The 105,127-nt window shown below is 46.9% G+C and overlaps 3 protein-coding genes and 2 long non-coding RNA genes across 10 annotated transcripts; 3 read left to right on the top strand and 2 right to left on the bottom strand.

Annotated features, from left to right (window-relative positions):
• Nucleotides 1–3,492: 3,492 nt before the first annotated feature.
• FIGLA (folliculogenesis specific bHLH transcription factor) lies at nt 3,493–32,265 on the bottom strand. 4 transcript variants are annotated; one of them, XM_058194892.1, is made up of 5 exons: nt 32,038–32,265; nt 9,037–9,271; nt 6,751–6,903; nt 4,903–5,139; nt 3,493–4,116 (listed from the first exon to the last, which is right to left on the bottom strand). In XM_058194892.1, the coding sequence occupies exons 2-4, from the start codon at nt 9,262–9,264 to the stop codon at nt 4,909–4,911; spliced, it is 612 nt and encodes a 203-aa protein (XP_058050875.1). In that variant the 5' UTR covers nt 9,265–9,271; nt 32,038–32,265; the 3' UTR covers nt 3,493–4,116; nt 4,903–4,908. The 4 variants fall into 4 exon arrangements, with proteins under 4 accessions (XP_058050875.1, XP_058050876.1, XP_058050877.1 ...); XM_058194893.1 differs by lacking the exon at nt 32,038–32,265 and adding an exon at nt 21,301–21,796; XM_058194894.1 differs by lacking the exon at nt 32,038–32,265 and adding an exon at nt 21,360–21,382.
• LOC131204066 (uncharacterized) lies at nt 14,968–21,306 on the top strand. The gene is made up of 3 exons (XR_009156524.1): nt 14,968–15,642; nt 16,438–16,707; nt 17,762–21,306. It is a non-coding gene; the product is annotated as an uncharacterized LOC131204066 (long non-coding RNA).
• Nucleotides 26,886–60,615, top strand: LOC131204054 (hexokinase-2-like). 2 transcript variants are annotated; one of them, XM_058194868.1, is made up of 18 exons: nt 26,886–27,155; nt 41,143–41,305; nt 42,121–42,269; nt 43,147–43,266; nt 44,309–44,404; nt 44,740–44,839; nt 45,320–45,503; nt 46,192–46,347; nt 47,402–47,635; nt 48,674–48,978; nt 49,509–49,657; nt 53,146–53,265; nt 54,076–54,171; nt 54,476–54,575; nt 55,607–55,790; nt 56,498–56,653; nt 57,977–58,210; nt 58,759–60,615. In XM_058194868.1, the coding sequence occupies exons 1-18, from the start codon at nt 27,111–27,113 to the stop codon at nt 58,901–58,903; spliced, it is 2,736 nt and encodes a 911-aa protein (XP_058050851.1). In that variant the 5' UTR covers nt 26,886–27,110; the 3' UTR covers nt 58,904–60,615. The 2 variants fall into 2 exon arrangements, with proteins under 2 accessions (XP_058050851.1, XP_058050850.1); XM_058194867.1 differs by lacking the exon at nt 26,886–27,155 and adding an exon at nt 31,871–32,073.
• Nucleotides 60,616–76,343: 15,728 nt separating this feature from the next.
• LOC131204059 (substance-P receptor-like) lies at nt 76,344–97,769 on the bottom strand. 2 transcript variants are annotated; one of them, XM_058194883.1, is made up of 5 exons: nt 97,347–97,769; nt 88,713–88,907; nt 82,488–82,638; nt 81,647–81,843; nt 76,349–80,729 (listed from the first exon to the last, which is right to left on the bottom strand). In XM_058194883.1, the coding sequence occupies exons 1-5, from the start codon at nt 97,757–97,759 to the stop codon at nt 80,438–80,440; spliced, it is 1,248 nt and encodes a 415-aa protein (XP_058050866.1). In that variant the 5' UTR covers nt 97,760–97,769; the 3' UTR covers nt 76,349–80,437. The 2 variants fall into 2 exon arrangements, with proteins under 2 accessions (XP_058050867.1, XP_058050866.1); XM_058194884.1 differs by lacking the exon at nt 88,713–88,907 and having other exon boundaries at nt 76,344–80,729.
• On the top strand, nt 97,770–102,271 carry LOC131204067 (uncharacterized). Its single transcript, XR_009156525.1, has 4 exons — nt 97,770–97,911; nt 100,152–100,356; nt 101,084–101,369; nt 102,098–102,271. It is a non-coding gene; the product is annotated as an uncharacterized LOC131204067 (long non-coding RNA).
• The last annotated feature ends 2,856 nt before the right edge of the window (nt 102,272–105,127 follow it).

Here is a 105,127-nt window from a genome sequence, read left to right as displayed (position 1 = left end):
AGGGGTCCTCAAACTACGCCCCCTGGGACAGTTACGTGCAATGAATGTTTGTGTTGCTGCAGAGAGTCTCCCCTTCGGAACTGGCTGACCATCTCAACCCGCTGAACCTCCAGGTGCCAGTACTTGGCCTTGCATTCCCACAGGTCTTTCCTCTGCTTGGAAAGCCTATGTTCCTAGTCCTCAGTGTGGTGCTTGTGCTGAGTCTCCTTCTTGGTCAGATCCAATTTGAACCGAGCCAGCTGTTTTGCCAACTCTTTCTTGTGGCTGCTTTAGCTCCAGCAACTGCTTCTTGTTGGGGCCCTAAGAAGCCCGGGTGGGGAAGCAAGGAGTGGCTGGGAGGGGAGGGATGAGTAGAGGCCAGCGAGGTGCCCTTTGGCATGAGTGACATTGAGTTGGTCACGCCCACCCAGTCACATGACCACCTAGCCATGGCCACCCAGCCAGTCATTAGGCCGATCATATTAGTGGTCCGCAGGATTTAAAATTATGAATTTACTGGTCCCTGAGGTCCGAAAGGTTGGTGACCCTTGTTCCAGTCCAACCTCCTGCTCAAGCAGGAGTCCTAATGCCATTCCAGACATAGACACTCTGGCTGTCTAATCTCTTCTTGGGAACTCAAGTCGTGGAGCATCCATAACTTTTGGAGTTAGTCTGCAGTTTCCTGGATCGATCCCCCACTCCTTTTTTTTTTTTTTTTTTTAAGATGGGAACCATATCAGCTCTTTTCTCTGGCATTTCCCCTGTGCTCCAGGAGCGCCTAAAGATTTCATTCAGTGGTTCTGAGATTACATCTGCTAACTCCTTCAGAACATTTTAGGCACTATTTAGGTAGCTATTCAGTACAATTTATGGATTGGTTTACTTTTTTTACGTGCAATGAATGTTTGTGTTGCTGCAGAGAGTCTCCCCTTCGGAACTGGCTGACCATCTCAACCCACTGAACCTCCAGGTGCCAGTACCTGGCCTTGCATTCCCACAGGTCTTTCCTCTGCTTGGAAAGCCTATGTTCCTAGTCCTCAGTGTGGTGCTTGTGCTGAGTCTCCTTCTTGGTCAGATCCAATTTGAACCGAGCCAGCTGTTTTGCCAACTCTTTCTTGTGGCTGCTTTAGCTCCAGCAACTGCTTCTTGTTGGGGCCCTAAGAAGCCCGGGTGGGGAAGCAAGGAGTGGCTGGGAGGGGAGGGATGAGTAGAGGCCAGCGAGGTGCCCTTTGGCATGAGTGACATTGAGTTGGTCACGCCCACCCAGTCACATGACCACCTAGCCACGGCCACCCAGCCAGTCATTAGGCCGATCATATTAGTGGTCCGCAGGATTTAAAATTATGAATTTACTGGTCCCTGAGGTCCGAAAGGTTGGTGACCCTTGTTCCAGTCCAACCTCCTGCTCAAGCAGGAGTCCTAATGCCATTCCAGACATAGACACTCTGGCTGTCTAATCTCTTCTTGGGAACTCAAGTCGTGGAGCATCCATAACTTTTGGAGTTAGTCTGCAGTTTCCTGGATCGATCCCCCACTCCTTTTTTTTTTTTTTAAGATGGGAACCATATCAGCTCTTTTCTCTGGCATTTCCCCTGTGCTCCAGGAGCGCCTAAAGATTTCATTCAGTGGTTCTGAGATTACATCTGCTAACTCCTTCAGAACATTTTAGGCACTATTTAGGTAGCTATTCAGTACAATTTATGGATTGGTTTACTTTTTTAAAATTTCCAGAAAGGAACCCAGGAGATGATTCATTTGCAAATTGGAATTTCTGATAATATATCTGCAACATTAAAAACATTTGAGAAGTCAGAGTGCTGTGCCCAAACAGGCGCTGTTCCAAACATCTCCTGCATGAACGAGCAAGGAAAGGCTGACACTCAGAAACCAGCGTCCAATGGCTTTTTCTCTGCTCTCAGGATCCCATCCTCTGTGTGTCCTCTCTCTTTCAGTAAGCTTTTGTTCTACCACATGGCTATCCCGGCCATAGTTTCAGTCAAGGAACCATCAACAGCTCAGAAGCAGCAGATGTTTTTAGGGTCTCCGATGTTCAAATGGAGGGTAGACAGCCATCTATTGGGGATTCTTGCATTAAAGGCCTCCTTCCCAACGCTACAATTTTATTATTTGGAGGGCAAGAAAATAAGGACCCAGATTGTTGGAGGCAATATGCTGAATCAGTTAACGCTCAGAGAGTGCTGTAAAACACTGTGAAGTCTAAGTGCTATTGCCTTAGGCACGAAAGCCAACTGGATGACTTTGAGGCAGTCACACTAAGAGCCAGCAGCTCTTTCTCCTGGCTAACCCACCTCACAGGGTTGTGTTGAGGGAAATAGTGGGAGGAAGGAGTATTAGGGGTCATTTTTTCCCCATTGCTCATGATAGACTCCCCCAGCCCCACCCTTGGCAGAAAATGGATTACTGGGTTAAGCTTTGCTGCCCTAATCACTGCTGCCAATTGTGGGGTCCTAATTAAGTGAAGCTAGATGTTTGGGCAAACTTTGTTGTCTCCCCAAAATTTAACCAGCCAGTAAACACAAGAGGGAAGCAGATGTAGGGACTTTTTAAAGACTCTTGATATGAGGGAATGAACTTGTAGGTATTTCGGTAAATTGAGGGGTTTTCCAGCCTCAGTGAATTTTTTCCAGTGATTCTACATATACAAAACAAGGATACTTAGTGTGGCTCTTTAATTAACTTTTAAACCCAAGAAGTGCTGATGAAGGAACCTAAAGGAGATAAAAAAGGGTGACTCAAAAGTGTTCAGGGTGATGAAAAAATCTTCATTCATAAATGGGTGCCTGAAAGACAATTTACATACTGTATATGGCTTAATCTTTTGCATATGGCTAGCTATCACAAAAAAATTCTGGCCGCTCTACAAAATAAAATAAAAAAAATAAAAAAAATAATAAAAAATAAAATAAAATAAAAAATATGCAATAGGTATAAACAGAAAAAATATGGAATAAACTAAATTGTTTTATTCTATCTATAATGGTGGGATCATATACTGTAAGTAGAAGCACGGATTTTTTTAAAAAAATCACGAAGTTGTCAAAGCTATTAGTTTAAATTTGTTTTTTAAAAGCCTTGAATAGATTAAAACTCGCCAAACGAATCTACAAGGCAAAGAGGAATTTTCTCTACAGCCATTCTTGGCATCATTAAGAGGGAAGGCAAATAGCACAGCTGAGTAACAATGCCCTTATTCTAACCTCCTGGGACCACACGTGGTCATTCTAAGAAGGATATGAAAGAGCTCAGAATGATGGTGCAAAAAGAAACAACCAAATCACTGGTGTGTGTGTGTGTGTGTGTGTGTGTGTGTGTGTGTGTGTGTGTGTGTGTGTGTGAGAATAGCTGGCCTTAAAGCCCACCAGCACTGGGGCTGGAGTTCAGATGGCAGACATAAGACAGGCATTCACAATCATGCCCATCAAGAGACCGCAAAGACTGAAAGACTCACAATCTTGAGATTTCAGGGCCATCCTAAAACGGAGTGCAGGGGGATTCAGAAGGAAACACTTTTTCACACAATGTGTAGTGAAATCATGAAATCTGTTCCTAGGAGTTGTGGGAATGGCAGGCCCAGGGAGGGTGGGAGACAGGGAGGCTCTCAAAGATTGTAGATTGGTTCTCTGTGGTGCCAGACGGTAGGACAAGTTACAGGGGAGATCTCCATACTCGAAGTAAGGAGAGATTTCCAGACCACGGGGTGGGTGGGTGGGTATTACTCCCTCGGCCTTTTGTCTGGGATGGGCTGAAAATTCCTCCCCTGGCCAGAGGGTTAGTCTTGTCTTGGTCTTGATTTTGAAGACCTGCAAGGTGCCCCCCAGCCCTGGCATTCTATGGGTCATTCCTTTGTGCCGGCAATTTCGACGATGGTAATAAAGACCAATTTGAGTTGCCCTCTGATCCCAGGCTGCCGATTGCTGGGAAGGGGCAGAAGGGCTCCAGCCTTCCAGTCCAGGCTTGGCAGCTTTCCCAAACACCTTGTTGGCCCTCTTCTGCTCAGAAGGCTGAAACCGCTGGGTGGCAAGTTCATCTCTTAGGGCTCTGGTTTCGCTTACAAGTATTTTCAAGTTTCTGATCTGCTGACCTCCTCCCTCCCGCTCAATGCATTCATGTACACCCCTAAGAGACATAAATGAAAATAAATGTGTTGGGGACAGGAAAAGCAGCATACCGTCACTGCCCTCTCTCCCCTGCCACCTGTGCCCATTGGGCAAAGACGGACTTAGATGGCCCCCTGCCACAGCAGCAGTGAAGAGTCTCAAAGAGAGGCCAGGAATGCCGTCCGGCTGCCTTTGGCCCTGCCACATCCTGTGCCCAGTCCTGGACTAGGCTTGGGCTTCATGACCTTCTCTATCATTAAAAGGAATACCGGCCCTTGTACCATTTGCATAACTGAAATGTTCATTGACTGCTGGGCTGAATATCTGAAATAAGCCTAAGGAAAGTCAACTTGGAAAGAGCTTCTCCTTTTAGTTATCAGAGGCTTGAGGTTCTCTGAAGATGACGCCTCCTCTGCTACAGTCATGAAACATGGTGGGGCTTTGTTGCTGCCCTAGTTGGGGTCAGGGAACCAAACATCATCTGTAGGACTGGTGGGGAGGGGCCTTTATGTTTCAGGAGAACCAGTTATGCCAAGTCCAGGGCACTATTGTCAAGGTGTGCCAAGCCATCTCTAAGAGCAGAGATAAAAATGCACCGCTAAAATTATGGAGCAAAACTAAGTTAGTAGTCCTCATGGTCACCTAGTTAACAGGCTCTAATCAATTAACAGGAAGTACCTTTTCCTTTCCTGCTTGGGCGGGGTGGGTGGGGTGGGGTTGGACTAGATGACCTACAAGATCCCTTCCAACTCATCTGTTAATCTCTGCATGCCCGTCTAGAGATAAAACACTAGTGGAGCCTTACCAACAATTATTTACTCTTGTGAAGCTCTACAATTCCCATGTAAGCAGGCAGGATGGTCTCCCCCCAGGTGCCCACGGGGGCTTGCATCATCGGATTGGTCCACACCAGCTGCAGGCCATTCTCGGTCTTGATGTAAGAGCTGGGCCGCTGGGATGGGATGGGTCCTGGTAAGCACTTCTCTGAGGGCTCTACCACCGGCACTGGCCCAGGAGGTGGACCGTTGGCAACCGCTTCCCCCTAAGAAAAGCAGAAAGGAGATCACTTGGCTGAAAGGGCCACACCTGGCTCAAGAGGGAAGAGGCCAGAAAATGCCCCCGGGGGAGCCTCCCAGCGATGAGGGAAGCTCTGGGGTGCCTTTGGGCCAGTTCCTTTCTCAGCAGTTCAGGACTGCTGTGGCAGAGTGAGGGGTCCTTAGATTTACACGCTGGTTGTCCAGCCAGCAGCTCTTTCTCCTTGCTCCCAAGGTCATTCCTGCATACTGTTGCAAGAAGGAAGAGCACGTAGCTTTGAGGGCCAAGAGGAAGAGCAGCCGCCAAGGCAATGGGCAGAGAAGAGGGGCTTGAGCTGAGAACACAGTGTGAGTCAATGTCACAGAAAAGATGTTCTCATGAAGCGAGGGAAGGAGGGGGAAGTACATTCAGACTTGCAAGATTCTGTGACTGCAGCTTTGGAATAAAAGTCATCATGTCCTACAAGGCATTGGGGTTCCTTAGTCCAGACAAATTCCAAAGCTCCAAAACTGATTGTGCCATTTCAGGCTTGGTGTGGAAACGCCATTTGAACATTTAACATAGGGGCGCCATTTACTTTGGGAAATGAGACAGTCCCTCCAACATCTAAAGCTGTGCAGCCCCAAATTCCACTTCCTCATCTAGGATCAGCCCAAGCATGGTGGAGGGAGAAAAGAGAATTCCAGGTGCAGCCCAGGAATCTGAGATGGGACAGCATGATGGGGCATTGCATGCCAGGACAATTTGACTAAAGGGACAGTTTCTTCTCTCGTGCCATCACTCTGTCGAACACAGAATTCTCACAGCTGATAAAATAACAATCAGCATACTTCCCCCAACAATCTGGCTCCTCATTTTACCCGCCTCAGAAGGATGGAAGGCTGAGCCAGTCAGAATCGAACTCCTGGAGTGAGCAGGGAGTTAGCCTGCAGTACTGCATTCTAACCACTGCGCCACCAGGGCCCTTAAATACAGTTAAAATACAGCGACTACTATGTTTTTTGTCTCATGTGTATGTATATTAACCCTTGGGGTGTGGCTGCAGGATTGTCTTTTTTTATTTTTTACTTCCCCTTTAGTATTATATTCTGCTGTTTTGCAAATACACTGAGTGCTTCTGTACTGGAGACCAATTTCTTGTGTGTCTAACCACATGTAGCCAAATAATTAATGTATAAGTTTGTTAGAAATGTATATAATAATTTTTGCCTTAACTGACATAATCCAGAGGCAACTTTTGGAATGCCACAGGAGTTGTGTCCAGTTTTGGGGTTGAAAGTCACATATTCACAGAGCCTCGGATTGTTCACCTTCCTGTAACTCTGTTCTTGGGGGCTGGGAGTTGTTGGAGAGCAGGAGGCTGGCTGTGCATTTTCATTCTGACTTTGCTGCTTGATACCATTGTATCATCATGCTTATTTCAAGCTTTTAATTAGCATAAAGTGCCCTTTCAGCTCCATAAAAAAAAAAAATGAAAAGTGCGTATATGAAAAAGAGGCTCCGTTGCTTGGAATTTGGCAAAAGAGAGTCCTTGCATACCTTACCCAGGGCAGGATCAGACAGTTAGTTCAACTAATGGTCTTGTCTTAGCAAAGACAGCAGTTTCATGCCTACCTACCTGAAGCTCTTCGGTTTCTTTCAGAATCAAGCGCAATAGGCGAATATATTCCGCTGTGGCTTTAAGCATGTCCACTTTACTTGGTTTCCGGTCTTTTGGAATCAACGGGACAATTGATTTCAGCTTGGAAAAGCCACTGTTCAGATTCTTGATCTGTTTAGACAAAAAAGGTGAGGTGAGGTGAGGTGATCAGAGGCAGCTGTAGGTCTTGTTGATACTTGTCTGTATTGAGGCTAGAGAAAAGTTGCACGTGGCAATTTCATTAGAAGAGACAAATAAAATCATGAGCTGTAGTTTAAAAGGCAGCTAAGTTTTAAAAACATGCCAAACATAGTTTTACAAGATTCTTAAGGATATGTAATGTTGGCTCTCTCTCTCAATGCTTTTGTAACAAAGGGTCAGATCAGGCTAAAGACATGAGTGTCTCTTTTACATTGTCTCCCCCACAACTATTGCTTTGGTTAGAGTCTTTAGCTGAACAGGTTTTGGAGATGAGTTGGTTCCAGAGGCGGGTTTCAGCAGGTTTTGACCAATTCTGGAGAACCGGTAGCAGAATTTTGAGTAGTTCAGAGAACCGGTAAATACCACCTCTGATTGGCCTCGCCCCCATCTATTCTCTGCCTCCTGAGTCCCAGCTGATCAGGAAGGAATGGGAATTTTGCAGTATCCTTCCCCTGGAGTGGGGAGGGAATGGAGATTTTACAGTATCCTTCCCCTGCCACACCCACCAAGCCATGCCACGCCCACCAAGCCACACCTACAGACCCCGTAGTAAATTTTTTTGTAACCCACTACTGATTGGTTTGCATATCATGCTAAGCCAAAAATGCAGTTGGCTTGGTGTTTCATGATCTTCACCATGACAGTAAAAAATTGGTTGTGTGAATCTACCCAATTACATCCTATTAGATAAACCAAAATAAACCATGATCCAGACCAGGACTGAAAGAGCTACCAGAGGAAGGCATGAAACCCTGGCAATCTTTCATGCCTTTTGTCTCTGGCAAGATATGACTGCCAGCCTCTTAATTCAAACCTGATACAACCTGTGTGAATAACCATCGATGCATTTCCAATATTTATGGAATTTTATATTTTATAAATATATATTAAATATATTTTATATATTTAATTTACTTTTGAAGCTATTGGTAAGAACTCACTCCAAAAGTACCAAGAACTGTTTATTGCCCATTTCTCAGAAAAACTGATAAATTCAACTGTTCCAGAAAAGTCTAGGTTGACCCCCAAGCCCCCCAAGGGGTCTGATTCCATTTCCCCCACTAGCTCCCAGTGTCTATCACCTCCATCATGACAAAAAGCCCATCCTCATGGCAGTTGCAGCCTTTAATTAAAATGATTTATTCATTAAATATTTGAATAATGTAAAAATAACATTAAACCCATCATGCATTAACATAAATATTCCTCATGGAAAAAACTTAAATAAAAATGAGAAAAGTTTTATTTTTGGGAAATATTTTCACTATCTAGCAAATAATTTTGATTTGGAGGGCCACTGAGAGGGTCATTTGGGTGTCCAGAGACCCCAGGGCCAACTTTAGGAAAGACTGCTCCAAGCCTCCAGTCTCCTCTCAGGTCTTGGGAATTAAGAACTTGAGGGAAAATTGTACCCAGCTTGTACAAATTCAGTGCCGGTTTTTGGAGGCATAATGAAAAAATCATTTACCGAGGAACTTTCAGAAGAACAATCTGGGGATTTATAGTGCTTTTTGAAGACACCCCCCCCCAACTCCATGCAATTACACACATGGCCATCTCGCACCATGCAGCTTCTACCTCAATTAGGACCACAGTTCCCAGATGGGCACCAGAGTTTGAAGAAGGCAACCCTAACCCATGGGGGCAAGTGTGGAAGAACACAGCATTTAAACTCTAAATTTGGGTTCTTCTTTTGAACACAAGAGACGGATTACAGACATGGCTCCTCCTAGGTGTGTAGTTGGCCTTGAACTCTGGGGGTGGCGGTGGTGGGATTTTTCTTCCCATGGGATGTGAGCAGGGATTTCAAACTCAGCCTTCTCTTTCCTTGGAGACTCCAGATGGGTAGGGATTGTAATTCCCAGCGTTTCTCAGCCAGCCAGCTTGCCATCCCAATACCTCTGGAAGAGGGAGTGCTGGGACACATGGCAAGCTTGCATCTGCTTTCAGCATCTGCCTAAACAACCCTCAGCCCCATCAACCAGTTGCAAGCAGAGACCAGGAACGTCCTGGGAGGAAGATGGGCCAGAGGAGCCAGTGGGGAAGGGGCCCCACCCTTCTTACCCTTTCTCGCTCCTTGGCATTAGCGGCCCGTCTCCGGCCCAGGACTTGCTCTCGGTTCTCAGTGGAATAATAGCAGCCTGATGGCTTCCTCTTCATCCGTGTAATGGGAGCCATGAAAGGCAAGGGGCCAAACTGCTTGCTTAGGATCTCGCCCAGGACTTCAGCTGGAGGGGCCAGGAAGAGGCGAGGCAGCTGCTGAGAATCTCCGCCAGAGGCTTCCTCCGCCATGCTTGTCCTATATTGCAAAGCAGAGCCATTCATTACGGGAACAAGGCACAGGTGGGGAAAGAACTCCCAGCTGCAGCAGCTTCTGCCTTGCAACTTCTTAAGGGGAAAGGGATGCAAGGGGAAGGGAGGGACCCAGATGGCCTGCAACCTCCACAGCAGAGGCCATTCCCCTCCAGCAGCACTGCCCTTCCAGAGAGTCTGGGCTTTAAGGCCTCTCTGTGCTTAGTTTCACCTTGGAGCCATAGCTTGAATGCTGGGAGCTGAGTGATGGGAAATGGGAGGCTGCAGCCCTCCCTGTGTTAATCACAATTAGCTTGGCTGAACTGAAGCTGCTCACCCCACCCCCCCACAGGCCCCCTTGCTGGAGATCAGCAGCTTGGCTAATGGCTCACCAGGTGCTCAGCTTCCCGCCAATTAGAGGAGCAAAATAAGTGTGGTAAGTATAAAGCAAGCACAGTCAGAAAAGTCAAGATGGTGACCACAGTTAATCAACTGATACTGTTTGGACCATAAGCCACAGCCAGCTGGATTTCTCAGTGAGGCACATCTGGCCCCTGCTGATCACTGGGTTTTTATGCTGCTCTTTTACAGGGAACTCTTTCCCCACAGGTGGGTTGGAAGACCTCGTGGAGGTGCTTTTATTCCTAAACTAAGGGAGTTTGTGGAAACTTTCCCTTGAAGCCAGCAGGAGGGCAGAGGCTTCAAGAGGGAGGCAGAGGCTGGGTGTCGGCCCCACTGCCTGGAGGGCTCATGGCCCTGGTTGGGAAGGGAAAGTGGGGCTGCCGTACTGCAGGCCTAGGGCCAGCCGTTCCCTCTTGCCAGGGGGGCTGCTGTGGGGAGCAGATTCTTCTCCCCTTGGGAGAAGGCGGGACAGAGTGGGATGAAGCTGGAGAGACAGGGTGGGGGTGGGAAGATTCTCCCCATGGTGAGAAAGAGGCTCTTGAGCCCCCTGGGCCCAGCTGTTCTCCCTAAGGCTGCCCAAGGCCCAGCTGCAGCCGGATTGGCCTGCGGGTGCCATTGCGGGGTGGCTGGGAAGGCCCGCAAAGCCCCCTCAGGCTTCTCTGGCAACCAGCCAACCTACCGCTTGTGTCAGCAAGGAGGCTGCGTTCGCCCTTTGCCCTGACCTGCCACCCAAAATTAATCCCGTGATGTGCCAGGTGGTACAAACATGGATGCCTCCCCCCCCCCGGGACACAGGGGGGTGTCACCCAATGTGGTGGCAAGACTAAACTGGGGTGTGTGGTGTCACATGTGGCTGCAGGCCACACAGCCAGCCAAGCTTTGGGTGCAGCCCCCCCCCCTCCACCAGTTATTACCTCTTGCACTCAACAGCACAAAAGGTAGCTCTGGCCAATAGTGGCCATCTCTCTCTCTCTGGCCAATTGCTGCACAGTCCCCCTTTCCATGGGGCAGGGCTTTCACTCGAGGCCCCTTTGCCTGCTCTGGGTTTTGTTCAGCCCCCCCCCACCTTTCCCCAGCATTCCTTGCTTAACCTGATTTGGGATTTTTCTCAACCCTGAAAACTGGGGATTATCATATCCTAAACTATTTACAAGAAGTGTAAACTTACAAGAAGTGACCAACTCCACACGGGAGGCTAAAATATGGTTGGGGCTGATTTGTGGTTCTGTGTATTTTGTGAACAGAGCCTGAGAATAATTTCCTCTGGAAAAGCCCAACTTGTGCTGCTCCAGGGGTAGGAAAAATGGAGTTTGCTAACCAGGTAGTAAAAGTGGTTTAGCGTGTTGTATGAGCCTAGCAAGTCATCAGGCCTGGAAGAGAAGGAAATCCAGCAGGTGTGAACCCAGCTGTGCCAGAAGGATCCCCAGGGAATTTGATGGGCTGAACGCAATATGGTAGGTTCAATAAACCATGTTTAGCAAACCATAATTTAATGTATGTGAACCAGATGCCAGCGTAATTCTTGGAGCGCAAATATTTTGTATCTGTTAAAAAGTAACCTCTTTCGCAGTAAACATTCGCTTTTCCTGCTTATTCAGTTCTGTAATGACTCCCTTGACTTTTCAAGAAAGCGAAAAGACCATTAGACCCATGGTTCTGGATCTGGTCCAATATTTCCACTTCCAAGCTAGCCAGCTTGATCCTTCAGGAAGCTCCTCAGCAGGGAAGGAAGACTTGTCCTGACCCTAATGCTGGTCCATTTATTTTTAGGCTCTACTGTTTTGGCCCCTCATCATGTGTAGAACACAGAATAACCTAATTGGAAGGGACCTTAGAGGTCTTCTAGTCCAACCCCCTGCTCAAGCAGGAGATTCTGTACCATTCTGTACAAATGGCTGTCCAATCCCTTCTTAAAAACCTGTCGTGATAGAGCACCCACAACTTCTGGAGGGAAGCCATTCCACTGACTAATTATTCCTGCTGACAGGAAAGTGTTCAGCAATTCTAGGCCCAGCCCCATGGAAAATGAAGGCCAAAACGAGAAAGAGTAAGATATGATACAGGTGATTCCTGGGTATAAATTATGGCTCTTTATTGAGAACTTATTTGATTGCTTTGACATCCACTGTCAAAGTGGATGTTGCCTTCTTAACAGAAACCCTCGGGGGCAAGTTGGATTCAGAGTCATTCAGGGAGATCTGGGTTCAGGGTGAATCTGAACCCAGATCTCTTTGATTCAGGAACTACAGGCATGGAACTTCTTCAAAAAATGGAGAATTTATGGAGTTCTAAATTTGATGATTGTGTAGCTGATTTTAAAAGGATTATACACTGAACAATTCTTGCTATAATGCTGTATCTTATGTGTAACTTCCTTTGCAAATAATAGAAAAGGAAAGTTGAGCTGGAGACATTAATCTTATCAAGGAAGTCAATGCTTATATTTACATTTACTCTTTTATTGAGCTGAAGCCGAGCAATAAAAGGTTTTACACACAAGGCTAACAAGCTCCTATTTAAATCAGGCACTGCTTGGACTCCCAGGAAAGTCTATTTGCATCTGCTTCACTCAGGTGCAAGTCTCCACATATTTTAAAATTGCACTCTGGTTAGTTGTCAGTTATGTTTCCTGGCATATGGAGAAGCCAGATGTTGAAGAGAGATTTCAGAAGGGCCCCCCCAGAACACCCCCTTCTCTGCTCTTCTTTGGCATTGCCCAGCTCTCAGAGATTGGGGGCCTCTTTTTGACCTCTCCCCAAATAAGCTTCCTAACTGCAGTTGAAGTTTTAAGTGTTTATTCAATGACGCCCTAAGGTTTTGTTTTGTTAGTTTGACTCAACCAGAGTGTTTGACTCAAACACTCAATCAAAGTGTTCTCACTGACAGGAAATTTCTCCTTAGTTCTAGCTAGGATCTTTCCTTGGTCTGCTTCCACCCGTTGCTTCTTGAGCTAGCCTCAGATGCTTTGGAGAATGTCAACCCCCCCCTTCTCTGTGACACCCCCTCAAGAACTGTAAAACAGCTATCATGCCTTTTGTTCCTTTTCTTCAGTAGGCTAGAATTTCCTAGATCCCTCATCATTCAATTGATCTTCCAGACCTTTTATCATCTTCGTTGCTCTTCTCTGCACTCTTTCAAGGGTCTCAGCATCTTTTTTTGCACTGTTGACCAGAACTGGACACAGGATTCCAAGTGTGGCCTTATTAGTGTGATATAAAGTGGTATTATCACTTCATGTGATCTTGTTAGTATCCCTCTGTTGATGCACCCCAGAACTGCGTTGGCTTTTTTGGGCGGCTGCCTCATACTTAAGTGGTGCTCCACTAGGACCCCTAGATCCCTCTCACTGTTGAGCTCAGCTGTTGACCTCACCATTGAATTGCAGGGTTAGTGGTCTCAAACATGCCAAAGTTTCCAAATGGGGAGAGCTGAAGCAGGAAACAATAGTAAGAAGAATCTGTTATCTTCTTCCTGCTGATGAACCTGCAACCTTTGTGAGGAGTGCTAAAGATTGCCGTGAGATGCCAGGCCTTATCTGACATTCAGATAAGAACTGGAGGAAGAAGAGCAAAGGCTGAAAGGGTTCCTGCTTCCTCAGGGCACAGCCATAACCCAAGTGACTGGGGTCTGTATTTTGCTCTGTTTTGCTTTCACTCCAGAAAGTCACAAGGAAGACCCCTCAGCGTGGTTAATAGGCTGCACTTTGCTTTTGTGGTTCAGTTGCAGAAAGAGTCGGCAGGAGTATCAGGTGACAGCAGGGGTGAAATTAAAAAATTTCCCCTACCGGTTCTGTGGGCATGGCTTATTGGGAGGTCATGTGACCATCACTCAAATCAAGGGGCTCCTCACCGGCCCCTCCCCTCCCCTCCCAGCAACTTCTTGTCGTGAATGGCAGGAAAATGGGGAGGGGAATATTCCTGCCTACCATCCTTCCCTCAGTCTGTGCTGGGATTGAGGAATGGATGACAGGCAGGAAAATCCCCTTCCACATTTTTCTGCCTTTCACAAAAACGACTCCATTCCAGCTGCTCCCCCCATTCCCCTCCCTCCTGGGGACTACCTGGGGACAGGCTGCAGCAGCTCCGCTCTGAATGGAGGGAGAAAAGTTAGCATTCTCTGCCGCATTTAACATTGAATTCCATGACAGAGAGAATGCTAACTTTTCTCCCTCCATTCAGAACGGAGCTGCTGCTCCCTTTATGGTTCCCTCCTCTCCCACTCCCTCCTGGGGACTACCTTAAAGGACCAGGCTGCAGCAGCTCCGCTCTGAATGGAGGGAGAAAAGTTAACATTCTCTCTGCTGCATTTAACATTCAATTCTGTGGAATATCGAGTGGCCGGAAGAGGCAACTGGCCAGGTGTGGGTGGGGCCAAGGAGAGGTAATTACTACCGGTTCGGCGAACTGATGCCAGAATCCCTAGCGGTTCTCCCGAACTGGTCTGAACCGGTAGGATTTCACCCCTGTGAGTGACAACCTCTCAAATATTGGAAGATTGAAATCATGTCACCTCTAGTCCTTCTGTTCATTAGACTAGACATTTGTGGTTGTCCACTAGGGCTCCTAGATCCCTCCCACCATTACTGCTGTTGAGCCAGGAACTAGCTATGTCCCCTTCTATACCTGTGCGTTTGGGGCTCTTTGCCCAAATACAGGACCTTGCTTTTCTCGCCTCTGAATTTCATTTTGTTGGATAGGGCCCAATGTTCTGACAAGATCCTTCTGAATTTGAGTCTATTTTCTAAAGTGATGGCTCTTCCTCCTAACTAACTTGGTCTTATCAGCAAATCTGATCAGTTTCCTCTCTATCTCCTTATCCTGGGGGGGGGGAAAGGGGCATGTTTGCTGTGTTGGCTGCCCGAATGCCTGAAAGTATTATTTAAAACATGCTCTTTGGTCAGTTTTATTGGACAAATCCATCTCGTTTTCTCCAGAGGGATTCCCTGGCTGCCTCCTTTGAAATTTCCTTGCCTACAAATGAAGGAGCCTTTTTGCTTCTGAGCATCTGGGGGCGGGGGAGCATAATTCAGCCATTGTTTTGTGGGTAATTATCTTTTCTCCTTTGTGGTTATTGTTAATTAAACCAAGGAAAACCTAAGAAAGACCAAGGCCTTGGAGGCCTTCAGGGAGCTCCTGGGAGAGCTTTCCTTCAAGAGGTAGGAGTCCCTCCCTCCCTCCCTGGTCTCAGGGATGGGTCGGGAGCAGTGGTGGGTTTCAAAATATTTTACTACCGGTTCTGTGGGTGTGGCTTATGGGCGTGGCATGGCTTGGTGGATGTGGCAGGGGAAGGATACTGTAAAATCTCCATTCCCACCCCACTCCAGGGGAAGGTTACTGCAAAATCCCCATTTTCTCCCAATCAGCTGGGACTCGGGAGGCAGAGAATAGATGGGGGCGAGGCCAGTCAGAATTTTCACTACCGGTTCTCCAAACTATTCAAAATTTCCGCTACCGGTTCTCCAGAACTGGTCAGAACCTGCTGAAACCCACCTCTGGTCGGGAGCTCTGATCCATGGTTTTCATAGCCGGTTTGCTCAAAAGCTTCAGCCTAGCACATCTGCCGAGCACTGAAGCTAGGAAAGCAGAAATAAGAACTGGTATCTTTTTTCTGCAATGACGGCTAATGGCCACTGTTACTTTTGGCCATTCTCCATGACTTGCCACATTAAACTCTGCTTATTTTAACTATGTTCAAGAAGGGTTGGGTTTTGGGCTTGTGGAGGAAGAAACGGCAATCTGAGGCTGACTTTATGAAAAGCAGAGCTGATGACTGTGGTGAGATTAATAGTTCAGCTCTTTAGAATTCCTTTCCTCTCGAAGTGCTGGTCTCCAGAGGCGTGGAGCTCTGGGAGACAGGGGAGTAGCTCAGACCTTTGAAGGTTCAAATACTTGCTTTCCTAATCGCTTCCGGAAGTTCCTCATTCAACTGCTTTTCAACTATTAGAACCCTTTGGATCAGTGTGTTAGACAGTACCTGGTGAGTTTCCTTCAATTCTTAGTGAAATAATTTTTATCTGCAAGTTTAAAAACTTATTTTTTTTTAATAAACAGCAAAAAGGTGATTAAAATTTTGATTTTAGAAAGTTAAAAATGGACTAAGGGTCCAGATAAATGGGAAATAAGGTTTTTGAATTAATCATAAAGAATTTTCCCCTGGAAAAAGGATTTCATTTTGATTAAAAAAAAGATTGTAAAAATTGGACACTAGAGGGAACTAAAGTTTACAATTAAAGGAGAAGAGCACAAATACAAAAAGAACCAAAATATTCTAACATTGAACATATTGAAGGATATTTGTGAAAATATTAATTAACATTAATAACATTAATCTTTTATGTACACTGAGAGCCTATGCACCAAGACAAATTCCTTGTGTGTCCAATCACACTTGGCCAATAAAAAATCCTATTCTATTCTATTCTATTCTATTCTATTCTATTCTATTCTATTCTATTCTATTCTATTCTATTCTATATTCTATTCTATTCTATTCCACTCCACTTAATTAACATTAATAGTGTCAACAGATACCTATGCATCTGTGGAGAGACTAAAAGGTACTATGGAAGAGGATCAGGTTTTAGAACTTAGAATCATAGGGTTGGAAGAGACCTTGAAAGTCCCTGCTCAAGGAGGAGGCCTTATACCATTCTGGACAAATGGTTGTACAATCTCCTATTGAAAACCTTCAGTGATGGAGCACCCACAACCTCTGGAGGCAACTTCTGTTTCACTGATGAATTGTTCTCAATATCAGGAAATTTCTCCTCAGTTCCAGGTTGGATCTCTGTTTAACGGCGTCCACCGGGTTACTTCTTGTCCTGCCCTCTGTTGCTTTGAAGAACAAAATCAATCTCCTGTCCTCCGTGACAGCCACTCAGTTACGGGAAGACTGCTATTGTATTTGTAGGAAGGGTCAGCTCGAGTCTCCATCCAGGAGAAACGAGAGTGTCACCAAGTGAAGAGAGAAGCCCACTACTTGAAAAGAAAGTTCCCTTTATTGATGACCATAAGCAGCTACAACAATCGGTTCTGGGCAGTGGTGAGTTTCAAAATTTTTTACTACCGATTCTGTGGATGTGGCTTGGTGGGCGTGGCAGGGGAAGGATACTGCAAAATCCTCATTTCCTCCCAATCAGCTGGGACTCAGGAGGCAGAGAATAGATGGGGGCTGGGACAGTCAGAATTTTTACTACCAGTTCTCTGAACTACTCAAAATTTCTGCTACCGGTTCTCCAGAACTGATCAGAACCTGCTGAAACCCACCTCTAGTTCTGGGACAGTTGACCAGTTGGTTTGGTGATTGGATGGGTTTTTATACATTTTTGGTGTTTCACAATTTCGGAGTTTAGATGTATGTGTCTTTTATTGTTTAAATTAATGTTTGGTTGCCCACTCAAGGCTGTGACTGGCCCCAAGGTGGGGAAAATGTTAATCCTCAATATTTGTTTCCTTCGTCTAATCCTATCGGTTTGATTTAATCAGTTTCGGCTTGTTTCTGTTGTGTTGATCATTTGGAGATTGCTGCTGCTGCTGCTGCTGCTGCTGGGCTTTCCTAGTGAATGGGGAAGGTCCAGATTTATGAATGAAACATTGTTTCCATTCATGGAACTTAGTCTCATTCAGGCGGCTTGCTTGAGGCTGTATCTGAGGGCCAAAGCGGAGATTTTTGGCAAATTTCTTCCTAACGTCAGGCTATTTCTGGGGTTGGAGAAGGAGGGGTGAGGGAGAAGGGGGAGTCCCACCATATATTACCCCTAATCATTCTCTTCATTAGATTACACTTACCTAGTTCCCTTATACAGTCATTGTAAGTCTTAACCTCCAGACTCTTTAATATTATAAAATAATTGTTTAAATAATTAAAAGGGATTTAAAAACAAATCAAGAGAGTGACTTGGATAATTTTCTTATATTTCTTATAGTCACAAATGATTTATGGATTTGTTTATAGTTAAAAGGTGGAAGGAGAGCAAAGTTGGTGCCGTGGTTAAGCTGTCGGGCTAGAAACTGGGAGAAGAGTGCGAATTCTAGGCCCACTTTGGGCATGAAGCCACTTTGTTGATCTTGGGCCAACCCGTTTCTCTCTCCTCTAGGAAGGTGGCAATAGCAAACGGCTTCTGGAAAACCTTGCCAAGAAACTCCAGGTGGCTTCCAGGAACTGGGCCCAGCTGAATGGAAGAGAATGAAAAAAAGACGGAATAGGAGAAGAAGCGATTGTTTGTTGTATTTTAAGAGGTAATTTGCACTTGGTGAAGGTGGGATGTTACTTTTTATATCTTTCTGTATTATAGTTTTTTCCCAAACGCCATCACTCTGCTAAACAAATAATTCCCTCAACACTGTCAAATTATTTACTAAGTCTGCACTACTATTAATCTTCTCATCGTTCCCATCAACCATCTCCTTCCACTTATGACTGTATGACTGTAACTTTGTTGCTGGTATCCTTACGATTTATACTGATATTGTTTCCTGATTGCTTATTTGTACCCTATGACTATCATTAAGTGTTAAATTTGTACCTATGACTGTCATTAAGTGTTGTACCTTATGATTCTTGATGAAGGTATCTTTTCTTTTATGTACCCTGAAAGCATATGCATCAAGACAAATTCCTTGTATGTCCAATCACACCTGGCCGATAAAAAATGTATTCTATAGTTCAGCTCCTACTGAGACAGTCCGTTCCATTGGGGGACACTTCTTGCTGTGCAGATTTCTGGCTGAAATCACTTTGCAGTTGCTGTGGACTCCTGCCTCCTAGCTCTGACATTCAGGCCCCTTTTGCAGGCTCCGCTGCAGGGAGTTGTCTTCCCACTCCTACCTTCCTTCTATTTTTCCTAACCAATGAAGGCACTGGGCCCCCCACCTTCTTTCTGACACTTTGATGATCTCATGCTTACCATTTATGAACCTGCTGGACCACGCAGGGCCTAGAAAGGAGCCCAGAGATGTGCCACTCCAGGTTTCTTTCCAGCTTGATGAGGACTCGTTGTGATGCACTCAGTTGTTGTTCATGAATGTTCAATGACATCTGTGTCTGCCCCATACTAGGGGTTATATTCACTACTGACCACTGTAAGCCACACACCCACTATTGAGAGGGTGAATACAGAATAGAATACAGAATAACAGAGTTGGAAGGGACCTTGGAGGTCTTCTAGTCCAATCCCCTGCTCGAGCAAGAAATCTTACATCATTTCAGACAAGTGGCTGGCCTGTCTCTTCTTGAAAATATCCAGAGATGGAGCACCCACAACTTCTGGAGGGAAGCTGTTCCACTGGTTAATTGCAGGAGGCCCAGGTAAAAAACAATGCTTATAGTTCTCTAGTTTGAGAGTGCAAATGAACAAGAAAGGAATAGCATCAATGATGTCATCATCCAACCCATATCTTGTCATCTTTTCTTCAGGATATGACACCAAAGTAGAAACAGTTTAAAGTTCTGGGAAGAGAAGCAGGAATAAGATGATCCTCAAATATCTGACACAAAAATGAAAGCCGTCATCTCTTCTTTCTTGTTCCAGAGAACAGCATGTGGCGTAACGGATTTAAGTTAGTGGACTTGGAAGTCCTGGGTATGGAAGCCCTTCCCAAAAATTCCAGATATTTGAATCTGGATCTCTGCATGGTGCAGCGGAGGAAACCTGATGATCAAAATAATTCTATATTTTAAACATTTCAAGATTTTCCATTTTGTTTCTGCAAAAGAGTGATAACGGCTGAAGTTGCTAATGGAAGAACTGACTGTACTTAGGCCAGACAAATCTGTTGCACACTTATTGAGCAGATATCTCTGACTCAAGGCTGGGAAAAGAACGTGGATGTGGAAAAAGTGGAGGAAATAACACAGAATTTAAACCTGAGAGCAGGCATGCAGTTATAAGCTTAATTTCTGGGTTCTGCAGTTGGCAGATTTTCTGCATATAAAAATCTGCTGACTTAAAATAAAATAAAACAAGAAATAAGACGGATTCCTCTTTTCAAAAGCAATGTTGGAACCAATTATGGGTTTCAGCGAATCCTAGGGCTGTAGAGCTGGAAGGCACCAGAGGGATCATGTAGTGTGCAGAAAAATCCATTTGTAGCATCGTCAAGATGTAGCTGCCCAATACCTCCAGGGATGGAGAATGCACAACTTCCAAGGGAGACAATTCTACTGGTGATCAGACTTTTCCATCAGGAAGTTTTCCCTATACAGTATTTGAATGAAATCTTATACCTCTTACTTCTGGTGCCGGTATCTCTGGGCCTGGAAAATAATTCTTACCATTTTCGTGGTAGCTTCCTTTGAAGTGCCTGAACCCTAGTATCCGCTCTCCCCACTCCCCTCTTTTCTCTAGATTGAGTATCTTCAATTCCTTCAGACTATCCTGAAAGGGCAGGTCCTGTTTCACCTTCCTCGCCTTTTCTAAACCCATTCAAGCATGCCAAAATCCTTCTGGAAATGTGCTGCCCCAAATCATGCTCCAGGCGTGGTCTCCCCAGAGCAGAGGGGATGGGAAGAAGGACTTGGGGCATTTTTGCTAGTGATTCTTCTAACACAGCCCAAAACTGCATCCGCCCTTCTAGTGCTATCTCCCACTACCGAGCCACGTTCAGCTGGTTGTCGTAGTCCACACCCAAGCCTCCCTCTTCTGTTGTGCGTCCCAAAATATAATTCCTTAAATGTGTTGAAGCAAGTCTTGATCTTCTCAATCTGTAGTCTAAATTAGACTACATTCTGTCATCATCGGTGTTGGCCAGATCTCCTAATTTTGTGTTGCCTGCAAATCTGGCAAGCAGCCTCTTATTTGGGTCATTAGCAACCTGTTGCAACCCACGGCCACAAGATGGATTCCTTTTGGTCAGTGCTCTTAACATTATGCAGAGGCAGCTGTTTAATGCTGCTCCCTTTAGCCAGCTGGTTGTAGATTTCTCAAAACAAGTCCTGGCAGGCTAGCTTTGGACTCATCTGCACAAGCTTCTTGCTCTGGTGTGAAGATACTTGACAAACCTTCAGACGCTTGTGGTTACAGTAACATCTCACAACCAGTCAATTTCTACAAACAATCGCTTCATCCTTTTAGGACGTCTTAATCACTCAAACAATTAAAGTTGTGGCAGGGGAACTTTATTACTTTCATTACTTTTTCCCCCCTTTTCTGTTCCCAGGCGATCATGAGCACCAATAAAAGCAGACACCTTCCTAACAGTGTGCTCCCATTATGTACTGGAGAATGACAACCAAGGGGTAATAGAGATAGTGAGTCCTGTCAACAATAACAAGACAGTCCTTATGTACAGAAAAGGCCCATTCCCTGTCAAACAACAATAATAAAAGACAAGCCACCCCAGCAAACAAGCTAGCTGACACTTATCTACGGGGAAGGTGGTGTCCACAAGTAACAGGAACAGAACTAACACACACCCAACAAAAATAGAAAGCACTGAAGCAGAAGGGGGGGGGAACACAGTGAATCATTGAAGGCACATGCAGTGATACCTATAACAATAGTGACACCAACATGTGCAGTCAGAACATAGATATCCACTGGAAATCTACTACCACTATGTCCCATCCAGTGTTGCATCCATCCCACACAGGATGACATTCAACAATGAAATCAACAACAATAATCAATAATACAACCGTCATCACAAAAACCAGCACATCCAACTTGTCGTGTCCCACTCCCCACTCCGACGAACGAGTCAAGGAAGTCCGTGGCAAACTTGGCAACGAAGCCTCTGCAGCTTGCCAAGTCCCTTCGAGGTTTATCAGGGCAGGCAGGAGTCCAAGTTGTGACTTCAGCGATAGGGTCCGGTATCAGCAACCTAGATAAGACTTTACTTGACTCAAGGTTGGAATGCCACAAGCAGGTCCTTTATATAGGCTGTGGGGTGTGGCTCCACAACTCAGCATTTATCCAGGCCTGACCCTCCCTTCCTTCTGCTGGCATTGCCTCTCAGATCTCCGGAAGCGAGGATCCTCCCACTTTAATTGTCTTCTGCTGTTTGGGAAAGGGAGGGGTCAGAAGGAGTAGGCCCGAGCAATTCCAATACCGGGCTGGCTTCCTCTGACGGCTGAGCCAAAGGAACACATGCCGTATGAGTGAGGTTTATTGGGCTTGTTTGTTCACTCCTGGAATCCTCTCCAGGCATGGGGCCAGGGTGGGGGGTGGGGGCTGGAGGCATGACAGGCCGTTCATCTTCATTATCAGACTCGGAGTCTGATAATAGGCCCGGTTGGAGATGGGAGGGGCCCGGCTGAGGAGAGGAGGGAGGATGAGTCACAACACAACTGGTCAAAAATAACAGCATAAAAAAACTTCCTCAAACACCAGCATAACCAGCTGGTTGAAAACTCACTTCTTCTTTTTTTTTTTCTTATAAAACTTCTTTTCTTGTAGGGCATTGTTAATGGTGAAAGCAAGCACTACTGCCGAAATGAGACCACATAACACACAAGGTCACAGCCCTGCCTGAGGGCGCAACCCTCACCCATTACAAGGAAGTGATCGGCTCCCAGGGGAGACTATATTCCGCCAGGTCCCAGCCACGGGGCCAGCCCTGACTGTTTTGCCAGCGAAATATGCTGGGAAAGTCCACAAAGCAAGTCTGGTTGTGATCCTTCCCTTGTGGCCAAATTTTGGGACAGGTCCCACCCTCTCTAACTCACACACCCTATCTAACTAACTAGTCCAAAGGACCAAATGGCTCACCTCTGATCCAAAGTAGATTGTTCGTATAAGAGTGGGCTGGTGACCTGAAGCTCCAGCGCAAGGACCGGTCAGGGATCCGAGCTGGACAGCAGGTCTCTTCCAGCGACCATCTTATATGAGTCACGGTACCATTTCTGTCATAAAAATATTCCAATAAAAGAAACAGGAGATAGCAATACAATAAACAATTCTTACTTTAAGATTCAGATATTTATTTCATGAGCAATTTGGAACATGAACAGCCGTCATAACATTATTTACATCAATAACCCATTGCAATGAGGTCCAGAGACAATAGCTAGGTCCAGCAAGGTCCAGCAAGGAATAGCTACGGCCAGTGGCCCTGAACTCATCCCAAGAGGGCCATTTTCTGACTTTGCTGGCACAAGGACTGCCAGGTGGGCTGTCTGCTGGACTTCAGTGCCCACTGGCGAGCATTTGCTGTCATGGGCATCGAGCTGGGTGCAGGGCTGCCTGCCTCCTTTGGAACAACCTGTCCCTGCACCCTGCTTTGTGAGGTGGTACGTGGGCATCTTTTCTGCTGGGATCACCTCCTCTTCGGAAGATGTCCCTGGGCAGTCAGGTACTCCCTCGCTGCCCCTTTCGACCGGCCCAAGGAGAGAGCGAGGGGGGGGGGGCGCTGCTTGCGTGCAGAAAGCCCCACATAAATGCAGGGAGGCTATTTTGTGTACACCAACCCCATTTCACATAGGTCATTTTATTTACATTTAAAAGGTTCTTTTGAGAGCCTATTTTAGACCACAACTCTGGGCAGCTCACCAAAAACAAAACCACAAAACCCACAAGCGAACACACAGATGAAAACCTCTTATTGGGCTGATTCTGTGTGCCGTGGTCCCTTGCTGAAGGTCCTAATTGGGAGGCTGAGTGCAGCTGACAAGGGTCCTCTTCCCAGTTTCCCCTCCCAACCCAAGGGGCAGGGAGCCTTCTGGTCTCTCTCAGCACAGGCAGCTGTTTTGATGGGGTTAGGTGGGGGGGGGGAGGGAAGGTGCATGCAGGGAGGACATTTTCCTCATGGGGCAATGTGGGCACTGGGCAAACACAGCCCTTTGCTGCCCCCCTCCCCAAATTCCCGTGTCTCTGCTTTGGGATCCCCAATCCTCTCTGTGGATTTTTCTCTCTTTCAGCTATCCTTTTGAAATGGGTTTTGCTTGCTACACTTGAATCACACACACACACACACACACACACACACACACGAGAGAGAGAGAGAGAGAGAGAGAGGGAGGGAGGGAGGGAGGGAGGGAGGGAGAAAGAGCGCACTTTGGGAGGAGGAGAATTCTAGTAGTAGAAATAGTCATAATATTCTTGGTCAAAGTGTGAATTGGCCAGCCAAATGCTGAATTTCAACTAAACTATTGCATTCCTCACCCTTAAGTATGCAAAACTTTCTAGCTACCGGTAATTTTATCAGCAACAGGAAAAGGAAGTTAAGGCTGAATCAACTGCTGGGCTGGTTTGAGTTCCTTGATAAGGCTATCGGGTAAGTTCCAGGAACTTTTTATCGAGATGTGAGGCTCAAGCATGACAGGGTCAAAAGGGAAACCTCAAAAAGCAAAATGAAACCAGATCTGTCAGTACTGCAATATTAAAAACAATAGTGATGGGGGTTTTTGCCTGCTGCTGATTTAGAAACTTTGAGAAACATTTGGATCCCAAAAGAAATGATTTGCATGCATGCTTATAAAATGCTTCCCCTGGTGATTCTGTCTTTCCTCTTCAGAGCAAGCCACCCAATTCTGTGTGGTTTGGTGTCCTCCCCCTCCCCCCTACTGTGGCTACTGTTATTCCCAGCAGCCAGGAAGAGTAGGATTTCTACTGCTCTGGCAGTGTCAGGCAATTGTAGGACACAATCTTCTGATGTGTGTGTGTGTGTGTGTTGGAGGGGCGGCCTGGAAAGCATCTTTTGCCTTGGGCCTTCAGGCCTGCCACATTTACTACTGTGGGAAGCTGGGAGGGGGTATTGTATGGAGCCAGGGTGATATATAGTCATAACAACATTCCTTTCTCAGAGAGTCAAGGACATCTTGCCCAGCACCTGGAGGGCTGGAACTGGGAGGCATCTCCAGTTGAGACAGTGCTTTGATTGGACTGTGTGATGGACATGTGGGTGCTGGGCAGGGACTTGGACTTTCCTTTGGGTGGGGAAGACCTGGAAGCTTTCAGGTTCGAGTTTTCCCAGATGTGCCAATATGACATTTCTAATAAAATGGAACTTTGAGGAACTTCAAGCCTCGGAGTCTTCTTTCATTGGGGGTGTTATTTGGAACCCCGACAGCTGGTTCTTCCTGCTTCTCAGTCGAGGGAAACTCTGTTGGGGGCAGGAGATGATCCAGCCAATGGAGCAGCTCTACTTTTGCACAGCTTTGGAGCCCCAAATTGGATCCTTGGAGAAGGTGGGATGCAGCCGATTCTTTTGCCCCGCCTGCATTCAGGGAGGTCATGTCAGGATAGTGTCTTCCTTCCTTCCTTTCCACGCTCTTCTGCTCACCCCACCATCTAATCGCACTAGGATGGAATTAACGGCACAGCATCTCAGCTCTGCTTTAAACCGCTTTTCTTTCCCCTGCTCATTCCATGGGGGCCAAGGGAGGCCCTCCCCCCCCCCCACGTGTGTGCTTCAGGTCACGTCCCTCCTCCGAGAGAGTGGATGGGGCACCATGGGGGTCCTGACTCAGCCAGTGGGGGGGGGGATGGTGGGGATCTTCCCTCCTCCCCCACTTTGCCTGCTTCTCCTTGGCTGTTGCATCCCTTCCCACCTGCTCCACACCCAAGATGAAATCAGGGTTGTTGAAACAACGGCCAGCCAAAAGGTGTCCAGGTTGTTCTGCTGCCAGAGGAGGTGGCTGCAGGAGAGAGCTCAGGACAGGGCAGGAGCTCCTGTCTCACCAGAATGGGCAGCAAAGGCAGCACGCACCGCTCCCCCGGTCCTTGCTCTGGGTTCAGGGAAAGCCAGATGGACCGATCGAAGTACCGCAAAGGGTCCCCTGGCTGAGGCCCCCCAGGCACAGAGTGTTCTGTGCAAGTTGGGAAAAATATGCACTGTGCATAGAAAATTCTCAGGAGTCAGTATTCCTGCACTTCATCCTTAACAGATTAGCATTCTCTTTTTTAAAGTCTAAAATGACACCCGGACACCTGGCAAATAGGACGAAACAGCTTCTAGTCCCCATTGTCCCAGAAATGTCTTATGCTCATAATCTTGGTTTGGGCTTGCTGGTGCTCCGCTGCTAAGCAGGCCCGGATTCTGAGCTGGGCCTGGTGCAACCACCCTTCCTTGCTGGAAGCCTTCAGCCAGCGATCCAAAGGACAGCAGCCAAAGGGGCTCCGTGAGGCAAGCGAAGGAGGCTTGTTTTGGGGTGTCCTCTCCCAGAGAATCCGGCTATCCATGGAAGCTTCAAGGGCTTCTGGAGCCATTCCCAGCACGGCCCCTGGGCTTCCTTCAAAAGGAGAGGAATTGAGGCAAGTAAGGACAAGCGAGTTTCATAAACTAAGTTTGGGTCACTGTTCGCACATCACCTATTAATGTGGCTTGTTGTGTTTCAGCTGAAAAGGTTGGCTTGCCACGATGGATAAACTAATTCTGTGCCAAAATCCATCTGTCGGTTTCCCAGACATTTTCCTCCTCTGAGAAACGCATAATACATAAAATAGGTATCCTTGGAGTGAGACTGATGTGGGGCGTGGGTGCATTCAGAGAGACTTGCTCCCCTGCTGCCAGTGGGCAACCTGCAGGCAGCCTGTGTAAACTGAAACTGCCTACAGATCTTCCATGCCCAGAGGCAGTCTACCTCTGAATGCCATATGATGAGAACCACACTTTCGTGGCTGCTCAGGAGCTCCCCAGAACTGGCCAGAGTGGAAACAAGATGCTGACAAAGACAGAGCCTTGCTCTGGTTGGGCAGGACCGTGTTTTATTCTCTTTAAGTCTTATTGAGGCTTAAGGATTAAGTCCTGACTTCCTTTAAGACTTATTAACCTGGAGGAGCTCAGGTGGCCCAGATGCTGCCCTTCCTCAGGGACCCATGCTTAGATCCAGGGCTGCCTCCAGATGGCAGAGGGCTGGGACAAAGCATGGTTTCGCCCTATTTGCTGTCAGCGGAAGGAAAGGAAAAAACCGAAGATAAGAGAATCTGGGTCGGCTTCAAGTTTCGCACAGGGGCTCTCCTTGGCAGGTGGCCCAAAGTTAGCAACAACCACAACCTTCCTTAGCGTTCTGACGATGACATGCTGCTCTTTCACTAAAACCACTCAAATACAATCCATCACAGAACCAGTAGTAGTAGTAGTAGTAGTAGTAGTAGTAGTAGTAGTAGTAGTAGTAGTAATAATAATAATAAAAAAAAAATAGAAAATCAGTTTCCTTTTTTAAAAAAAAGTCCTTGAGGATGCTTCAGTGAAGTTGTTGTTTCCCACAGCCAACGTGTGAGCCCAGCAGTGGCTGCCCAAGAGGAAGAGCTGAGATGTGGCATCCAAAGTCCTTTCTCAGCAACCGAGCACAGCCTCCTTCTTTGCCCGGAGATCAGATTCAATGCATGCAATCCTATCTGCCTGTGCAACACGCTCAGCCTCGCCCAGCCGGTGACCTCAGCCAACCGCTGCCAGCTGCCCCATAAATGCTCCTGGAGTCGCACTCCGAGGCTCATGTCCTCCTGAGCTGCAGGACTCCAGGATAGCTCCAGATCACTTGCGGCTGCTGCCAAGAAATTGGACAGGATGGAGGGGAGGGAAGAGGCCAAGGAGCAGATGATCTTTGATCAGGTAGGTTTTTATGTTTGAGGTTTTCAGAAGAGAAGAGATTGTTCCTGTTTTTCCCCCGCAATCAGCTAGGCTTCAACTTTAACATCTCACTTACAATGACTGTTTCCCTGCTGTCAAGTTGGTGTTGACTCTTAGCAACCACACAGAAAGGTTTTCTTTACAACGAGGATCCCTAAAGGGCTCTTCTGGGTCTTCCAAGGGAGCCCCCATCACCACAGTGCCTCCACCTTGCTGCTTGTTGTCATCTTCTTCTTTCCCAGAGCCTTCTCTGGAGAGCTGGGTCTTCACATCAAGTAGGGTAATGTCGCTGGGCCATTGGGGCCTCGAGTGAAAACTCTGGGTCGGTGGGTCCTCGGTTGGTTTTCTTGGTCCTTCACAGCATTCTCAGAAGGCGTCTTCTGCAATGCAAATAGTATCAATATTATATTCTCTCCCCCCCCCCCCGGCTTCTTTGGGGTCCAACTTTTGCTTTCATGAGGTACCATAGAGAATTCCATGACGACCTGTGTGGTTCTGATCTTTGTAGGGTCGGAATCTCTTTCCGGAGCCTTTCATGGCAGCTCTTCTAAATGCTTCTTGACTGCTGCTCCCTTGGCTGTCACAGCTAATGGCAAAGGCTTCCCCCCTTCAGGGTTTTCATTGCCAGTTCTAAGGCAGGTGGGTCTACTGGTTCTCATCCATATAAAGTGTGGAGAATTTTGTGCCTTGGTTTTGATTTTTTTAAAAAGTAATAAATAGTTGATATTTGTATGCTTTTAATTGACTCTACCCTTCCTTCCCGATGAAAATTTGAATAAAAGAATAGTTAGCCAAAAAGATTAGATTTAGATTTTTTTTAAAAATCTCACTTATTATTTTTACAAATAATTCAAAGCAGCAAACAGATCTAATGCTCCTTTTTATTTTCTGCCCCAAAAGACCCCTGTGGAATAGGTTGGCCTGAGAAACTGTGATTGGCCCAAAGTCACCCAGCCAATTTCCATGCCCAAGAAGGGACTAAAACTGTCTCCTGATTTCAAGCTGTTTAGATGGCTTAAGATTTCTTAATCGCTAGATGGAAGTGGTTCTGTCTCTCTATCGATATTTAGGGAGTCTTCAGTTATGACAACTGGGACCAAAATTTCTGTTGCTAAGCAAAGCAGGCCCAATGGTGTGACTTTTGCCACCGTTTTTAAGCAAATCATTGGCGTTATTAAGTGAATCACCAAGTTAAGCCACTCAGGCTTCCCCCATTGACTTTGCTTATTGGAAGCTGGCCTGGAAGGTCACCTCTGGCCATCCGATCACCCTCACGCACCCTTGCAGTCATAAAAGCATGTCGGTTGCCAAGTGTCCAAATTTTAATCATATGACTGTGGGAAGGCTACAATGGTTGTAAGTGCGAGGACTGGCCTTCAAATAATTACTAAACCAATGGTTATATGTCAAGGACTCCCTGTATCTCAGTCAGTTCAAGGCTATTGATCTTGCTAAGCGATTCCTAACTCCCTGTGGTAGGTAGTAATGCTGAAAAGTTCACGATGAGCAACACATCTAGTTCAATTGGTGGTCATTTTTCACCTCAAATGTTTCTGGTGGCTCTTCAATTTTTGGAAAACCTCTAAGAGAAACGCAGAGCTTGGCAAAGGGGATCTTTTCACTGCAGCAATGAAAAAGAAATAAAACCCAGGACTTGCAAGGCAGCTCCATTCATTGCCCAGCAGGGAACCGAAAAGGTCTAGACGGGGCTGACTGAAGACAAGTGCAGGGAGTCCCTCCATTGTCCATGGAGGGCAGGGGAGGTCCTGATCTTCAGGTCAGCCAGTCCAGAGGGGCTGCTGGGCACCTGGGGAGGCGGCTTTGGAGCTCCTGGGTGGGTGTCAGCCTCAGTCTCTCCTCAGAGGGGCTTTGTTTTCCGGCTGAAGTTGTGGCCCTGGGCTTGGCTGGAGGGCGCTGGGGCAGGCTCAGCTCTCTCCCTGCACTGCGCAATCAGGCACTTCTTCTTTGCTTGAAACATTTCCATAGAAAAATTATGTAACAAAAATTCCAGTTTTGCGATATGCAGTGGTAATGGAAGAAATGTTGCAATCAGGCATATGCAGTGTGTGTGTGTGCGCCGGAGGAAAACAATCCAGCACTGATTATGACAGATGTTATATTAAATACTGTAGGGCCTCATCCACACCCTTTCCCCTCCAAAAAATGTGCTTGCAAAATGCAGCCTGAGGACAGCTTGTGTGATGGAACATAGAACATGAGTTTTTGCGAGTTAATTGGAAGCTGGTTAGGTTAAATACATAAATAAATGTTTTAAAGGGGAACGTTTTATTGGAGCTGGATCTTCCTTGGACAGGAGAGTTAATGGGACCAACTCAGTGGCAGCAAGTGGATTTGAGAAAAATCTTGAAGGGGTTTTCCTCTGCCTTACTCAGCTTTCTAAATATGCTGGACTACAATTCCCATGCTATGCAGGTTAGAAAGGTAGGCATTAATGATGGGAGATCTGTTAATCATCTGAAAGGCTTGCAATTCAAAATTATGAGAAAAATCACTTTTTCTGCAACATAATCATATCTAATTCCACTTAATTAAATTCATGTCACCCATTCTTGCTCCTGGTTTTCAATGGTATAAAATTCCCCTCTACTCTGGGTGTGCATCTTGTTATCAACCAGGTGGCAATAACAGATGGACATGCTGCTACCTTCCACATCTGTGAACTCCCATAATTCTCAGCCATGAGTGTAAAGTATGGGAATTGTTACTCTGCCACCCCCACCTTGGGAAATGAGTTAAATGGCATCTGGTTGGATTGAAAGGGTACAATCCTGTCTCCATTTCTAGCACTTTCTTCTCCTTCAGCACATTTGTCTGTCTGACCTTCTTTCTTCTTCCCTCTGGAAAGGAAGTTTGCAATTCTCAACGGCTTACCCAACGCTTCCTCTTCCTGTGAAGCAGCTCTTCCCCCCTGAGGAGAGTGCCAAGTCTTCTATGCCCCAAATGTCCCATCCTTGGGAGGAAGAGGTGGTTATTAAGCAAGCCCCAGGGCTGCTGTAAAGGAACAAGTGTTGAGCAAGGTTGGCTGGAGGCAGGAAGGAGCAAGCGGCTGCCTGACAGGCTCCCTGGGATTAGAACTGCTGCTGCTGCTGCCCCCTTTGCCCCCCCCCTGCTTCTCCATCTCCACCCAAGGTTGGTATCCCCTCGGAGTGCAGGATACCCATCTAAATCCATGCTTATAATCCAACGAGGAACCTGAGCAGTGGGGCATGCGCTACCATTTTGGACGGCCACTGGGAGGAGAGTCAGTTTTTAATGTCCCTTTACTGAACACTCTTCCCTATCCCTTTCCATGCCCTCGGCATCCTTCTATTGTGGCAACTAGAACTGGACGCAATATGTGAGGGGCTGAAGAACTATCATTCCTGCGGTCTTCATTTGCGTACATTCAAGTCTGTCAAGGTCCTTTTCAAGCTTGAATCTGTCTTCGGAAGTTAATATATTCCACCATTGTGCATTTTCTCAAATCTCAAAATATGGACAACTGCTGAGTTCTTGAGCATAAATCAGGCTTTAAACCCTTGCTCACGCTGTTAGTAATATTCAGAAGTTAAGCTTTTCTCTCCAAGGTCCCATATCTCTTTGCTAAATTTGAAGGCTGCTCCAGAGACTGCAATCCAGGCACTGCCGCTGTTATTTATACAACTGAATGGATCACCACCTACGGTTTCAGGGCAGTTGTCTTTTTGCTAAGTTAGTTTTAAAAATTATTAATACAGACATTATTATAAAAATTGCTTCAGTCAGCATGAGATGTAGTAACATCTTTTACAACGGGAACTACAGTATCACCTTCAAATGCTCAGCGGTTTGGAGGAAGGTGCCTGAATGAAATGGACTCAGCTGCGCGCAGGGCTGCTGCGGCCGACGAGGAAGACCTTAGTAATTAAAGTTTCGCTTTCAGCAAAGCCTCCCCGCGACGCCTTCGGGAAATCGACCCGCGGGGAGCCCCGCACTTCCCCCACCGGCGACCGCTGCCTCCCGGGCTTCTTTCAGAGGGCAAAGGCGGGGGAGGGGAGAAGGAAGAGCAAGAAAAGCGTTTCGCTCCCGCGTGGAGCCCAGGCGGCTCGGCTCGTGGGCGAGAGGCTTGCATCCGTCAGCCAGGCACGCCTTCCCCCTCGCCCGCCAAACTCCTTAGGCCCTGGAGGCGGCTCGAATGACCGACAAGGACGAGGTTCCCCCGAGGGGCCGCCTCCCCGCGACGGCCTTGTGCTGCGCTTCCCCGGAGCTGCCGGCCGGGCCGAGAGGAGTCCCGGAGGCACCACGGAGGGCAAGGCACTGTGCACGCGGCCACAGGGGCTCTCCGCGGGCTGGAGGGGGCGGCCAGGGAGGTCGGGAGGGAGGCGCTCCGGATGCTTCCCAGGCTGGGGTCGTTTCCACGCAACCAGGTTCGGGAGGCGCGGCTTTCCCAGGCCGCGCACGAGCAGCCGCCCTCGGCAGCGCCCCGGCCGCGGAGGAGCGCCGCCCCGCAGGGATGCGCCGGGCCTTGGCGGAGCTAGAGGGCGGCCGGGGGGTCGGGGCAGGTCCCTGCGCACGTGCCGCCAGACACGCCGCCATGCGCCCTCCGGTGGGGGTGGGGGTGGATCAGCCTCGCCTCTGGGCCCCCGGAACAGCCCCTCCCTCCCCCCCGTACACACCCTCCGGCCTGAGCCAATGGGCGGCGTCGGGCAGGGCACGTCACGCGGAAGCCGGCCGGGATGCCTGATTAGCCGGCGCGGCTCGCGAGTCACTTTGTCCGGCCGGCGCCGTCCCGACTCCGCTCCCGCCGGCGCCTCCCCCCCCCCCGGGCTCCTTCGCCTCGGGCTCCGTCGGCGGCACCATGATCGCCTCGCACTTGCTGGCCTACCTGTTCACCGAGCTCCACCACGACCAGGCGCAGAGGGTGAGGCTGAGCGGCACGTGGGCGCAGGCCGGGCGCGCCGCCGGGGCTCTCGGGGAAGCGGGCGCCAAGGGAAAGTCGTGGCAGGGCGGCCCCCGGCTCCAGCCGGGGCGGCTAGCGGGCGACCCAAAGCCTGGCGGGCTCCGTCCCGCGGGCAGCGGCGGAAGAAGAGGCGCGCTTCCCGGGGCGTGAAAGGTGGCCGGGCAGCCCCGCTTCTCTGGGAACTGGCTCGGGGCCCTTCCGGGCGGGGGGCGAGTCCCGGCCAGAGCTGCCCGGTCATCAGAGCGAGCGTGGTGGCCGGGCGTGGAGACGGCGCGGGCAGCGGCTGGCTCACCCGTCGGGTCGCTCGCTCGCTCGCTTGCTGCTCGCCTAAAGAAGCGGCGAGGACAAAGTTCTCGAGGAAAGCCGGGCAGAGCCGTTGGCGCCTGTGGCCTCGGCCGGAGCCGGCGGCGCTGCCCAGCCGTGCTCAGGACCGGTGGTTGCTGGCCCTCGAGCCCCAGCGATGACGACCCCGGCCGGGCCTGAAGTGAGGCGGGCCTGGCGCCGCTGGCATCTTTTCTCCTTGGCCGAGAGGTGCCGAGCGGCAGCCGTAGCTCCGAAGGGTCTCCGGGACCACCCCGGCCTTTTTTCCCGGTCTAGGGAATCCCGCCGGCGGCGGCGGGGAGGGGGGGGGGCTGAGCGGCTGCCCTGGGAGAGCGCCCGCCTCCCGCATTCAGTTCGCTCTCCTGCAAAGAGCTGCCCGCGAGCGCCGACCGCGCCCGTCTCCAAAGAGGTTTGCCGGCTACCCGCCTCCCCCGCAGAGGCCCCCCATAGCCCGGGAGGGGGCGGAACCTGAAGAGGGGAGGTTGAGGACGCCAGGAGGGTCTCGGGGATGCCGGTGGTCAAGCCATAAGGAGGGGAGGGAAGGGGCCTTTCCCAGAAATGTAAAGATGCTGGGCCTCTTCGAAGTAAGGTTGGCTTGGGGAGCTCCTAATCCATTGGCTTTCCTGACACACACACACCCCCCCCCGCCCTCCTCTCCAGGCCCAGAGTTGGCTTTCATCTTTTTCTTGCTATCCAGCAAAGCCCCCTGTGCTGGGTGGGAGGTTTGGCGTTGCCTCAGCATGGAGTCAACGACCAAGGCAGCTTCCTTAGCCATTCAAAAACAACCAGTAACCTAAGGAGGCCATGTGATCCCAGCCTATTGCTAAAAGAGAAGTTTGTGGCACAAACGGGTGGATCATCTCCAGCAAGTGAGCGGTTCCTTTTGATTGCAGAGGGATCTTGTAACTGTGCAGCCCACCTGCCTGCCTTTGGTCGGAAACAATTCCTTGCTGCGCAATTCAGGAATTCTCCTAGGAGAGGCATGACAAAACAAGCTGATCTCAGATATGAGCCATTTCATGGAGAGGAAATGGGGCCACCTCAGGTGGCAATTTTCTGACCAGAGATGCGGGGGTGGGGTGGGGTGTTTGCCTCGAGTGCCCTGGATGAGGTCCTGGATTCAATGCTGGTCTCCCAGTGACACATTGCTGCCCCCCCCCGTCATGGGACACCCTTTCCCTTGAGATCCTATAACCCCCCCCAATTTAATCTTCTGGAAAGCAAGAGCTGGCTTCTCCCCCCAGGTCAGAGTTGGGGGGGGAGAAGGTTTTGGTTGCATCAGGAAAATGTGTTTGTGGTGCCAACTTTTCCATTGCTGGTTTTATTTGTTGTAAGGATTGCTTTATTCATAGGTTGTAAGCCACCCGGAGTTTGGTTTTAAGATGGGTGGCCATAGAAATATTCTAAATAAAGAAAAGTAGGACATTGTTGGGCAACTCTGTGCCACACCCCTTCTTGCACTAAACTGCAGGGCACTCCTTCTGTGACAGTTTCCTAATCTCTTCTCATCTTTACTCCTTCACTGAGATTTCCTTCTGATTGGAATCCATCCCAGGTAGCATCTCCTGGCCCTGGTCCCCATTTCCTTGGAGAAAGTCTGCGTTGCAGCAATGGGAAACCTTTAAAAAACCTCCCCTATTCTTCCTCCAAAAAGCAACTTGCAAGGCTCTTCCTCTTTCTTGGTGTTAATTGATTCAAAGGTTATCTGGGGACTCAGCAGCCAGGTTGGGGGCTCTGTGGGGAAAGGAAAGGAAGGGAAGGGAAGGGAAGGGAATCCTAAACAAAAGTGGCTCCCTGTATTTGCCATGTCCCCTTCCCCCACTCAATTGGACTGGCATGGCAACGGGACAGTGGGGGGAGGCAGAGGCGGCCGAGAGGGGCTGGACCCACCCTCTTCCTACTACAGCTCTAAGATTGGTGAACCTTTTGCCCCAGCTAAGGAGGGAGGGCAGCAAAGCCAGAGGAATCAACCAGTCGTGTTGCTTCTTGTGCATTGTGTGTGGGTGATGGGGGGGGCACCTTTTGGAGGTGAGGCAGAGTAGAGGCTGTGGGAGCAACAGAGGGATTGGCGCAGAGCTTTAGATGTCATGGACTAGTTTTTCCAACATAGGCTGGCTGGCTGGGTCTGGTCCCTCTTTTGCACTCCCTTGCTGATGAGATGGCATTGGGAATGCGCAGAGACCCTCTCTCAGTAACCTCCAAAAGAAGTTGTGCCAAGCTGCTCTTAGCCAAGGGGAGAAGCCTCTGGCTTAAACTGTGTTGTGGTCCGTCAGCAGCCTATGGAGCTGGCAACAGTTAGGGTTAGGGTATATTGCTCTGAAGCCCCTTTCCCCCTTGGGGTCCCCCTTGCACACCTAGGCGCTGGTCTGCCCCTCCCCCACCTCCAAGTGGTGGAGGAAGGGGTCGTCTCCTTTTGCACAAGCAATGCCCTGCTTGATTTTGCTGCAGAGTGGCCTGACTCTGGCAGGCAGGCAGAACCTGTAACCACTGCCCTCCAGGGTGTAGGAGGGGTTCTCCTTCGAAGGGCTACGGGCAATCTGCCCTTTGAAAAAGGCATGACCCACAGGGTCATAAAATTTCACCCGAGGTCGAGTCCAGTGTAAATTGTAACTTTGTAATCTGTAGCATAGTTGGAGAAAATATTTATCTACTAGTTATTCTTGTAAATCAGGCTTCAGAAAATATCATATTTGAGAAAAGAAAAGTAATTTTCCTTGATGTATTGCTTCAGAATTTTAGCATCCTTTGCTCTGTTACTTTGTGCAACTTTATTTGGGTTCAGTTTAGAAATCAAACTTCAGATTCTAAAGGATCTTCTGCTGATATTGCCACCATCTGCAGTTCAGAAGCAGTTCGGTGGGCCACTAGGGTTGCCTTGGAAGAGTTACAGTGGCTGGAAGGAAACACCCATTTCCCAAAACCCAGAAGGTGGAGAGAAGGGGAAAGAGTTTCATCCCCATCGGTCCATTTCCCCCAGTGCCCTTGAATTAGAATCCAAACTGTTGTGGCTGGACTGCCACCGTTAAGAATCGTAACAATGCAACACACTCTGTTTTACCTTTTACTTGTGTAAGTGTATCACTCAACACTTGTTGAGTGACAAATTAGACTTGCTATAACTGAGGCATTATTATAAGATTTAATTTGTATGCTGGAGTTCTAGGAATAAAGAATTAATACCAAAATGAGACTAACATATTTCTGCTCTCTAAAAATATTATGTCAGTTGAACACAACAAATAGATGCAGTTTGGATGCAGAAGTACTATTACTTTATGGTTTTGGCTTCTTACACGGATTAACTTTGAAGGGCTGACCTCAAGGCAACCTGCTACTTTGGGAAGAGCCCAGAAATCAGCCCTGGTATCCCTGATCACCACACCTTCCTTAGCCAAAACAGCCTCCAAAAGAACTTGGTCACATTCTCATCTTCTGCATCCAAATTGCATCTATTTGTTGTTCTCTTGGTAGAGAAACCTATTAACTGCTATTGGCCTTTGTTGTTGTTTACCATCTGGGTCTCTTGGTGTGATTGTGCTGGGAGGGGCAAGCCCCCCCCCCGAATTGTTGTGCTGAAAAGGAAGATGGGGGATTGTGGTCCTTCTGGTTTGAAAGGCGCTCAGGTGGGAGAGGAGCTTCCTTCCGAGTTCTCCACCATTTGCCCTTCTTGCCCACACAGTCTGGTGTCTGGACAGCTTGGACATCTTAAGTTAATAATTGCTTTCTATGTGTGTCTCCCATCCACCCAGCAGCTTAGTAAAGCACAGGCGATGTGTAGAATGAGGGTGGAGATGAGCCAAGGAAGAACCAGCTAAGCAGGAAGCTGACTCACTGGGTGCTGAGCGAGAAATCTGCCAAGAAGGAAAGTTAATCTTTTGACGTCACAAGCAGAAAAGGAGCTCCCTTCGGGGAAATGTGAAGGCATTCAGCTTTTAGCTGTTTCTTCTCTTGCCTTAGCACATGGTGGTTAATGGTAGCCCCTGACTTAATAAATGGCTGCCCTGTTGTGGGCTGGAGGACGGTTGACCTCTGGTTCTGGTGCCGAGCGTGGCTCTCCCGAGATCAGAGAGCTCTGGGAACGAGAGAGGGAGGCTGAAGGAGAGTAGTGCAGGAAAGGCTGGTGGCTGCCTCAGGAACCGATTCACCCACCAAGTAGATTCTGGAAAGCATTCCATCTCCAAACTCTTCTTGATGGAGGGCTGCGGGCAGGCAGGCAGCCTGGCGTGAATGGGGTCAGGATTTTGAGAACTTATTTATTTTCATGTAAGGTTACATAAGGTCGGGAAATCAAGTACGCAGGAGCTGCTGAATTCTAATCTGACATGCGCATGAGAGTAAGCCAGTTTTCCCCCCAACTTTGGTTTGTTGAACGAGTCCTTGTGAGCCTCGTTCACATGTCCCTCTGTCAGAAAGCCACCCAGTGACTCCGTGGCTTGGCATGATGTGTAGCTGGCTCTGCTGCGCTTGGCCTAGGTTCAAGAAGGCCGTCTGGAAGCAGGAGATTTGATCTGGAGTCTCTGGGTGGAATAGTGGGCTCTGGCCATGGGCAGAGAGGGGAGGACGTGCGAATGGCCAGGGGCTCCCCAAGCAAAGCTCCTTTGGCTGATGTTGAGGCTGATGCTTCTCATTGACATCTAGGGTCCCTGGATGCAGACAAGGAAGGGGCTGATTCCCAGGTTAACTTTCCTGATAAATGGGCCTTTGGAGATCAAGGACAGGCTATGGACTCGCCCTCCTGTGTTCAGTGCATGTCATGAGCCTGGCCAGCCCAAACCAGCCTGTGGGCTCTTGGGAGGAAAGGGAGGGAGCCTCACTCCCTTTGAAAAGAAATGTGGATTCAGACACACCTTCTCCTTTGTCCTGGTGGCCACCTGGTTGGGAAAGCAAATAAGCTTCAGTCTCTGTTTGTTGAAAGGAAAGAATTTCCTTTCCGGTTTCTGGCCCGGATACAGCACTGAGACGGCTTTGGTCGCGTTGGTGGATGATCTCTGGAGGGCCAGGGATAGGGGGTGTTCCTCCGCCCTGGTCCTATTAGACCTCTAAGCGGCTTTTGATACCATCGACCATGGTATCCTGCTGCGCCGGTTGGAGGGATTGGGAGTGGGAGGCACCGTTTATCGGTGGTTCTCCTCCTATCTCTCCGACCGGTTGCAGACGGTGTTGACGGGAAGGCAGAGGTCGGCCCCGAGGCGCCTCACTTGTGGGGTGCCGCAGGGGTCGATTCTCTCGCCCCTCCTGTTCAACATCTATATGAAGCCGCTGGGTGAGATCATCAGTGGCTTCGGTGTGAGGTACCAGCTGTACGCTGATGACACCCAGCTGTACTTTTCCACACCGGGCCACCCCAACGAAGCTATCGAAGTGCTGTCCCGGTGTCTGGAGGCTGTACGGGTCTGGATGGGGAGAAACAGGCTCAAGCTCAATCCCTCCAAGACAGAGTGGCTGTGGATGCTGGCATCCCGGTACAGTCAGCTGAGTCCACGGCTGACTGTTGGGGGCGAGTCATTGGCCCCGATGGAGAGGGTGCGCAACTTAGGCGTCCTCCTGGATGGACGGCCGTCTTTTGGAAGTCATTTGACGGGCGGCTCCAGGGGGGGCTTTTACCAGGTTCGCCTGGTCCGCCAGTTGCGCCCCTTTCTAGACCGGGATGCCCTATGCACGGTCACTCACGCCCTCGTGACGTCTCGCCTGGATTACTGCAATGCTCTCTACATGGGGCTCCCCTTGAAGGGCATCCGGAGGCTCCAGTTAGTTCAGAATGCGGCTGCGTGGGTGATAGAGGGAGCCCCTCGTGGCACCCATGTGACACCTCTCTTGCGCAGACTGCACTGGCTACCTGTGGCTTTCCGGGTGCGCTTCAAGGTGTTGGTAACTATCTTTAAAGCGCTCCATGGCATAGGGCCGGGCTATTTACGGGACCGCCTGCTGCTACCGAATACCTCTCACCGACCCGTGCGCTCTCACAGAGAGGGACTCCTCAGGGTGCCGTCGGCTAGGCAGTGCCGTCTGGCGACACCCAGGGGAAGGGCCTTCTCTGTGGGGGCTCCCACCCTCTGGAACGAACTCCCCCCAGGGCTTCGTCAACTTCCCGGCTGCCGAACCTTCCATGAGCTTAAAACACATCTATTCGTTTGCGCAGGACTGGACTAGGTTTTTAAATGTAGATTTTAATGGGTTTTATTATATATATTGTTTTTAATTATCTGGCTGCATCTAATAAGTTTTTTAATGGATATTTTATTTTTGTATTTATATGTATTTTATTTGCCTGTGAACCGCCCTGAGTCCCTAGGGAGATAGGGCGGTATACAAATTTGAATAAATAAAATAAAATAAATAAATAATTCAAAAGCTCTCCGCTGACTTCCTGTTGCAACACAGGAGGAAGCAAAGAGGTTGCACTCTGGCTCGAAACAGGGACGGCAAACTACAATCGTGCCTTGAAGCATAACGCAAATCCATCAAGGCAACTGCTTTACTTGGACAAGTGAAGATATACAAAATTGCTATCGGCCAACATGGTTAAGTTACACCATTAAATTTAAACTATAGTAGAACTGCCAGAAAAGCAGTCTGGAATTCTCTGAAACCCAGAAATTAGGGACATCACTTCATCCAATTTCTGTAGAAGGAGAAATCCATGACCAGGAGTTTGAGAAAGGCAGGAGGCTAAATAAACAAAGCCGCAAGGGAGGAATTTCTTGAAAACGTCTCCTGGGAGTTAAGGAAGGTGTGGGAAGACCAGGTGGCTACAGATCTTGGAAGGGAGGATGAACGCAATGAAAGTCACTGCCAACGTGCAACCAAGTGAAAGCACCATGCTTCCCCTTCGAAATAAATGTCAAAATGAAGTGAAAGATAACGTAAAAAAAAAATCAATGAGAATTTCTCAGTCCAGCACTGAATTAAATCAATTGCTGGAAAAATCAAAGAACTAATCCCTCATTTCCCCCTCCCCCCGCTTGGGAATATTAAAAGATTGCCAGCTTCCTATTTTTAGCTGATTATGAAAGCAAACTTCCCTGGTGCTTTCTGCAATCTTCCCGCTCCTTGTTAAATTATAATGTTAATTTTTTAATTCTAACCAGTGGGAACCGGAAGCTAGTCGGAGGCTGTCTGGGTGTTTTGGAGAAGTTGGGGGTCTGTGCCCGGGGATCGTTGGCTGTGGCCTGGAGCTGACACCTGGCAGGCAGTCCGGCTCGTGGGCTCCCCGCTGCCCCATTCCTGCCACAAAGCTACCCAGGCCAGGTGGCTGCCGGTCAGAGCTGGCTTCTCTGAGCTGGAGAGACGAAGGACCTGATTTCCTGAAAAGCAGGCCTGCTCTTGCCCTTGCAGAGCTGGCCTCAGGTGCCCCACCCTGGCCAAAATGGGGCTGCTGTTGCTCCCCCCTCAAGGCTGTCCCACTTCTTTCCAGCATAAGAGCAGGCTGGGCCTCCTTACTCCTTTGGAGTTTCTCAGCCCTGCCTCTGTTTACAAGAGCAGCCACAGCCAGGGTGGCTCACCTGTGTACACATTAATCAAAAATCCCTCTTGGTGGACAGGAATGGTGGCTGTGTGCAACTGATGCGCCTTCTAGTTTGCTCCCAGATTCTTTCAAATGCAACCTTTTTAAGTATTGTTTTTGTCACTGGAAAATAAATGCATTTTCGTGTTTCTGTGCTACAAACTTAGCAAACCTGGTTCCTCTTGTAGCCTGTTGCCATAAGATTCTGAAAAGCAGAAGTTGCTCTGTTCAGCTTCAGCCACTGTATAGTCTTTGAAATCCTGCTTGTGTAGCGTGGAGTGGCATAAACTTTAGGAAACATTTGCCAGGTGATTAATGAACTTAATTCTGGAACCGGCCGGAATTTCTGACCACAGCAACGGTTTCCCCATCAGGAGATGAAGGGTCTGCAATGGAGGAGATGGGGGGTGGGGGGGGAAGAGAGTCACTAAGTCAAATGTGCCTGGCTGGCCAGCTCCCTTCAGAAATCTGCCCTTCTCTTCAACTGCACTTTAATTGAGTAAAAGCTGAGTAATTAAATGAGCAATTCCCAAATGATGCTCTCTGGCAGTCCTTTAATGAGGCAACCTGGGCTGTGACACACAAAATGAAAAGCCCCCCTTGTGTCTGAAGCTGCGGGACTCCTGCCCGCCCTATCCTGTCTTGCTCTGCCTTTGGAAAACCTTGGCCAGTCTTTGCAAGCAACCTTCCTGGACAGGCTGGATTCTGAGCCTTCCCTCCAGCCAGCAGGACCTGCCGGGCAAAGTTGCTCTGCTGCCAGTTGATCACGGGTGCAAAATGCAACTCCGGGTGTTCAGGGTGGAAAGGGCGCTATTATTTAATAATTCACTTCAGCCACAGCTTTGGGCTTGTCAACTCAATTTCTTCTGGATTTTTAAAAAAAGTTTCTAGTTTTATCATTTCCATGGGTTTTATTTTGTAGGCCTTTCTAGTTCTGTATGAAATAGATTCTAATCATTGTTCTGTGTTTCTTTTGAACATTCCCAAGTGTTCCAAGACATATCTTAAAATTCCACGATCCGTTTTTCCACGTTGGTGCATTGGGCAATTTGTTGGCCTGTTTAGGATTAAATTTCTCAGTTCACCCTTTTCCCACACAGTGAGGACCGATTGAGATTCCCAGATGCTGTTGGGTTGGGATGGCCGCATATATGACTTCCTGCCGCTTTTGAAAGTGGCCTGACCCATCTTTCTCCTGTTGCCAGGTTGACAAGTACCTTTATCACCTACGGCTTTCAGATGACACCCTCCGTGACATCTCAGAACGGTTCCGGAAGGAAATGGAGAAGGGCCTGGGGGCGGACACCAACCCTACAGCCTCTGTGAAAATGCTGCCAACCTTTGTGAGGTCCATTCCTGATGGAACAGGTAAAGTCTTGTCTCCCCTGCAGTAGGAGCTCTCTTCAATTCTTCCTTTTATCAAATGTTTTTTAGAGCATGTTAAATGTCTAGCAGGGATTTGACTCTTTCAAACCTTTAAAGAACATTTCTTAAACTTTTGGATCATTCCTATACAAATGGGCCTCCAGAAATGGAGATGGTGTTTTCTGAATTCTGTAGCTTATGGTGAAGTATGTTTCTGGAGTAGTTTTCACCAACTTGAAAGCCATTCAGGAGACTTGATTCTATGGTTTATTGGCTGTGTATTTTTTGTTTTTCCCATGACAACTTGTATGAGTTTTAGAAATAACCTCCTTGCTTACAAGGTATCCTTTTTTAAACCACCTTTAAGAACGTGTGTACCTTATATACCTAGGTGAGGTATATTATTTTGTCTGCTGAGGGCCAGGCTTGGCCACATGCCAGAAAGTATGTGTTGAGCAGAGAAGCACCAAGAGTGATACCCTGGGCATCTCCCCTGTGCAAGATCCTGCTCCTCTGTTGCCAATGTGCCCAGGTGCCCATAGCTCAGCCAGTGTATTCCTCAGCCTGGAAAATGCTGAGCCTCTTGGACGTTCCTCTTCATGGTGGTGAGCTGTAGGCTGAGCTGGTTAGTTGCAGGTTCCCCTGAAGATTGTCAAGCAAGTGTGGATCTCTGAAGAGCTCAGAGCTCTTTGTTTTTTTGAATCCTGCATACATACATGAATGAATGAAATGGGCTCCATCCTTTTCTCTCTCTCTCTCTCTCTCTCTCTCTCTCTCTCTCTCTCCCCCCCCCACCCCCCCACCTCATCTCTCAACAGAGGAAGGTGACTTCTTAGCATTGGATCTTGGGGGCACAAATTTCCGGGTGCTAAGAGTCAAAGTGGCAGATAATGGCAGCAAGAAAGTTGAGATGGAAAATCAGATCTATGATATTCCCGAAGAACTGAGGAGAGGCAGTGGGACGCAGGTGAGTGCAGTAATTTTTCTGTGACTCTCCGATTTTAGTACTCTCTACGTCCTCTACGTTCTAGTCCACTGAGGTGCTGCCGGGGCAGAGAACCTCTGGATTCTACCGAAAATGTAATGAATATGCTCTTTATGGCAACTCGCAGTGCCATAAAGTGGGTCTCCAGCTTCTTTTCGGGCCAAAAAGCGATTCTTGTTGCCTTTGAATATCTGTAAATTTCCCAATCTCAAAACACTTAGCTCCACTTTTATTTATTTAACTTGCGTTGTAGATCTTTACAGAGTATTGAAGGCCATAGAAAATTTAAACAGTACAATGACATTTACAGAGCAGTACAGATCAAAACTGAAAAACCAATAATATTCAATGGAATTATTTCTAAATCAAGACCTGAGAAAGCCTGATTGCAAATGTGAACTTTGTCTAATGGAGAAGAAGCTGGTGTGTTTCCTTTGGTTACAAATGTGGTAACTGGGTTGGGGTGAATCCAGAGATTGGCCTTAAAACAGTTTCATTACCAAATTGAGTAATATCATCGGTGACAGAAGGGAATAGGTTAGAGCAAACCCTATTCTCTTGTAGCACTGTTGATGTTACCTAGTTTGGTAATGAAATGTTTGCAAGAAAACAGCCAAGCTCGGAGAGCACCAAGGATCCCTTATTTCAACCCTGAGCTACAAATATTCTCTTCTAGTTGTAGATTTTTTGGGGGATACAGTTCAAATCTCTGGTATTGGAGGAAGCACATACAGTAAACGTTACTTGCATTTTGATTTTGAGATGGTTGTGATGCCTTAGGTCTGCATAGATTAGAGTAAAGGCAAACCCAAACCTTTTGGGGATCGGATTTCTTAAAGATGTGTTTCTACCTTTTCAGCTCTTTGACTACATTGCTGACTGTTTGGCTAACTTCATGGAGCAGCTGCAAATAAAGGACAGAAAGCTGCCTCTGGGCTTTACCTTCTCTTTTCCCTGCCACCAGACCAAACTGGACGAGGTGAGTCAGCTGTGCTCCCGAGACACTGAGTTAGACCTTCCCCTACATGCGTCCAGCTCTGGCCCAGAGATCCTCTGGTAGCCTCGTTTCCTCGTGCCCAGCCTGTGAATGAGAGGGGTTTCATCCATCCATAACTGGTCCTGACATTACGGTGGGGCTTCCTCCTTTTAAGCTGACCACATTCAGAGCATCTGCCTGGCGGGTAAAATCCATTACGCTGGCACACCTTTTACATCAGAGGCAAAGTTGAGTGAGGGCAGAAGTGGGTGAGACGGGTGGGGGTGGAGTCCTTATGGCTGGTTGGGACTGAGGTGGGCATGGCCTCTCACCGGAGCTCCCCGATCAGTCTCGTCTTCCACCGATGGGTGATGGGTTGTGCCAGGGATCTGTGGGAGCTGCGCAGTATGCCAGGCTGAATCAGACGCCAGTTCCCTCAGGCCACTGTGGCCCCAACAGGTGGAGCGCAAAGCTGAAACAGCATCATGGAGGAATGCTGGAAAGGGCCCAAGGGCTCCTGGGGCATTTGGAGCGTGTAGCCCACCTAGGAAAGGGAGGAAAATTGCTGCTTGGCATTCGGCCCCTTGGAGATGCCAGGCTTTGCTGTACTTCATTCCACTTGGGCGTTGGCAGAAAGGGGCGCAGGAGGAGGGACGAAGGAAGGAGACGATGGAGAGGCTGCAGCCAGATGCAGGACCACCCGAAAGTGGGAACAACAATTTTCTGCTCCAATCTGCAGAGTCTGGGTGATATTCAGCAGAATAAAAATAAATATTTAAAAAGACTCCTGAATGCCCACCAGAAATGTTCAATCATGGTTTAAAGCATGGTTTAAATAACAGCTCCTCCTCCATATATGTGAACTTCAACTCCCAGGATCCTTGCGGAAGATTTCTCGATGGTACCTGTACAGGTTGAAAAGTTCTGGGAATTGAAGTCCGCACTTCTCGGATGGGGGTATCTTGTCAGAGCAGATTGTTCTAGCTCCCTGGAAGATAGTCATGTTAAGATTAATTCTTTGTTACTTTACCCTTTTCTCAATCAGAGCATCTTGGATACGTGGACCAAAGGATTCAAGTGCAGTGGTGTGGAAGGGAAGGACGTGGTTTCGCTGTTACGGAAAGCTATAAAGAAGCGAGGGGTAATTCAGGCCAGGTTTTTCCCCAGCTTGAGGTTCTAGGGAGGCACTAGATTTCCCCGAGGATCTATTACAGGGTCATTGGTGCTGCTGGAATCCTCTCATAGTCGATCGGTGGGGTTGCGTGTTGTCTTTAAAATCGTTTAGAAAAGAGTGCAATAATAATAATAATAATAATAATAATAAATCTATAATTTATTATAATAAATTTATTATAATAAATAATAAATTCCAAGGCCTGGGAGGAGGAGTCCTGGGTGTCAACTGGATTGTGTAGACTTGTTGAGCCAACTGGGACTCTCACCCAGCACTTCCTTTTCCCAATTCCTGCATTACAGGACTTTGAAATAGATGTTGTAGCTGTGGTGAATGACACCGTTGGGACAATGATGACCTGTGGCTATGACGACCACAACTGTGAAGTTGGACTTATTGTTGGTAAGGGAGTCTATTTGGGCATAAAAAGGCCAAGCAGATCCCCTTCCCCACTTATGTGGCAAGCCTGTACCAATCAAGAAGCAGAAACCAATTTTGGCCCCATCAGATGCTCCCTGCCCCTTAGATCTGTATCCAACATGTTGTCTGCCAGGACTCATTGTTTAAGTGAATCTTGTCTCTACCCCTCAGTGTGACTGTGGTGCTCCTCAATAAAATATCCACCACATTGTATCCGAATGTCCATCAAGAGCTTACACCGGCCCAATGTCTGATTTTTTGAACATAGACCATCCTGTCCTTGAATGGCTGGCTGGACTGGACATTAACATTTGAACCACAATAAGTCCATGTATTTGCATTACGCTAAATAATAAATAAATCCCCCTTAGACTTCCATCTGCTTTATGGTGAGAGCTTCTTTGCTGCCCATCGCTCTGGCCCTGGAGTCTTCTTGGCTTCTGCCTTGCTTCTCCCCCTCAGGTACTGGATCAAACGCTTGCTACATGGAGGAGATGCGCCATATAGAGACGGTGGAGGGTGACGAGGGCCGCATGTGCATCAACATGGAGTGGGGAGCCTTCGGAGATGATGGATCCCTCAAGGATATCCGGACAGAGTTTGACCAAGAGATTGACATGGGCTCCCTGAATCCTGGCAAGCAGCTGTAAGTGGAAGGTTTTGCCCGTAGCCAGAGAGCTTTCTACTTTGGCCACCTAATGAGATGGAAGGACTCACTGGAGAAGAGCCTAATGCTGGGAAAGACTGAGGGAAAAAGCAGAAGGAGACAACAAAGAATGAGGTGGCTGGATGGAATCACTCACACAGTTGGCATGAGCTTAAATGGACTCCAGAGGATGGTAGAGGACAGGAAGGCCTATAGGAACGTTGTCGTGATGGGATGAACACAACTTTGCAACTAACAACAACAACAAGAGAGCATTCAGAGATGTGGGGCTCCTCCAGTGAGGAGGCCAGGTAGATCAGGCCTCGTGGGCTTTTCTAGGCCCAAGCTGGACTTCCAGGGCTGAAGGACCAGCCTCCTTGCAAAAGGACGGCGGGTCCGTTTCCATTCTGCAGCCCTCAGTCATTAAGAGGAACGTGGGAGATCAAATATATGACTGCATCTTCCTGGAACATACCCCCTTTAGGATAGCATAGGAACATCTGTTTTTATGAAGCAGTATTTTCACTGCATTTCCCTCGAGATGATATATTTAGCCATTGATTCTCCATGCCTGGCCAGTGGGGTCCACCATGGGTGACATGCGGAGTTTTGCTGAGCAATCCACAATCTGAAACCTGCCGACCTCTTTCATGCTGATTGTACTCCTTCCCTCCCTCCCATGTGGCAGATTTGAGAAGATGATCAGTGGCCTGTACATGGGCGAGTTGGTCAGGCTCATCCTGGTGAAGATGGCCAAGGAGAAGCTGCTCTTCAACGGGAAGGTCCCCGACGATTTGAGGAAGAAGGACTGCTTTGAGACCAAATACGTGTCTGCTATCGAAAAGTGAGTGGCAGGTCAGGGCTGGGAGCCCTTGGGCCTTCAAGAACCCATCAGACAGGGAGGAGCCGGGGCCAGTGGCAGGCGCGTCCTTTGCTGACCCCGAGAAAGCCTGGCAGAAGGGCTCCATGGGAAATGAGGCCCAAACAGTTGACCCCAAGAACAACCAGCCGCCCTCCATTCAAAGAAAGACATTCTTGTATAGAAGAGAATAGAATATTCTTTGTGTGATTGGACACACAAAGAATTTGTCTCCAGTGCAGAAGCTCTCAGTGTACATACAAGCAAAAAATGGTAAATCATGATTGTAATCATAAAATACATTCATCACAAATCATAAGATACACCTAGTGTTATATCTTATTTAGGATACTAAATAAGAATATAAGTAGGTAGGAAGCTTGTCTGCTGGTATCACACTAGTTTTCTTCTAGCAACATTTGAATTGTGATCTGCATTGTGGGCAGCCATTGGATTTGTTCTTCCTGCTGGTTCTCCTGGGTGTGTTCGGCATGAGGGGGAGGTTTGAACCTCTGCCCAGCCAGACAAAGCAGGCATGCAGAGTTTAGGTGGTGGGCTAAGACCCTGAAGATCCCTGGGAATGAAGCCAATGGCTCATCCTCAGGCTGGCCTACTTTATAGGATTGTTGTAGGGAAAACCAGGAGGAAGGAGCGTTGTGTAAGCCTTCCTGGGATTCCTAAATGAAAGCTGGAATAGAGGCCTACATCCAGGCAAATAACTAGATGGATAGGAATCCCCTGGGCTCCCTGAGCCTCATATGCCAAGGACTGCTTGCTGTGAAAAGGATGTGCAGACCGATGACCCTTCCATGGACGCCAAAGGTCAGGAGGGACCCTGGAGGTTTTCTAGTCCACCCCTGCCTAGGGCAGGAATCCTCCAGTCGTCCTGACTAATGGCTGTCTAGAATGGCAGCCGAGCAGTGCTGAAAATGACATGAGGGAGGGATTTGGGCAGAGATGGAGGCAGGCAGCGCACCATGGCGGGAATGGCGTTTTGGGCTGGCCAGGACTTAGCCAGGCTCCTTCTCTGAACTTGCAGGGAGAAAGAAGGTGTTTCAAAAGCCCACACAATCCTGGAGCAGCTGGGCCTGGAGCCTTCCTACGAGGACTGCGTGGCCACCCAGCGAGTCTGCGAGATCGTCTCCACCCGCTCGGCCAACCTCTGCGGGGCTGCTCTGGCCGCCGTGCTCCACCGCCTGAAGGAGAACAGGGGGGTCGACTGGCTGCGCACCACCGTCGGGGTAGATGGCACCGTCTACAAAAAGCACCCTCAGTAAGTGGGCTCTGGAGACCCAGCTGGAGAGGCTCTGAGTGGGTGAAGGCAGTGGGCCGTAGCTGGCCAGTATCCTGGCTGGGGACTCCGTTTTAAGTCCAGAGGAAGAGGATATATGTTGAAGGTGGGCATTTTGCTTTGGAGCAAGCCAAATTCCTTCCTTTCTTCTTTCCTTCCTTCCTTCCATCCACCCCCTCCCTCCCTTTTTTCTTTTCCTTTCCTTTCCTTTTTCTCCTTCTGTCCTGGACTCTGTAGTTCCTTGGCTCAGTTATTGAGTTTGGAGACTGTTGCGGGTCAGAGCGACCCATATAATTATATGCGGAAATAAACGGTGTGGATGTCATATCCATATCTCACAATCTCAGGTGAGCTCAGGGACCGCAGGGCTTGCTGTGTGAAGAGAAGATTCCCAGGGGCTCCGTCTATAGTTGAGTGTCACCAGCCTCACCCTGATCCTGGTGCCTTTCAAGGTGCCATGTACTGATACCAAAGTGCGGTAGAGATGAAAATTGTGATAGAAAACAGAAAAATTGTTTTAATAAAAATTATTTTAAAAAAACCAAAAAAACCCAAGATGCCATGGAAGAGAAGTGGTGGCCAGAAGACAGATGTTTGCAGGGCTGTTCTGGTCTGGATTGGAGGCAGCTGATGTTCCCCTGTTAGAGAGACTGTTTTACTTCAGTCATCTTGGCAAACTGGGCCGGAAGACCCAGGAAGAGAAGAAAAAAACGGGACTGGGCCAGAGTTTCAAAGTCCTTCCTTGGCATCCGGCTTTGAGTCTCTGGGCCTAGCAGGTGCATGTCCCGCTCTCTTGCTGAAGCAAGTGGAGTGAAAGGGCTCCCTGAGGGCCTTGCTCCACACGGGTGTCCATCTGCTCTTAAACACGGGTGTGCAAGACTGAAAAGGGTCTCCCTGAGCAGCTGCTGCCTTCATGGGTCACTCCGAGCCAAATCTTCCCCTTTGCTCCAGCTGGTAGCAAGGGGAGGCTTCAGCAGGGTATTCTGCAACAGCCCTCTTCTCCATCTTTGTCCCGCACAGTTTTGCCCGTCGCCTTCACAAAGTGGTACGTCGCCTCCTGTGTGGCCATGAAATCCGATTCGTCCGGTCAGAAGACGGCAGTGGCAAGGGAGCCGCCATGGTGACCGCGGTGGCGTATCGGCTGGCTGCCCAGCACAAGGCCCGCCAGGAGATCCTCTGCCCCCTCCGGCTCAGCCAGCAACAGCTGCTGGAGGTGAAGAGGAGGATGCAGCACGAGATGGAGGTGGGCCTGGCCCAGGAGACGCACGCCAAGGCCACCGTGAAGATGCTGCCCACCTATGTGTGTGCCATTCCGGATGGGACAGGTAAGGAGGCCCCGGGGAGCCCCCACTGGAGCAGGGGGAGGTATGGCCAGGATTCCACAGCCCGGTTATGACTGATGCAAATTGCAGAACACACCTAACTTTCATGATGAGGCCGTGATGCTCCTGCTGTCTCCAGGCGCCCATGTAATAAATCACAAAAAAACCCCACCCAAACCAGGTTTAGCCTGGTGCATGTGCATGGCTATTGGAATGCTGGGACCTGTTGGACAAGTGTGAAGGCTGCCCCAGGGCCCCTCTTGGGAGCCTTCACAGGTGCTTTCCAGATGCATCATTCCCAGTAAAGTCACCAAGTGCCTTCCTCTTTGAGAGTTTTGCAAGGTGCTGCTGTCAAGGCATCTGGAGGCCACCATTGTGGAGAACAACATCTAAGGATTTCATTGGTCTCCACTTCCATCCTTTTGGTAACTTTTGGGCTTTGCAGAACGAGGCATAGAAGTTCTCCTGATGTTTTGGAAGGTCTGGGTGGTGGAGCAGGGGTGGTTGTAAAAGGACCTGGATTTTGGTTTCAGAAAAAGGAGACTTCCTGGCCTTGGACCTGGGCGGCACCAACTTCCGTGTGCTTCTGGTGCGCATACGAAATGGGATGCGGCGCAGCGTGGAGATGCACAACAAGATCTACACAATTTCAGAAGATATTATGCAAGGAACAGGAGAGGAAGTAAGTGATCCTTGGAAGAGTGGGATGGAGAAGTCCAGAGGGGCCTTCCTTGCAGCTAAAAAGTGCCCTGGCGCCTTGGCTTAAGGGTCTCTGCAACAGCTGGCAGGCTCTAGGACCATGATGGTGAACCTATGGCATGTGTGCCGGAAGTGACACGCAGACCCATTTCTCTGGGCACATGGAGCCATCACCCGTTGCTCTTCCAGGTTCCGGTGCGCCGGCCAGCTGGGTTTCATGCGTACCAGCAGGCTGGAAACCAAAAGAGCAACCGCTGATTACGCAGGCACACTCCAGGAAGATAACATAACATATAACATAATAACAGAGTTGGAAGGGACCTTGGAGGTCTTCTAGTCCAACCCCCTGCCCAGGCAGGAAACCCTACACCATTTCAGACAAATGGCTATCCAACATTTTCTTAAAAATTTCCAATGTTAGAGCATTCACAACTTCTGCAGGCAAGTTGTTCCACTTATTGATTGTTCTAACTGTCAGGAAATTTCTCCTTAGTTCTAAGTTGCTTCTCTCCTTGATTAGTTTCCACCCATTGCTTCTTGTTCTACCCTCAGGTGCTTTGGAGAATAGTTTGACTTTTGAGAATAGACGACCTTCTTGTTTCCAGAGTGCGCATTCGCACCTGCTAACTGGTCTGGTTTCTGGCACGCATGTGCGTGCTAAGACCAGCAACAGGCGCATGTGCCAAAAGATGCGGAGAGGGGATCTTGGCGGTTGCTCCAGGGCAAAGTAAACCAGGGCTTCACTCCCTCCCTGCCCACGCGGGCCTCTGTTCTCCACAAGCACAGCTCTTTAGTCAGATCTCTTCCCCCTACAAGCCCTTTTAAATGGGGAAAGAAGACGGGCGAGAGAATGAACACGTTTAGCAGGAAGCTTTAGAGTTGCCCGATCATCAGCCAAGCGAATTCCGTCTCTAGAGCCACCCCAAACCCCACAGCCCGTGAGTGGGGCGGAAGAAGGGAAAAGCCCCTCTCTTTTCAGTTCCCCATCAGGCTGGCTCTGCCAAAGGCCGCCTCCCGGTCTTGCAGCCAGTTCCCTCCTGAAGTTTCAAGGGCCGCTACATGATATCCATGAACTTGAGCTGAGCAGGTCTGCGGTGCCAGGCAGGGTGAAAGCGGCGGCTCCTGGTTTTCCTGGCCGCCGAGCATGCACTTAGAGAAGAGCAGCTGGCGAAGCAGGCAAGGCACAGCAGTGGTGGTGGAGGCAGGAGGTGGCAGGGAAGCACCGAGGACAGCACGCGCGTCCGGGATGCTCCTCTTTGGGCTTTCTTTAGGCGGCGGCAGGTGCACCCAGTCCCCATCCCCACCTGCTCGGCCTGCAGCTCCCAGCGGGAAGGAGCCTGGCAAGCTGCGCATTCAGAGCTTCCCCGGTGGTGCCAAGAGCACAGCCATCAGCCAGGGAACGGCAGCTCCCAGCGGGAAGGAGCCCAGCAAAGCCGCGTGTTCAGAGCTTCCCCAGCGGTGCTCTCGGCCCTGCCATCTCAGGAGAGCCATGCGCCAGCTGGGGAACAGCTGTCTCGCCAGGGAACAGGATGGTACCTAGTTGTCCTCCGATAAAAAGCACACCGGCCCTCTTGGAAAAAGTGGGGAGGGCACATGTGCAGTGGAGGGCGCATGCGTAGGGGGAGCATGGGGTGTGTGTGGTGTGCACATGTGCAAATGGGGGAACACATTGCATTATGGGTGCCGGCATGCAGGAGCGCAACAGCACTGTTGCGCTTAGACTTGGTTCGCCATCACTGCTCTAGAAGTAGCTCTGTGAGGTATTACCAAAGTCAAGCAGGTAGTTCTTGATCTTTGTTTTAGCCAATGTTTGAAATTACGATGGCCTCAGCGGGTGCTTTGCCATCGATCAAGCACTTCTGAGTGTTGCAGAGGGTTGTAAAACATCTTCCCTGCGGTCAAATGAATGGATGAAATTCAGTGGTGAAAAAAGGTTTTGCACTTAGATATTAAAAACCAAACCTACAGCTACAGATTAGGTGAAAGCTGGTCCAATAGCAGTAACTGCGAAGGGGATCTTGGAGTCCTAGTGGACAATCCATTAAATTGTGGATTGCCTGCCGTCTGTGGCAGCGGCTGCCAAAAAGGCCAATGAATCCTAGGCTGCATTAACGGATAGAATGAAGTTCACGAGAAGTACTAGCACCACTTTATAAAGCCTTGCTAAGAGCCCGCTTAGAGCCATGAGGGTGCAGGGGTTAGAATGCGGGATGGCAGGCTAATTCTGCCAACTGCCAGCAGTTTGATTCTGAGCAGCTCAGGGTTGATTCAGCCTTCCATCTTTCTGAGGTCAGTAAAATGAGGACCCAGATCGGTGGGCGGGAAATAGTGACTCTGTAAATTGCTTAGTGTGGGATGTAAAACGCTAGGAAGCGGTATATAAGTCTAAGTGTTATAGCTATACTGCATCCAGCTTTTGCCACTATACAGGTAGTCCTCGGCATACAATCACAATTGAGCCCAACATTTTTGTTGTTGAGTGAGACATTTGATAAGTGAGTTTCTCCATTTTATGACCTTTGCCACAGTTGTTAAGTGAATCACTGCAGTTGATAAATTAGGGTCACGGTTGTTAAGTGAATCTGGCTTCCCCAATGATTTCGCTTGTCAGAAGGTTGCAAAAAGGGATCACGGGACCCCAGGACACAGCAACGGTCATAACTATGAACCAGTTGCCAAGCGTCTGAATTTTGATTACAGGATCATGCTTCAAAGGTTGTAATTGCGAAAAAATGGTCATGTCCTTTTTTTTCAGTGCCATTGTAAACTGAACGGTCACTAAATGAACTGTTGTAAGTCAAGGACTACTTGTATTATAAAAAGGGTGGGACTCGCAAGAGTGCAGAGAAGGGCGACAAAGATGATTAAGGACTGGAGACTAAAACATGTGAAGAACAGTTGCAGGACTTGGGTATCTCCAGTCTAGTGAAGAGAAGGACCGTGGGGTGGGTGGGGGGTGGGCGATGACAGGATAGCCGTCTTCCAGTATTTGAGGGGAATCAATTTATTCTCCAAAGCACCAGAGGGCAGGACAAGTAGCAGCGCATGGAAACTAATCAAGGAAGAGAAGCACCGTGGAATTGAGGAGAAACTTCCCAACAGCGAGGACAATTAACCTGTGGGACAGCTTGCCTCCAGAAGCTTTGGGTGCTCCATCACTGGAGACTTTTAAGAAGAGAGTGGTATAGGGTCTCCTGCTTGAGCAGGGGGTTGGATTAGAAGACCTCCATTATTCTGTTAAAAGGCTTCCACTCCTCTTTTACTCCTGCAATGCTGGGTTCTTCTGGAAAATCCACCCTTCCTTGTCTTGTGGAGGCTGCCTGGGGAATTCTGGGAGTTGAAGTCCATGCAGCTGGCCCATTTGAGAAGCTTTGCTCTAGCACAGTGCCTGAGAGTGGGCTTTGTCCAGGTGCACCAGCGGTGCCAGGTGCAGTTCGGGTTCTCAGCTCCGCCCCTTGTTTCTCCCGGCAGCTCTTTGATCACATCGTCAACTGCATTTCGGACTTCCTGGATTACATGGGGATGAAGGGGGCTTCGCTTCCCCTGGGATTTACCTTCTCCTTCCCTTGTCAACAAAACAGACTTGATGAGGTACGCCTTCTCCCGCTGCTTCCAGAGAGAGAGAGAGAGAGAGAGAGAGAGGGAGAGTTGTGCTTGTGGGCAGCTCCGATGACAAAACGGCATCAGGCAGCCCAAGGTATTAAGTTGGGTTAAAAGGCAATGAAAGCAAAAAGTATCCATAACATCATTAGAATTGGTCAAGAAAAGAGCAGGAAGGTTAGTCAGTTAATTGATTCAGACACCTGTCCCCCCTCCCCCCCCCAATTGCCCAAGGGAATGAGAACCGGAGGTCCCAAGGGCTGTTGGGAGGAGCCTTTTTTCATAGCTTTCCTAAAACCAGCAGGGAAGGAGCCATGTTGAGAAGGGGGCAGGGTGGGGCTGGGGTTTTTGCTTGGTTGTATTTCAGGACAGCCTTAACCCGGCCAAGACGGCCCGGTCAACTGGCCATCGATCAGTATTAGGCAAGCCTTGGATTTTTGAGGGATGGGCGCAAGGAGGGAGCACGAATATTTCCTATCCACCTGGTATATTACGTCTTGCCAAAAACCTGGGTTACCCTGAGACGCAGAGGGGAGATTTTCCAGGGCGCGTGCAGATGGGCTGCCTCCTTTGGGAAGGGCAGGAACTCTGCTGAGTCAAGCAGGGAAGCTGGGAACATGTCACTTTGGTTGCTTATTAAAGTTGCAGCTGTTTAGAGCATGCTTAAAAATCAGCTGGGTAGATTTGAGCTGCTTGCTTAACCTGAGGCCACGCGGATGAAGTTGTTAGTAGATGATCCCAAGATGGGAGCTGATTTCTGTGCTCCTTTCCTCCTTATTTCTCTCCCTCCCTCTCTCTCAGGGCATTCTCCTGCAATGGACCAAGGGCTTCAGTGCTTCTGGTTGCGAAGGAGAAAACGTTGTGGGTCTGCTGAAGGAAGCCATCCTCAGAAGAAAGGTACATCTCCCGGATGGGCCTTTCCAATCGCCGAATTGATCCATTTTGGAGAGAAACAAAACCAAAGGAGTGGTATTTGGAATATTCTTAATGTGGACTGAAATTTTGATTTCTAAATCCTTTTTACATCAGGGTAGTTTCCTGCTCCCTCATAGAATAACAGAATAGCGGAATTGGAAGGGACCTTATAGGACATCTAGTCTAGCCCCCTGCTCAGGCAGGAGACGCTACACCATTTCTGGCAAGTGGCTGTCCAGTCTCTTCTTGAAAGCTTCCAGACTCTCTTTTTCTTTCTTCCCCTTAGGAGTTTGAACTGGATGTGGTAGCTTTGGTGAATGATACGGTGGGCACCATGATGAGTTGTGGGTATGAAGACCCTCTTTGTGAAGTGGGGCTCATTGTTGGTAAGCACCAAACCTTGGTCGTTAAAGCAGTGATTTAATTGATGGAGGGGATTCTGCCCTCTTCCATACCAAGAACATCATCCATGGCCATCTTCTTCACGGATGAAGCCAACCAGCCGGAGATACATTTTGTCCTTCCATTTGGATGAAGGTGGCTGCGGGCGAGAGGCTGAGCGCCTCTGTGGTTGGAAGTCATGCTCAGCCCCACATTTAGCAACTTACTGCTAATCAGTTGAATAGAGGAAACGAATAGAATGAAATCCAACTCTCAGAACTCTGAACTTGGTGGTATCTTTGCCCAGTGGAGGCTGGGCTGCTGCTGCCACCCAGGAGTCTCCTGTCTTCATTTTTTCCTTCCTCCCAGGGACTGCAGAGTCTCAGCTGGGTGGTTGGGACGTGTTGTGTGCTTCATACAACAAAGAAAAACCATGGCAGTGTAAAGAAACACAAATGGGTTAATATTTCAAAATGGAATTTATTTTATAAAACACGAAATATAATTAGTAGTCCATCCTTCTGGAACAGTCCGGTGCTGCTTGGTGGCCATATGAAAAGAAGTACAGAGATGACCTTGGACAAAATATGCGGCAACTATTAGTAGAACCTGAGGTTAGCCTGGGAAAACAGGCATGTGAACAAAAGAAAAGTTCCCCTTTCATTATTTTTGGCATAAAAAGAGATTGAAGGGGAAATGTGGTCTGGCTTTCAACAGCCTATGTTAGATCCTATGCCAGTAACCCAGAGTTTGTGTGTCATGCCTTGGGGTACCTGCTTCTGGTCTTTGCAGCTTGCCTGTGCATGGCATCTGAGGACAACGGCTTGGCTTCTTGCTGAGCGGCTGTACCTCTGCGGTTGACGCTTGGAGGGATTGGTGTTCTTCTTGGTGACGGAGCCTCACACCCGGGTACTCTCTGCCACATTGACATGCTTGCTCGTATTGTCTATGTCACCTTTTCTACCTTCTGCCTCTTCATCCCAAAAGTGGCAGCTGTTTTTTTGGTCTCTGAGATCCTCTCCTGTTGCTTTTCCAGGAACTGGCACCAATGCCTGCTACATGGAGGAGCTGAGGAATGTGGAGCGTGTGAGGGGCGACCAAGGCAGGATGTGCGTCAATATGGAGTGGGGGGCCTTTGGGGACAATGGCTGTTTGGAGGAGTTCTGGACAGAGTTTGATGCCACCGTGGACGAGAACTCCCTCAACCCTGGGAAGCAACGGTGGGTGAACTTGGGGCCTTTGTTTTCCTGTAGGCTCAGCAGGCACACAAGAATGAGGGAATCCACTCTCCCTGATCTACCTGGACCCGCCTTGCTGGATTCCCGCAAGACACCTATATTCTGCTGAAATGGGATTGGTTGGTTCCACGTTTGGGGGGACCCAGCCATTGTCGGATCAGGATGCGGTGGCTCAGTGGCTAAGACACTGAGCTTGTCGATCGAAAGGTCGGCAGTTCAGCAGTCCAAATCCCCAGTGCCGCGTAACGGGGTGAGCTCCCATTACTTGTCCCAGCTACTGTCAACCTAGCAGTTTGAAAGCATGTAAAAATGCAAGTAGAAAAATAGAGACCACCTTTGGTGGGAAGGTAACAGCGTTCCGTGCGTCTTTGGCATTGAGTCATTCTAGCCACATGACCACAGAGACGTCTTCGGACAGCGCTGGCTCTTTGGCTTTGAAATGGAGATGAGCAGCGCCCCCTAGAGTCAGGAACAGCTAGCACGTATGTGCAAGGGGAACCTTTACCTTTACCTTTAGCCATTGTCAGAGCACGTGATGCACACAGGGTCCTATTCTAGGCTATAATGTGGTTTATTTAGTTGGGCATTACATGTTGTTGAGCAGTAATGAGGTTTCATTAAACCAAGTTTAGCATGAGAGTTAGTGTCCTTTAGCATTCACAGGCTTATTCTCCCTCCCAATATTTCAGATTTGAGAAGATGATCAGTGGGATGTACTTGGGAGAAATTGTCCGCAATATCCTGATTGATTTCACCAAGCGAGGACTTCTCTTCCGCGGGAGAATCTCTGAACGGCTAAAGACCAAAGGGATCTTTAAGACCAAGTTCCTGTCTCAGATTGAGAGGTGAGATCCAGTCAGATCTGATCGGGATCTGGGGCCAGAATCTCCACTGACCACAAGCAGAGAAGAGGGAGGCGGAAATGGCTGGCGGCCTCTTCCCCTTCTTGGATCTTCCTTGGGCTCTCCTGGAGTGCCAGAAGTCTTCTTTCTTAAGGGATAAGCAAAAGGATTGGTGACTGCTGCTTCCTAGTGGCCAGGCTTACTTCTCCTTCTGTAGCCTTGCCCAATCACCAGGTAGTTTCTAGGACTACAAAGTCCATAACATCTGACCCAGCCAAGTTGGAGAAGGTTGGTGCAGTATTTCCATGGGAGCAGTTGAATTCTGGTCCTAAAGTTGGAATAGAATTGTAGCAGAGCCTTCCTGGCCAAGGGTTTTTTTTTTCCTTCGCTGTATGTTATGTAGTATTTTAATCAGGCAATCAACACGCACAATACTGCCATTTTCTTCCAACATGAGGTAGAAAAGACAGCAATTTTCTTCCGCTATATATTCTTTGTGTAAAGCAAACACGCAAAAAGATAATTGCACATATATAACCTCTCACAGACATACATAACACACACGTACTTTGCAAGAGCATCAATTGGATTATTCTCTGTGGAAAGAAGTCATTAACCAGGTGGAAGCTCAGAGCAGCTCTTTGAAAGGAGGGCAGGTGAATGGGCAATAAAATATCCTTAGCTGCTGAGTTGCTGAGCTTTCAGATTCATCATCGATGAATTGGAAACTGTGAAGTAATCTAAGATTGCTCTCATCTCGGTCGCTTTTGGAATTTCCATTGGGCTCCGTTTCAGACAGAAGCTCAGAATGGGAGCCAGGGCAAGAGAGGATCCTTCTGAACCCAGGAATTGTTTTGTGTCAGAATAATGATGGGAGCGTGACCAGCCCCACCAGGTAGGCCAAACAGGAAAACTTTTATTGAGACGGACTATAATAACAGAGTGCAGGTCTGATTGTACTGGGCCATCTTCCATTCCTATGAATCAGGGAGGTGTTTGAGCCCCTTCCAGATGTTCTCTCGCTGAACTGGACTTGAAGTGTCTTCAGCCTCTTCTTACCTGTCCAGGTTATAGAATAGAATAACAGAGTTGGAAGGGACCTCGGAGGTCTTTTAGTCCAACCCCCTGCTTAGGCAGGAAATCCTCCCTATACCAGTTCAGACAAATGGCTGTCCAGTCTCTAGGTGACGACTCCTGCACATCTCCATCAAGGTCCTCATCCTTGCTTTCTACATCAGGCCAGGCCCCTTCCAGCAGGATGGGCAAAACCCGCCTCCTTCTCCCCACCCAATTCCTAAGCCCGTGTGTCCCGTCTTGTGCCCCCAGTGATTGCCTGGCGCTGCTTCAGGTCCGTCACATCCTCCAGGACCTGGGTCTGAAGAGCACCTGTGACGACAGCATCATTGTGAAGGAGGTGTGCACTGTGGTTGCTCGACGTGCCGCTCAGCTGTGTGGGGCAGGAGTGGCCGCAGTGGTGGACAAGATACGAGAGAACCGAGATTTGGACTTCCTGAAGGTCACTGTTGGTGTGGATGGGACCCTCTACAAACTCCATCCACAGTAGGTTCCTCTTCTTGGCCTGGGGGGGGGGGGAGGGTTGATGCCCTAAAGCCGCGTTTCTCAGACTTGGCATCTTTCTCAGAATACTGGTGGGGGAATTCTGGGAGTTAAAGCTTCGTAAAGTTGCCAAGGTTGAGCAAGGCTGGCCTAATACAAGAACTGCATGAGGTGGAAGGTAGAAAGGGAAGGGGGGGCCCCAGAAGAGATCTAGGTGGCTTTGTGCTGCACCAATTGGCCCCAGCGCTTTCTGCCGTTCGCATCCTTCACAGCTTTGCAAGCTTGGTGCTGCACAGTGTAGCCTGGCATTGTGTCGTTCTGCAGCGTGATTGCACGGGATTTGCCACAAGAGATTGGATCTCTGTTTCCTCAGATATTTGGGAAAACGTCTCTAAAGCAGACGCAGAAATAATTTGTAGAAACGGTTAAAAACGGAGGACCGCTGGCATTTTTATTGCAAGGCCAAGGGGAAAAAAAGCAAAAAAAGGCTCAACGGGGGAGGGAGAAAGAAGACGGTCAGATGACTTCCTGTTCCTTTCTGCTCTCTGCAGCTTCTCCAAGGTGATGAATGAAACCGTGAAGCAGCTTTCGCCCAAGTGCGAGGTGTCCTTCCTCCAGTCCGAGGATGGCAGCGGGAAGGGGGCAGCCCTTATCACCGCGGTGGCATGCCGGTTGCGGGAGGCTGGCCAGCATTGAGAAGGGGCTCCAAACACAGGTGGGGCCACCACTCCCTCCCTGCCCCGGTCTCCAGACCATTACAGGCAGAATCCTCTTGTCTTCCAAAATTGCTCCTGATAGAGCCTATCCGGGCCGGGTCCTTTGCACATAGATAGCAAGCCTCCCTGTAGGATATGGGCCTCTTCTTCCAGTTGACCTCTAAGAGCTGTTCGGTGTCGTTCGGCTGCCCGTGGCCGTCTCACATCTGAAGCACCTGGTCCTGAGCTAGGTCCAGACCAGAGCATATCATAGCAGAAGCACACCCATTTCCAATGAAGGCAGTGAATCTGCTTATATTATGACTTAAACATTTGAAGTAGGATAGCAGTATTGGTACTAGGAGAGCAGGGAGGTTCTGCAATCATGATTCTTGATATAAGCTCAGGGGATTTGGGTAAGCAGAGACCGGGATGTCCCAGGACCCCAAGAGGCTACCTGCTGATCTTCCTCTGAGAGGCTGCAATGCTATCCAGAGCGTGGGCTGCCTGTTGTTTTCTGCTGCAAACAACCCCCCACCCCACTCAATCTGAAGGGTCCTTGCACCCTGAATCTGGGCCTATCCGGGTCGGAGGGAGGGAGACGCTACCTGGATCCTTGAGAAGCCCCGCTTCTGTTTTCCCCCACAATTTATAAACCAGCACCTTAGTTTGCAGCTTCTCTCTGAATCGGCTTCTTTCTTGAGTTTTCACCTCTGCCAGGTTTGGGACTGCAAACCTCCCCCCACCACCTGGTCCTTTGTGGGAGGGAAGCCTCTTCTCCACCTGCTTCTTGGGGAAGCTCAAGTGCATTTTGAAGATTTGAGGGCAAAGAGGAGGAGGAGGAGAAAGGTTCCTCCAGACCTGAACCATTGGCTTCTGAGGGAGGCCGCTGCAGGAAAGCAGCCTCTGAAAAGCCAGGCGGGCAGCTGGGATGGCAGAGTCCCCACTTGCCTTTCCGCGGCCTCCTGAAGACGACAAGCCCCCCTTCCAGTTCTGAATCCAGCCACAGGATGTGCAGCTGCGAAGAGGGAAACAACGCTACTGCTTTCCTCGGGGACCACGAGTGGCAAAGAGCCAACGACCCAAAACCTCTCTTTATGGCGGAAGATTTGTTTAACCGGAGTCAAACTTCGCCTGTGACATCGAGTACAATTTTGGTGGTCATTTTGAAGAGAAATTATTCTATTTTTTTATCTCTCTGTGTATGTATTTATATTTATGGCTTGGATAGCTGAAACAGAAACATTCAAGAAAATATTCCATTTAAAAATACACTCTTCCTGTTCTTCTTTTAAGCATTTAAAATGATTGACTATTTTAGGAAAGCTTCAATCTTGCAATAAAGAGGAAGAGCCTGTGTGGAAAAGACCAAATGAAAATTTGCAATGGGACAAATACTAGGTTTTATCTATTTTTATACAAGGGAAAACAAAAGGAAAAATCCTATGCCAAACCTTTTTGTTTGGAGACTTTACTGCAAATAATACCTCTTTGCTGAAATAATTGAAAGCAATATTTGATCTACTGTAATTACAGAGAAAGTATTTCCCTATATGTATTTTTCTGTGGAATTTATATTCATGAGATTGTCAAGAATGTAGAAATGCCTTGTATTTTCTTAGCAGTGTGCTTGGTTTAGTGAACAGCACCTTTTGCTTAATAAGATTGTTAACTTGAAAGAAAGGAATTAAAAATAAAACCTCTTTTGTCAGACTAGGGTTTGTTGTAGTCAGAGGGAGGCCCCGGGCCAGGCTTGGGAAGGCGGCGATGGTGGGTGGTGAATTCTTTGGCAGAGCTGAGACGTAATAGTAGACCTCTGATTCTCACAATTTTACATTATTACTTTTGTGTTATTTAGAAGGCCACCTGAGATTCTCAAATATTTTTATTCTTAAAACTTTACATTATGATTATTTATTCGTCTCTTGAGACTCCCAAACAAAAGAAGAGACAGTGCAGCTCAGACAGTATAGCCAAGTTTTCAGACTTGAGTGAGAACTCAGATTCTGTCTCTCTCACGCGCACGAAGGCTCTTGAGTGAGCTGCTCTCCTGGCATCCCTGGTAGGGATGCCTTTAAGACCAGCACCGGCTGTGGCTGCAGCAGCTCCTCCGACTCTTCCTTGGAGCCCAATGAAACCCAGCCAGGCAATTGGGGATGGTGACTGTTGCAGGCATTGGAGACGGAGCCCAGTCCTTGTTGATTTGTTAACCCAGATCTGGGCAGCTTTGGCATAGAAGTGCATCATTTTGAAGCTGTTCAAGTCTCTTGAAGCTCTCTACCTTGCCCAGTCCAGAGGTTTCTGCTGCGTTTTTGTGCCGCCTGGGACAGAGTAATGATCTCTGGGTGCCCTGAGAAAAATCAGAGAATTAGGGAGGAGAGTAAAAACATTTGCAATTCTGAACTTGGTAATTTTTGAGCTTGCATTTCCTTGTGCAGAAGCCTGGTGATTACCTATCGGTATATTCTATTTACCACACGTTAGCATATTAATCTGCATATTTGATAAATTGCCTCATATTAGAATGGAGAAAATTGTTTCCCATTCTAAAAGCAAAGTACCAGCATAGATCCAGATTGCTTCCCCTCCCTCATCCACCTGTCCAGGGCCCCAAGAGGTTCAGCTGCTGCTGGGCCAGTTCAAGCACTCTGCTCTGATATATAACACCTCCCCCCCACACACTTGCATATGGGGGAGCTACTGCAAGGGAAAAGAGGTTGCCTGTCCAGGCAGGGAGGGGAGGGGTGAGGAGAGGCAGTAAAGTAAAATGTAGTAAATTGCAGTAAAGCAAATCATAAAAATGGCTGAGTGTTGGAAACTGGGCATAGCAAGGGATGGGGTTGAAAAAGGGATGGGCAGTTGCACTATCAAAATTGTGTCTCTTTAAAAAATATGATTTTTATTAAAGATTACAATTAGAAAACAAAAACTAATACAAGCTATAAATAAAGTATGGAAAAAAACTATATAAAGGACTATTACATGTATATATATATGTACACATACACATACATAAATGTGTGTGTGTCAGTATCGGATGGCTTCTTAATTCCACTGTGGAGACCACTTCTTGTGTGAGGGACCTTGGAGTCCTGGTGGAGTCCCTTAAACATGAGCCAGCTGTGGGTGGCAGCAGCCAAAAATGCCAATACAATTCTTGGTTGTATAAACAGGCATAGAATCAAATCCCATGAAATATTAGTACCATAATTTTTAAAGCCATAATAAGGCCACACCTGGAATCCTGAATCCAGTTTTGGTCACCATGTTACAAAGAAGATGCTGAGACTTTGGAAAAAGTACAGAAGAGGAATAAGAAGCGGAGCAGAAGATGAGCTTGTCCCAGAGCCTGGCAATGGCCTTGCAGTGTCCTGGGGTTTATGCCACTATCACCGCCTCCTGTTGCTAAGTTGATGTCACACCTCTGCCGACATCCTGGGTGGAAACTGACCTCTTTGAGCACTGGGTGGCGCAATGGTGCTTTCACATCCTTTGACCAGGCTGTTCCAGAGCAGTTGCTGAGAAATGCTGGCTAGCCAAATCCAGGCCAGCGGTTAGGGTTAGCCCGGCAACCTGCTTTCCCCCCACAATAACCCTGACAAACTATTCTGGAATCCAGCCTTGGAGGAGAAACCAGGCCGAGATTCAGCCAAGTGGCCATTAGTAGTGCTACCTGAAATTTGAGGCTCCTGTCCAGGGCTGCAGCTGGCTCTGGAGCAGGTGGTTCTTTTCTGAACCCAATGAGAGGAGGTTCCCCTCACACTCGGCTCTTCAAGAATGTGGGAGTGAAGAGGAGTCCTTGAACCCCTCCGATCAAAGCTGTATAAACAGCTTCGGCTCAGCACCTGAGCTCATCTCCAAGGCTTGTACCATCTGCTCTAGGCTGGGCTCTCCTCTTTGGCCTCCTCTTGAGGCCAATGGGGTGTTCCTTCTGTAAGGCTGAGGGTTAAGGGCCTATGGACAGGGGTGAGGGGGAATTGGTCGTCTGTCAGGCAGAAAAGTCCAGGTTCACAGGAGTTGGAAATTGGGGGTGTCCTACAACTGCTACCACTTCTTCCTCTTTCTCCCTTGGTGACGCCTTGGTTGTCATGGGGGGCCAAGAGGGTGATCGTCCTCAGAACCCCCAATTCCTCCATGCAAAGCAGCAATCTGACTGCAGGTGGCATCTTGGAAGCATGCCTGCATTGTGGGGGGATTCTGCACCCTCCTTTTGATCTCATTAGCTGTTGTGCTTCAAAGGAGCTGAGCTGTATATTTGACGTGTTTCTAAGAGAGAGATTTTCTCAGATCCTCAGAGGCAGGCTCCGACTGGAACCGCTGCTAACGAGCATTTGATGTATCCGCAACATTTGACATGGATTCAAAGTTTGAAAGAATGGCTCCCTTTCCCTCCGCCTCCCCTTCCCCAGCAGAGAAAACATGAATTCTGCTGAGTGGGAGTCTCACTTTGCATTCACAAGAGCTGCTTTTAGAAGCTGCCCAAGCAGCTGAATGTCATTTTGTTGTATGGCTTCTCAGGAGACAGGGAGCAAGGCAGCTCTGGGGGCCCCCTTTCTCCCACATTGCATCTGAAGTGGAAATGGCAGTGAAAATGCCATCCAGAGAACCCTCTCTTAGCTCAAAGGCAGCTCCTCAGAAGAGACAGGTCCCTATTTACTGTAGCTGCTGTCTCATGTCAAAGCAGCAAACATGTGGACTGAATACTGCTACTATCAGGTGGGTCACTGAGATAAGCAATTAACAGAATAGAGCTGTAAGGGACCGTGGAGGTCTTCTAGTCCAGGGGTCTCCAACCTTGACAACTTTAAGATGTGTGGACTTCAACTCCCAGAATTTAATGTCTTAAAGATGCCAAGGTTGGAGAGCCCAGTTCTAGTCCAACCCCTTGCTGAAGCAGGAGACCCTCTACCATTTCAGACAAGAGGCTGTCCAGTCTCTTCTAAAAACCTCCAGTGATGGAGCACCCACAACTTCTGGAGGGAAACTGTTCCAATGATTAATTATTTTCACTGTCAGGAAATTTCTCCTTAGTTCCAGGTTGCTTCTCTCCTTGATTAGCTCCTATACGTTGTTTCTTTACTTCTGATGCTTTGGAGAATAGGCTGACCCCTTCTTCTTTGGGACAGCCCCTCAAGTACTGGAACACTGCTATCATGTCTCCCCTAGTCCCTCCTTTCACTAAACTGGAGATACCCAATTCCTGCAACCGTTCTTCATATGTTTTAGTCTCCAGCCCCCTAATCATTCTTGTGCTCTTTTCTGCACTCTTTCCAGAGACTCAACATATTTTTTATACATGACTAAGGACTACACATCGAGTACAGTTGTCAGACAGTTACAAATTCATGTGGTGGGGATGCTGCTTATCCCAAATTTTTCTAGTTTATGAAGAAGTTCTTTGTGGTCTACTTTGTCAAATGCCTTACTGAAGTCCAAGTTTACTAAATCCACAGCATTTCATTGGTCCACTAATTTAGACACTTTATCAAAGAATGAATTACGATTTGCTTGGCATGATCTGTTATTGACAAACCCATATCAGCTTCTGGTTATAACTTTGCTTGCTTCTCAGTGTTTGCAGATCTGTTGCTTGATTATCTTTTCCAAGATCTTCCCAAGTATTGATGTCATGCTGATTGGTCTGTAGTTTCCTGGATCTGTTTCTCCCACCCACCCACCCTTTTTTTTTTTTTTTTTGAAGATGGGAACCACAACAGCTCTTTTCCAGTCCTCTGAAAATTACCTGATGCTCCAAGAACTTTGAAATATATGATTTAATGTTTCTGGGATCTGCCAGCTCCTTTTTTTTTTTTTTTTTTGAAGATGGGAACCACATCAGCTCTTTTCCAGTCCTCTGAAAATTACCTGATGCTCCAAGAACTTTGAAATATATGATTTAATGTTTCTGGGATCTGCCAGCTCCTTTTTTTTTTTTTTTTTTGAAGATGGGAACCACATCAGCTCTTTTCCAGTCCTCTGAAAATTACCTGATGCTCCAAGAACTTTGAAATATATGATTTAATGTTTCTGGGATCTGCCAGCTCCTTCAAAACTCTGGGATGTATAGAGCAATATTATCACTTCCTGTGATCTTGATACTATCCCTCTGAAGATACAATCTATGATTGCATTGGCTTTCTTGGTGGCTGCAACACACTGCTGGCTTCTGCTTAAGCAGATGTCCACTAGGAATCTTAGATCCCTCTCACAATTACTGCTGTTTAGCCAAGTACTGCCTATTCTATTCCTGTATTTGGTTTTTCTTGCCTAGTGCCGGACTATATTTTTCTCACCACCGAACTGAACCTTATTGGATACAATATGATTTTGATTAATAAGAAATAAGACATTGAATCTGAACAGTAGAAAAGGAACTCTGGCTGGTTTACAGGATATTGTTGCTCATTTATCTTTTAATCTTGTTTTTTTGAAAATCAGTAAAATTATATTAAAATATTCTGAATCTGCTTTATAGAGGAAAAACACAGCTGAATGAATTTGAATGAAATGCAATTAGCGCTACATAAATTAGATTTAAATAAAGTGCAGATTTTTTAAAAAGCAAAAAGCAAAACAAAACCCATAACTCTATGGACATCCGATGGGCCCTTGCAAACCTCAGTTTCCTGACCTGCCCCACTTCAAAAGACTGACCTCAGTGCTGTGAAAGGAGGCATCTTGTGTGGAACTTCCAAACTTGTGCAGGGTATGAAATAATGGATTTGAGGGAGGAAGGGAGATCCCAACCGCATATCGGGGTGGGGGGGGTGGGAAAGCTCCTTTCTAGCAGTTTTCCCCTTCGGGTCATGCTTGAACTTGGATTCCTGTGCTGAGAAGGGGGCTGGACTGGATGGTCACAAGGTTCCCTTCCAGTTTTAAGGTTCTGGAAGTCTTAAGGATGTGGGATCCAGGTCCAGGTCAAAGCACCGTTCCATGATAGAAAGGAACGGAGGCCTCTTTTTAACAAGACTTTGATCCTACGGAAGACATCCAGACAAGGATGCTAAGAATAACAAAAAGGCTGCAGGGAATTTCTGACAGAAACCGTTGTGCCTTCCTTGGCGGTGCCTGTCTCCTGGTGGAATGGCTGTATGACTCTTGGTCACTGTTTCTCTAATGTTCTTTTTCTAACGGATGGTTTATTGTATTCTCTATTATTAAAAAGATACTTTAATGTTGTACACCACCTGGAGGTGTTTTGCATGACAGATGGCGCATTCTTGTTTTAAATAATAAATTAGTGGGAGATCAGATGAAGCTCATCAAATAGCTCAAGAGGTGTAATGTAGAAGATGGCAGACTTGTTCTCGGGGGCTCCAGAAGGGGGCTAGCAGGAAGCAGAGGCCCCCAAACTCTTGAATGCCCTGCCTGGTCAAGTCTAAAAAGAGCTCCTGTTGTTTTAGGGCAGCGTCACTTGCTTTCCCAGGGGTCAGGCAGGCATCATGGGGGTGCAGCAACAGCAGGCAGTTGCAGCTGCAAACCTGGGCTCACCATGTGGCTGTGCTTGGGATCAGCTTCAAAGCACCGACGGGAAGCTCCAAAGGCTGCTGCTCTGCACCCGGCATGCCAAGACGGGGCGCCTGGGCCAGGGGTGAAATGCTCCCGGATCGGACCAGATTGCTTGATCCGGTAGCGATTGTGGCCGGTAGTTCGGCGATTGGTAGCGATGGCGGAGCAAAGCTCTGGCCACCTGCCTGGTTAAAAACAGGAAGTAATGTTTTTTTTACCTTCTGTGCATGCTCAGAAGGTCTGCACGCGCATGTGATGCGGTGTGACGTTTGGAAGTATGCGGCGCATGCACTTCCAAACTGGTCAGGAAGGTAAGTAGATTTCACCCCTGGCCTGGACCCCCAGAGGTTGTGGGGCAAGAGCAGGGCAAGGTTGGGCTGGCCTCCTCACAGCAGTGATCATCTAGATCTTGACCTACTTCCACCTCAACAGCCAGGCTGGCGGCACTGAAGCTTTACAGTTACTTTTCAGCCGTGTCTGTATGTGGGGGGGGGGGGAGAGGGCTTTCTAGCACTGGTCTGGCAGCATTTTCCTTTGGGAGGGGAAGTAAACCAAGGGCACCTTCTGGTGATCCTGCAGTGAAGGAGCTTGGGAGAGGAGCCCCTGAGAGACCCTCTGCTTGGCTTCTGAGATTGCTGGCTGGGATTTTGCTGCCAAAGCCACACTCTGGGTCCTTCAGGGCAGCTTCTACTGAGGTCAGATGAGAGGTGGGACCTTGGCCTGCTGCAGTTGGCCCTCCTGCTGTGGGCAAACCGTGCCTAGAGTCCTCGGCCACTGGTGCCCAGACCGTTCTGCCACTGGCAGTGGACGAGCCGGGCTCTCTCCCTCTTCTTTGGCCACGGGGGCTCATCCTGACAGCACAGCCCGAGTCCACCAGGCTGGCAGGGGGCAAGGGACCTGGGTAGGAAGGGGCACGGCTGCAGCCATGGTGCTGGGGAAGTAGCTCTTGAACCCCCTGTTTGATGGGATCGGGAAACGCTTAACCTAACCCTGGCTTTGACTTAGTTGGTGTATGAACTTCAATACCCAGAATTCCCCAGCCGGGCAGCTGAATTCTGGATACTGAAGCTCACACATCTGAAAGTCACAAAGGTTGAGGAACACACAACTGTTGCAGAGCCTACCTAAATTGTCAAAGGATAAGGAGGGGCTTTTAAACTTTTCCTGTCAACCTCCCCATCATTATTACAGTTTTGGAAACTTCTTAGCTTTGTCTATGATAAAAACAAAAATCGCTGCCAGTTTTGAAGACAGTTGCGGCATACAGGAATGTGGGTTGGTGGGGAGCCTCGTTTAGGAGATGTTGCTCAAATTCTTCTGGCCACTTCTAGTCTGTTGATGCTGCTTAATTCACCCTAAACAGCACCAATACATTACAAGTGACCAGAAGAGAGCGACTGTCTGCCACTCTGTCTTTGCGGTGCCAAAAAGAAGAAAAGAAGCAGATCTCCAGCTGCTTCCCCTCTAATTGCCACCTTCCTCTGAATTATAGATGGGCTAACATCCTATCCAATAATCCTTCATGAAAATATTCCTGCTATTTATTCCAGGGCTATGCATGCAATAACACAGGCAAACCTACACACAACTCAGTGTGATAGCAAAGAAGCCCACCCAAAACTGGGAGCAGGAAAAACAGAGCTGAAGTCATTTGGTGCCATGAGCCCCAACGTGCATGGAGGCCTGGCAGCAGTTGGTCAGCAGCCTGGTCTGGACTCTTGGGCCAGATGAATGCCTGACCTGCTCTCGGAAAGGTGGGTCTGCCTTTTGCTTGCTTGCTTATTTATTTATTTATTTAGATTCACATGGCTTCCCTTCTGGCCAAAGGGACTGTTTGAAGACCTCAGAGATAGCGCTATAACCGTGTCTGGGTCCTGGCTTAATATAAATGTGACTTTAGTTATCAGGTAGCATTGAAAAAGCAGCTGAAATTGCTACCCAGTCAGACCACAGGCAGATCCACATTGGGGGCCTTATTGTAAACTGTCTAGCGATGGTGGGGTGGTGGAGGAGGTTGCTGGATCCGAGCAAGAAGCCTCGAGTTGATTACCTGAAGGGATTTAATGCACCTTGTTTCCCGGAGAACAAATATGTTGTTCTCTTTTTCAGTCATGTCGTTTGAGTTATTTCTGTTGTGCCTGGAATCCCAACGCCTCTTTAGCTCTTCTTCTTCCCCTGAAAATGACAAATAGGCTATGTAAACAATTTTAATGAAATCTTATTTGCAAGAGGATGTGTCTGATCATTTCCTTTGCACCATTTTCCAAACACACAGCATCAGCTGATTCAAAAAGCTGCTACATTCAAAAATAGCTTATATGGTAATAAAATCTGCAAGTATACACATGGGATTTTTTTTAAAAAAAGAAGCCTTTCTCATTCTGTGAAAATGGGATTGAGATGATTCCAAAATATAATATTTTGCATCTGTAACTTTCACTTGTATCCTTTAGCAATCATTACTACTACGATATCAACAACTTCAGATATGCAGATGACACCACTCTAATGGCAGAAAGCGAAGAGAAACTAAAGAGCCTCTTGATGCGGGTGAAGGAAGAGAGTGCAAAAGTTGGCTTGAAATTCAACATTAAAAAAACTAAAATCATGGCATCCAGCCCTCTCAATTGCTGGCAGATAGATGGGGAAGAAATGGAGTTGGTGACAGATTTTATTTTCCTGGGCTCCAAGATCACCGCAGATGGGTACTGCAGCCAAGAAATTAAAAGACGCTTGCTCCTGGGGAGGAAAGCTATGGCAAATTTAGACAGCGTACTAAAAAGCAGAGACATTATTTATTAACAAAAGTGCATATAGTCAAGGCTACGGTTTTCCCAGTTGCAATGTATGGCTGTGAAGGTTGGACCATAAGAAAGGCTGAGCGCCAAAGAATTGAGGCCTTCGAACTCTGTTGCTGGAGAAGACTCCTGAGAGTCTCATGGACTGTAAGGTGAACAAACAAGTCAGTCCTAGAGGAGATCAACCCTGACTGCTCCTTAGAAGGTCAGATCCTGAAGATGAAACTGAAATACTTTGGCCACCTAATGAGAAGGAAGGACTCACTGGAGAAGAGCCTATGCTGGGAAAGATTGAGGGCAAAAGAAGAAGGGGACGACAGAGAACGAGGTGGCTGGATGGAGTCACTGAAGCAGTAGGCATGAGTTTAAATGGACTCTAGAGGATGGTAGAGGACAGGAAGGCCTGGAGGAATGTTGTCCATGGGGTCATGATGGGTCGGACATGACTTTGCAACTAACAACAACTACTATTACTACGATAAAATGAAAATAGTAAACAAATTCTCCTGCTCAGTTTATTGGAAGACAAGAAAATCCACATTGCTATTCCAATTGGTTTCACACAGAACACTGTAGTAAGTTAAAACATGGGTAGACTTTGACAAAGTAGTTAATTAGTGGCTCGAGGAAATGCTTTGAACATAATATAATTGGACTTCAGTAAGGCACTTGACAAAGTACTGTAGATCACAGCCTACTTCTTGGTAAGATAGAACAATGTGGGATAGACAGCATCACCATCAGATGGTCTGAAGTTGGCTGGCCAACTGCATTCAGTCTGTAGTTCTCAATGGAACTACATGTACATGGAAGGAAGGAAGCAGAGGGTACTCCAAGGTTCCGTTTTAGGCCCAGTACTCTTCAATATTTTCATATGAGGGAATAGAAAGGGAACTAATGACACCAAGCTGGCAGGAATAGCCAACATTATAGAAGATAGGACCAAGGTACAGAAAGTGTAAGGACCTGCCCCAGCTGGTCCCTCAGGAAAGCAGAACTCTTGATTCCATTGAGTTGAATCAAAAGAACTTTTACTGAGAGAATCTGATTGTAGTAAAATCAGGTGGAATCTGAAAAGCTCATGCAAAGCACAAAGCAATTCTTTCATGTCCCCAAACCCAACCCCACTGACCAGTCCCCTGACAGCCAATATGATGCCTCAATATTGTTTTGAGTACGCTGAGGTGCTAGGCAGATAACAGATTTCTCTCAGGGCATGGATGGCCTTGAAACCAGACTGGAACTGGCTGGGAAGGAGTATACTCCGTCTCAGAAGACAATCCTCCTCCCTAATTCCCAAGTAGTTACAGCAAAAGTGTGCAGAAAATGCCAGTAAGCCGTCCTCCCCTCACCTTTCCAACAGAATGGCAGGACACGATAGCGGACCAGACAGAAGTATATGATGAAGGGTTGTGGGAATTAGATATGTCTAATTGCACAAAGAGAAGGTCTAAAGGTGACACGATGGCAATCTCCCAATATTTGAGAGGCTGTCACAGAGAATAGGGGGTTGACCTATTCTCTAACACACCTGAGGCCAGGACCAGAAGTAATGGCTGGAAGACTCTGGAAAGAATGCAGAGAAGAGCAACAAAGATGATTAGGAGGCTGGAGGCTAAAACATATGAAGTACGGTTGCGGGAATTGGGTATGTCTAGTCTACTGAAAAGAAGGATTAGGGGAGATATGATAGCAGTATTCTAGTATTTGAGGGCCTGCCACAACAATGAGGGGTGCAAACTATTTTTCAAAGCATGGGAAGGTAAGACAAAAACCAATGAATTGAAACTAATCAAGGAGAGAAGCAACCTAGAACTAAGAAGAAATTTCCTAACATGAGAACAATCAAGCAAATTGTCAAAAAGAGGGCTGTGAAAATATTTACAGACCCCTCGCTTCCTGGACAAAAACTGTGTCAACTCCTACCCTCAAAATGACTCTATAGAGCACTGCACACCAGAACAACTAGACCCAAGAACAGTTTTTTCCTGAATGCCATCACTTTGCTAAACAAGTAATTCCCTCAACACTGTCAAACTATTTACTAAGTCTGCAGTACTATTAATCTTCTCATCGTTCCTATCACCCATCTCCTTCCATTTATGACTATTGAACTGTAACTTTGTTGCTTGTATCCTTACGATTTATATTGATATTGTTTCCTAATTGCTTATTTGTTCCCTATGACTATCATTAAGTGTTGTACCTTATGATTCTTGATGAATGTATCTTTTCTTTTATGTACACTGAGAGTGTATGCACCAAGACAGATTCCTTGTGTGTCCAATCACACTTGGCCAATAAAGAATTCTATTCTATTCTACTCTATTCAGTGGAATGGCTTGCCTTCAGAGACTAGGTGCTCCATTACTGTGGATTTTTAAAAGAGATTGGACAACCATTTGTCTGAAATGATATAGACTCTCCTGCTTGAGAAGGGGGTTGAAACCAGAAGACCTCCAAGATCCCTAGCAACTCTATTATTCAGTATTCAGTTGATGAGTAAGTCTCTGGCAGAAAAATAAACGTGGCCTCACATTCTGTGAGAATGGCTCCAGCAGTGCAATCCATGATAAGAGATTTGAAGTCAATATAAGATATATCTTTTCAAACTAGGGATGCAGTTCAGTTCCTGTGTTGAAACAGCCCAACCATTCTGCCACTCGAGGGCCCTATTCTGGGTTATACTGAAGCAGGGACACCCATTCCGCTTGGTCAAAAAAGGGGTGGGGATTCATCTGCATCTCTATAAGCACAATGTTGACTTCCCTGCTTTCTTTGTCTGTATTCTGGTCATCCTTGTTGTCTTATGGGGCTTCCTTAAACAATATTGTCTTCTAAGTGCTTCTCCCATCTTGATTATGCTTGTGAACCATTTTATTGAAGTTTGAAAACAGAACAGAGGGGCACATTTTCCGTGAAAATCAAAACGGTCCCTGGATGCACACAACTCTGCTGCTCTGCACTCCCCCCACCCAGAAAACACTTTTGGGGGTGGAGATTTCCAGGGACTTACAAGCACTTGTTGACGCAGGACACCAGAGGCAATGGAGGTTAGCATTGAGCCTTTCCATGCTCAAGGGGAAGGGGCAAATTGCCCCCCTGCTGTCCCCCATTCCTGAAAGTATCGGGGCCAGCTCAAATATGGGAACAAGCTTGTACTAGAAGGCAGTGCCTTTTGATGTCTGTCTGTCTGTCTGTGTGTTGTAAGATAAGTAGTCAATTCTCCAACAGCTCCCTCAAGTTAGAGCTTTCATTAGTATTAATGAGAATTTGCTATCCATCCGGAAGGACAGGAGAGACTGTGCAAATGAAACAATCTTGAAATAATATGAACAAAGTGACTTAAGAGGCAATTCAGAAAGCTGAGTAAAAGACATGGTGACAAGTTGGGACAATATGTAAACACACACACAATCTTTTGAATATGTGAAGAAATTTGTTCTGAGCATCTGTCTTATCATTTTGCCTATTTTGACTTGCCTTCCTAATCTGTCTTCTACAGTACTACTTTTGATAGGTTGGACTGTTTTTTTCCCCTTTTGTGTCAAGACCGATGAAAAGAATGAATTAAGCACTCCTGTTTTCTCCCTGCTGCCTGTCACCTCCTTGCCATCTTCTTCCATTAGTGGACCAGTTGTTTTCTTGACTTTCTTATTTCTTACATGTTGAAAGAAACTTTTAAAAATTATTTTTGATATCTGTTCTTAGTTCATTCTTAGTCTTAGCTTTTCTTTGAAATTTGGATTCCTGCAACAAAGCCGAGGACTCAGACATGCTTTGGAAAGGAAGCAAATGAGGGTTTTTGGATAAACGTTGCCCTTAAGGTTTCCCTGCTGCCCGCTTCACTTCATTGCCGCAGCCTGGCAGGGCTGAATTATTAATGCAGTGCCTGGTTTCACTCTTCTCTCTTCTCTTTTCTCCAATTAAGCTAAAATGTTGATAAATTGCTCACTAAATTTTTACATATTTAATGTCATTATTTTTAGATGTAGGCATGCTGCATTGTAAACTGGAACTAATCCCTTCTTACTTGTAAGCAGAAATAAATAGTGCAATTTCTTCCGATTAAGGGAAGAGGGTGATATAGTGAAATAATGACAGAAATCTTTAAGCTAACAAATTTTATTAAGCAGCATCGCATGATGCTATAAAAAGTGGTTGTCAATTTAACAAAAAGGAAGAAATCGAAGAATGATGAAATGCAGCATTTATCAAAGTGCTGCAGCCTCTATCCAATTTTCACTGCAGGAAGTTTCAGGAGGCCACAAACCTGCCAGAAAGTCGCTGGGGCAGAACTCTTCATCTCTGGAGCCAAAGGGCTGAGGCAGCTGGGCCAGAGGTGGGTTTCAGCTGGTTCTGACCAGTTCTGGAAACCAGTAGCAGAAATTTTTAGTAATTTGGAGAACCGGTAAATACCACCTCTGACTGGCCCCACCCCCATCTATTCTCTGCCTCCTGAGTCCCAGCTGATCGGGAAGAAATGGGGATTTTACAGTAACTTTCCCTTGGAGTGGGGAGAGAATGGGGATTTTACAGTATCCTTCCCCTGCCACACCTACCAAGTCACGCCCACCAAGCCATTCCACGTCCACCATGCCACACCCACAGAACTGGTAGTAATTTTTTTTTTGAAACCCACCACTGAGCTGTTATCCGGTATCCCGTTATCCTGAGACCAGCTGTTGTTGATATATAAGCATAAGCCTCTTCCCTTCTTTTTATCAGATGTTTCTGCAATTCTGTCTGATCGTTGAAACTGAAACTCTGGGATATGCAGGCTGCTATCTTCAATTGATTCATTTAACCAGGTTTCCGAGGAGCATAGGGCTGCTGAATTGTAAAAATCAGAATTGTATCTGTTTAAAAGGAGTATTTCATCCATCTTATTAGCAAGTGAACATATGTTGGTTAGGAAAATTGAAGGCAGAGGAGTTTTCTTTCTCCTATTCTTTAACCTGTTTAAAATTCCCGCCATTTTACCTCTCCTCTGTTTCCTCCATTTGGGTTCTTTGGTAATCCATGGCTCCAGGGAAATTGATTCTTCCTGTGTTAGAATCTCTTCCACGTTTGTAAAGACAGGGGGGAGATCACGGGATAGCTGCTCCTTAAAGAAACATTGCTTAATTTTTAGCAGATGGTCTCATGAGTATGAAACCCATAGTGAGTTGCAGAGAATAATAATAATAAAAAAAACTCATTAGACAGCAATTCACTGAGGCAGCTTTCAGTGGCGCCATCTTGGATCTAAAGATGGCTTAGTAGTTTATATCAACCACTTTTCCCCTTAGAGCTGCAGATGGGTGGTCTGGACAAAATATCCCTCCGTGTTAAGGGCTTGTCAAAGTGGGTTGGTTTTCTACTGAGCATTTCTTAAGCTGCTCAAACCATTTGGGAGTTTCTTGTAGACTCACTGCATCCAAAACATCTGGTTGACCTATGTACAGGAATAGTGAAGGAGTCTTACTTCTTGCTTTCATTGTAGGTTTTCATTTCAACCTACATTTTTGCAGCAGTCTTTTATATCCTCTCTGGTTGACTAGAATCATAGGGCTGGAAGGAACCTCAGAGATCTTCTAGTCCAACTGCTGCCCAAGACAGGAGACCTTATTCCATCCTGGACAAATGGTTGTCCATTTTTTTTCTTGGAAACCTCCAATGATGGAGCACCCACACTCTTGGAGGTGATCCGTTGCATCTGTTAATTGTTCTCATGGTCAGAAAATCTCTCTTACTTCTGGGTTGGATCTGTCTTTAATGAGCTTCCACCCATTACTTCTTATCCTGCCATCAGTTGCCTTAAATAAGTCAATCTTCTCTTCTCTGTGACAGCCCCTCAAGCATTGGAAGACAGCTATCATGTCACCACTTAATCCTTCTCTTCATTAGACGTGACATACCTAATTCCCTTAACTGTTCCTCGTATGGTTTGGCCTCCAGACTAGTGGTGGGTTTTAAATTTTTTTACTACCGGTTCTGTGGGTGTGGCTTGGTGGGCGTGACAGGGGAAGGATACTGCAAAATCCCCATATCCTCCCAATCAGCTGGGACTTGGGAGGCAGAGAATAGATGGGGGCGGGCCAGTCAGAATTTTTACTACCGGTTCTCCAAACTACTCAAAATTTCTGCTACTGGTTCTCCAGAACTGGTCAGAACCTGCTGAAACCCACCTCTGCTCCAGACCCATAATCATCTTTCTTGCTCTTCTCTGCACTCCTTCTACAGTCTCAGCATCTTTTTTTGTATCATGGTGACCAGAACTTACCAGTGTACTTTAGAGTGGTACTATCCCTCCTAGGATCAACAATGCAACTAATTTAGGAAAAAGGAAACAGCAGCCATGAAAAGAAACAGAATCAAATTATTCCATTGAATTGAGTAAGGAAGAAGGAGCGACAGAAGTATTCAGCATAGCCTTGAGAAGCAACTAACATCTGGTTATGCAGGACTACCTAACTACCAGGTTTATGAAGACCTGGAGCATTTTGGGAAGACAAGGTTGGAGGCCTCCAGCCAGCCACCCTTGGATCCAGGTCTGCTGCAGGCCTTCCCAATGGAGATGTAGGCTAGCAAAGCCTGGGACATCTGCATATTATTTATAAAAACGTCCTACCTGTAAATGAGTACTTTAATTTCAGCCGTAATAACTCAATGTAATTCGCTCTAATCTTGATTGTAGGAAATATGACTTCTGATACATTTACTACTAATAGAGTAGTAAATGTCTGGAACACTCTACCCGATTCTGTTGTTAGTGTCTCTAATCCCCATGCCTTTACCTTAAACTGTCTACCGTGGACCTTTCATGTTTCTTAAGAGGTCCCTAACCGGGCTTGCATAAGCGCATCAGCGTGCCTCCCGTCCCTGTCCTACTCTTCCCATTTATTTGTACTCATTTTATGTGTTTGTGACTATGTTTTGCTTATTTATATCCCTTTTTTGTGCCAATTTTTTTTCATGTGTCCATGTCTATGTTTATACTGTTACTTGTTTCCTTGTACTTGTTGACAAATTAATAAAATAATAATAATAATAATAATAATAATAATAATAATAATAATAATAATAATAATAATAATAATAATAATAATAATAATAATAATATAATTCCGATGGCCTCTACCTCTTAGCTGGGCAACGGGAGACTTGTCTGATTATCTCCATGTAGAAAGGCAATCCTGTGAAGTTTTTTAAGTTATGGGTTTTTAATGGTGATTTTATAGTTTAGGGTTTTATATCGGTCGTTTGACCGTTTTAGTTTTAAATTGGCCGGTTAAATATTTCATTTTAAATGTATTTTAAATTTATTGTGTACCTATGTGTTTTAATAAGGCTGTACACCGCCCTGAGTCCTTCGGGAGAAGGGCGGTCTAGAAATCTAATTAATAAATAAATAAATAAATAAGTGAAGATTTTCCCCCTTAGAATAGTTATTTATCATTATAGTATTTTAAAGAGAGGCGCTTGAACTTCCCTTAGGGGCTTAGGCAAAGGATAAGCCACTTTCATGCTGAGCTATCTGCATTTTATACTCGTCTGCTTGTTTTCTCTAGCTGGAAAGCAATTTAGATTTTATTTCTTTGTAAACAGTTTTTCTAGGATCAAAATTTTATTCAGTATTCTTGGGCAAACATTCCATTAAAATCTCCATTGCAATATTACTCTATCTTTTAAAGGCAAGATATCTCTTTGCAATTCTTCTTAAAGAGATTTCTGTTGTTATTATTCCATACCCAAAACTCAAGAAAACCTGAGTTATAAGGATTTGACTCACAAAATATAATGCACTTGAGTGGGTGAACTGCTCTGGTTTATTTTGGCCTGTCAACATTTCACAAACAATTGTAGCATCCAAAACTAGGACAGGATACAGATAACCTTTCTTATTAGATTTTTCATTTCACAGCAAAAGCTACAATTTTGAACATGACTATGTTGCGGCATGTTTAAATAAAAAATATGTAGTACATATGAGGTGCTCCTCAGACCTGCACAATGTACACAAGAAAGAAATTACATATACAGCAAACAGCACGTTGTCTCTGGTTCAGAGACACAATTGCATTGCTTCATTCCTCCCTGCCTAAATTGTTTCACAGCAGTATACAAAGCGGCATGATGATCAGGTCTGATTTGCTGCCGGCCCATTCATACAAGCATGGTCCATTCTGCTGAAGGGTGGGGACTTCACATGGTGCCCGTGCCCCTGTGGACCAATTCTTTGGGGTTGGTGGGGACTGGCAGAACAACAGCCGTGGGGAAGAACAGGAGACGCTACCTTCCCTCCTTCGGAGGAACTGCTGAGAAGCGGTTGGCTTTGACCCAATAGGGAACTTCTTATATTCTGTCCAAATATCAGCAGTCCAAATATCCTGTGACTGGTCATTGAGTGATGGCTGTCAATTGCTTGCTTGACAGCTTGCTTTGTTTGTTTGTTTATTAATGAGTCCACCAACTTCAAATGACTCTGGGCAGTCTACCCTTTAGAAGCAAGCACAGTAGAAATGGAGAAACAGATCACAGATGCCCAGAAGAGAACAGAAACCAAGTGAAACAGAAAAACAACAGCTTACAAGGAGGGCGTCAGCAGCCACCCCGTCCTGGGGGAACAGCCAGGTTCTGAAAGGTTTTTGGAGCATTAATAGGATGGGAGCCTTATCAATCTGTAGGGGGATATTATTCCAGAAGGCAGGTGCTCTGATAGCAAAGACACATTTCAGGGCCCCAACAAATGACATTGTTTAACTAAAGGGACCTTGAATGTACTCTCTGCCAAATTTACTGAGTGGACAGAAATTATAAAAGATAGCTTGTTATAAATAACCAGGCCTTATGCCATGAATGGCTTGTAACCAGCATCTTAAACTGAGCCCGGAATCCCACCAGCAATCAGCACAGCTCACAGAACAGTGGTGTTCCATGCACATCACTCCCCACACCACCATCTTCTGGACCAGTGGCTGATCTTCAAGGAAAGTCCCATGCAGAGTGCACTGGAGAAGGCACCAAGTTGTGCATCAGTCTGAAATGGGGAAGTACAGCCTTTTTCAATACTACAATTCAAAAGCCCAAAAATTCATAATCACTCAGTCTTGTCAGGATTGAGCCTGAACTTCTCTTCACCATCAAGACCTATGCAGCTTTGAGATGTTGGGATTTATCCGGAGGCTTCAACTTGAATAGCCCACAGTTGAGATGTATAGTTGGGTATCATAATCATCCTGATGATACCAGACCCCCTCATGAATAATCTCATCCAACAGATTCACCTATAAGGATGAAAAGCTTCAAGCTCTGAGGCACCTCACAAATGTCTCACCACTGAACACCAATTGAAATCACTCAAGGAGACAGTAGAATAACCAATGCAACATGGTGGCATCTTCTTCCAAGACCTGCAGCCAATCTGGAAGAACCATGTAAACAACACTCTCAAAAATTGCTGGGACACAGGAAATGGATCCACAGCCCAGCTCTGCCCAGGGACATCAGCAAGTCTCTGGCCTGTATTATGGTTTGGGCTTTTTTCTTTACCGCATATTTGCAAGAGGACCTTGTTGCAGAGGTAACAGGCAAAGTGATGTTCCGTGATGTTGATCTTTTGCCATTTGCGGAAATACCATAGTTTTTGGACAACTATTGTGCTCAGCTTTGTGTCTATGGAAAACTGGGTTGTCCCGTTTTTCAGGACAAACAGCAAATACCTCCTAGCTATTGTGTTGTTGCATAACATAGTACACAATGAAAAATATTCTGCCACACAAGAGTTTTGTTATAAACTCTTGTGGATGCAGACACACATATGTTCAAAGTTAGATAGCAGGCAACTGAACCACTGACTCTCGTTTGTAATCTCGTTAGAAAAGTTTTCATACTGGCTCGGGCAAGTCTTCATCCCATCCTCTTCTATGTAACAGAGCCAATATTCTGCTATTATCACTTTTGTCAGCAGGAGCTGATGCAGCACTCCGGCCGTGGTGAGAGACCTATGGGTCTCTTCTGTAGCCTCAACATTTCTCCGTAACTGGAAGAGATTGGTTGCCTGAGAAGCTGATGGGCCCCTTGTGATACAGTATAAGGCTCATGCTGAAATGTGCCTGCAATATTTTCACCCACAACTGATTCTATCCTGTGAAATTATTTTATCCCATTTTTATTACCACATCATTTTTCTAAAAAGCTATTTGGTTCCATCTTATTAGAGCCAGCATCTATTCATCTCTGTCACATAAGCTTGGAGCCAAAACAGGCCCTGCATTACAATTACACATTCATTTTGGTCCTTTGCCAGCTGCTCAATCTGTGTTTGTTGCAAGAAGGCATCAGTCCTGATTCTTGCAGGTAGACAGCGGCAGCCCTCCCTTCGCCTCCCCTCTGCTTTGCTAGTCATGGAATCCACAAACTTCAAGGAAGATTCAAACACATCATGGCCAATTCCCACAACCCTGTTGGAAATTCTGGAACTTTCCAGATGCTTTGGGTGGATGGCTGTAGGGCTGCTATGCCTGGGTTGCACTTTTCCTATGAAAGAAGAAAAAGTTCTTGCTAATAGAAAACATAGAGTCGAACCTTTCTTCCTGTGGTTTTCTACATTGAATGATTCTAACATTTTCATTGAGGGGGCTAAGCACTAAGAAAATGTTGAACGTAGCCTTGGACTATATCTTATGGTAAAGGCAGAGATCCTGAAAGAGAATTAATCCACCTCACTAGAAGTGGTCAAGGGCTTCTCTCCAACCCTGGTAAAAAACAGTGATGAATGGATGGAAGAAAAGTGATCCTGGAAGTATACCAGTTACTCAAGGAAAGTAACTGAAAGTGCACTAATGGAACAAAATACTATTAAAAATATGTTCTATTGTAGAAATGGATTTTGAACTGAGTTCCAAGAAAGAATGTTCCTTGTACACAACTTCGTACACATTTCATTTACGCCTCTCCAAAACCCCTCAAACACGTTTCATTCATATTAGCTGCTTCCACAATGGCAGCTTGTTAGAAAGGAGATGACCAGATGACCTCTGCCTAGAGATCCTGGAGAGAAGGAGGAGGAAAAACCGGGCGGAAGGAAGGCACAGGATCTGTGGAGAAGAGCAACATCGGATGGAACCACTTGGAAGGAGAAGGAAAGCCCATTGGGCAGCCACAGGAAGGGCCCGTTTGTTGGGGGGGTTTGTTCATTAGAGGGATGGAAATGGTGTCACAGTGTGGCTAAGTCATGAGTTTGCTCAGGGAAGTGTATTGGAATAGAAGCTCAGGCTCTCCGAGATGGTTTTCGTGTCACTGCGGGAAGAGCCATTGGAGGTCAGGTTGACGGAGGACCGCCTAGGTTTGCTTCCATCATCCAGTCCTTCCTCCGGGTTGCCAATGACTGAAGAGACCGTTGTCTCCATCCGGCTGGTCTTGTAGATGCTGTTCTGGACCTGCAGGTACCTTGCTGACTTCATTTCCAGTCCTTCGTATTCACTGGCATTGATAAATGGGCACCACTGGAAAGCCCGCTTGAAGCCCACCCGGAACCTGAAAAGACAGAGCATATCAGCCGCATGAGGAGAGCCTGCCTGGTGGCTGCCAAAGCCACCTTGGACCCCCTCAAGCCTCAACTCGGCTTCCAGGACCGGCTGGGTTTCCCTTCATCACAGGAAAGGCTGTGCTTCTCATGACCCTGGGGGCTGAAATAGTTCAAGTGTCTTCTGTATTGATATCTAACATTCATTCCATTTTAAGAAAAGCTGGATTCTCTGGGCTGTTAAAAACAGAGTCCATTTTGCATAAATTATGTTAATTTGTATGTTTTTACTGTAATTTATTTACAGGATGAACTTTGCATCCTGGGTAAAAAAAACAAACAAAAGGAAATACTCCCCCACTGGAGCATCAGACTTTGAGGCATTTGGTAGGCAGCCTTTCTCCTGACAGCCGTCCTCACACTATCAATTCACATGTTGTGCGGTTGCAAGAGCCACAATCCAGAGAAGGTGGGGTGCAATCTGGAGCTGCTTCGTTCACGCAATCCTGCCTCCCCGTTTCAACTCACGCAGTTGTGTGTTGAAAACCAACAAAGGTGTGCCTTCTTCAGAGAAGGACTAGCCAATCCAACTCTTTTACACCGTTTTTTCTAATCTTAGGCAAGCCCCTTTTCTTTAGAGAAGTAGCCAAGCCCTCTGGGTGCTGGGAAATCATGGGCTAGTGTGGAAGGTAAAAAATGGCATCTTCTGGAGAGAAACGATTCGCAAAAATTCCTCGTGTTTCAAGGCCAAGATTCAAAAGACTCCACTTGGTCGGCTTACTGACTTCCAAATATTTTAAAACCAGCCCATTCAAGATGCAAAACTTTGGCATGAATGAAATGACTACATTTGGCCCCAACTGACATGACAGTAGACCCGATTTAGATCTGTTGTTCAACAGAAGCTGCCATAAGAAGATGGTCTTACCTGTCATTGAGACAACAATAAATAATCGGGTTGTACATAGTGGAGCTCATGGCCAGCCACATGATCGCCAAGTAGACCTGCTGGATGTACTTTTCTGAGAACATTTCACCGTTGAAAAGTTGTAGGAGGAAGTAGATGTGGTAAGGCAGCCAGCAAATGGCGAAGGTGCAAACGACCACGATCATCATCTTGACAACCTGTCAGATGAGGAGGAGAGCCACCAAGTTTAAGCATGGAGTCCAGCTGAGGAGATAAGAGGGGCTGCTCCCACGGAGGCCCCTGGGAGCAGCATTGCCAGGCAAGGAGAGAAACACCCGTAGCTGCTTCGGGGGCCTGGCTTTTGCCTTTCCCTAATGGAAACAGCAGGCCAGCTGTGGGAAGATGCCCAGGGAGATCTCACATCCACTGTCAGGGTTGTGATTCTTTTGATTCTTCTTTTCCCTTTTTGAAGAAGACAAGAGCTCCTTCAGCGCATTCATGGCATTGTGTTTATTTGGGAGAACAAGCTAAGTTACAAAATAGGAGCTAGAATATGCTAACTTTTAACATACATAACTCAATGACTTACTGTAGAAAGGAATGCAGAAGCTAAGGTCTTTGGGATGTCGTTCAGCTACAATTCCCAGCATCCATTATCCTTAGTCCTGGCATTAGTGGTGCTATCTAGAGGGCTTTCCCATTCTTGAAATAAACCAATCTCAAACGACTCCAAGTGGTTGGCAAGAGATCCTGGCTACCTGTTTCGACCTCTGTCTATTCAGTTCACATTGGGACCCTGACCCAAACTGCATTCTTTGACAGGGCTTTCCTTTCTGATTGAGTTTCTTCTGATAGAGCTTACCTTGCGCTTGGCAGACACTTGTTCATGGTAACGGTCCGAAGAGTCCCCTGGTATCGCACTAGCCCATAGGGTAATGCCCACCATAATATAGGCATAGCCTATTACTATGAGTGGCAAGATGTAGGCTAGAATAGTCATGCAGACCTGATACCTGGAATAAACGAGACACAAGTCTGAACATCCTCTCCATTTTATTCCTGATATAAATGCAGCTGCTAGTTGGAACATCACAGCAATGTCATGACAAATGTATGATGGTGTAACTTGGGCTGCTTCTTAGAGGAAGAGACACAACCTTCAGGCTGATGATGGATGTACTGGACAACATCTAATGCTTTTAGCCCCCCCCCCAATACAGACTACATACCATCAACTCTTAACAGCCACACGGAGAGATTTTCTCTACCATGACCTGCAGCCCACCTGATCACAGGATCACTGAATTAGAAAGAAAATTCCTTATCTCTCCCCCCCCCCACCACAAATGAAGTAGTATGTGGAGTGAACAAAGTCCTTTTGATAGAAGAACTACCTCAGCTTCTGGCCCTGCTTCAAAGCGTGTGGCAAGAAGCAGCGGCATCCCCCCCCCACCAGTGCTCTCCCTTCCACCTGCCCCAAAGTCTCCTTCAAAGCCAAGCCCTTCTCCCTTGCCTCCTATCTGGCTGAGAGGCAAAAGCCCCCATAGGTGGGTTTCATTCCAAAGACATGCATTTCCTCCAATGGCTGACTCTCCTTTCTGGCTCAGAAGGCCCCTGAGCCAGAGGCCAGATGATTGATGACTGCACTGAGCACACATAGGCACAAAACCTCAGTTCTGTTACTGGGAAGCCTGACCCTTACTTATGTCTCACAATTAAGTCTTGGAACCTTCAGTAGGTGGGCTGAAGCCCCGGGCTCTTTATTTGGGCTGGGAGCGATTCAGCTGCTATGAGGGAGACATGAATAAGAGCTGGACATTTTCCCAGAGAGGCAGCATTTACTCCTCAACTGCGACCTTCAGCTCTTTCAATATGGCAAATGCTGAAATATGAGATATCGCATCAAGAATAAACACTGACACCACACCAGGTTCATTTCTGAATTTGCTGCAGCAACAAAAGATGCCAGAGGTTTATCCAGGGCCAACCCGCTAACTAATTAGAAGTGGCTGCCCAGCCTCTTCTTAGATGGATAACCTACAATCTCTGGAGGTAGTATAGATTTTCCCCTCAACTTAAGTGAAATCTAGGCAGTTGCCACATATGCAGATTATTTGCAGTTCTGGAGTCTGTAGCAATGGAAATCATTGATGGTCGTCCTCTGGCTATTTTTATGCACCCAAACTCACTACCCTCTTTATTTCATTAAGCCAATTTTCAGCAACTTCTCTAGAACCCGGAAATAATGCATCATACAATATTTATTTAATTATTCATTGAGTTTGTATTGTCTGACTCTCATCTAACATCACAAATAAAAGCATTTTAAAACATACAATGAGAAACAGAAACAAGGAATAAAAAAACAGCGAAACACTAGAAGCCAACCCAATGAGGGCCTGTAAGAAGAGCTTCAGGTGCAAGGCTTACTATACATTCTGATGAACTGGGGCAAAGGATCGGGAATCACCTTCACAATTCTGGGGCTTGAAAATCGAGCATATCTGGAGGCTGCCAGGTTGGGGAACCCCAGGAAGATGATCATTAAGACTACAAGGCAGGTAGGAATCTCTTGCATGTATGATGCAAAGTTCCTTCCTTCTTTGGGAATCTCCACCCATCGCTTTGCTTCTCAACAGAGGAATCAATAAGGAGCGTTAAGCCAGTCCCTCCTTTGGAGGCTAGGGGAGCACAAGGGGAAAACACCCAGGGGATGGGGGGGGGCAAACACCCTGCAGTGCTGCAGGTACAGCTTCTTCTGCAGGGGGCCAGGAGGCTCTCGGCTACAGGAAGTATCCTGGTATGTCGGCTAAAAGTTGACCTGTGGCTGCAGCAGCTGTGTGCCCCCTGGGCAGCCAGCATTGGATAAAAATGTTACAGAGGATTTTCTTCCCAGCTATATTGCCACACCTACCTGTGTCACCTGCAAGTATTGAGTTATAGCTAAACAAAGTCCTTGTTGCAGGTGTCATGAACTGACGTTCCCCAAAAGGAAAACTGGCTGTACAGATTTTGTCTGCGCTGTATTTTCATACTGTGGACACATAATGCAGGACACATGTCTCTATTGAACAGGATGGGCAGAGAAATGCATTGCTCTGCAGCTGCTTCATCTGCATTTCAAATGCATTACACAGACCCCATGTGCATTTTGACCACACTGTTCTGTGGTTTTCCTTTTCTGCCTCTCAACCTTTTCAAAGTTCCCCTTTGACCACAAAGTTCTGTGGTCAAAGCTCCCTCTCTTGTTAATGCAAGGGACTTTTCCTGAGCTGAAGATCCAAGAGAAGGAGGGGGGAAGGAGGGAGGGAGGGGGAGAGGAAGGGGAAAAAAAAAAGAGGAAGCAATTTCATTTTATGAGGTTGAGAAATTCCAGAAGCAAATTCCCAGATACTGGTAATATTTTTTGCAACAGTTATTAGAAAGAATGAGGGAGAACTAATTGTTTTATTTACAACTATATGACTCAGTGAAGTCACGCAGCACATCAATTGTTCTGCTGGAATCAGTTTGTCCACTTTTAATGTTCTTGGAGCCCTCATAGCAAAGAGTCCCTAAACTCGAGGCTGGGAAAACTTTCTGATTTTAAAAAAGGGTGAAAAAAATGTAAAATATTGAAAGTGCAAATATAGGTAATCCTTGTCTTACAACTGTTCATTATTTAAAGTTTACAATGGCACTGAAAAAAGTGACTTAGGGCTGTTTCTCAGACTTATGACCGTTGCAGCATCTCCATGGTCAGGTGATTAAATTCAGGTGTTTGGCAGCTGACTCATATTTATAACGGTTGCAGGTGTCCTGGGGTCATGTGGCATGAGGACAAGACACGTCAACAGGGAAGCCGGATTCACTTAACAACCATGTTACTAACTTAACAAATGCAGTGGTTCACATAACAACTCTGGCAAGAAAAGTCATAAAATGGGGCAAAATTCACTTAACTGCCTCACTTAGCAATAGAAATTTTGGGCTAATTTGTGGTTGTAAGTTGAGGACTAGCTGTAACATGTTGTACAAATAAGTTCATGAATTTGCGGAGGGAGACCCCAACACACATCCCTTCAATACGTTGAACCACATTCCTTCATTTTGGTCCTTTTGAAATCTTCTACAAATCCCCCATGGACAATCAAGCATCATTTAGAACTCAACACTAGCACTGCTCAGCCTTTACGTCAAGGTGTTTTTGAGCAACTTTCAAAAACCTGGAAGTCCATCCTGGACCGCATTTTACAATATTTACAGTACATGCCTCCGCTGATTGTCCTCGTTCCTCTTCTACTTCTAGCTCTCTAGATAGATCTCCATCCACAAGGGCATTTGTCTCATCAGAGAATTCTTGACAGTTCAACAGGAGAAACATGGCAAATTCCAACTGCAGTTGACTAGATTTCATTCCACAGATCAGCCCTCCTACTTTCAACTACTCCGTATCTAAAGCAGATGGGGAGCATAAGGCCACACTCAGCTTGTGTCACATGGGCTTCTTTTCCTTTTTCTATCAGGCCGGCCTTTAAGGCACCCTTGTGTGAGAAGCTTTCAGGGCCAGATGCAAATACATTCTTCACTGCTCTTTGGTTTCTCGTTTCAGTGGAATGTCAAAATTCAATTTATTTTTTTTGGCATTTTTCATATTGTGATGACTTTATATTCGTAAGAAAACCATTCCACGCAGAAAAAATATATTTCAGAACAGAAAAAAATTGCTTAGTAAATGACGCTAACAGAACAAAATAAGAAAGGATCAAAATGTCTACAAGGCAGTTGTGATATCTAGGATTTTGAGTATCACAAACTGTCTGGGTTAGAAGGGACCTTGGAGATCACCTGGGCCTGGATCAACCCTGCCCACCAGAAGCATCCATTCCTTCAGCAATCTTAGTCTTGGTTAAAACACCCCCCCCAACTCCCCAAGTAAAAGAGTGTCCATCATCTCCCTGGCAATCTGCTCCATTGCTGAGCAGCTCTTACCATTAGGACATTTTCCTGATGTGCAATAGAAACCTGCATCCTCCTTCCCATGTAGGTCCACTGCCACTTCTCCTTTCTTCTGGAATAACTTTGAACAAGTCTGCCCCATCTTCTGCGGGACTTCCTTCAGTCACTCAAAGAGAGTTATCTTCTCCAGTCTAAATATATCCAGTTCCACTCCACCCCCCACCCCCCCGCATTTCAGATTGTTTTTATCAAGGTTACTCATCTCTGGGCTGCTTGCTCAACTGTGGGGCTTAGAATTGAATGTTACGTTCTTCTGCTCCGTACAGAATAGAGAGGAGCAATATTTTCTCTGGAAGTTGACACTATGCATTTCTTGTATTAATCTAATAGCGTGGCCTTCTACAACTTGAAAATGTTACGTTTGGAATGATTAAAGACTAGAAGTTTCACGCATGTTTAATTCACTGATCTCCCCTTTACTTTTATTGCTTCTTTCCTTCCTTGTCACTCAGAACATTTCACCTATATCAGGTGCCCCTCAAAGCTCATTCTGTTCAGCAGCTTACAAGAACTTTAATACCAGCCAAATAATTTGCCTCCCAGGCGCATCTATATCCGCACAGGAGAAGGGAGCTAGAAGAAAATGTGCTGCAGTCTTTAGGGAAATGTGAACCTAATCCAGAAAAACAGGAAGGGATGAGGCAGAATCAAGGAGCCCTGCCCTAACTCTCTTTGCTGCAAGTGGAAAGGGAAAAAAAACATGGTCAGCGTTTCAAGATTCTGTGATTAACAGATTCACCAATAAAACAGAGTTTTAGTATTTCTTGCTGTCTGTTTCCTGACCTGGCTTGCCTCAACAGGCCGACACCAACCACAACCAGCTTGGAAGAACAGGTGGGGTCCCTTCCTCATTCCCCTTTATCTTCACCTAGCAGGCTGAGTAATGCAGCCCATTGTTTGAGTTTTGAGGGAACTCCTGGACGTGCTCACAGGACCATGAACTGATCTGTTTAACCCGTCTCTTCTAACAGGTGAAGTTTCCCAGGACTGGCAAACAGCTAATATTGTACCCATCCAAAAGAAGGGGGCTGGGGAAGAAGCTGGAAACTGTAGGCCAGTCAGCTTAATAGCTTAACAAATTGTCAGGAGGGAAGTACAAAAGTCATGTTAAAAAGGGTTACCTCACAGACAGATTAGTGGAAGTTTGGAAGCAACTTCCGTGGAGGTAGAGGGTCAAATATCAGACACTGAGTTCAAACTTACTTGGGATAAATACTGGTCCACCATCCAGCAAAAAATAAAATTAATAAAATATAAAAATAATAAATCAATTAATGAAGAAAAAAATCTTCAAAGGGCAGACTTGATGGACTACTAGGTCTTTTTCTGCCACCAGTTTTCTATTTTTCTATGTTTAATGGTGCAAATCAGCTTGTATTCATGATAACTGAAGCACGTAACAATCCTGAACTTCTAGGTATGACCAAATTAATCCCTGGATTCTTCTAGCTGTTATTTCTTAGGAAATCTGAATTCAGGAAATAAAAAATGGCGCCCATGTGCCACCAGCCAGGATCTATGGAAGGGTGGCAGGTAAGTCTGATTTCTCTAAGAGTCCTTTGCCTGCAGCTCTCTCAGTCCTAAACAGTGCACAACTACTGTGTGTTGCTTTTTGCACAACCATCCCAGTTCTTTAACTGTAAATTAATTGTAGCTCTCAATTGTTTGAGCTTTGTTTTTATTTAATTCTTTTCTAAATTATAAATATAGTTACCATGATGCAGGCAACTATATGTTTGATTAACCAACCAATCAATAGAAAAGAAAAATAAACAGAAACCTCTGTAATTAAACAATAATTCCTCAGTTTTGTAGATGTTTAACTGCCTGGGGGTATTTTCTTGGCCAAGTATGGTATTTGAAGGTGGGAGGGAGACTATCCCCTTGTCTACTGCAATGAAGGAAACGCAGCCAAGACCTCATCCAACCCATGGCAGCAACATTCGGATACTGTACAGGGAGGCCAGGAAATCAGAAGGGGGTGAAACCCGAGAGTCTGGCTCCTCTGGAATTATGAGCGCACTCTTGGAAGAGAACCACACAACACTGTTTCCACCTCCAGCAATGACAACAGCAAGGCCCAACTCACGTTATTGCAGAGACCTGGGTCTGATTTTGTGGCCAATCGACAAAGCATATCACTCGCTCAGGCAGCTCTGCAGTAGTGGAATAGTATCCTTGAGGGAATGAGAGTAGTGAAGCCAAAAGCCATATAACACAGATGACAACCTTGGTGGCTGCAGCTGATAGCCTTGGTTGCAGAGGATGGATAATGGCCATGTATCTTTAAAAGAGAGAAAGAGAGGAGGGGGGGAGAGAGAAGGAGAGGGAGGGAGGGAGAGAGACAGAGAGAGATTTAAAATGTAGCAAAAGAATATTAAACAACCAATAAAGAGAGAAGTTTGCATCCACCTGCAGCCATATGTCTCCTCTTTAAAGGCGCAGGGGAGGGCTTCTTCATCCTCTACTGCTAGATGAACTCCCTGGATGCACAGCCCTCCTCCAATTGGTTGCTTTGTCCTGCTCCCTGCCCATCTGCAACTGGCAGGAAGCCCCACGCCCTAAACCTCATGGACCCCAGGTGTCCCCTTACCAGGGGTGGGGTGTGTGTGTGTGTCTGAGTTGCCATACAGCTTTGATTGAGATCGATCGTTTTGGGGGCTACAAGTCCAGTCCCACCCAACTTCACTCCCAACATGAAAAGCTTCCTACAATTATGCACACCATCACAATTGCTCTTTGTTCTGCAGTTTTCCCCCTCTTCTATTGCTTACTGATTTATTATGTTTTACTCCTTGAAATAAGGGTCAACCAGTTGATTAGTCAACCTAGAGACTACTAGGTGGCGGCTGAGAGACATATCTGTGAGACGCCATCTAGCAGCTGTCATGATTTTCACAGCCAGAGAATAAGCGCTGTGGCAGAGTATGAGAAAAGGGTTTAGCCACGGGGGTCCATTACCCTAGAATATTAGGTGAGCAGAGGAGGTGAAGGGCTGGGCTGATGGGAGCAATGGCCAATGGAAAGGAACTGGCAAGCTGGACAAGTTAGAGAAAGGCTAAAAGTCCTTTCAATTGTATTTCCCAGTGAAGTGTGTTAAGCAGGGACTGTTAGCCAATTTCAGGGCTGCCCAATTCTAGGTTGACAAGACTGACCAATCCATGTGCTCTTATATCTCTGCCTTTCATTTTGACTTCCTAAGTGAAAAACTCGATAGTTGTCTCTGTTAAATTTCATCCTGTCATTTGCAGCCCTTTCCTTTAATTCAGGCATGTCCAACTCACGGCCCACGGGCCATATGCAATCTTGGATAGCTAGTAATGTGGCCCCACAAGATCATAAACTATCAACATTATTATGTGATTTATATACATTCACTATATGTTTTATATGCAGTCCAAGACACTTCCTCTTTACTCAGTGCAGCCAAAGCACTTTAATCTAGCAACAACATTTCAGATGTTATTTCTGTCTTCTCAGCTACAAGCCATCTATTGTGTATAGAGATGAGGCCAGCTTTCCCTCCACCCTTCATTCAAGGCATTACTCTAAATACTGACTAGTAAAACAATCAGAGCTGATTTCTGGGCAATCCATCTGACTCTCTTCCAATTTGACAAGGGACCATAGATAAACATTCTGATACAGTTTCTGAGCTACCTGGGAAGCCTACGCTGGCTAACAAAATTTTAACAAACTCAAAGGTCTTACACTTAGGCAAGATAATTGCAGTTCTTGCCTGCAGGCAAGTTGTATTCCTTGCAGATCTTCCAATGCACCATTGTTGCTACTAAAGTAGTATTATTACATGTTGAACATAGAAAACAGACTAAAAGGTTTGGAAGGGACCTTAAATATCTTCAACCCCCTGTTCAAGCAGGAGATCTTATGCCATTCCAGACAAATGGCTACCCAGTACCTTCTTGAAACCCTCCAGTGGTGGGGCCCTCACAATTCTGGGAGGCAAGCTGTTCCACTGATTAATTGTTCTAATTGACAGAAAAATAGTCCTTAGTTCTAGGTTGGATCCTTGATAAGTACTTCTTGTTCTTCCTTCAAGTGCTTTGGAGAATAGGTTGACCCTGTCTTCTCAGTGACAGTCCCTCAAATATTGGAAGGTGGCTCTCATGTCAACCCTAGTCCTTCTCTTTCCTAGACCAGACATCCTTGTTCCCTTCCCTGTTCATTGTACACTTTAGCCTCCAGATTTCTAATCATCTTTATTGCTCTTCTCTATACACTTTTTAAAAAGATTCTTTGAACTTCAAATGCTGCTAAGATATTTAGAACAGAGATTTATGACTTTGGGGAATGAGATGCAATTGTTTGAAAGATCCCAATTAAAATTTTAAGGAAAAGTTTTATTTTTAAGAATGAATCGATATTTGATCAGAGATAATGACTGCAGTGGTTTATGATAAATTAGAACCCAATGTGGACTTTCTGTGAGTCAAATGCAATAATAGATTTTTAAGAGAGGGTAGCTGTTAACAGTTCATTTTTACAGGAGATGGATGCTTGGTCAAATTGGTTGGATTAAACAGAGTTGTAGGAGTTCCTAAACTGTGGACCTGTTTTGCAATTGGGCAAAAGCTATTATTGCTGAAATACATTTATCAGTATTCAACTGAGAGAGACATTCGATATGTATGGATTTTTTAATGCACATTTTTTCTTGTCTTGTTTAGTTTTGCTTTGTTCTTGTTTTCTTTTGTTTTTGCTTTTGGAGTTTGTATTTTAACTTTGGGAATAAAAATATATATATTGAAAAATAAACATCCTTCTGGATCATGAGCTTATCTTCTAGAATGTTGGCTATCCCTCCCAGTATGGTATCATCTGCAAATAAGTGTTCCCCTCATCTAAATCATTTATGAATATGACTACTGGGCCAAGGACCCCCACATGCTTCCCTCCATGTAGATGTAGTTCCTTTGAATTACAGTGTAATGTGTGGTTGGTCAGCCAGTTGCAAATCCATCTGATGGTGGTACTATCTATCCCAGATTGTTCTATCTAGGTGGTTGTGGTCTACTTTGTCAAATGCCTTACTGTAATCAATGTTTAGCATTTTGCTGGTCCATTAATTTAGTCACTTTGTCAAAGAAAGTAATAAGGTTTATCTGGAATGATCTGTTTTTGACAAACTCATGTTGGGTTCTACAAATAGCTTTGCAGATCCATTGCTTGATGTTTTCCAGGATCTTCCCAAGTATAATTGGGCATTTTGCAATGTTGTGGTGCTTCTTTGGGAAGAAAGAATATTGAAAAATGGGATATCGCAGGGGAAATGCTTTAAATCTTCTTCCAATGGGGTTCCTGCATGATGGAAGGAGAGATCTTTAACCAGGCTCATCTAGGTCCTATTGCTCTCCCCTTCTTTTTAAACAAAATAGCCTTTAGTGGCTGGGTCTTAATTACTAGATTTGAGAATATATTGATTAGTTATTACAACAATTATATAATCATCCAAATTACACATTGTGACCCTGGGCAGCCTACATTAAATTCTCTCAGCCGAGGGGGAGGGAGACGACTCACCGATCTCCAGTCTCCAACGCATCTCTCACCACACTTCCAAGAAGATTCCACCTCCATTTGCACCCTGATTCAGGGGACCATGATGGCCAGATAACGCCCCCAGTGCCCTCAAGTGTTCTCAGGGGAAGTGCTCAGACCAGATGGCTGTGAAGATACATGATCCTTCCACTCCCCCCCCCCCGCATCCTGTCAGAAGTAATTCTTCCATCGCCCCCACCATCCTGCCAGAACGGATGATTCTTCTTGCATGAGAAGCGAAACATATTCTTCCTCAGGGGCAAAAAAACCCAAACCCCAGTCTGGTTGCCTTTTGAAAAAGCACCTTTGAGACAAATCTTAGGAATTCTCTTCCTTCCATTGCCCTGCCATGCTTTACGACTTCTTCGCCCCTCTCAAAGTTGTGAGTGGGAGTGGTGTTTGTGTGTGTGTGTTTGAAGCATCTGATTTGAAAATAAAGGAATACTTCAAACATGTGCAATAACACATATTAAATGCATTTAAAACATTGGAGCATTGCAATTATAAAGATAAAAAGCTTTGGCATCTGCTGCTCTGATATTAAGCATGTTTATTTGGGAATGTCGTTTTCTAGTGGTAGCACAAACTTTATTATGATCACTGACCCAAATCCTGAAAAAGATAAGTAAGAGGAGGAGTTGTGAGCACCTAGAACCGAACAAGACAGTTACTAGAAGCAATCTAGTATGGGCAGCCTACAGAAAAGAAGGCCTAGCGGGGACGTGATAGGAGTATTCCAGTATTTGAGAGGCTGCCACAAAGAGGAGGGTCAGCTTATTCTCCAAAGCACCAGAAGGCAGGACTAATCCAGGAGAGAAGCAACCTGGAATTCAGGAGGAACTTCCTAACAGTGAGAACAATTAACCAGTGGAATAGCTTCCCTTCAGAAGTGCTCCATCCTGGAGGTTTCCAAGAAAAAACTGGACAGCCCCCTATGATATAAAATGGTATAGGGTCTCCTGCTCCAAGGGTCCCTTCCAGCTCTATTCTGATTCTTCCAGGGGTTGGTTCGAAGTGTTGGTTATCACCTATAAAGCCCTACATGGGGCCAGGCTACCTAAGGAACCATCTTTGTCCTATCAAATTAGCCCACCCCACCTGGTCATGCAGGGAAGGCATGTGGCAGAGCCGTCAATCAAAGAATTTTGACTGGGGGATGGGCCTCAGAAGAGGGCATTCTCTGCCGCTGCCCCCACATTGTGGAACGTCCACTCCCCAGAGGTGAAAAGAGCCCCCAATCTCCTGGCCTTCCACAAAGGTATCAAACCCTGGCTCTGCTTGGGGGGCACAGAAGATCATGCAAAAATGGGGCTGGCCGGCCCCAAGAGCACCTCTCCCCCACTTGTATTAACTAATGCTAAATGCCCATCTTTGATTTTTTTTAATCCTTTTGAAATGTTACGTTTTAAAAGGTTTAATCTTAATTTTAATATGTTAATATCAGTTTTACACATTGTTTATATATTGTTTATATTATATACAAAAGATTCATGTAGAGGGATCGCAAATCCCGAGGGGAGAAAGCACTGGGAATCTTACAGAGAAATGTAATGGGCTACTTATGACTAAATGGATTATTCAAAGCCCATTGTTGAAAATGATTAATTGCAAATATATTTTGCAAGGAAGTAACCAAGAATATTTGTTCATAAGATTTATGATGCCCAGTAGACTGGGCATCATGGTATGATTTCATGTTGCACAGGAGGCTGTTTGCTCAAGTGGCTGTAAAGGAAGAATTAAAAGTAGAGATGAGTTTGTGTATCTGTATCTGTGGGGGGGGGGAGATGACATGGTTCCCCTCCCTTCCCATGAAGTCTACTCAGAAGGAAGCCCCGTGGTGATCAGTGGCATTCATTGGCACATAAGGATGGGCATGAAACGTGGCCTTTCCTGTATGTGTGATCTTTTATAGAATTTTTTTTACTGGACTTACATGCCAGCTATCTCATATAATGACTCTAGGAGGCTCACGCCTATAAAAAAGAATTAAAGTTAAAAATACAGGTAGTCCTCAACTTACAACCACCTAGCCTAGAATCCTCACCTTGCAACAGATTTGGAGCTGTAGAGATGATGAATGAAAGACGTGACCAGATTTGGCAATTTATTTCACTTATTTCCCCAGTCCTGTTTTTTATAATTCCTTGCCTGACTAGTACCTCTGGAGAATGCAAAGGAATGTACACCTTTTCATGCCATTTGGGGAAGAGGGAATAAAATGTATCCCCAGTGATTAATTTCATCCTGTACAGACAGAGAAAGGGACTGTTTTCTCCCACTGTGTGGATACTTTCTATCCCACTTGGTTTCTTCCTGCATAATATGAGTAATATACTCCTTGTGTTGCTCCTGAGGCAATTATTCTCCCCCTCAACTGCAGCCCTGTCCAGCACAAAGCTTGGGTATTAGAGAGCTGTGTCTTTCCAGCTGTTATTTCAATTAACTGATTGGTTTTATTGCTATGTTTTTAACCTGGCCTCTCCCTCTCCCAGTGCTGAAGCAGCTTTGGTTGCTGCAGTTACTCCAAGGCTTTGTTTTCATCTTTCCATCATGCTGACCGATCAATAGTTCAAAATGCTGATACTTGAACAAATGGAAGGTTGGTGTGTATTCAAACACGTAGGAAATATTCTGCACTTAAATAATGTCACTTCTGCAACAAGAAATGCCAGTCTTGTAATCGGCTTCTTAATGGCCTACAATTGCATACATGCATTTTGCCCATTTATTTAATCAGTTTTGCTTTTGACTTCATCTACTCTGCTTTTCAGCTTTGGAGAGATGAGGACCCAGCACCTGATGTGTGAACACCTACTCTTCTCTTCTCAAATTCTCCAGACTCGAAGTAATTGCTGTTGAAAATCCTAAGGATTAGGATTTTAGGTTTCAAAAGCAAATGCCCAACAAAAGAAAATGAAAATAAAACAAAGGACACATTTTGCATTATTCCAAACCCCTAAAGACTTGTAGCATATGCAGAAGGGGAGCCTTCTAAATTTTGGGCATTAGGAGTCCATGGATGGCAGAAACTCACCCTCCTTGCATGAAATGAAAAGCATTCATTACAGCAAGAGCAATAACAGCCAGACAGATGAAAAACTGCAGCTCTGACATCCAAATTAGTGGTGGATGAAGCCTACAGCGAGTTCCCTGCCACCCCCGGCCTTCTAACTAGAATGTACCAGCATGTTCCAGGTGAAATCAGCACATATTTCAAAAATGCAAGAAGCAATCATCTAGACATCTTTTTTAGAGAAAAGCCCCGTGACTCCCCCCCCAGCTGCCGCCTTGCTTTTCATGGTGGAATTGTTTCAAGATAGTCAAGAGGGAAGTAAAACATTTTCCAGTTTTGCTGTGGTAGTTACGGGCAGATGTTTCCTGGATTGCTATCATTCTACAATAATGAATGCTTTTTGTTTCCTCTAATGATAGTGGGTCTCAGAACACAAAAACACCCCTCCATGAAACTCTTCCTGGGGAAATATTGAAAAATGGTGGTGGTGGTGGTGGTGAGTTTAAAATCCTTTGAAAACCACAAAGAGCTTTACTCCTGACAAAATCTAAAGGCATGGATGTCCTCAGATTCAAAAGTGATGTTTACCAACTATGGAGAGCAAATCTCTCCCCCAAACACCACCCCCTGAGAAGGATGGCAGAGGACATTTTTCATTAAACCAGCCGATCTCCGCACCCTGCTGGACATCACTGGTGCAAGGGGAGTCCCCACCTGCCTTCCTGGCTCATGTCCCAAAAAACACATTCACAAGCCCCTCATAGGCAGCAGAGGGCACCGAGGCATTTGCACAGTCAACGGGGTAGCTGTGAAGGAGTGGGAGACCCAGTTGACTTTGCTCCCTCCAGGGTGCCTCCAAGCCTTTTCAAACCCTCAGTTATGGGCCAGCAGCTTGCCTGTGGCAATAAAATCTGGGCAGGAGCAAAAGTGCTGCCTTCTGTTTCACCCTGAATGGATTTGTGATGATGGACATGCAGGACCATTTTCAAATTCATACAGAAATAAACTAGCCTTCTTCCCGGGTGATCCCCAGGCAAAGGAGAGGGGTAGCTCACTTTCCCAGTCTCCGTCAAACTGTCACCAAACCTTTACGAGTGATCGAAACACTGGTTGGGAACCATCGTGGACCCCCCAAGCTGCACAAAAGACTTTGGACCCACAGCCCAACCCGACTCAGATGGGGCTGTTGTGGTGAGGACAGCTGGGAGGAGCAGGAGCACTTGGGGCTCCAGGCAGGACTGATGGAAGCATTAGCATCACCATCAGCTCCAAGCTGCAGCAGCTTTCTTTTGTTTCTGTGACTTGGCACCTCGGGTAAAGCCAGAGTGCCCGCTTAGGGCATTTTGCCAATGCAGGAAAGAGATGAATTCTGTAACAGGGTTTGACAAGCCGCTGGGACTTCTGCGCAAACCTGCACAGGCTTAGATGCGTCTCTTATCTTCTCTCCAATTCAGAGGGGGGGGGGGAAAGGGGGGGAAGGGGGAGCTCACTCTGATGTAAGAGGCGAAAACGCACCGATTACAGCACCGAATCGGAGCAAGTTTCTGCCTCACAGCCAAGCCGCCTCCCGAGGTTGTCAGGAGACCTGCATTGTTTGGGCTTCCGCAGCGCGCTTGATGTGCGAAGTCCAGCAGACATTTGAACAAGCCGAGCCTCCGGCCCCGGAGCAAGGAGCGCCGAAGGACCTGCCCGCCTCGTTTTCTAGCAGCCCATTTTGAGCCGCAGTTGGGAAACTGAGTCGGGGGAGGGGAGAGACACAGAACCGGAGAGGCGGGGCACAAGCAGCGGAGGCCCCCTTCCTTCCCCGGGGGAAGACTTCAGACTCCGTCCGTGTCCGTGGGAGTCCCGGCTATAGATCACCGGCGCCCCCTCCTTTGAGAAGCTCGCGTGGGGCAAAAGCCGGGCGGGACTTTCTCCTCCTGGACGGGCAGGATCGATTTTCGCGCCAAAGCCCGGAGCCGCCACCTTTCCGCGGGCGCCCGGCTGCCTTGCCCGCCTCTCTCGAGCGAGCCTCACCCGAGTGCGGCCGGGGCAGAAGGAGCAGAGCCCGCCCGCCGCGCTCCCTTCCCGCTGAGCCCGCCCGAAGAGCCGCGCCGAGCCCGAGCGGGAGCTGCTCCCGGGGCGGGGGGTGGGCGGGCGGCGCCTCACCTGTCGGCGGCGATGGCCGTCATGGAGTAGATGCTGGCGAAGACGGCGGCCACCGGGAAGAAGTTCTGGAAGCGGCAGTAGGCCCGCCCGTAGTACCAGACGTTGTGCACGGCGTAGGTGAAGTTGACCAGCGTGTTGAAGGCGGCCATGGCGGCCTCGGCGAAGGCCAGGTTGACCAGCAAGTAGTTGGTGACGGTGCGCATCCGCCGGTGGGCCAGCACCACCCATATCACCACCAGGTTGCCCACTACCGACACCAGCACCACCAGCGCGTAGGCCGACGCCCACAGCGCCACCTGCCAGCCCGGCTGCACGAAGGGGTTGCCCGCCTCGGCCTCGGCCTCGGCCCCGACCTCGACGCCCGCCGACTCCGAGCCGTTTCCCGCCGCTGCCGTCGCCGCGCTCGCCTCCATCCCCGCCGTCCGACCAGCAGGAGAGCCGGCCCACCGCGCAACGGCTCGGCCGCCTGTTGAGCCGTCGCCCGAGCCGCCTGACGCGCCTGCTTGGGTTGCGCCAGCCCGGCGGCTTTTTATAGCCCGGCGGCGGTGGCGGCGCGTCAAGGAAGGTGGGCAGCGACGGCGTGCAGACTCCCCGCCGCGCCTTCCCACCAGCCCCGCCTGCCGGCCTGCCGGCTCGTGGGAGGGCCGTGCCCGCCAACCAGTCCCCGCGCCGCTCGGCAAGAACGGAGGCGGTCCGGGCCCGGCCTCCAGCCGCCTCCCCTGCGCGGCTCGCTGAGAAAGCTTAGCTTTCGGAAGTTTCTTCCGCGAGTCAGGCGGGACCGGCCTTCGGCGGCTTCGAGCTGCCCGGCTGCCTCCTGACCTCGGCGCAGAGACCCAGGCGCCCCCGCCTTCCTGCGGGGCCTTTCGGAAGCCTGCTGGGTCTCCCCCGTTTCCCTCCCGTCTTCAGAGACCGCCGTGGCTTCTGGGTCAACTACTTTGACTCTCCCCCCCCCTCCTTAAAAGGAGGCTTTGGACCTGAGGTGATATTTGACCAAACTTCATGCAATTATATTTAAATGAAGGTGGTTCGCGACTTGGCCGTCCTCCTGGATGGTCGGCTGTCCTTTGATGAACGTCTGGCGGCCGTCTCCAGGAGGGCCTTTTACCAAGTTCGCTTGGTCCGCCAGTTGCGCCCCTTCCTTGACCGGGATGCCTTATGCACAGTCACTCACGCTCTGGTTACGTCTCGGCTGGATTATTGCAATGCTCTCTACATGGGGCTGCCCTTGAGGTGCACCCGGAGGCTGCAGTTAGTCCAGAATGCAGCTGCGTGAGTGGTAATGGGAGCCGCTCGTGGCTCCCACGTAACACCACTGCTCCGTAGTCTGCACTGGCTTCCTGTAGTCTTTCGGGTGCGCTTCAAGATCCTGGTTACCACCTTTAAAGCGCTCCATGGCTTAGGACCCGGGTACTTACGAGACCGCCTGCTGTTACCTTATGCTTCCCACCGACCCGTACGCTCTCACAGAGAGGGCCTTCTCAGGGTGCCGTCCGCCAAACAATGTCGGCTGGCGGCCCCCAGGAGTAGGGCCTTCTCTGTGGGAGCACCGACGCTCTGGAATGAACTCCCCCCTGGCTTACGTCAAGTGCCTGATCTTCGGACCTTTCGTCGTGAGCTAAAAACATATCTATTCATTCAAGCAGGACTGGCATAAATAGTTGATTTTAAATTGGGGTTTTATTAATATTTTAAATTTTTAAATCTTTTTTAATTATCAGCCGTTTAGTAATAGTTTTATTTTAAATTCTTTTAATTGTATATATTCTGTATTTTATGTTGGCTGTACACCGCTCTGAGTCCTTCGGGAGAAGGGCGGTATAAAAATTTAATAAAATAAATAAAATAAATAAATAAATAAATCCTTCAGCCTGGAGGGTTCCAGCTGCATCTTTCAGGATAAGAAAAATAACCCTCTTTTCCTTCAGGTTTGCCACGTAAAGTAGCAACCTAAAAGGGGAAGAGAAGCTAAGTAAAACCCTTTAGAATCTGCAATCCCAAATGGCCTAAGGATCCATGGGGATTGTTGCCCTCCAAGTGACTTACAAGCCATGTATTCAATTCAATTCAAATCTTTATTGTCGGTGCACAACATATGTGCAATGAGATTGGTTGTGCTCCCTCAGTGCACCCCCCCCAACACAATACAACTCACAGTGAAGCCAAAAAAATCCCTGACCCAATAAATCATTTTAATAGAACACCCAGTCCTATTGCACCAGTGTGAACATGTTACCCATTGCACCGGCCCTGCAGTCCATCATACTACATAGTTATGAAGTTATTTCTCATTCAGGAGTCTTGACAGCCCACGGATAAAAACTGTCCTTCAGCCTGTTTGTACAGCTGGCTATACTTCTATATCCCCTTCCTGATGGTAGGTCTGACAGATGTAATATTCCTAGGAAGAGAGATCACTGTTCTCCTCTTCTCAGAATAGTCTGTCCAAATTGGCTCAGGAGCCTGTGCAAGGGGCAGAGGGGCTTCAGCAGCCTCCTTTCCTTTTCCAGGGTAAATGTTGTGAAAAGAAACAGGAGATCAACTCAAACCACAAAGTAGTAGCGAGGCTTGCTGAATTCCAGCTGCCAACTAGCCAGAGACTGGGGTGGGGAGCTAAGGGAGTAGGCCGTGCTAGAGCTCTTAAGCATCCCTCCCATTGGGAGCAGGCCCTCCAAAGATTGCTGTCATAAGGAGGGCAAATAATCAGACAACAGTTCTAATTAGCTTCAGTCTCTAGTCTCAAGTTGGTTAATTCTAGGTATTGTGCTGTAGGTTGGCTAATGCTAATTATTTCTTGGGTCTTTTCAGATCTAAGCCTGAGGACAGGCTTTAAAGGCATAAACCACAATGTAAGAGAGAGTCCTAACCAGTGGTGGGTTTCTACCGGTTTGCCCCAGTTTGGGTGAACCAGTAGTGGCAGCGGTGGGAGGCTCTGCCTGGATGTCATTCCAGATGCTCTGTGCATGTGCAGAAGCGCCACAAGCGAGCTCACTGTTCCCAACCGGTAGCTAAGGTAAGTGGAACCCACTACTGGTCCTAACCCTTTTGGAGCACCATCTCTGTGGTCACTCTGTCTAGGAGTCAATGGCTGGGAAATCCAGTGGCAAGAAATGCCTATGTCTGTAGCTGTTCTTTATGTAGAGTTGAAGTTCACGTGTCTTGAACTTGTCAAGGTTGAGAAACACTGATGTATAATTTCAAACTTGCAAGATTCTTGCACAGTCTTTGTTATTACACTTTTATGTCTCCCACCTCTCCTTTAAGGCAACACTTAGACCTTGCTTAGAACACAGAACATAAAATAACAGGCTTGGAAGGGATCTTGGAGGTCTCCTAGTCCAACCCTCTACTCAGAAAGAACCCTTGTACCATTCTGGACAAATGTCTGTCTGGTTTCTTCTTAAAAGCCTCCAGTGATGGAGCACCCACAACCTCCGAAGGGAAGCTGTTCCACTGATTAATTATTCCCACTGTCAGGAAATTACTCCTTAATTCTAGGTTGGCTCTCTCTTTAGTAATCTTCCACCTGTTACTCGTTGTCCTGCCTTCAGGTGCTTTGGAGCATAGATTGAACTTCTCCCCTCTGTGACAGCCCCTCAGATATTAGAAGGCTGCTGTCATGTCACCCCTAGTCCTTCTTTTGCTAGACCAGGCATACCTAATTCCCTTAACTGTTCATTGTACAGTTTAGCCTCCAGAGCCCTAATCATCTTTGTTGCTATTCTCTGCATCCTTTCTAGGACCTCAGCATCCTTTTTGTATCGTGGTGACTAGAACCGGATGCAGTATTCCAAGTGTGGTCTTACCAAAGTATTATAAAATGGCATCAACACTTCACCTGGAGATCTGGATGACACTCTCTGGTGGCTTGAACAGGTGGCTTCTTCTACAGAGCATTTAGCATTGAGACATCTTTGGAAGATGCCTGTTCACTCTGATTTCCTAAAGGTCACCAGAGACTTCTTTATCAGAGACGTCCTGAGTGGATGCCAAGGGAGGGATTTGGTTTACAGGTACAATTTAATGGTAAGTTCAAATGGTCTTTATTGGTTTTATAAAAATGTCAAGCCCTGGGAATCCTGGTAGGGGCAATAGTAAATAAACATTGCAATATGTCAATAAATGTGTAAGAGAGGCCACATTATCTGGGCATTCAGTGATGCTTCAAATCCAAATCTTACATCCAGTAGTGATCTGCTTTTCTAATAGCCTTGTTCACCAGATGGCCTTCAAGAAAGGGAGCGTCCAGTGGCTGGTATCACCAGAAGAAAACACTTTGTGTTTTCTAGGTGAGTTGGCTTGTCCAAGTCCAAGGATGCCAACTTGGAAGCAAAACATTTCACTGCAAGGAGGTTAGATATGGGCATGAAGCAAATCAAAGGAAGTGGCTGTAGTTGTGCCTTGAATCAAGCCATTATACCTTTTGGGTGATTTTGACTTCATTGTTGAATGAACACCTTTATAGCTTGTAAACTGGGATTTATGGTCTCTGCCCAACCTACCGCTGCTTGGACAATAAGACAAAGATAAGAAAACCGCAGATGGTATGTCAAATCAAAGAACAAGCATCCCCGAAGGAGTGCATGAAAAAAACCAATAAAGCTTTCATTTAAATGTCTGACAGGTCTCTTATGTCCAAAAGTTCGAGTCCCTTTTTAGCCAGCAGGGGGCAGCACTGAAAACATGTCCTGAAAAGAACAATCCTGATAGTCCAACCTGCTTTACTAAAATTGTTTTCTTTCACCTGTTTTTAGGTTTACTTCTCCAGCATTCCACTTAAGGTTGCTTGGCCCTTAACAAAAAGTTAGAAACAACCCCATCTCACGGAGAGGGATTCAAGAACATTCAACCAGGCCCACCAAAATCCAGAGTTTTTGGTAGTGGCAAGTCAGGTCTCCTTGTGATCAAGGATTCAGAGCAAAATAAAGAAAAACAGAATCAGAAGGGGCATTGGAGGTCTTCTAGTCCAACCTCTTGCTCAAGCAGGACACCTAAAACCATTCCAGACAAACGGCTGTCTAACCTCTTCTTGAAAGGCTCAAATGATGGCACACCCACAACTTGTGGTGGCAAGCTATTCCATGGATGGTTTTCTCTGTCAAGAAATTTCTTCTGTACAGGTACAGAAGAGGTGGTACCTGACTCAACATTAGTAACTGAGAGAGAGAGAGAGATCTAGGTGTCCTACTGGACCATTGCTTAAGTATAAGCCAGCAATGGGCTGCAGCTGCCCAAAAAGTCAGTGTGGTCCTAGGCTGCATCAACAGAGGAATAGCATCAACATCACGAGAAGATATCGATTTATATTCCACTGGTGAGAGCACACTTGGAATACTATGTCCAGTTCTGGTCACCACAATACAAAACAGATGTTGAGAGACTAGAAAGAGCAACAAAGATGATAAGGGTCTGTGGGCTAACCTATCAAAGAGGGGGTTGGGCAGGGGAGCCTGACAACTCTTCTTCCAGTACTTGAGGGGCTGTCACAGAGAAGACAGGACTGACTTATTCTCTAAAGCGCAAGAGAGCAGAACAAGAAGTAATGGCTGGAAGCTTGTTATAGAGAGCTCCAACCTAGAATTAAAGAGACATTTTCTGGCAATCAGGGAAACAGTCTGCCTCCCAGAGTTATGGGTGCTCCATCAGTGAAAGTTTTTAAAACTAAACTGGGCAGCCGTTTGACCAGGATAGTATAAGGTCTCATGCCTTGAGCAGGGGGTTGAACTGGAAGACCTCCAAGGTCTCTTCCAACCTTATGATTCCCTGTTCTGTGAAGATAGCAGTTTGGAATCTAAAGATGGATGAAATCCTTTTATGACTATCTATGCAATAACTAGGCATGTTTGGTTTCTCACATTCCGCAGCTTGAAATCCCCCCTTCAGTTTGTTTTGAGAACGAAAAGGCATTGCTCACTTGTTTAAAGGCTCTAAGACTTCCATAGTATTGGCAGATGCTTCAAAGTCTGAGATCTACAAATGGGGAAGTAATCTTCTGGGAGAACAGAGGAAATTTCTTTAGAACTATTTTTGAAATTATTCCTGGAAATGCCATGTTTTCATCGGTTGTTGGCTTAAGGAAGAAAGCAAAGGCCATCCATTTCCCATCCATATCTGACCTAGAAGAGGAGGGAAGTTGAGCTGCTTCCCTCCACTGTACCCAGCAGTATCCAGGCATTATGATCATCTTTTAGGTCTGATTCCAGGTTTTATCTTATTTTCCTCCATTTTTAGTCAAAATAGGGACATTTGCTTTACTCAGCTATGAATTGTGAAGGTAAAGAGATCCCTTCATGTACTGCTACCATTGGTTTTCATCAGTTGAACTCTTAAAATCCAGTGGTGGCGAGTCTTTAGCACTTCCTGAGTTGCTGACTTCAGGGTGGGAGCAGAGTACACAGAGGGAGAGAACGGCTGACTCTGGCTCTCCTCTTGGTCTTCCATCTGCCTGATCCTGGCCCACAAGATCCTTCATCTTCTTCCTTTCTTCCCTGCACAGAAGAGCACGGAGCTCTTGCTTCTTCCTCCTAGAGGTGCTCGGCTTTGTCAGGATCTAGTTCTGTACTTTCTTGATAGGAGTATGGAATTTGTTTCACCAATTGTGCTTGGGTCACACTTTCATTCTTGGGGACATTCACTTGCAGGCACAGAATACTCTACACCATCTGCAACATCCCTAGTCATTCACAGGCACCAAAAGTCACAGACGTTTCACTTACTTGCATCTGTGGCTTTAAAAAATTATGCCCTGGAATTTCAAAATCCTAATACTTTGCTGAGGAGCTCAAGAAGCGGAATGGGACAATTCGCTGCAGCCAGTTCGCCACGGCCAACTCACCATGGGACAACTTGCTGTGGGACAAATCAACAATTCAGTTTAATTATTTAAAATAATTAAAACATTATTTTAATTTTTCTCATTCACATTTCATTCTGTCCCTCCTTTGGCACCCTTCTTTAATGATTCTATTCCTCTGTTTCTTTGATATTAGTGTAACTTGTCCTGCAGTGAGTTGTGATAGATCTCTCAAGAAGATACTCAGGCACACAGTGTCCTTCTAGGAAATAAAGCCCAGATATGTAGGTTTGATTTCTTCGTTTTCCTGAAAATCTGCCTTTTTTTTATTTGTCACAACAGTATATATAAGCATAAGCATGAAAATAACTATATAATATATAAGCATATATATGAGCATAAGTATGTGATAACTATATTAATTGGATATAATGAAAGGAAACAATAGGACAGGAACAGTAGGCACGTTTGTGCTCTTATGCACGCCCCTTATAGACCTCTTAGGAATGGGGTGAGGTCAATAGTAGAGAGTTTTTGGTTAAAGTTTTGGGGATTTTGAGAAGAGACCACAGAGTCAGGTAGTGTGTTCCAAGCACTAATAACTCTGTTACAGAAGTCATATTTTCTGCAATCAAGATTGAAACGGTTAACATTGAGTTTAAATCTGTTGTTTGATCTTGTATTGTTATGACTGAAGCGGAAGTAATCTTCAACAGGAAGGACATTGCAATAGATGATTCTATAAGTTAAACACAGGTCCTGTCGAAGGCGATGGAGTTCTAAGTTTTCTAAATTCAAGATTTCAAGTCTGGTGGCATAAGGTATTTTGTTGTATTCAGAGGAGTGGAGAACTCTTCTTGTAAAATATTTCTGGACACGTTCAATTGTATTGATGTCTGAAATGTGGTATGGGTTCCAGACAGGCGAGTTGTATTCAAGAATTGGTCTAGCAAATGTTTTATAAGCTCTGGTTAGCAGTGTAGTGTTTCTG

The sequence above is a fragment of the Ahaetulla prasina genome, chromosome 9, assembly GCF_028640845.1.
Source record: "Ahaetulla prasina isolate Xishuangbanna chromosome 9, ASM2864084v1, whole genome shotgun sequence".
NCBI lineage: Eukaryota > Metazoa > Chordata > Lepidosauria > Squamata > Colubridae > Ahaetulla > Ahaetulla prasina.
This window is presented reverse-complemented; position numbering and strand designations above follow the sequence as displayed.

Bases quoted from the DNA above. Each gene is read 5' to 3' on its own strand.
- FIGLA (XM_058194892.1), bottom strand. From the start codon at position 9,264: ATGGCGGAGGAAGCCTCTGGCGGAGATTCTCAGCAGCTGCCTCGCCTC. The intron at 6,904-9,036 runs GTAAGAAGGGTG...TTGTCTAAACAG, and splicing joins ATGCCAAGGAGCGAGAAAGG to ATCAAGAATCTGAACAGTGG. The intron at 5,140-6,750 runs GTAGGTAGGCAT...TGCTTTTCTTAG, and splicing joins AAGAAACCGAAGAGCTTCAG to GGGGAAGCGGTTGCCAACGG.
- LOC131204054 (XM_058194867.1), top strand. From the start codon at position 32,011: ATGATCGCCTCGCACTTGCTGGCCTACCTGTTCACCGAGCTCCACCAC. The intron at 46,348-47,401 runs GTGAGTGGCAGG...CTGAACTTGCAG, and splicing joins TACGTGTCTGCTATCGAAAA to GGAGAAAGAAGGTGTTTCAA. The intron at 49,658-53,145 runs GTAAGTGATCCT...TTCTCCCGGCAG, and splicing joins TGCAAGGAACAGGAGAGGAA to CTCTTTGATCACATCGTCAA.
- LOC131204059 (XM_058194883.1), bottom strand. From the start codon at position 97,759: ATGGAGGCGAGCGCGGCGACGGCAGCGGCGGGAAACGGCTCGGAGTCG. The intron at 88,908-97,346 runs GTGAGGCGCCGC...TCTCTTTTAAAG, and splicing joins ACGGCCATCGCCGCCGACAG to ATACATGGCCATTATCCATC. The intron at 80,730-81,646 runs GTAAGACCATCT...CTGTCTTTTCAG, and splicing joins TATTGTTGTCTCAATGACAG to GTTCCGGGTGGGCTTCAAGC.